The sequence below is a fragment of the Hemiscyllium ocellatum genome, chromosome 30 (assembly GCF_020745735.1).
Source record: "Hemiscyllium ocellatum isolate sHemOce1 chromosome 30, sHemOce1.pat.X.cur, whole genome shotgun sequence".
Taxonomy (NCBI): Eukaryota; Metazoa; Chordata; class Chondrichthyes; order Orectolobiformes; family Hemiscylliidae; genus Hemiscyllium; species Hemiscyllium ocellatum.
In genome coordinates, this window is record NC_083430.1 from 40500894 (window position 1) to 40645072 (window position 144179).

Consider the following 144179-nt stretch of genomic DNA (forward strand, 5'->3'; position numbering starts at 1 on the left):
AAAAGAAAAAGCCTTACTGCCTGGTAGTACTATAGTGTACTGTATCAAGGAATGCTGCAGTAGTAATACTGATATTCTTGTCATGTAGCCCATTCCAAGTGCAGGCTTGGTGTGAGTCTATTGTGAAAAGCCCAGTTCTCTTTTAAAAAAATACTATAAGCATACACTATGTCTGGCATGAACACAGTGGGCTGGACTTCATAATAAAAGCAATTGCTACAGGTGATAGAAATCTGAAAAAAATAGAAAATGCTGGAGTACTCAGCTGGTTGACAGCATCTGTGGGAAGAGAAATAGGTTAGATATGAGGAAATGTTTTTATGTAGGAAATAGTAATGACCTTGCACTGGCTGCCTATGAGGGTGGAAGTGGAAAGTGTCAATGATTTTTAAAGGAAGTTGTATTGCCATTTAAGGGAAATAAACTTGTAAGGGAAAAGATCATGGGAATTGGACTGAATGGATTTCTCTATAGAACTGGCATGAACTGAATTGGTCTTTCGTGTTTTGACTGACTGTGATGCTGTAGTTACAAAACAGATCTTCAGTTGGACTGCTAGCCTGTTGACCATGAAGAGAAACAGTAGTGGCATCTACTAGTTATTTGTGAACATATCAACACTTACATTCTGGAAGCAAGAAAATGGGATTACACTGGATAATTGTTTTTCAGCCTGCAAAGATATGATTAACTGAATGGCATTTATTCTGTACTTCTAAGATTCCTGATGAAGGGCTTATGCTCGAAACGTCGAATTCTCTATTCCTGAGATGCTGCCTGGCCTGCTGTGCTTTGACCAGCAACACATTTGCAGCTGTGATCTCCAGCATCTGCAGACCTCATTTTTTATTCTAAGATTCATACCTCAGTAGGTCACATGTTCAAAATGTAATACGTAAGCCTTCTCATATTCACATTTTGAAAATACCTAACATTTCAAGTCTTTGTAAGATACCTAGTTGCATGCTGACAACCAGATTATGCACATATCCATCAGTGCAACTGCTCTAAACTCAGCATCTCAAGTTTGGTAACAACAAAAATCCCAATGCACTTATGATGAAGACATTCTGATCTGCTCCAGTACCTTTGGTTCACTTTAAACAACTATCTTCAGGCACAAGAAGACATCCCTCCGATTGTCTTTGGGAAATCAGCCTTGTACAATTCCTAAACATGAGGAAAAAAATTCAAAAAGAATGTCCATCTTTCTGGTCATTACAAATCACAGTAACTTATGTTTGAATGATAGATAATGAAATATACACAATTTTAAAATGAAATACACCTATAAAGAGAAACTGATGGAAGTTTGGATGATCAGAAGAAAAGTGGCATGGCAAAGGTTTAAAACAAAAGGCTACCTTCTCCAATGGAAATCATTTATGTCCAATCTTTCTAATTAGAGTTCAGTAGTCTTCTGAAATTTCTATTGCCAACGATGAAGTGGGAAAAGGGCAAATCCGTGTTGAAGTTGCAATAGATGGGTGGAAATGGTAAACAAAAATCCATCAAAACAGTGGATACTGGAAATTAGAAACAAATACAGAAATTGCTGGAAAAACTCAGCTCATCTGGGGAGAGAGAAAAGCAGTTGGAGAGACAAAGGACTAGATAAAGGTGAGCCTGGAAATTATGAGGGCAGAGCAGTAGACATGACCTGTATGGACTTCAGTAAGACGTTCAACGGGGTTCCCCATGGGAGCCTGGTTAGCAAGGTTAGATCTCAAGGAATACAGGGAGAACTAGCCACTTGGATACAGAACTGGCTCAAAGGTAGAAGATAGAGGATGGTGGTGGAGGGTTTTTCAAATTTGAGGCCTAAGACCAGTGCTGGGTCCACTACTTTTCATCATTTATATGAATGGTTTGGATGTGAGCTTAAGGAGTATAATTAGTAAGTTTACAGATGACACTAAAATTGGAGGTGTAGTGGACAGCGAAAGTAACCTCCGATTACAATGGGATCTTGATCAGATGAGCCAATGGGCTGATGAGTGGCAGATGGAATTTAGTTTAGATAAATGGGAAGTGCTGCATTTTGGGAAAGCAAATCTTAGCAGGACTTACACACTTAATGGTAAGGTCCTTGGGAGTGTTGGTGAACAAAGAGACTTTGCAGTGCAGGTTCATAGTTCCTTGAAAGTAGAGTTGCAGGTAGATAGTTTAGTATGCTTCCCATTATTGGTCAGAGTATTGAGTACAGGGGTTGGGAGGTCATTTTGCAGCTGTACAGAGCATTGGTTAGACCACTTTTGAATATTGCATGCAATTCTGGTCTCCTTCCTATTGAAAGGATATTGTGAAACTTGAAAATGTTCAGAAAAGATTTACAAGGATGTTGCTAGGAGTAGTGGAGTTAAACTATAAGGAAAGGTTGAATAGGCTAGGGCTGTTTTCCCTGGAGCATCTGTGGCTGAGGGGTGACCTTATAGAGGTTTATAAAATCATGAGGGGCATGGATAGGGTAAATAGAAAAGGCCTTTTCCCTGGGCAGGGGAGTCCAGTACTAGAGGGCATAGGTTTAGGGTGAGAGGGGAAAGATATAAAAGAGACCTAAGGGGAAACTTTTTCACACAAAGGGTGGTGCGTGTATGGAATGAGCTGCCAGAGGAAGTGGTGGAGGCTAGTACAATTGCAACATTTAAAAGGCATCTGAATTGAATTGAATTTATTATCACATACTGAGGCACAGTGAAAAGCTTTGTCTTGCGATCAGAACAGGCAGATCACATAGTTAAGTAGCATAGTTAAAAGTAGCACAGTTAAGTAAATAATAGGTAAACAAGCAGCAAATACTAAAACATGGGTAGAGGCGAATGTTAAGGGTTTGTGAGTCCATTCAGTATTCTAACAACCGTAGGGTGGAAACTGTTTCGAAAGCAGCTGATGCGTGTGTTCAGCCTTCTGTACCTTCTTCCTGATGCTAGAGGTTGTAGAAAAACATCTGGATGGAGTATATGAATAGGAAGGATTTGGTGGGATATGGGCTGGGTGCTGGCAGGTGGGACTAGATTGGGTTGGGATACCTGGTTGGCATGGATGAGTCGGAGTGAAGGGTCTGTTTCCATGATGTACATCTCTATGAGTTTATGGAGAATGAATAGCTGCTAATGGGGATTATTTGTACCTGACAATGGGTTGTGTGTGGTAGCAGCCCATGTGAGAAGGCCTGGAGTGTGAGGGTTGGGTTAAGGACATGGGAGAATGTGCTCAAGCCCTAAAATTGGTGAACTCAATATTGAATCTAGAAGCTGAAGAGTTCACAAGTGGAAAATTACATGCTGTTCTTCCAGATTTGCTGGAGCACTGCAGCAAACCTGAAACAAAGATGTTGGCCAGAGAAACATGGTGGTGTGTTGAAGTGGCAGGCAACTAGAAGCTCAGGAGCATTTTTACAGACAATGTAGGTGTTTTGCAAAGTGGTCCGTAAAGTGGTTTGTGCTTTGTTTTCCCAATATAGAGGCTCCCCAAATTGTGAGCAGCAAATACAGCAAACCACATTCAGTGAAGAACAGGTAAGTAGCTGCTTCACCTGGAAGGTATGTTTCAGCCATTGGAAAGTAAGGAGGGAGAACGTTAATAGGCAAGTGAAGGAGCCATGGCTGTGAGGGAATGTGTTGGGAGAAGAGTGGACCAGGGTGTCCTGGACAGAACAGTCCCTGCAGAAGGCTGATAAGGGGGGTTAGGGGACTATTTGCTTAGAAGTGGCAGAAATGGTGGCTAATGATCCTATGGATGTGGATGTTGATGGGATGGTAGGTGAGGAAAAGGGGGACACTATCTCTGTTTTGAAGGGGAACCCTATCGCGGTTTTGCAGGGGTGAGGGCTAAAGTGTGGGAGATGTGTCAGACCTGGCTGAGGATCCTGTCAACCATGGTGCTGGGGAATTATCAATAGTGGAAACAGGACATTGTTGTGGTTCTGTTCGCCGAGCTGGAAGTTTTTGCTGCAAACGTTTCGTTCCCTGGCTAGGGAACATCATCAGTGCTATTGGAGCCTCCTGTGAAGCGCTGCTTTGATGTTTCTTCCGGTATTTATAGTGGTTTGTTCTTGCCGCTTCCGGGTGTCAGTTTCAGCTGTAGTAGTTTGTATGTGGGGTCCAGGTTGATGTGTCTGTTGATGGATCTTCTTGCCGTTTCCGGGTGTCAGTTTCAGCTGTAGTGGTTTGTATATGGGGTCCAGGTCTATGTGTCTGTTAATGGAGTTTGTGGATGAATGCCATGCCTCTAGGAATTCCCTGGCTGTTCTCTGTCTGGCTTGTCCTATGATGGTAGTGTTTTCCCAGTCAAATTCATGTTCCTGGTTGTCTGAGTGTATGGCTACTAGGGATAGCTGGTCGTGTCGTTTTGTGGCTAGCTGATGTTCGTGGACGCAGATTGTTAGCTGTCTTCCTGTTTGTCCTATATAGTGTTTTGTGCAGTTCTTGCATGGTATTTTGTAAACTACGTTAGTTTGGCTTGTGCTGGCTATTGGGTCCTTTGTTCTAGTGAGTTGTTGTCTGAGTGTGGAAGTTGGCTTGTGTGCTGTTATGAGTCCTAAGGGTCGCAGTAGTCTGGCTGTCAGTTCTGAGACGCTCCTGACGTATGGTAGTGTGGCTAGTCCTTTTGGTTGTGGCATGTCCTCGTTCCGTGGTCTATCTCTTATAGGACTATAACACTATATAGGACAAACAGGAAGACAGCTAACAATCCGCGTCCACGAACATCAGCTAGCCACAAAACGACACGACCAGCTATCCCTAGTAGCCATACACTCAGACAACCAGGAACATGAATTTGACTGGGAAAACACTGCCATCATAGGACAAGCCAGACAGAGAACAGCCAGGGAATTCCTAGAGGCATGGCATTCATCCACAAACTCCATTAACAGACACATAGACCTGGACCCCATATACAAACCACTACAGCTGAAACTGACACCCGGAAACGGCAAGAAGATCCATCAACAGACACATCAACCTGGACCCCACATACAAACTACTACAGCTGAAACTGACACCCGGAAGCGGCAAGAACAAACCACTATAAATACCGGAAGAAACATCAAAGCAGCGCTTCACAGGAGGCTCCAATAGCACTGATGATGTTCCCTAGCCAGGGAACGAAACGTTTGCAGCAAAAACTTCCAGCTCGGCGAACAGAACCACAACAACGGACACCCGAGCTACAAATCTTCAACCAGACTTTAAACAGGACATTTTAGAGGCCCCTTTGTCGAAATTGGCATCATCAGAGCAGAGGAATCAGGAAATGGAATAGAGTCTTTGTGGGAAGCACAGTGTGAAGATGCACAGTTAACTGCGAGAGTCAGTGGGGTTTGTAGTGGATATTGGTGGTCAGCCTATTCACAGGAAAGGGAGTACAGATGATGAAGAGAAGAAGGGAGGAGTCGGATGGACCAGGTGAAGATGAGAGCAAGTTGGAAGTGAACAAATTCTGGATGAGGGTAGCAGCATCAATGAGGTCATCAATGTACTGAAGAAAGAGTTGCGGGGAGGGACCCATGTGTGACTGAAACAAGGAATGTTCCATATATCCCAGAAAGACATAGATGTAATTGGGCCCCAGGCTGGTACCTATGGCCACCCCTCTTGAAAGAAGTGATGATTTGGAGGTGCCGGTGTTGGACTGGGGTGGACAAAGTTAAAAATCACACAATACCAGGTTATAGTCCAACAGGTTTATTTGGAAGCATAAGCTTTTGAAGAGCTGCTTCATCAGGTAGTTGGCAACCAATTTCGAAAGAGTTGTTCAGAATGAGGCTGAGCTTGGCCAGAGGAGGAAAGTGAGGGTGAATTGGGACAGTTCAGGCCTCTTTTTCCACGAAGGAGAGAGCCCTAAGACCATCCCAATGGGGATGGATGTGTGAAGGGAATGCACATTCTTGGTAAAGAAAGGTCTGCTGGAGCCCACGAAGTGGAAGTTCTGAAACCGACATAAAGCATCCAAGGAATTGCACATGTAAGCGGGAAGGGACTGGAAAAGGGGAGAAAAAAAAATCAAAATCAAGATCTAAGAAACTCAACAGGCACTCTTCCCCCTGCTCCAGTGGGGCACGTCTTAGACCGTAAGACCATAGGATATAGGAGAATTATGTAATTCAGTCCATTGGGTTTGCTCTGCCATTTGAACATGACTGATGTGTTTCTTAATCCCATTCTCCTGATAGCCCTTGATCCCCCAACCAATCAAGAATCCTGTCTTAAATACATTCAATGACTTGGCTCCACAGCCCTCTGCAGGAATGAGTTCCACAGAGTTACCACCCTCTGAAGAAATTCCAGAGTTGTTGTAAAAGTAATTTCACTCTAACCTGTGCATACACAAATGGACTTCCAGAAGTAAAGTGCCTTCTGGGTCTTTGAATCTCTTCGACAGGCAATCCATTCCCTCAGTATTCTGCTACCACAGCAGCTTTCCTATAACAAAAACGAATTACTGGAGAAGCTCAGCAGATTTGGAACATTTATGATAAGAGTTAGTATGTTTGGTCCAGTGACCCTTTAGAACTGATAATTGAGAAAAATTTAATATTGATACTGAGAATGGTGGGCGTGATTTGGAGATGCCGGTCGGTGTTGGACTGGGGTGTACAAAGTTAAAAATCACACATCCCAAGTTATGGTGGGGAATGGTGGGACTTGGTATTAAAGGACTAAGTGTATAGGTGGAGATGGAGCTCAGAGAGAACAAGATAACACAGACAAAAGGATTGTTGATAGTAATCCAGAGCAGAAGAGGTTTAGATATTTGGGGGCTATGCGTAATTGAAAATGGGTTGGCTGTGCTGGAAGTAGGAAGCTTCCTGATGAAGGACTTAGGTCCAAAACGTCGATTCTCCTGCTCCTCGGATGTTACCTGACTTTTCCAGCATTATATTTTCGACTCTGATCTCCAGGATCTACGGTCCTCATTCTGTAGGCAACCCATACCAACAACAGCACTCAAAGTGTAGGGGTACATGTATATATATGGAAGGAGATATTCATGCTCTAATTTTTTAAAATTCAGTATTGAGTCCTGAAGGGTGCACAGAACCAAAATAGAAGGTTCGTTCAGCTTACATTGAGCTTTGCTGAGGCACTACAGCCCACCTAAGATAAAACAAAATGCTGAGGTGGGAACTTGAAGAATGGCAGGCAACTGGAAGCTGAGGATTTATTGTACGGACAGGGTGGAGGTGAGACTGGCTGGTTGAGAGATTGTAATGATCAATGTAACGTTAAACACTGGCCTCACTTCCGGGAATGCTGCTGGAGGACCACGTGTGAGGAATGTCACGCCTTTCTATACGTCACGGAGCGGATCACATGATGTCCCCACAACGCCCGACGTTTCAAAGGGCACGTCATGGCGACTCGTGATTGGCATGCATAATAACCTATCAGAGGCCAAGACGTTTCAGGTGTAGGGTGGGCCTATTGTTGCAGACGGACCAATCGGGTGAAGGAGAGTGCGCGCGGGGTGGGTGCGTGCTTGGGCGGGTGCTCGGTGAGGCCGCGGTTGGTAGTTGAGTTGGAGATGGCGACGTATCCTTACGGCTCGGTGAGTGAGTGGAGAAAGGAGAGGGGGAGGGTCGGGCCCGGGCCTCGTGTTGTGGGCTAGTGCCCGTCTTGCTGAGGCGATGGCACCCTCTGTAGAAGTTGGGCTGTAAGTTGAGGGCGTGGAGCGGAGGCGCCTGCCCTGGTACCTGGGTTGGAGGGTTAACCAAACCGTCCCGCCCGAGGGGGTTCTGTCCCTGTCCCTGTCCCTAGTTCTGGACCTGGCTCTGGCTGTGCCCGTGCCCAGGTTGAAGGTGTTAGTGGGTGATAGTGTTTCCCCCCTCCCCTTTCAGAGTATATCTGTAATTTCCCTTGTATACTTCCTCCTCCAGCTGAGGAGGCTCGGTTAATTCCATCTTGGAATTTTTTTGTTGACTTATCTACAAACTTGGGACAGATTTTTCTCCAAATCCATTTGGGTCACAAATCTGTCCTGGAAATCTGAGGTTTTATTTTGTAAGATCTGGGGCAATGATTAGATGTCTTTTTTTTAAAAAAAAACCTTATTCACTGAGTTCTGTATCCATTGTTAGGTATTCGAACTTGTTTAGCTTAACTTAGAAACTACTACTTTTGAATTGTGAAGTTTGCAAGGCATATGCTAATTTCCTGGTGCAATGCTTAAGCCTTTCATGTTTAAATATTTTGAAGCTGGTATCCTCAAGGATTCTCAAACGAGCAGGTGCACACACTAAGTCTAGTAGAACTATTTTGTTTACAATGTACATTCATGACTGGAATGGGGAGAGTACTGCAGCCAAGTTTATGTGTGACACACTACCACCCTCCCATTGACCAACCAGGTCGTACCCTCTACCTGTCTTCACTTCTTCCCACTTCATTCTGCCTCTGCCTTTCCCTTTATCCGCAGCTCCCCCCACAGCCACCCCCAGCCCTGAAGAAGGGTTACACCTGAAATGTTAACTTCTACACTACCCTGATGCTGCGTTGATTTGGAGTTGCCGGTGTTGGACTGGGGTGTACAGAGTTAAAAATCACACAACACCAGGTTATAGACCAACAGGTTTAATTGGCAGCACACTAGCTTTCGGAGTGACGCTTCTTCATCAGGTGATTGTGGAGGGTTTGATCGTAACACAGAATTTATAGCAAAAATTTGCAGTGTGATGTAACTGAAATTATACATTGAAAAATTGATTGTCTGTTAAGCCTTTCATCTGTTAGAATACAGTGGTAGTTTCACTTCTTTCATGTGTAAATCACAAAACCCTTCTTTTTAAAGTTATAGCTAGACAATATGTTGAAAGCTATCGTCATTGTAGGCAGCTAACCCAAGAATACAACTTTTAAAAAGAAGGGTTTTGTGATTTACACATGAAAGAAGTGAAACTATCACTGTATTCTAACAGATGAAAGGCTTAACAGACAATCAATTTTTCAGTGTATAATTTCAGTTACATCACACTGCAAATTTTTGCTATAAATTCTGTTACGATCAAGCCCTCCACAATCACCTGATGAAGGAGCGTCACTCCGAAAGCTAGTGTGCTTCCAATTAAAAACCTGTTGGACTCTAACCTGGTGTTGTGATTTTTCTTTTAATCTGATGCTGCCTGGCTTGTGTTTTTTACCAGCCTCCTACCTGCCTACAAAAATAGGTGGGCAGGTGAGTTAGCCGAGGGATATATTCAGATTGAGTGGGCAGAAATTTGACAAGTAGTATGATGTGGAGAAATTAACTTATGCACTGTAGGAGGAAGAAAAGGAGCTGAATATTATTTATATGGAGAAAGACTGCAGAAAGCACAGTTTGGGTAGATATGGGAGTTCTCATCCATGAATCACAAAACACGTGCATTGAAGTTGAGTTCAGGAAGGCAAATGGGATGTTGGCCTCTAATTCAAATGGAATGGTGTATCAAAGTAGGGAAGTTTTGTTAAAACTATATAAGGCATCAGTCAGACCATCAGCTGTGAATGGATTTGGGGCCCTTATCTAAATGCATTGGAGGCAGTCCAGAGAAGTATCAGACTGATATCGGGTATAAAGGGGCTGACAGCCCCTGTGTGCATTGGAATTTAGAACATTTGAGAGGTGACGTTATGAAACATACAAGATTCTTGGGGCATCTAGATAGTAGAGATACAGAAAGGGTCACGCCCCCCCCCCCCCCCCCCCCCCCCCTCTCAATGTGGAGTAGAGGGCATAATTGCAGTACAATCAGTGCATATTTAAGACAAAAATGAGGACCTTTTTCTGAGGGCAGTAAATCGATGGCTCAGTGGCTAACACTCCTGCCTTTCATTGCCAGGACCTGGGTTCAATTCCACCCTTGTGTGACTGTGTGGAGTTTGTGCATTCTCCCTGTGTCTGGTTTTCTCCCACCAGCCACACACATGCAGGCTAGGTGAATTGGCCATTCTAAATTGTCCATAGTGTTCAGGCTATGTGGATTAGCCATGGGAAATACAGAATGACAGGGTGGAGTGGAAGTGGGTTGGTTTTTGGTGTGGATTCGATGGGCTGAATGACTTGTTTCCACACTGTAGGGATTCCAAAATAAAGGGTTCTTTGATTGTAATTTCACAAAAAAATCGACCTTTCTAGTTCTGTGAAAGTGGCATTTTCCAACTTAACTAACATGAAGAAGGCAAGACGATCTGGTTCTTTTATGCAGATCAACGGGCAGTTTATCTTTCCAACGACTAGAAGATGTTTTTTTCCTTGCCACCATGATAGGTATTTGTACCTCCAGATAGGCTTATTTGGAGGGATATTTAGCTACAGCTAACTGCATAGTATAGATTACGGTTATGAAATGTTGTGAAACTAATGAGGTAATGTACCACTTGCAACTAGATCGTAGTCAAATCGAAAGGTGCAAAATAAATCTGGAAACTTTGTCAGAGCAAGACAGAGACCGATTCTTTCAGTAATGATCTGTCACCAGAATTTTCCTTTATTTCCATCATTAACAATGATAATGAATTGAAGTCAAAGCCTTGCTTGTTTTTCTCATTTCAGCCATATATACCCTTGAGTGACACATTATTTTTGTAGCATTAGTCAAGTCATTTGAAGTACTTATGAAAGTCTTTCCCTTTCAACAAAGAAAACATTATATTTATGCGTGGGAGGCAGCTCAGGATTGCTTAATCTATACCAATCCACAGATGTGCTTACAGAAGGATGACTGTTGCCAGAATGGTACCCTGATGTTTTGTTCACAACTTGCAAGTGTGAACGTTTGGCCATTATCTCATTGAATCCTGGAGTAGGGTGAAGGAGCTGTTTAGAATCATACAGCATAGAAACAGACCCTTTGTGACCTAGCCTCACTTACTAACATTTGGCCCGTATCCCTTTAAACCTTCCTATTCATACCCATCCAGATGCCTTTTAAATGTTGCAATTGTACCCACCACCTTCTCTTCCTCTGGCAGCTTGTTCCAGACATGCACCATTCTGTGTGTGAAATAATTATCCCTTGGGCCCTTTTTAAATCTTTCACCTCTTATCTTAAACCTAGTTCAGTAATTTTGTACTAGATCTAAGAGCAAATGATTTAATTTGGGTTTTGCAAGCATGTGTGGTCTGGTTGAATGTGGTCTGTGTTTTACCTATTACGAACGTGTCACTGATTAATATGGTCTATGCTGTTACTCAATTGCCAGGTATTAAAGTCATCTTTTTGATCTGATGGAAGATTTCCATTAATGGAAAATATCACTCTCATAGCCAGTGCAATAATGAAATGGCAAGCTTAGCATTTTCAAAGTGTAGGATGCTTTCTTTCTGGGTTAATTTGAGTATTTTTCATTTGCCAAATTAATTCAAAAATGTAACATGCTGTAATGACCTGATCAGAAGCAGATTTCTTGCTTCATGCTTTGAGATTTTGTGCTTTCCTCTTCAGTTATTCATAGGCACTTCCAATTTCAACTTCAGTGATCAATTTGTTCAGGGTAAGAATACATGAGCCGATTTCCCATTGCCTTCCTCATGTGAGCTTAAAGGAAACAAATTCTCTTCCCAAAGGACCCTCCTCCACCTGAAAGCAACTTGTTGTTCCTCAAGTTTCTAGCTCTTCCACCAGCACTGCCTAAAGTTAACTGGTCCTACCAATGGCCATGATCCGTAACCCTGAGATGGGACCATTATCAGGGGCTGTGGTTATTTGTAAAAAGGCAAGGATGACCACCACTCTGGTCGCATGTTCCTGTTATCCTGAAATGTTGCGTATTGCCTTTGAAAGATATTATGGTTCACAATGCAATGTATTTAAGCCACTTGGGGCATGGAGCATTAGTTGCATGGTTCTCAACCGAGTGTAAAAAGCTGCTAAGAGAAAAACAAATGAGATTTTGACTTTGTCATAATTCTTCCAGCCAGTAATCAGAATGTTTTCTTTTACACAATTCCTCCTTCACTCTTGTTATCCATTTCCCAATCATTGCTTGAGATCTCCCTCCAGCTATGTGCTTTCTTTTGATTTGTGTTCTGCTAACACATTGGGTTTTAATCTCTTTTTCATAGTATACTGTGTTCATATATTAAAGTGTGAACATACAGAGCAAATTTTGCTCCTGTTTTTGCATGAATGGTGTTGTATAACATGCCTTTCATCTTGCAGAACTATCCTGGGTCATCAGGGCCTGCACCAGGAGCTCCACCGGGCAGCTACTTCTCAAGTCAACACCAGGCTGGAGGTCAATACGGCCCCCATTCTGGCCAGTATGGGGGTCCACCGCCAGGTAGTCCTTATGGAGGGCCACAACCGAGTGCACCATACGGAACATCAGCAGGTGGGCAATATGGAAACCAAGCACCAGGTGCACCATATGGAGCTCCACCGCCAGGAGGGCACTTTGGAGCCCCTGCACACGGAGGCCAGTATGGACCTTCAGCACCAGGAGCCCCATATGGAAGTGCATCTTCAGCAGGATATTATGGAGGGCCAGCACCAGGTGGTCCATATGGAGGACACCCATATGGAATTCCACAGCAAAGGCAATATGGATCAGGTGCTTCTTTGGCTGGTAACTATCCGATGCAGTAAACTGAGATGTTTCTCGAGGAAAATCTGAGGTGGCTGCACAAATATTGATGACCTGGCAAAGAAAATCAAATTTCTTCCAAGGGCTTTTGGATTACCCATGTAATCTTTCTGGAGGTGAAATCATGAGCTGTTGTATAATTTAATTTCCAAATTATGAAATATGTAGGCTGACTAGTTTTGGGAAAAGGAAATGCTGTTTATTTTTCTCTCAGCCATCCCATGTATCAGGCTGGCTGAGACCCAGAACTTGTCTGAAATTATGTGCCAATCTATTGGATTCACATGTCACGGACTTAAGACCATGAATAGCACTGTTGTAACTACAAGTGTGAGAACATTGAAACTTGAGAAGAAACTGCCTCGGGTTCCAATGTACCAATCAAGAATTAGTAACAATGTTGTAACTTGATCGTAAAGTCTCTCTTCTTACCCTTGCTGTTTGCATAACAGCAACATGTGTTGCACAGTAAACGTATCATTCTGCGCTAATGGGATGTCAGGAAATGAAGCTTAAAGTTGTATTACAAAACTTTGCTCAGAATGATCTTATAGTTATTTCGTCTGAAATAGCAGCTGACTTTTAATAGTATATTTTGAGGTGAGGCTGTTAGCAACCTCTTGGGGCTTTGAAAGCTATGGCACTCTAGAATGCTATGAATATGGTGACATGGGATGATTGTAATGAATGTGCAGTCTTTGAGCCAGCAGCAGGTTTATCTGGAGTCTGGGTACAGTCAGAAATTGCTGGTCTCAGGTGACTGAAACCGTTGAAATGCACGGGACTTTCCTGATGTCAGTGATGGCATTGGAGTAGCTCATAGATCTGAGGTAATCTTTGATAAACAATGCTTTTTTTTTAAAAAAAAGTAAATGCTTTTAGTAATGAGCTGCATCCTGACTTAATAGGTTCACATTTACTTCTCATTTAAACTTGCATGTTTTAACAAAAAAAAACAATTTTTGCCCTGAGACTTTTTTTCATTGCTGGATTGTATCATTTAATTCACAGATTTCGTTTGGGCTTTATTTTACTATGTCTGTCTGCATTTTGACAAAGAATAAGGCAAGTTATGATAATCATGTGAGGCCTGGTAAAGTTAGGCAGAAAAAAATTAAAAGGAGCAAATTTGCCATTAGGTTTATCTTGCCAATATGTTGTCAGTTGTAATGTTTCCATTTTACAATATTATTTTGCAGCTTTTAAGATGTTTTGTCTTCTGTTGTGTACCAGTATTGGATCACCTTTGTGATAATATGGTTGTCAACTAAGTTGAAAGTGACTCTCTTATCATGCTTCATTGTATTCTTTTGCTCATTCCTGCTCCTTGTAATGTATCCTACTCTGTTTACACTGCTGTTGTACAGGTGATGTTCCAGCAGGCATTGATCCTGAAGCCTTCTCTTGGTTCCAGTCGGTGGATGCAGATCGAAGTGGCTACATCTCGCTGAATGAACTCAAGCAGGCCCTTGTCAACGGCAACTGGTCAACGTTTAATGATGATACCTGCCACATCTTGCTCAGTAAGATTGGAATCCACTTTATAAAACTTTATTTAAACCCATTGAACAGTACAGCGACTATGTACAGACTCTTAACACCATTTGTTTGGGGACAGGGTGGAGGGAAGCGAGGAAAGCTAATGTTCTTTATGCATCTGCCAATGTTACTGTTTATTACTAGTGGAACAGATTGTAAGACCACCTCAAGTGATGTTTCCTATCAAAAATTTCTCCCTCTCAACCTCTGGAATCATGTTACAAGTCCATGTTCTTGATGTACCACAGGGCACCATTGGTATATCTTATGAACACTTTCAATTTATTGGAATGTATATGCAACGTACATCAGTTGCATCAGGATGTTGTTTCTCTTTTTAGTAATGGGTGTTAAGATAGAAACTGTATATAATCAAGAAAGGAAAAGATTTCCATGGAGGGCCAACAACAGTAACATCATTAATTATATTTACAGTAAGAACAAAGTAAAAAAAATCTCTTCCCCCCACCCCCCAAAAAAAACCAGTGAAACTAGAATCAGTTAATAAAAAAATTTCCTGAGTCTGAAACTTTACCAGAGATTTGATTTAATTAAAATTGGGAGGTCTGATTTTAGAAAGCAACTAAATGAAGTAATTTTTTACTGAAGCTGCACAAAATTAAGCAATTGTTGCTGATACACCTTAACAATAATGATCTTTGATAGCTCTGATACCCTTACCAAATTGTTTAAAGCTAGCAATTGCAATTATGTTATCAATGCTCAGTTTGAATGGAAACATCAAATATTACATGCATAAAATAAAAATGTTTATCTCCATGCTCTGAAGATTAAGATCATCTAACTTAGTTCTAACTTAATCAAAATGTAAAGATACTTTCAGCATTCATTTGAAAATAATATGTCATTTGACTGTAATATGTACGGCTTGGTTTGGTCAATCATAGCTGTCTTCTCTTGCATGGCAACATGTAATTGCTATTTATCTTTGTAAAATGTAGTGTATTACGTTGCTACTTGGGATAATCTATTGGTTCAATTAAACTAGATTTTAATTTTGTTCTCCCCTTTACTAAATTATGGATAATAAGGTCTATCTTGTGGTCAAAGTGACATCTGGTCCCAATTTGAGACTATTGAAAAAGGTTGAGATTTATTTTCGAAAGTATTATAATGGCATACAACCAAGACAAATTATGTTTAACTTAATCATTTCCCAATTGCTATCTTGCATGTTCAAAATTTTTTGAAGACTGGATTTTTCAATTTTAACTTTGAACAAGTTTTAAGTATCTCTTTGAAAGTTAGTGAAAATATAAAATTGTTTTAATTTTTAATCAATCATGTTCTTTATGATAAGTTTCCAAAGTGAGGCACTAAGTACTGTTGGTTGCCTAAGTATACAGTTTACTGCTGAAAAAGTGCGTAATCTGTAGGCAGTCAGTCCATGTGACATTTTCTAAATTTATGCTTTGAAAATAGAGCCAGTCTGATTCAAGGTTGGGCTACAGCCAGACTCTTAACACCTTTTTAATGCATTGTCAGAGCTGAGACATCATCGTTTTTTTTTAAAAAAACCTTGTTATCTTGGGACTGTGACTTGAAAGAAGTTCTGGGATTTGTGTATTAATCACTCGACCTGCATCGCCATTCTAAGTGATTTAAAGACTTAACAGCAATCTAGATTTGTTTAAAAAGTAGCATCAGTTGTATGACACATACTGATTTTTACTACAAATCTGGGTTCTATGATTTTGCCCCACTAGCTACCTGACAAAGGAGCAGTGCTTACAAATAGACTTTTGGACTAAACCTGGTGTTGTGATTTTTAACTTTGTCCACCCCAGTCCAACACTGAAATAGCCATGACACAGCTGAAAAAATAGACTTTTTCATTGGTTTCTGCCCCTCGGGACAATGTATGCTGTATGAGAACAGTGTGCTGATTGGTTGATAAGTAGACTCTGAATAGTAGAAGAGTGAGGACTGCAGATGCTGGAGATCAGAGCTGAAAATGTGTTGCTGGAAAAGTGCAGCAGGTCAGGCAGCATCCAAGGAGCAGGAGAGTCGACGTTTCAGGCATGAGCCCTTCTTCAGGAATGAGGAAAGTGGGTCCAGCAGGCTAAGATAAAAGGTAGGGAGGAGGGACTTGGGGGAGGGGCATTGGAAATGCGATAGGTGGAAGGGGGTCAAGGTGGGGGCGGAGAGGTCAGGAAGAAGATTGCAGGTTAGGAAGGCAGTGCTGAGTTTGAGGGATTTAACTGAGACAAGGTGGGGGGAGGGGAAATGAGGAAACTGGAGAAATTAGTTCATCCTTTGTGGTTGGAGGGTTCCTAGGCAGAAAATGAGGCGAAAGACGGGGTGGTTGGTCCTGGTGTCCCAGAGGTTGTGTTGGTCCAGGTGCTCCAAGGCCCCAAGGGATCCTTTCATATCCACCACAAATTCACCTGCGCCTCCACACACATCATTTACTGCATCCACTGCACCTGATGTGGCCTCCTCTATATTGGGGAGACGGGCTGCCTACTTGTGGAATGTTCCAGCGAACACCCCTGGGACACCCAGACCAACCAACCCAACCACCCCGTGGCTCAACACTTCAACTCCCCCTCCCACTCACCAAGGACATGCAGATCCTTGAACTCCTCCATCACCAGACCATAGCAACACGATGGCTGGAGGAAGAGCGCCTAATCTTCCACCTAGGAACCCTCCAACCACAAGGATGAACTCAGATTTCTCCAGTTTCCTAATCTTCTCTCTCTCTCTCTTTTTTCCCCCCCCCCCCCCCCACCTTGTCTCAGTCAAATCCCTTGGACTTAGCACCGTCTTCCTGACCTCTCCGGCCTATTACCCTCACCTTGACCTCCTTCCATCTATTGCATTTCCAACGTCCCTCCTCTCTACCTTTTATCTTAGCCTGCTGGACACACTTTCCTCATTCCTGAAGAAGGGCTCATGCCTGAAATGTTGACTTTCCTGCTCCTTGGATGCTGCCTGACCTGCGCTTTTCCAGCAACACATTTTCAGCTCTGAATAGTGGAGGTTTGGAATGGGGAATACTGTGCCATTGGATGATGACTGAAAGTTAACTGCCAAGCTTTGTTTACATTTTAAGGGCAACCCCTTGAGCAATGAACCAGAAAATGCTGTCACCTGTTTTGTTAAGATGAAACGTGATGTGTATGCATGTTCTTTCTGTCTGTAAATAACAGAGCTCTGTGTATTAATTAATGATGCTTCCCGAAAGTAGAGTGACAAGTAGATAGGATAGTGAAGAAGGCGTTAGGTATGCTTTCCTTTATTGATCAGAGTATTGAGTTTCAGAGTTGGGAGGTCATGTTGCAGCTGTACAGGACATTGGTTAGGCCACTGTTGGAATACTGCATGCAGTTCTGGTCGTCTTCCTATCGGAAGGGTGTTGTGAAACTTGAAAGGGTTCAGAAAAGATTTACAAGGATGTTGCCAGGGTTGGAGGATTTGAGCTATAGGGAGAGGCTGAAAAAGCTGGGGCTGTTTTCCCTGGAGCATTGAAGGCTGAGGGGTGACCTTATAGAGGTTTATAGAATTGAAGGGCATGGATAGGATAAATAGACCAAGTATATTTTCCGGGGCGGGGGGGGGTCCAGAACTAGAGGGCATAGGTTTAGAGTGAGAAGGGAAAGATATAAAAGAGCCTAAGTGGCAGCTTTTTCACGCAGAGGATAATACATGTATGGAATGAGCTGCCAGAGGAAGTGATGGAAGCTGGTACAATTGTACTATTTAAAAGGCATCTGGATAAATCTATGAATAGGAAGGGATATAGGCCAAGTACTGGCAAGTGGGACTAGATTGGGTTGAGAAATCTGGTTGACATGGGCGTGTTGGACTGAAGAGTGTTTCTATGCTGTACATCTGACTCTATGACACTTCATGCAAATACAGGATACTTCGTATGCAACTGACATTTGTGCATTGGGTGCAATTCTTTGTGTGCTTAAGATTATTTAGCAAATGCTGATGAATTGCAGAACTACACCTAATGTTAGACACTGTCTTTGTAAATGCAGGCTGGTTGCATATAGTCAACCCTTGTTTGTTGCAAACAACTGAAGATATGCTATTTGATAATGATGTGCCAGTATTTGGAAAGAGTATGCTTGATACACACTACTACCATGCTGCAACAACACAAGTGTTATTCACTAATACCAGGAAGCTGCCATCTAGGTGAAAGGCTTTTGCTTATCCTACAACTGAATAATGTAGATGTGAATTTGAGAGATGCTATGTAGGTAGGTGGCATGTTGCATAGATTGGCAGGTCATATCTATTGGTGTATTTCTTTGTCTCTTTGCTGCAAATAAGGTACTGACTAACTATACCCAACCTGACTGCGCTTGCAAAACTCCCAAGCAGTGTCCAATATTGAGCCTGTGACTGGACAACACTTTCTAATAATCCTGTGTGTAAATAATTACACTGACAACCAGTTTAGGATTGTGAATTGGGCTTGTAACATGGCACATTAGCCACTGGAAATTGCATATACAGTATTAGTATGCAGGCTCCTGATCTTTGCAGACAGCGAACGTGTATACATGTTTGGATGAAGTCAGCACTGCAGATGCTGGAGATTAGTAGAAAAGCAGGGCAGACAGCATCTAAGGAGCAGGAGAGTCAACGTTTTGGGCATAAGCCCGTCGTCAGGAATATATACACACTGCCTGTCAGGGCAATGACTCTGGTCAAGGTGAGCTGCCTTCTTTAAAATTGAAACAAATTTTGGCAATTCACTGTCAGTCAGTATGAATGCATATTCAATGGCAATACCTCTATTAATCAGTCCATCTTCCAACCTATCAGCAAGCTCTCTCAAAATGTAATTGTTTTCCTTTTTACTGTGGTGTTTCATGCAGAATGTCCTGATGAGTGCAAGATAAAAGTTGTGACAAAATGCATCTCTTCTGCTATATTCAAGCTCTGAAGGCAGGTGGCTAATCTGTTCTAGGCTACCACTGTTGCTGCACTGCATTAGTAGCAGATAGTTTACAACTCTCTTCTGAAGGAGTTCTGTTTCCCCAAAACTACCCCAAATGTTTTTTTTTATTTTGCTTTATTCTTTCTTTCTTGAGCTGTGGGTTTTGCTGGCAGTGGTAGCGGCAGCATTTCATGGCCATTTCAATTGTCCTTGAATTGAATGTTTTGCTAAGCCATTTTGGAGGGCAGTTAAGAATCACATTGCTCTGGATCTGGAGCCACATGTGGGCTAAATCTAAGAGGCAGCATGGTGGCTCAGTGGTTAGCACTGCTGCCTCACCGCTGGAATTGGACCTGGGTTCGATTCCAGCCTCTGGCGACTGTGTGGAGTTTGCACATTCTCCCCATGTCTGTGTGGATTTCCTCTCTCGATCCAAAGATATGCAGTTGGATTGGCCCTGCTAAATTGCCCATAGTTTTCAGGGATGTGTAGGTTAGGTGCATTAGTCGGGGGTAAATATAGGATAATAGGGTAGGGGATGGGTCTGGGTGAGTTACTCTTCGGAGGGTCTGTGTGTGGACATGTTGGGTCGAAGGGCCAGTTTCCACATTGTAGGGATTCTATAAACCTGGTCAGAGTGACCGATTTCCTTCTACTAAAAGACCTGATTGTCAGAAAGTTTTATTCTTCTGTGATTTTAGCTGTTGAGCTTATTTATGTGGTAATCGATTTAAAACAATTTTTCCCTTCATTCCTCCAGATATGTTTGACAAAAACAAAATGGGTAAAATTGATCTATATGGATTTTCTGCACTCTGGGGATTTCTTAAACAGTGGCGCAACATGTTCCAGCAGTTTGATCGTGATCGATCAGGGAACATAAACACCCAGGAGCTACAACAAGGTGAGCCGAAGAGTATTTGTGTTTGCTCTTCTCACATCTATACCACTATAGCGTTGTAAAGAGTGATCTTTGGCCTGAATTGTACTGAATTCATAAAATAAGAATAGAAGAGCTGAGGCATGAGGCTTCAAGAAGTGGAATTGATGTGCATTTTGTTTGCCTATCCCACAACTAATAAAGGTAATGCGAGTACAACAATTGTGCACTATATCTCAGTTGAAGAGGTATTTTGTAGAAAACATGGTAAATTAAATTTTCAAGTCAACCTGTTCAGAGATGTTATTGCATGCCTCTGGAGCACATGGGACTTGAACTCAGGTCTCCTGGTCAAGTGGTAGGGAAATTACCACTGTGCCACAAGAGAGGGTTATGGATTGTCAGAAGTAGTTGATTATTAATTCACAAGTTAGCTTGGCTCGAGTGATAGTACTCAGTCTTTTGAGTCTGTGTTCAAGTCTCGTAAAAAGATAAGTACGTATCTAGACTCATTCTGCAATGCAGAACTGAGCTACCACAGTTTTTAGATGAGAGGTTAAACTAAGATCTGGTCTGTCTAATCCGATATATGTAAAAGATTCCATGACACAATTTGAAACAAAATATTAGTGAAAATGTTCAGACAAGATAAAAATATTCTGAAAGATGCTATTTATTGAACAATGGAGGTTTATTAAAATTTTTTTTTAAAAGTTTGTACCAATTAACTTTTATTTCACAAATCTATTTGATATCTGTATTGTGTCCACCTCTGATTTTGTTTTCCATGAAGTAGTTTGTGTTTTTCATTTAGAGTGCAATTCAAATTTAATTTTAAATATTTGATTACATTTTGCCTAATGCAGCTTGTATTGAAGTTTGTGCTGTTTTGCAGCTCTCACTCAGATGGGTTACAACTTAAGCCCACAGTTTGTCCAGTTCCTGACAACTCGGTTTGCACAAAAACCAGCTCGGTCCACCATACAGCTGGACAGTTTCATCCAGATTTGTACACAGTTGCAGACCACAACTGATGCCTTCAAAGAGAAAGACACCAACCGTTCTGGAAATATCCGCATTAATTATGAGGACTTCCTAACTCTTGCGATATCACGCATGCTATGATCTGTTGTGATAACAGAAAAGAAAATAAGATCTGGATTGAGTCTCCATTCACATTGTGGTCAGCTAAATGGACTAAAATTAGAACTCCTAATTTAACACAAGATTAATGCAAATGAACGGAGCAATTTGAAATGGATGACAGCATTATCGCATCACTTGTACCGCAGCTTACCGCCCAATGCTATATTTCAACGCTCAATTTCTAGCACTATTTAGTAAAGTAATGCATTCTCATGTAACAGGAACTTTAGTTGCTTGAAATCACTTAAAGAATGTACATACTCTTCAAGACTTCCATAAATAAATTGGAATTATGTTAGAATTGAAACCTGCTCCAACCGTATGAGGTGGCTTTGGTGTAAGAGTAGAGCCTGATACAGAATATTCCAAATCTATAGCCTATGATTTGAAATGGGTGTCATTCCATCAAAATGTGTTTATAAAGTTCTGTATAGAGCAGCCTGACAGATGTGTAGTAGATTATACTTTTTCCTTTTTTTTTTATCTATTTATGTTACTCAAAATTAAAACACAAATCAGTGGTATTCAGTTCATGCATTATCACATGGGAATAAAAATAGGAATTGTGAACCTTAATCACATTTTGTTGACTTTGTTTGCCTTTTTAAAAGATTGCATTAGATTCTGTTTCAACTATCTTCTGGTCAGAAGAGTCCCGTATATAAACGGTTAACTTTGATTTTTAAAAACTAGTGCTGAATGTTAAAACTGCTAAACTGGATGAGTTGATAAAATTTTCTTTGAACTGCAGTGACATTTTCTCCTGTACCATCATATAAAGAAACACCAACCTATACTTGGAGTTGGATAGAGCTCTCGAGGATAGTGGAATCAAAGGGTTATGGAGATAAGGCAAGAACAGGATACTGATTAAGGATGATCAGCCATGATCGTATTGAAGTGATGCAGGCTTGAAGGGCAGAATGGCCTATGTCTACACCTATTGTCTACTTGGGGGTGGGGTTAAAAAATTTAGTAACTTCCAGCTGCGTTTAAGCATGCTTAAAAATATGGAAATATGCTGTAAATGAAATTCATATTCACACAAAAATATTGCTAAGTAAAATGATTCAACAATGTCAACAATTTAATATGGAGCTTAACATCTACAACATTATAATAACCTACATGGAATTGTTATTAGCAACAGTTATTTGTTACCTTTAGCTGTACATTAACCATCTCCTCCTAACATATTTGTACACTATTTTAATCCAGTGCTTTGGAATATTGGATTTGCATTTGTGCTTTTCTCTAATATTTACATAACGTGATTATTTTTGATCAGTAGATATAGGGCCATTTAAAAGGCTAAGATTTATCACTCATTCCTAATTGCACTCAGTAAGGTACTGGTCCACCTCCATTTTAAAATGCTGTAGTTTAAAGTAGACACTCCACATTGCTGTGGAGCTTCAGGCATTTGAAGTTATAAGGATGATGGAGTTGTTCATCTAATTCCAAGTTTCAATTCTGTGATTAGCTTTGTGCACTCATACGTTTTGAGACTGGCATATGAGAGGCAGCCAGAAAGAAATTAAAATGTTCACAAATTGCTTAAAATTCTACTTAATATTGTATGAACATAAGTGGTTTCATTTGTTTCTAAATTTACAGCATTTTAGAGTAAAATCATGTTAGAAATGTATAGGATCATCCGAGAAGGTAAGGTAATATTTCTGATTTCTCTTTGTGCATTTTGACTGCTCAGTGCACTGGCTGCTGCATGTTTTCTATTCACACTTCATTGCTCCTATTTATGTTGCCTTTAGTTTTCGTGGTCTAAAGATTCTTTCCTAATCAAAATCATTAACATTAGAGGCTAAATAAGATACCTACATGACCTCTTGTGAAAGATGCTTAACATGTTTGTCCCACTGATGAAGTCCATTAAAACCTTTTTATGGGTGGAGAAAGGAATAGTTTGAAATTTGGACCCTTTAAAAACTGTAACAACAACCTTCGAGTCATACAGCACAGAAACTGACCCTTCAGTCCAACTAATCCACGCCAACCATGTTCCCAAGCTAAACTACTCCCAACTGCCTGCACTTGGCCCGTATCCCACCAAACCCTTTCTATTTATGTACACGTCCAAATGTTTAGTTAACTGTTGTAAATGCATTCACCCCTTCCTCTGGCAGTCTATTCCACACATGAACCACTCTATTTTTTAAAAAAAAATTGCCCCCATGTTCTTAAGTCTTTCTCTTCTCACCTTTTAAAAATTAACAGGCATATGTTTTAACCATATCAGGGAAAAGACCTCTGCTATTCACCTTATCTATGCCTCTCTTGTGGTTTTATAAACTTATGTATAAGGTCAACCAACAGCCTCTTCCACTCCAGTGGAAAAGCAAAGTCCTGGCGTGTCCAACCTATTTTTTTTTATATATATATAACTCAAGCCCTCCATTCCCAGCAACATCCTGGTAAATCTTTTCTGAACCCTCTCCAGTTTAATAATATCCTTGCTATAACAGGGCGACCAGAATTGCATACAATACGCCAGAACAGACCTCACTGATGTCCTGTACAACCTCAACATGATGGCCCAACTCCTATACTCAGAAAGTATGAGCAATGGAGCCAAGTGTGTTTAAATGACTTACTAACAACCCTGTCTACTTGTGACACCAAGTTTCCCTGGGTGTCTCTATTCTGCAACACCAGGGCTCTAGCATTTAACTGTGTAAGACTCGCCCTTGTTTGTTTCTATCAAAAATACAATACCTCCCATTTATGCAAAATGAACTTCATCTGTCACTCCTCAGCCCATTGCCCCAATTCATCAGGATCTCTTCGTAAGCTTAGATAATTGTCATCGCTGCCCACTATACAACCAATTTTTGTGTCATCCACAAACCTACTAACCAGGCCTTCTATATTCTCCTACAAATTATTTATATAAAATGACAAACAAGTGGATCCAGTACTGATCCCTGTGGAACATCACTGGTCATGGGCCTCCAGTTTGAAAAATGACACTTCACCACTTCTATCCTCGCTTCCTACTGTGATGTCAATTTTGTATTCAATTGGCAAGCTCTCCCTGAATCCCATGTGATGTTACTTTTATTAGTCTACCATGTGGAACCTTTAAAGGTTTTACAAAACTCCAAGCAAGCAACCACTCTTCCTTCAATTTTTCTGGTTATTTCCTCAAAAAGCTCCAATCAAGTTTGAGACATGATTCCTCTCCTGCAAAACCATGCTGACGATCCCTTATCGTTTCTTGTGCCTCGGAATGTATGTAAATTTGATCTTTCAGAATCTCCTCCAACAACTTAGCCATCATTTATAGGCCTGTGAGTCTTGCAGCTCCCTGGCTGCTTCTTACAGCCTTTCTTAAGTACAAGCTTAGCCACTGTCCAGTCCCTCTGGCACCTCAACAGTGGTTGTTGATACAAAATTTTCTTCCAGGGCCCTGCAATTTCCTCTTTAACTTCCCACAATGATCTTTTATACATTCAGTCAAGTTTTGGAGATTCACCTACCTTTATATGGAATAGGGTCCCTCTAGCACTTCCTCTTGTGTAAAGTGAAGTGTTATGAAAACATAATATTTACTTCAGAGTTCTCTAGCCCCCATTTGTTCTGCATGGCAAAGCTAATGCAAAATATTAACTTAATATCTCTCCCATCTCCTCCTTGATCTTTAAGGGACCCTACTCTCTCGTTGCTGTTTTGTTCTTGATGTACTTGTTGAATCTTGTTGGATTATCCTTTACCTTATCTGCCAAGACTATTTCATATTCCCTCTGCCCTCCTGGTTTCCCCTACACTTTTCAAGAGACTTATTTTTCCCAGTTATCTATATCTAATATGATTCATTTTTATTCTTGACTGGGACCTCAATTTGTCCATTGTTTGATAATCTTACCAGCCTTACCGTTCATTCTCATAGGAACATAATGCCTCTAAACACACACTATCATACTTTTTTGAAAGCCTCCCACCTGTCAGTTGTCCCTTTTTTACCTTTACCTGCAAGCAGTCTACCCCAATCAATTTTTGAAAATTTTTGTTTCATACCATTAAAACTTGTCTTATTCCAATTTAACTTTTATGATATGCTTAAAGTTTTTTTCTTTTCCATAACTTTAAAAACTAATAGAACTATGATCACTAGTCCCAAAGTGTTCTACTAACGCTTCAGTCACTTAGTTTCCAAAAGGTCACGTCTTGCTTCATCTACAGTAAAGCATTTAAATTTTGATAAAGAAAATATTCTTGAACATGTTTCCTAAATGCTGTCTCATCCAAGGCTTTAACACTGGCAATCCCAGTTAATGTTTGGAAAATTTAACATGCCCCACTTTTACATCCCTAATATTCTTGCATATGTGAGATCTCTCCACATAGTTACTTTTCAATATCCTTCTGACTATTGGGGGACCTATAGTACATTCCTATCAAGGTGATCAACCCTTTTTTTTTATTTCTAATTTCAACACATTTCACTGGACGATCCCTGAAACATTCTCATTTAATTGCAGCAGTAATGGTTTCCTTCATCAAAAACACCACTCTCCCTCTTGTTTTTTCTATCCTTCCTACATGCCCTAAGTTCATTCACTTTACTTGTAAGACCCCTTCCATTGAAATATGCAGTTTAATTCTTCTGAGTAGCTTATGTCTTTTCGAATTCACTTGGTCTTCTCTGATTGAGAATCATCCTGAACTGTCTTTTTGCCTCACTGCTCCTTATGACTCCCCCCATTCCCCTTCTAATAGCTTGTAAACAATCGAAATAGAACCGACAAATCTCCCTGCCAGCATATTGATCTTGTTCCAGTTCAAGTGAAACCCACCTCTTTTGAACAGGTCTAAATGTACTTGCACTTGCAATATTGATTATTCTTAAATTGAGAGCTGTATTTTGTTTTTTTTTGTTTCCCTAACCCAAAAATGCATGGTGTTTATGGACTTATAGCAGCATGTTATGAGTGTGCTGTAACAATCTATAATGTGTTAAGGAATAGTTTGAGTTTTTAAACATTGTGGTTTAGAGCTGAAGAATGTGATTCAATAAAGAAAAATGCATTTTGTAGGAGATGCTTCCTAAGGAAAAATGGATGCGGAAGAGAATTTGTTTTGTAAGTGGAAATGTTGCAACACAAATGTTTGATAGCTCATGTCACTATTTTTGAGGAGAGTCAACTTCATTTTTACTAGTTTTTAAGATTTTCTCAATAGCTGGAGGTCTGTAGAAATTTGAAGTACTTATAGGGCATTTTGAGAGCGTAAGGCAGAGGCTTCTAGATGCCTGAATTGGTCCAAATGTGAATAAAAGAGAATTCTAGTAATGAGATGCGATTAATTGTCCATGACTTCACGGCAGCATTGGACTGAGGGGGACATCAATTAACTTAAATAAAATTGAAGTTGAGTGACAGGGTCGAGGAGGGAATCTCCACGTGTTGCAGTTATAATTGATAATAAAGCATTGTATTTAGTAGACCCAGCATAGTGTTGTGAGCTCAATCGTCATAAACTGGTTCATCCCTGAGTGGGGTCAATATTAACCAAGGTATAACTGGACCAGCTGCACCATACTGTATAAGATCAGATCAGAGGCTGGGAGTTTCCCAAAGCTTTCTCATTGTCTCCAAGTTGTATAGGAGGAGTGTGATGGAATACATTGTGTCTGCTTGAATGAATCTTAAGAACCTCAGTACCTTTTGTTCACCTGACTGGTAGTCCATCCATCATCACCATTTGTTGATACAGGGTGGCAGCAATGCAGCAACCTGCCAAGTCTGCTTTGACAGCACCTTTCAAACCCATGATCTGTGTCTTATTAATGGACAGGGGCAGAAAGTACACAGTAAGATCTTCATCCCAATTATCCTCCAGGCCACACGTATCTGAAATTAATCTGCTATTTCATTTTATTATGGCCATGTCAAAATCCAGGACTTTACAACTTACCAGTGGTTCAAGAAGACCGGTCTTCATCGAATCCCTACAGTGTGGAAACAGGACATTCTTTCAACAGGTCCACACTGACTCTTCGCAGAGTATCCTACTCAAACCCATTTCCCCAAACTAATGCACCTCCCCTACATATCCCCAAACGCTATGGATAATTTAGCATAGCCAATTTGCCTAACCTACACATCTTTTGATTGTGGAAGGAAACCAGAGCAACTGGAGGAATTTCACGCAGTCACAGGGAGAATGTGCAAACTCCACACAGTCCCCTGAGGCTGGAATTGAACCTGGGTCCCTGGTGCTGTGAGGCAGCAGTGCTAGCCACTGTGCCTCCATCTTCTTCGCCTTCTTGAGGAAAGTCAGAATTTGGTAATAACTTCTGCCCAGAAATGTGGAACTATCAGTGGTGAGGCAAAGAGAATTTGGGGTGTGAAAGGCTCGAATTGTAGCAAGTTAGAATTTATCGAGGATCTCAGGGCTAGCTGAGGTCATGGAAAAATTTCACACAGCGATAGTATTTTAGGTTTCCAGTGTCACTGCACCAGAGTTCTGTATATCAGTGAGCACAGGCTATCAGGGCAGCAATGGTTTGGATATTAAAGGGATATAAATAGGTAATAATGTTGATTTGAAGTCAAAGCTGAACTTGGGGGCATATACCAACTCTCAATCAGTGTCAGGCAGTGCCTAGAGAGGGGTGAAAGCAATAAGTACAGACTGGTATGTTTGACAGAGACTAAAGAACGTGGCTTCAGTCTTCCCAATGTTTGAGAAGACCCTTCCAATGGAGGAAGTTTCTGCTGATCCAATGCAAGATGTCAAGACAAGCAGCAAGACAACTTCATGTAGTGGGAATTTTGCCTGTGAAATATTCTATACAAAGACTTTCAGTAGTTTATTACTCATATGATGCATTTACCCACCTGCTCTTACTATCTGAGACAAAGCACTGCTGTTCACACTTAGTTTTGTTAAAATATTTGCAAGTTAAAGAAAAAACCCTTACACAAATTAACTGTTTCAAAATAGGCTGGTTGTCTGAAAAACACACATGTTACCCACTCCAGTAAATTGATAGGGCTGTTGGATTCACTTCACTGAGCTTATCGACAGGGGTGTCCAGGGTTGTCTTGGTACGGAGGGGAGTCTTCACTGGCCACCAGGCATCTCTTCTTACCCCTCTCTCCTGCCTTTCTCAGTCCTTCTGGAATATTATCTGACTTTAGCCAATAGGATCACAGGGCAGGGGTCACAGTACCCAATGAATTTAGGCCAGGTCATCCTAGGTGTACCCACCTCCTTTCCAAGATATGATTAATCCATGGTCTGGCTGAAATTGGGGAATACACAAAGATAATGTCTCCTATTCTGACTAAGTACTTCATCATGAGTTTTGAGCAATTTGGTTCAATATGCCAGATGGATCTAGGCTGGTTCTGGTTTGGCCTTTGACCTGTGGTAACCTTAGCCTATTTGTATTCCATCAGGCTTTGCAGAAACCGTTTGGTCAATCTTATGTTGGGCTTAGTTGTTTAATTGATGGCTACTTGGCCACAGGGGTTTGAGAGAGACGATGGTGAGATAGTGCTATGAATAGAAACAAATCTGCTATACTATTTTAGCTAATGTTGCCAAGGGCAATGTAAAAATGAACTGAAACAATCCCTGAATAGAGCACTACTATAATCATGGAAACACCCTGAAAAGATACTAATTAATTACTCCATTTTAATAATGCTATGAACCAATTCGGTTGCTTTCTCCTATGCTTCACACACCTTGATCTTCTCCAATAGTTCCTGTGTGATTACTATTGTCATGACACAGCGGTGAACCCCTTTGTTAAATGAAACAAACACCCAGAAAAGCTCACATCGTCTCGTAATCTGTTAAAATATGAGTGACAGAGAACTCCCAAATTCCACTAAAGAAAATAACATCAATGTATTTTTTAACTCTAAAAGTGAACATTAAACAACAACTATTCACAACTCTAAGCCCCCCCTTTCTCTTAACTGTACCTGTCTCCAACTCTAACAATATGCTGTTCCAATAAGACACTTATTAAAATTACATCAACTTAATTTCAAAACCACACTGCTGATGTCTTCAGTGTCTGTCTTCTTTTGGCTGAAAATCTCCCTGGGTCATCTTATTTCATTTTACTGTATGTTTCATATGAAAAGGTACCTCTGTTAGAGAGTGTTTTCTAATTTCTTGGATCTATCTCAATGGCAGTTGCTCTCTCTGAAATTTTCAAAATGTGTGCATTTTTATATCCTCCACATCAGATCATCTCATTGGTTCAAAGTTGGCAAAACAATAAATTCAAACTCAATTGGGTTTTAAGTATCCTGGGGCATAATTTAAATTGATCAGTTAAATTCGAATTCTTGTCAGCCAAAACTCAGGTACCATTTCACAGCCAAATGTTACATGCTTTCGAATTTCCACTCCACTCTGGAACTGCCATCTAGATAGATGCTTCAGAACAACATTTATTCTCTTTTGAAGGTACAGTACATGCCTTCAACTTCATAACACTATCGAAGGTTTACTGAAAGTCCACATTCTCCTCATCCACTATGTCTTGCTCCTTCTCAAAAAACTTTATCAGGGCTTGTCCTTTATGAAATTCATATTGATTGTAATCACTTTCTCTACATCCAGGTCCTTCATTAAAATTGCTTTTCTCCCAACTAGCACTTGATAGATAAAAAAGATAAAAGAATCATGGGAGAAAAAAATTTAAAAATGCTAATCCGAAAACCTTTAAATTGTGTCATTTATTAGTTCTCTGAGCATTAATTACAGATCAGTGATTCATAGAAAATCATGCATATTTACATGCACTGTAAATTTTATTTATTACAAGTCCACAACAATGCCCAGAGTTATGAATATAATGAAAGTGGATGTACAAAGTCAATCATTGCCTCATATGCTTTAAAATTTACCTGCAAAATTGGATATTCTTACTCCCACAGTAATTAATAACTTGTTGCCAATCACCTTATTGTAGCAATCAGGGCACTTATGTTAATGTGAATGCATACTCATTACTTTAAAAATTGGATTTACTCTATGTAATAATTAACCTCAATTGATTTTCTAATAAATTACACTCTATAAAGGCTACGTTTTTAAAATTGAATTTTGTATTCATAATACTCCTGGACTGGCGTGTCTGAAAAGCCATTATTGAAGAAGTTTATAACTAATTTAACAGCACAAGAAGTGATTTTAGATCAACCATCCAATGGGAGATTATCAGAGGTTAAAAACTTTACAAAGCTACTATTTTAGCAGAGATAAGAAATGTTTAAAACAAATGCAGAAATTTGCTATGTCTTAGAAGATCATGACTTTAATTTTGCCTCCTTGTAGCATTTGGAAATGAAAGCTGGTTTATTTCAATTCTGCAGTAAAATATGATATTGGAATGGCTAAATACAGTACACCAAGTTCATTGTGGTTGCCTGTGTACAAATGTGTAACAGCATTGAAAAGAAAAAAAATGTATTTTTTAACAGGCTCTACAGGATCACTGAATGTTCCACTGTGATTACATCTAATGAGGTAAATATGTGCGTGTGTGTACATATATTAATATGATAGCTAACCACTTAACATGCCAAGAAGCATTAAGGTTTTTCTGTACAAGTCCAAGTGCATTGTAACAATGTTAATAGTTCTAACTTACTGGTAAACCACATCTTAATGAATAAAAATTAAATTTTACAAGTATGGATTCTCATTCATTCACATTTTAATCATTATTGGAGGCTTTGAAAAATTAAACAGATGTAAGTATCTTTTCAATTTTTAACATTTCTTTTTCTTTCTCTCAATCCAATTTGTCTTCCCCTCTATTACTTCCCTTTGTGTACATGATTTGACATTGAATCGACTATCCAGATGTAAGCCACTGTGTGGCTCAGAATCTGGTAGGTTAAGAAGACACATCTATTGCTTGCCTTGTTCACACACTTGCAGATCTATAGAGGCAGTGGTGCTGTTTTTGCACAGTATTAACTGCATGTCATAGTAAAGAAACCCAAAGAAACTCTGCGACTACATATAAATGCAATAAAAGGTGAGGGCCATTGGTTCCCCTGTTGTCTGCAAAATCTGGACCTTTGTGATCATAGTTTGTTCAAGCAGTGATGTCGTTTGGAATGTGCTGATTATGTTTGCAGGCCAGGGTGGGCATAATGAGGTTGCATTTTCAAATGGTGGTAGGAACAGGAAGGGTGCTGGCAGGATTTGAAAAAGATTTCCCAGCTTTGGATTCCATTCCCTCCAGAACATGTGACTTTCACGAAGAGGGTGTGAAGGGTGTATATTCTGGAATCCATCTTGCACATTGAACTCATCCGGAAGGTGTAAGTAGAGACGATGTGGGAGAATGTAGAACCCAAGGTTCTTTCTCAAAAATAAGACATTTCCTATTTAAGACAGAGATGAGGTGAGCTTTAATCTCACTGCAGGTCACAGGTCTTTGGAACTCTTCCTCAAAAAGCAGTGGAAGCAGAGTCTGAATATTTTAAAGGCAGAGGTAGATGGATTATTGGTAAGCAAGATACTGAAAGGTTATTGAGTAGGTGGGAATACGGTTATAACCAGACCAGCCATGATCTTATTAAATGGCACAGCAGGCTTGAAGGGTCAAATGACATACTCCTATTCCTAACTCATATGTTGACGTGTTCATTTAGCTAGCCCTGGGGGGCAGTTTCAAACATTCAGTTGGCAGGCTTGAGGAGCGTACTGTGTCTTTGACAGGTCAGGGGGCAGCTGTTGTGTTCACAGCCTTGATTGCCTCTGGATACACCGGTCAATCCAGTTCAGTTCAGGAGCTTGGCTGCTTGAATAAGTGGCACTACAGAGTTGCCATTGCTGGTGCTGATAGGTTTGTATTTTTCAGTGAGGAAAGGCTGGAGTCCTGAAAGGGGCATCAAACTGCTGGCATCGCTTGGGCAGCAGAGATTGGCAAAGGGAGCCTGGTCGATCAGACAAGGGAGTGGAAGTAGGAAGAAGATACACTGACATTGGAGTGAGTGGTGAGGAGAAGCTTCAGCAGGTGCCTCTTCCCAGAGGATGGAGGAGCACATAGAGGGCTAGTGGAAAGAGCTATGCAATGCCCTGGATGCACCCCTCGTGAGTCCACCACTTTCAAATGACTAAGGGCCAGAGCAGTGGAATGTTGCACCATCCTGACATGAGGACTTGGTCACTGCTGCTTGAGCCCACAATAACCTCCAATGATCTCTCAACAGAGACTTTGGAAAACTTTGCTGTTACTGGTGAATACCTGCCAAAGCCAACCAGAGCCATGATTCCTGAAGAAGGGTTATATCTAAAATGTCGACTTCTCCACCTCCTGATGCTGCCTGGCTTGCTGTGGTCCTCCAGCCTCCTGCCTGTTGACTTTGGATTTCAGCATCTGCAATTTTCTTGCCTCTAAACATGGCCTAATCTGTCCTGTTCACTGTGACATGATGTCAACAAGTGGCAAACTCAGATTTCTATCATCCTCCATCTGTCTACTCCTCATTGAAAATCAATCCTACATGATGGAGGACTTCCAAAGACATCATTCTTAATCCCGATATGTATATCATCCAGAAACAATTTGTGTGCTTACAAATCTGAATTGAACAAAGACACAGATAAAGGTCTGTTTGACCAGTGATCATTTGGTGTGATCGACACATACAATTCTTCAGAAAACATCCAGGCTTTTTCCTGATTCTATTCATACTTTGAGACAGATTAGGTCATGTAGCTTTTACAAGGTGCTCATTTACTGACCATATCATCAAAAACTGTTACTTATACTCCTTACTAAATGCATTGTACAACACCTGGAACAATTAATACTCAGCAAGTTGAAATCATTGTCGCTTAAGTTTTATTCTGTGATTTCAGGTCTGCAGAACGTTAACCTTTATTAACCTTTAATCTTGGTAATTTCACAGCTGAAAAGCTACTGAGCGGAATTTTCCCGTTTTCAGTTCAAACGTGTTGTCAAGTGAGATTCCCAAGGTCCAGTCCATCATATCCCAGAGCGACTTTTCTCATACAACATTCCTCTCTTCACTTAATGAATTATTGAATCAAGTCCTTAGGCTTCTGCCTCAGGAGAATCACGCAGTCAGAGAGGCGAAAGCCCGGAACTTCAGGCTCATATTTGAAAGACACTGTTTCAGATGAAGAAGGCAGCAACCAACCCCTCACACTGAGACTCAATCATTACCACTGAGCTCATAGCCCAGAGGAAAGCTCATTCTCTGGTTCACAGATATGGACTTGGAGGGACAGAATGGTGCAAAGGGGACAGTCACAGGAAACCACACCATCGCATCAAGCCAAATCTCCTCTGTGCAAAGTCCCAGGTGAAAAAAATGTGTGCAGTAGTGTAGGAAGAAGGTCAATTATAACAAATGTCTGCTCTCTACAAGGATAAATCCTATCACCTTCTCTCTGCTATCTCACACTCGCAGGATCACCACACTGTCTACATCTGTCACTGCATATGCCTCTCACTGTTGTATTCATTATGTTGACTCAACCTTTCTCACCCACTTCACCCTCCTAAACCACTAACACTTCCTGCCCTCTGTGCTTCCCACTCATTGCAGACACCCCAACACCTCTCCTGCTCCCGCATCCCTACTGATTCCTCTTCCATCCATTTCCATCACACTCAATCCCTCCCTTTGTCTCATTCAGACTCATGCCTCCACAGTTCTCTGAGGAGCTGTACCTATAATTCCCAGGCTGTTTACAGTTAACCTATAGGACTGACTATACCCTAATCTCCAGATAGCAAGGACACAGGCCTTCAGATTCTTACAGAACAACTGCCTGACTGACCACAGCCAGCCACCTGGGCTGGAATAGAATAATATGCCGCAGGAGCAGATGTCGGCCATTCAACCCAGCCCACCGAATCGGCTCCACCATTCTATGAGATCTTGGCTGATCTGATAATCCTCAACATCACCTTCCTGCCTTTTCCCCATAGTCCCCAATTCCCTGACTGAATAAAAAACCTGTCAATCTCAGCCCTGAGTACACTTCATGAACCTGCCTCGAAAGTTCTCTGTGGTAAGGAGTTCCAGATTCGCTATTGTCTGAGAGAAGAAATTCCTCCTCATCTCTGTCTTTAATGGGCACTAGCTCTCTTAGATGGTGGTACCCCATCATTGGGATAAATGTAAGGACATGGACTCGATAAACAGCAGCTGCCAGGTGACTGCTCTGATTTACAAGATGGGAATGTGTGTCGTCTGGTTCCTTGGGGATAGAGAGGAGCATTGGAAGTGGTGTATACATCAGGTGGCTTAGGCTTAAATGAAGTGCAAATGCACAGCGTATGCCATCTGTAAGGTGCACTGCATATATTCACCAAGGTTCTTTAGACAGCACCTTCCAAACCCATGACTACTTCCATTTAGAAGGAAAAGGGCTGCAGATCCATGGGAACACCACCCCCTGCAAGTTCCCCTCCAAGCCACTCACCAGCCTGATTTGAAAATACATTGCCGTTCCTTCACTGTCGCTGGTCAAAATTCTGGAATTCCCTCCCTAATGGTATTGTGGGGGTTTACCTACACCAAGTGGATTGCAGTGATTCAGAAGGGCAGCTTACCACTACCTTCTTAAAGGGGGACTAGGGGCAATCAATCAATGCTGACCCAGCCAGCGATGCCCATACCCCATGAATTAATTTTGAAAAATCACTGTTCAATGGCGAGATTCTGAATTCACCATTTTAGGCTGGAGGACAAAACCACAACAAAGTTTCTCGATGTTGAGATAATTTTTATCCCACTTTTCTCATCATTGCCACACCACATCAAGGAGGGGAAATTTCCATCCACACTTTCTATTGATACTGACTGGTGATCAGGTAGAGTAAGTTCTATATGATCAATCTCCTATGATCTTCTATTTAGATGTACCGTGGGGTTAGAGGTGACTGGAATTGGGTGATCAATGACAAAATGCTCAGAAAATGTGTGTGCAGTGCTGACCTGGTTAGTCTTCATTTTCGGCTTCTTGAACTTGCTTGGTCTTTGAAGTTCTTATGCGAATGAACTCCAGCGAAACAGCAGGAAAATGCAGCCTTAAATTCTTGGCGAAACTTTCCTAAAACGAGAAACAGTTCATCTGGCTAAGGTTTCTCTCAGAGCGTACTGTAGGGTTTGAACATTTTCACTTACCATTAACTCATTTGATCCTTCCTTTGTTTCACTTCTGTTGGTGATGTTTGAAGGTGACGGATACTGCTACTAATGTAACTCAGCCTATTGGGGTTAAATGATTTTCACACTATGTCTTCTTCATCAGTAAATAAGATTCAGCAGCACAATTACATGTTGTCCTCCAGATTTTTGAATTGCGAGAGAGCATTTTGTGGTGAGTAGCACTAGTACAAAATATTGGTGCTGATAATATCAAGGTGCATTGGTTAAAGTCTGCTCAGTTTGCTTATGTATACTGGTTCTAAATTGGTTACAAAATCTAATGACAAGATTGATTCTAAAATAAAATTGACTAAATTCTTGATAATTTGATTAACAGAAGAAAATACTTCAATGAAATTGTGTAGCATTATTTTTAAAAACATTTTGCATTTATATATCATCCTTCACAACTCAGAACACCCCAAAACACTTCACAGTCAATAAATTCTTTTGGAGTATATTTGCTGTTAGAAAAGTGAAGAAATTTGTGCATAGCAAACTCCCACAAATAGTAATGCAGCAACAGCAAGAACCTGCAGTAACCTGTTTATTTAGTGATGCTAATTCAGGGATAAATATTAGCAGGACTCCAGGGATAACTCCCTTCCTCTTCAAAACAGTGCACAAGATGTTTTACATTTCTTTGAATCAGTGAGGGGCACCTTGCTTTAACATCTCAGCCAAAAAAATGGCACTTTTTTGTCAAATTGTGCAGCACTGCCAGGGTTTCAGTCAACATTTTAGTGTTCACATCTCTGGACTGCACTTGAAACCACAACCTTCTTATTCAGAGGTGCGAGAGCAACCAACTTAGCCACAGCTGACACCCTCTCACTGAAAAGCTGTGCCTTTTCAGTGACAATGACACTGACACAAAATGAAAATTCTTGTTAGATTTGAGTGAGATTCCAGGGAAGAGTCTTCTTGTAACCCTCAGCTATTCTGTGTAATGTAGCTACGTTTGAATAAAATATTTAGAATTCAAAACTATTTGTTGTGAAAATAGGTGTTCTGTTGTTTCCCTGAGATAGCCCATTTCTCGTGTTGACTGTGTTCAAAACATCTCTTCCTGTACTCACTCACTCCACCTGACCACGAATGGTCGAAATCTGGATGCAGTCTTGTTTAAGCACCGAAGCTCAGAAACGCAGTGATGATTTCTGAATCTTTGTTATGAGCTTAGAAATATGTTGGAATTTTGTATAGAAAATTTCATTTTTAAACAGTATTCTTATTTAACTGCACACAGAAATGGGCAACAATTGTAAAGCCTTATCTTGGGAAGTAATGCTATTGCCAAATGTCCTATTTACTGTTCCTGGGCGTTATTGAATGTTTTCCTTTATGCCACTGTAAAATAACATGAAACTGTGATCAGAGGTCCCACTCAGGTATGCCCCCAAGAGCTACATTCCCTCTTTCCAGCTCAGATACAATTCATATAATTGTTTCTGTTTTGGAGATCTGCTTTGATAAGAACATGTATTACTGACTTGGATTAGGAAGTTTGCAGATGACACAAAAATAAATGGGAAGACAAGAGGTGAGGATGGCACAGAGTCTGCAGAAGGATATAGACAGGTTATGTGAATGGTCAAAAACATGGCAGATCAAGCACACTGTGGGGAAATGTGAGGTTAAATACTATCACAGGAAGAACGGAGGAACTGAGTATTATTTCAATGGAGAAGGGCTGCAGAAAGCTACAATTCAGAGGGATTCGGGAGTCCTCAACCATGAATCACATCGTAATAGTGAAGAGAAGTGAATTATTGGCTTTTATTTCAAAGAGGTGGAGTATAGAAGTAGGGAGGTTTAGCTAAAACTATCCAAGATACGAGTTAGATCACAGCTGGAATTCTGTGAACAGTTTGATGCCTTTATCCAAGGAAAGATATACTAGCACTGGAGGCAGTCCAGAGAAGGTTCATTAGGGATACCAGGAATGGAAGGTCTTATGAGGAGAGGTCGTGCAGGTTGGAATGTATTGCACTTACTGGAGCTTAGAAGAATGAGTGGTAACATTATTAAAACATACAATAGAGGACTTCACAGGGTAGATGCAGAAAGGTTGCTTCCCATGTGTGAAAGCGTAGGACTAGAGGGAATAATCTCAGAGATGAGGCTCCAAATTTGAGACAGCGATGAGGGTGGGTTTCTTCTTTGAGAGGGTAGCGAATCTGAGGAATAATTTCCCACAGAGGGCTGTTGAGACAGGGCCATTAAGTCTGTTAAAGGCTGGGAGAGGCAGACTTTTAATCAGTTAAGGGCATCAAGGATTATGGGGAAAGGGCAGGAAAGTAGAGTTGAGAAATATCAGATCAGCCATGATCTCATTGAATGGTGGGGTTGATGGGCTGAATGGTCTATTTCTGCTCTTATCACTTAAGGTCTTATGGTCTTATTAACATGATATAAGATGCCCTATCATTCAACAGGATCACAGCAGATCTTTGACATCAATCCAAGCTCTTCCTTCCTTGATCTTCACCTCATTTAAATCTCTTGGTGTCCAAAAGGCTGTCAATCACAGTCTTGAATACATTCAATGACTGAGCACCACATCCTTCTGGACTAGAGAATTTAAAAGATTCACTACCATCTGACTGAATGAATTTCTCCACTCTCAGTGTAAAATGATTTATCCATTGCACTGAAGTTATGGTACCAGTTCTAACCTCTTATTTTTGCTGCTGCTCTGTCTCACTTCCTAATATTTTCTCCAGGTCACATGGAAGCCATGACCAAGTTGGAAGGCATATCTTCACGTTGGAACCAACCCCTTTTGTGTTTCATGGTGGGCAGGGAACAAACCTTCCTTTGCTTAAATCTTCCCTGTGGCAGCATGGTGGAGGTTAGCAGCTCAGCATAGCCCAAGAACAAACTTCTGTTCCATTGCTGTGTGCTGACTTACTGGTTGGATCCATCACTGTTGGGTACCCCCATTCGCTCTGGACACTAAATATTTTCCCATCCTTTAGAAATGTGATTACAAATGAAATCACAAACATAACTCCTTATAACTATCTTCAATACAATATGGTGGAAGATTATGGTGCCAATTTGCTTTCTTGTTGTTGACTCTGTTTCAACCAACTGTCTTAGCCAGATTGGTTAGTTCAGTTGGCTGTTTTGCAATGCAGAGTGGGTGCCAACAACGTGATTTCAATTCCTACATTGGCTGACACTAACATGAAGGATTCTCCTTCTCAACCTCTCCCCTCACCTGAGGTATGGTGGCCCTCAGGTTAAACACCTGACAGTCTTCTCTGTCTCTTTAATGGCAATGTTACGACAATGGCAACTTTATCTTGCTGTGTGAGGAAAACTGGTGGTAGTGAATTGACAAATAAGGAAAATTACCATTGTCAAAAATTAATATTGAAGGTATTCAGTTAAAATTGTCTGCTTTAATCTTTCTTCTTTGTAAGATTGTAATCTTTTTGCTGGTATCAGTACCAAGAGCTGTAGATATATCATTGAAAATTAGTATTACGTTCTTGGAACAATAATGCTCTTCCTTGATCTCTTAAAAACCCAGGCTATAAAAACTCACCACTTAAAAAGTTGTAGATGATGGGGTTGGCAGCACTGTTTGCATAAACAAGCCAGTGAGAGAAAGTGAACCAGGCGTAGATAGTATCCCTGTCAGAGTGTTCAAACATTCCAAAGACCCTGAAAAGCAAATGCATTTAAACACATTGATTTTTATATATTGGTTAACCACCCATTTGCTACTTTTTCCAATATGATCCAATTCTCCAATTTTGTGGGCTCTCCATTCCCAGGCCTCCATGTGACCACTGGCCCTGTGGAGTTTGTGCTGATTTCGGAGCAGACTCTTCAATCAATGGAGGATCCACAAAACTCACTTACAGCTTGGACATACGTAGACCATAAGGAGTCTACCACAATGTTCCTCCTCCGGTGTGTGACAGAACACAGGTGAATAATGCTTGACTCACCTCTTCAAAATATTGAGGATACTGATGGGGAGGTAGCACAATGCAAATACTAGCAGCATCACCATTAGCATGCGAGCGGTCTTTCTCCGTCCTCTCATCTGCTTTATCTCAGCAGCGAATGTCCTCTGTGATGGGCCATCTTGTGAGTGAGTTGAACAAAGTGCTGAGCGGGGCTTCCACTTACACGTAAGTGGAACTGATGATGTTCCCGGGATCTGAGGAAACAATATAAGACGACATTTCTGAGCGTGATTGTTTTAAAAGATTACAAGTCGTAGCACTCAGCCATGTGCATCAAACGGGTACCAACTTGGATTGGATGAATTTCTGGAGATTTAATCACATGACCTTCCATAGTGTCATAGAGCTGAACAGCACAGAAACAGTCCCTTCGGTCCAACTCATCCATGCTGACCAGACATCCTATTTCAATCTAGTCCCATTCGCCAGCATATGGCTCATATCCTTCTGAACACTTCCTATTCATATACCCATCCAGATGCCTTTAAGTGTTGCAGTTGTACCAGCCTCCACCTCCCCTGACAGCTCATTCCATATAGGCACCACCCTCTGTGTGAAGCATTTCCCCTTACATCCCTTTAAAATCTTTCCCCTCTCACCCTAAACTTATGCTCTCTCGTTTTGGACTCCCCATCCTGGGGAAAAGACCTTGACTCTATCCAAGCCCCTCATGATTTATAAACATCTATAAGGTCACCCCTCAGCTTTCAATGGTCTGGGAAAATAGGCCCAGTCTATTAGCCTCTTCCTATAGCTCAAACCTTCCAATCCTGGCAACATCCTTGTAAATCTTTTCTGAACTCTTTCAAGTTTCACAACATTCTTCTTCCCCTATTTCCAACCATTGTTTTACTCACTCATGGGATGAGGGCGTAGCTGGCCAGACCAGCATTTATTGCCCACCCTAATTACCCAGAGGTAGTTGAGAATTAATGACATTGCTTGGGTGTGGAGTGTGTAGGCCAGACTGGGTAAGGATGGCAGTCTCCTTCCTTAAAGGGAACCTGGTGGGTGTTATTCTAACAGTTGACAATGGATTCATGGTCATCATTAGACCCTTATTTCCAGATTTAAAAAAAAAATTGAATTTGCCTTTGATGCCCAGTCCTTCAAGTATGGGAGCTGGGACATTATGTTGATATTGTACAGGACCTTGGTGAGGCATCTTCTGGAATACTGTGTCCAGTTCTAGACCATAAGACCATAAGAAATAGGATTGGAAGTAAGGCCATTTGGCCCATCGAGTTCACTCCGCCATTCGATTATGGCTGACGGGCATTTCAACGCCACTCTCTCTGTATCCCTTAATTCCTTGCGAGATTAAGAATTTATCAATCTCTGCCTTGAAGACACTTAACGTCCCGGCCTCCACTGCACCCTGTGCAATGAATTCCACAGGCCCACCACTCTCTGGCTGAAGAAATGTCTCCTCTAATTCTAAGGCTGTGCCCGCGAGTCCTAGTAACCCTGCCTGATGGAAACAAATATTACACCATCTTCTGTAGTGGGATTCAAACCCGGGTGCCAAGAACATTGACTGGGTCACTGATTGAACAGTCTAGTGACAGTACCTCTAGGCCATTGACTCTCCATAATAAACAAAGACCACAATTAAAAAAAATAAATTTTGTTTTAAAACCCCTCTGACCTTCCTCCAAGGTTGCCCACAGGATGAAGGGATTAATCTTTCATTCTCGGAAAATCTTGGACAATCCCAGAATCCCAATGCCACATGGATCCCAAAACTGAACTTTGGCTGTGCTGAATTTTTGGGAATGCTGGCATCCTGAATGTTACATAACGGTACGCTTGATAGGATTTATATAAATGATTTAGATGAGAATAAAAAAGGCACAGTTAGTAAGTTTTCAAATGACACCAAAATTGGTGGAACAGTGGACAGTAAAGAAGGTTATCTAAGATTATAAAGAGATCTTGATCAAAATTGATCAATGGGCTGAGGAGTGGCAGATAGAATTTAATTTGAATAAATGAAAATAATAGCATTTTGGTAAAACCATCAAGGGCAGGACTTCTACAATTAAAAGTAGGGCCTTGCGAGTCCTGGGATTTAGGTACATAATTCTTTGAAGTTTGCACCACATATAGACAGGTTGTTTAAGAAGGAGTTTAACATGTTTGCCTTTGATGCCCAGTCCTTCAAGTATGGGAGCTGGGACATAATGTTGATATTGTACAGGACCTTGGTGAGGCATCTTCTGGAATACTGTGTCCAGTTCTAGTCTCCCTTTTATAGAGAAGATATTATTAAGCTGGAGAGGATTCAGAAGAGATTTATCAGGATGTTGTCGGGAACCGAGGGTTTGAGTTATAAAGGAGAGACTGGATAAGCTGGGTCTTTTTTACAATGGAGCATAGGAGGTTGAGGGATGACCTTATTGAGGTTTATAAAATGATGTACATGAATAAGAAATGTTTGCAGAGATATGGGCCAAGCACAGGCAGGTGGGACTAATTAAATTTGGGATTATGGTTGGCAGGGACTGGTTGGACCGAAGGGTTTGTTTCTGTGCTGTACAACTCTATGGTGTCCACAGGAACCAGAGAAATGCCAAAGCAGGCACCACCCCACAGCAGCAATTAGCACTTTATGCAAGGGTAAGAAAAGAAAATGCAAATCAAAGTACAGCATCAGAGAGAAATGGGGATTTTTAAAAATGTGAGCTTTTGGGTAACAACCAGGAATAACAAAATCAATGATTTGATCAATTTTAATATGTTTTCTTTTGACAATTTTTATTAAAGTTGGATTCTCAAAAAGAATATATGCACGTAATAGTTTACATCATCATTGAACACAAGAATATTCCATGTAATCAGGCATTTAAATATCTCTTTTATAAAGGAGGAGAAAGTGAGGACTGCTGCTGCTGCTGGAGAATCAGAATCGAGAGTGTGGTGCTGGAAAAATTCAGCAGGTCAGGCAATATCCGAGGAGCAGGAGACTCGATGTTACAGGCATAAGCCCTTCATCAGGAATACACTTTATAAAGTCAACTATTGGATGGTGTTTGTAGGAAGACACTTCACTGCTTTTCCTCACATTAATAACGGAAAGTAGTCCATTTACAGACACTGGGGGAGTGGCTTTTACTTTTTATTCCCTAATACAACTCATTTATGTCTTTACTATCCATCTCCATGTAGCCTTTTTCCCATTAGGAAACAAATCATTTGCATTTTACTTGTTAATTCCAAATGTGACTGATAACTCTACTGGTATTGCTGCAAGTTACTCTGAATACTCAAATTCCAGTGCTCCCCTGTCCCCCTTCTGTCCAAACTCTGATTCATCCAAGTACTTTCTACTCATTTCCTAACCAGCATCAAGTCCTAATGACCCCCTTCTACAATTGGCACATATACCCTCAGCTACCTCAGCCCTATCATCTCCAATTCCCTCTGTAAAGATTTTCTTGTCTTCCCAAATGGCCAGAGCCACAGGAATGGGACGTTTGAGGGTTTTTTCGGGCTGGAGGAAGTTGAGCAGAACTTGTGATTGTTGAGCCTAGAGGTGATGGACACGGGTTGAGTTGAAGGTAAAGGTGGACGTGTCATAGAGGCACAAGTTTTTGATCAAACTTTTAGACACTGTTTTTAATATCTCTTTCTATGGATAGCCACGCATTTTTATTGGCAATACTGTTGTGAAATGCTTGGAAATGTTTTGCTGTTGGTAAAAAGCAACGTATAAAATAAAGGTTGTGACTCTTACAAAAACCTTTGGTATGTTACTAACCTGATTTATTCACTTGAGTAAATGGCTGTTTTTAAAAAGATTTTTGACATCAATGCATTTTATCAAATAAACATAACAGAATCAGTGATCAAGACTTAACATCTTTTATACAAACATAGTTTTCTTATTCAGTATTTTTATGAAATGTACGCATCATTGTACTTTTTCACAGTTTACACCAGTTTTCATTACAGTACAAAGGAAGTTATGTATTCTTTTATTTGTAGATGTTAAGTTTTTGCCTTTCCAAAGGCTGCTCATGCACTTACCTGTTTACACCAAAGCTTTCTAAATATTTGAAAGTATGCCAGAAACATCAAAGATAGGGGAGCCACGTAGGTCACTACACAAAAGCAAACATGGTAAACCTTAGGGTAGACATCATCTGGAAAAGGGAAATAAAGATACAGGATTTAGAGTTAGTTAGTATTGCCCAAAAGGAACTCTTTACTTCCATCAGTTGTTGCTTCCTCTTTCAGTCTACAGAGGCTTCACATAAACCTAAACTTCTTAATGGATATGATCTTCACTACTCTTTTCAGCCTTGATGGTGTCCTGAACCTACACTGCACTACATGCCTTGACTTTTCATGAAAGATCTCAATAACAAAATTATTTTCCCTGTTCAGGTTAGGAACTGGAATCCTGCCCGACTGCTAAACGGAGCCAGGTTGAATTAAGGCATTCAAGAGGTAATTGCATTACTATCTGACCACGAATACATATAGCAAGGAGCACAAAGTGAATGGCGCATCTGGAGAACCAGCTGAATGATGGGCTGAATGGCCTCTTTCTGATATCAGCAGACAAGCAATCAAGGACCTGCACTTGGTTTCCGACAGAACATTTTATCCAATGTGGCAATATTTATTTTGTCTACCGAGAGATAAGAAACCAGGTGTGTCTAATGTGAGTTTGAAGAATCCAACAGACATTTATTGCAACCACCTTTTCTGGATATGCGTTTCATTTTCAGGTACATTGGTGTCTGGGCTAACAGTAAGTTATTATGTTACATCAGAGTAGCCTGCTTCCGGTAGGTTATCATGCATCAAGTGATTTGAGATAAGATGGAGCCTGAGATGTTTGTATGAATCATAGAATCCCTACAGTGTGGAAGCAGGCCATTTAGCCCTTTGAATTCACACCAACCATCTGAACAGCATCCCAGGCAGGCCCATCCCCCCCTACCTTATCCCTGTAGCTCTGTTCTTCCCATGACTAATCCACCTAGTCTGCACATCCCTGGACACTACAGGGCAATTTAGCATGGCCAATCCATCGATCCTGCACAGCTTTGGACCATGGGAGAAAACCAGAGCACCCAGCAGAAGCCCACACAGACACAGGGAGAATGTGCAAACTCTACACAGACACCCAAGGCTGGAATCGAACCCAGGTCCCTGCTACTGTGAGGCAGCAGTGCTAACCACTGAGCCACCGTGCCACCCCAAATCTTAGGGCTCATGTGATGTTGCTGTGCTGATATCATGAGTATTAATCTTAAAAATATCCTGACATAGAATGACCCTTCTAAGCTGAATGAATGTGGTTATGGGAGCTGTTGGGAAGCCCTGGGTTCAACAATTGCCATATAGGTTCTGTTTCTGGTAGCTCCTGCCACATATGGATCTCAAAGTGTCATGTAGCAGGAGAAAATGATTAGCAGGAGCATTGCTGAGGTACTGACTGTGAGAGAAAACACTGCATGGAATTGGTGTGGAATTATGATAAAGTACGATACTTCACTATAACATGTACCTTGAAGAGGGTACGATGAGTTGATGAATGATGATATATTCTACTACCATTTCATTTATAAAATACTTGTCCTTCAACATATATTAGATTAAAACATTACATTGTTTGACAAGACTGCTCTGACAGTACTTTCATAGCGGACTGATCTAAAGTCTAAGCCTGCTAAAGCATGCCTTAATACAATGCTAATCCTTTGAGGAATCAGTAATGCTGAATTCGGAACTTTATTCTCCTGAAGGCGTTCTCTATTCAGTTTTTTTTTGTTTCATGCGAATAAAAGCACTAATTAATAATCACAATTGAAATGGTGGTTTGTGAGGAGAATGGAAAACGTTACACTGGTGCAGTATGAGGTGCTCTTCGGACATTGAGATGAAGTTGTGCAGTTGGGGCAGAGTCCAGAGTTCAGGGGCTTTCAATATTCAGGTGCTTCTGCCAATCCTGATCAGCAACTTTTGGACAGTGACACTGAGAAAGTGTTTCAATTCCCATCATTAACATTCTTTGACCTTACAGAGGTTTATAAAATCATTAAGAGCATAGACAAGGTGAATAGTAAGAGTCTTTTCCACAAGATGAAAGTGAGGACCGCAGATGTGCAAGAGTCACAGTGGAAAAGTGTAGTGCTGGAAAAGCACAGCCGGTCAGGCAGCATCCGAGGAGCAGGAGAGTCGATGTTTCGTGCATAAGCCCTGCATCAGGAACATTTGAAACATCGACTCTCCTGCTCCTCGGATGCTTCCGGACCTGCTGTGCTTTTCCAGCACCACACTTTTTGACTTTTCCCTAAGGGGGGGGGGGGCGCGGTTCAAAACTAGGGGTGATAATTTTAAGGTGAGAGACGAAAGATTTGAGAAGAACATGAGGGGCAACATTTTGGCACAGAGAGTGGTTCATGTGTGCAATGAAATACCAATGTTTAAAAGACATTTGGGGGGGATCCAAGATGGCGGCGACCCAGCAAGACTGAGTCCACAGTGCTCTACCCAAAACTTGGGCAAAGTGGGCTATCCACCCCCACCACACTCACTAAACCATTTATAATAGTTGTTAACCTTAAATAGTTACCTATTAGTACATTTAAATAGTCTAATACTAGCTGGAAAATGAGTAAAGGGAAGGGAACAGGCGGCTCTAAGAAAGCAGGGACCCCTCCCCCACCCTCTCCCTCTTCAGCTGCAACAAATGTGTCTTCAGCTACTTCAGGAGATTTACCAATGAAGATGAGCTTTGAGGAGATGTTTGCCAGGTGGGAGGCGAAGATTGATGCTTTTATCGATGAGTATCGGCAGAGCAGAGAAGCACTATCAGCCGAGCTGCAGAAGCAGGGCAGAGACATTCAGGAATTGGAGTGCCGAGTCAGAGAGGTGGAGTCGAAGGCCGCAGCTTCAGAGACTGCGATAAAATCGGCAGCCGACCACGTCCGTTTTCTCGAGAATCGAGTCCAGAACCTAGAAAACCACATTGATGACCTCGAAAATCGATGTCGTAGAAAAAAATTCGGTTGTTGGGCCTGCCCGAGCAGGAAGAGGGAGGTCAGCTGACAGCATTCTTAGAGCATTGGCTGCCACAACTGTTAAATCTGCATAATGGATCAGGCCAGGTAAGGGTAGAATGGGCCTACCGGGTCACAGTACGTGGGCCTGGCTCAACCCAGCGCCCACGCCCAGTTCTGTTCCAGCTGCAGAGATATAGGGAGAGGCAGATGCTCCTGGAAGCCTCAAGAAATCTGGGAAAAGATCCCCAAGCTATGACCCACAAAGGATCCAGGATCATGCTGTTCCAGGACTTCTCCCCAGCTTTGGTCCGAAAGAGAAAGGCATTCGATGAGGCGAAGAAGCGTTTAAGGGACTTAAATATTCAGTACTCCTTACGATATAGAACATAGAACATAGAACATAGAAGGATACAGCGCAGTACAGGCCCTTCGGCCCTCGATGTTGCGCCGACCGAATCCTACCTAACCTATACTAGCCCAATAACTTCCAAATGCCTATCCAGTGCCCACTTAAATGACCATAAAGAAGGAGAGTTCACCACTGATACGGGCAGGGCATTCCATGAACTCACAACCCGCTGTGTGAAGAATCTACCCCTAACATCTGTCCTATACCTACCACCCCTTAATTTAAAGCTATGTCCCCTAGTAACACCTGACTCCATTAGCGGTAAAATCCAGCGACGCTATGCCTTAGCCACGAAGGATCCATATATAACTTCGGATCACCGGAGAAGGCTAAGGAATTCTTGGACTCTCTTAAATAAACTGTAAGAGATTGTGGACGCTGGTCTGCCTTTCCCATTATTTTGGTTTACATCCCTTCATCTTTTCTTATCTTTCCCCCTGTGTGTATGTGTGTATTATATATATATATAATGTTGGGGCGTTTGGTTAATGTTGATGGGGAGAGGTGGTTACCTTATTCTATTTTACTTCTGTTTTTAGGAGCGGGGTTGTTTTTCTTTCCCCTGTTATTTTGTGGTATTATATTTAAGTATTACATGTTGAGATTGTAATCTTATAGTTATATATGGTATTAATATTCCCAAATATATTTAGGTGTGGGTGGGGGTGGGGTGTTCACTGTTAACTCTAGCTTTATATTATATTTGAATTCTCCTCATTTTATTGAGGAACACCTGGGTCAAGGGTGGGGCACTGGTTGGAAGAGGGTAAGATGGACTGTGGGAGAGGAAGTGACGCTCCCTGGGAACAAGGGAGAAAATCTCCAATTCGGAATGTTTTATATCTTTTATACTTAGAAAGAGTTTTTTGTTATATTGTTTTGAGTATATCAGAGAGTCTTTACTTTTGTAAATCTTGTATGCTCCATGCTCGGGATGTTCTAGATAGGGTTTCCCCTCCCGAGGGGTCTCGGATCTGTCCAGATGATTATGGCTGAACAGTCGGTTAAGTGGTGCACCTGGAATGTCAGGGGGAGTAATTCGCCAGTTAAAAGGAAGAAAATATTATCAAATCTTAAGAAGGAGAGAGTTGATATAGCTCTCCTACAGGAGACACACCTGTCGGATAAAGAACACTTAAAATTACGACAGGGCGGATTTGATCAGGCCTTTTTTTCCTCTTTTAATTCAAAAAGCAGGGGAGTCGTTATCCTTGTCCGGAAGAACTTCCCTTTGAAAATTCTAAATCAGATAAAAGACGAATCTGGACGATATATTTTGATTAAAGCCCTCATAAATGGAGAGGAATATGGGATCTTAAATGTGTACTGCCCCCCGGCACACCCCTTTAAATTCATAACGGAAGCTTTTTCAAAACTGATGGCCTTTGGTGCCCGTCATACAATTATAGGGGGAGACTTTAATTGTATTATGGATCCGGAAATAGACAGGATTCCCAAGAGTGCCGCTGGAGTATCTCCCAGATCTAGACAACTGGCGGACCTGAATAAAGAATTAGGATTGGTAGATGTATGGAGATGTCTCCATCCACAGGGTAGAGATTTTTCTTTCTACTCTAATCCACATAAATGTCACACAAGAATTGATATGTTTTTTGCCCCATCGAATTTTCTAAATTCTATAGCAACCTGTAAAATAGGTACTATAGCAATCTCTGACCATGCCGCTGTATACATGGAAACTAAGGTAAAGAACAATGGGACATCCGCTCGGCATTGGCGTATGGACCCCTTCCTGATAAAAGATAGCAAATTTTTAAAGTACTTCTCCCAAGAACTTAAAACTTTTTTAGAAATTAATACTGGTACGGCTAGCAATCCGTCAATGATGTGGGAGACCATCAAAGCTTATGCACGAGGTTTGATCATCTCCTATTCAGCGACCCAGAGGAAAATGAAGGGAGAGCAACAGCGTCTGCTCGAAGCTCGCCTAAAAGCAGCCGAAACAGCATACGCTGATAGACCTTCTATCACAAAATTGCAGAGGATTACAGCTCTTAGGACAGCTTTAAACACCGCGCTTACTCAAATGGCTAAAAGGGAAATATTATTTGCGAAACAAAGATTATATGAATATGGCGACAAACCGGGTAGATACTTAGCATTTCTTGCAAAGAAAAAGAAAGCCCCTCAAACTATTCCGACCATCAAGGAAAGTACAGGTACCCTGACTCATGATCATAAAAAGATCAATGCGACCTTTAAAGAATTTTATTCTGAACTATATAGATCGCAGGATTGTGAAGATAGGATTAGGAGGATGCAGTCATTTTTAAAAAAATTTGACCTTCCCGGGCCTGACTCCGGAACAGGTGTCGGCCCTAAATACCCCTTTAACAGTCCAAGAAATACTTGAGGCAATTAGGCAACTTCAGAGCGGAAAAGCACCGGGCCCGGATGGTTTTCAAGCTGAATTCTATAAAGAATTTATAGGAATATTGGTTGACCCACTTATGGATATGTATAATTTTGCGCATAGTCAGGTCTGTCTCCCACCCACGCTGAAAGAAGCAAATATTTCTCTTATCCTCAAAAAAGGAAAAGACCCAGAAGATTGTGCATCTTACAGACCAATATCCTTACTAAATATAGACTTTAAAATTCTCTCAAAAATGTTAGCACTAAGACTAGAAAGGGTACTGCCATATATTATAAAGGAGGACCAGACGGGATTTATTAAGGGCCGCAGATCATCCAATAATATCAGAAGGGTCTTGAATATGATCCAAGCCTGTCATCAGGGAAAGATACCAGGAGTAGTAATTTCATTGGATGCGGAAAAGGCATTTGATAGGGTTGAATGGTCATATTTATTTTACACATTGGAAAGGTTTGGCGTTGGACAGGTGTTTACCAAATGGGTCTCAACATTGTATAATGACCCCAACGCAGCTGTTATTACTAATGGGTTAAGATCGGATGGCTTCAGTGTGGGTAGGGGCTGCCGTCAAGGATGTCCTCTCTCACCATTGTTGTTTACACTGATAATCGAACCATTAGCAGAAGCCATCCGGACTGATCCTAATATAACGGCCCCGAGGATTGGTACAGGTAAACACAAAATTACCCTCTATGCAGATGACGTTCTCTTATTCCTCAGTAATCCTTTAATGTCAGTGCCTCGTCTAATTCAAGTTATTAATACATTTAGTGCATTCTCAGGCTATAAAATTAATTTTTCAAAATCGGAAGCCATGCCAATGGGTGGTCTGGCTATGATACCCCACTTAATGGACGGATCCCCTTTTCCCTTCCGTTGGTCCCTGGAGGGCTTCTTATATTTAGGTATTTTTATCACGCCAGTATTTGATCAGCTGTATAGGGCTAATTTTGTACAATTAATGGAAAGGATAAGGCAGGATCTCCAGCGATGGAGAGACCTTCCGACTTCCTGGCTAGGGAGAATAGCATTAATTAAAATGAATGTTCTGCCCCGTCTCTTATATCCTATGAGAATGCTCCCGCTGATGCTGCCAAGGCTAGCCCTACGTAAATTATATGGCTGGTTGGGCTCCTTTATTTGGAACCATAGACGGCCCCTTATTAAGCTGAAGAAGCTACAGCTTCCACAGGCAAGGGGAGGACTGGACTTCCCAGACTTTAGGAAATATCAGTTAATCTCCCTACTAAGTTACATAGCTGATTGGGTTTCATCTGATCCACAATCAATTTGGCTGGATATCGAAGCCTCCCAAGTAAAATACCCACTTATTAACCATTTATTTTCACATAAGAGGAAAATCATTACAGACCACTGTAAAAATCCCATAATATTAAACACAATTAAGGCCTGGAATATAATGCGGCAAAATGAGGGTAACTCACATAAAACATCCCCCCATGCACCAATAGTAGGCGCATGGGGATTCCAACCGGGGATTACAGATGCCACCTTTAAACTCTGGAGATCCAGGGGCATCTCATGCTTAGGGGACCTATTTAAAGATGGGATCCTGATGTCCTTTGAGCAGCTGCGTCTGAAATTCGGAATACCTAATGGGGATCTCTTTCGATACTTCCAAGTTCGAGATTATATACAGAGGAAGACTACATTAATAGATAGTCTTTATAAATCAGACAGAGAACGTAATGTCTTACGACCAGCGGGGACATCCTCCGTTAGTACTATATACCATTTGCTACATGATGGAGTCTCAGGAGACATGGATGACCTGCTTAAAACATGGGAGCAGGACTTGGGGCTAGAAATCTCTGAGGATATGTGGAATGACATTTGGGAAAATGCTAGAAGAATTGCTATCTGTAACAGAACTCAGGCTATCCAACTAAAGATACTTCATAGGGCCCATATAGCTCCGGCTCGACTGGCAAAATTTAAGGCAAGAGCATCTCCAATGTGTCCCAAATGCAAAATAGAGGTGGGTACTCTTGCACATCGTCTGTGGACTTGTCAGAAAATCCGCAGATACTGGACTAAAGTGGCAAATACCCTGACAGAAATGTTAGGAACGGAAATTAGGGTGGACCCTGTATCTCTCCTTTTGGGCTTTTCGAACCTCTCATCTCTGGATATGCATGGGAAGAGACTATTTTCTATTCTCTCTTTCTGTGCAAGGAAAAATATTTTGGTGAACTGGGTGGCTGAGGGCTCCCCTGGACTTTCAAATTGGCACAGATTAATTATGGAATATATCCCCCTTGACTTCCTCACAAATATGGTGCACCGAAAGACTGAATTATTTTATAAAATATGGCAGCCCTTTTTGAATTATATAAATGCAGATATTTCGGCTATCCTAACAAGGGCTTTTATTTAGTGAAGATTTCAGACCGGGCTGCTCCGGGGCCCCTTGGGAGAGGAATCCTGCGCGAATACGGGTTTTATTATATTTGATGTTTATACATTCCGAGCATGTAAGAGACTTAGGTATACACTCTGGTTAGTTATAGGTTAGATTAGTAGAAAGTTGAGTGTTTTTTTTCTTTCTTTTTTCGTTTCTTTTTTTTTCTCTTTTTGTTTTCTTTCTTTCTCTTTTCTTTGTTAAATTATGACTATTGTATATATGATTTAATTGTACATCAATGTTTGTATTTGAGAGTTTTGTTTATTTTTGTAAATTTGCAAAAATGTTAAATTTCAATAAAAATATCTACAAAAAAAAAGACATTTGGATAGGTATGGAGGGATGTGGGCTAAATGCAGGTACGTGGGACTAGTTTGGTTTGGGAACATGGTTGGTATAGATGAGTTCAACCGAAGGGTCTGTTTAAGATCGGAAGACCAGAAAAAATAGGAATTGAAGGCCATTCGACTCATCAAGTCCACTCCGCCATTCAATTTTGGCAGATGGGCATTTCAATGCCACTTACCCGCATTCTCCTTGTCCCTTAATTCCTTGCAAGATTAAGAATTTATCAATCTCTGAAGACATTTAACATCTGGCCTCACTGTGCTCAGTGAGTTCCACAGGCCCACCACTCTCTGGTTGAAGAAATGTCTTCTCATTTCTGTTCTAAATGGACCCCCTCTAATTCTAAGGCTGGGTCCACCAGTCCTAGTATCCCCACCTGACGGAAAGAATTTCTCAGCATCCCTTCTTTCTAAGCCATGTTCCCATGCTGTATGACTCTATAATGAAATTAAGCTACTCATTGGAAAACACACATATATTAGTTTTCTTCTCAGCTTGCAAGATTCATAAACGCCTTTCCTGCATTTCTCCTTCAGTTGAAAAGTGAATTTTCAATGAAAATGGTTCATTTGGGACCATGTTTAATTATTTAACACACTTTGAAATAGTGCCAATCTCTCATTGTCGTCAATGTAAACTTGACTTACTGCTCATTTAAAATATTTATGAATAAGAGGAATTATTTCTAACATTTATTCTCAGTGTAAGTTTCTGAATGTATTGTACCATTTTACTTCCGCACTTAACCTCCAGCAATCGAGTGATTTATAACAACTGTTCTAATGTACTATGTTTGAATTAGATGCTTCTTAGCTTTGTAAAACTCTATTTCAAATGCAAGTTTGATGATGCCTCAATATCTATGGTGAGATGGAGCAGCTCTCTGTATCTGCTGGGGCATTGTCACAGATGATGGTTATTTGGATACTCAGAGTGGACACCCAATAGTTACAGATACACAGCAAATGCGCCAAATACCCTGCCCAGTGAAAAGCTGTATTAGGATGACTTGGGGGTATGGGTAGGGTGTGGGTATTGGGGGGAGGGGCGGTGGGGTGTGGAGGTGTTGGCGGAAGGGACACACCCAAAGGCCATCATCAGACTGTTTGGGCCCAGCCTCCGCATGCCAAGCAGCCTCTCCTCGCTAGGTCCAAAAATACTGGTTCTAGCAGGCATGTGCCAGCCTGAACTCCTATTGTAGCTCAGAAATGCCCTTGACAGTGCCCAGAGCTGGGTTGTAATGGAACAGGGATGCTCCCAAGAAATGGCCATCCCTGCAAATGAGATTTTGGCATTTATTGCTAAAGGAATAGATTATAAAAGTAAGGGAGTGTTGCTGCAACCGTACAAGGCCATTCCTTGAGACTATTCCTCGAGTATTGCATACAGTTTTGGTCCCGTTAGCTAAGGAGGGATGTAGCTGTACTGGAGGGGGTTCAGAGAACGTTCGCTGGATTGATTCCGGAGGTGAGGGGTTTGTTTTATGAAGAAAGATTGAGCAGCTTAGACTTGTCTTTCTGGAGTTTATAAGAATAAAAGAATATCTAATTGAGGTATATAAATGCTACAGGGGTTAGACAAAATAGACGCAGAAAAAGTACTTCCTCCTGTGGGGAAATAGAGGTAGTGTTGGACGCTGCTGCAATTACATCACTTAGAAGGCATCTGGATGGGTATGTGAATAGGAAGGGTTTAGAGTGAAATGGGCCACGTGCTGACAAATGAGATTAGATTAGGTAAGGATGTCCGGTCGGCATGGGCAAGTTGGACTGAAGGGTCTGTTTCCATGCTGTACATCTCTACGACTCTGTGACTCTAAGAGGTCATGGTTTTAGGCTAAGGGGCAGTAGATTTAAAACAGAGATGAGGAGAAATATTTCTTTCTAAGGGTTGTGAATCTGTGGAATTCACCACCTCAGAGTGCAGTGAATGCTGGGGCGTGGATGCGATAGACAGATTTGTAATGAGTGATAGATTGAAGGGCTATGGAGAGTGGACAGGAAAGTAGAGTTGAAGCTGAGAGGAGATCAGCCATGACAGTATTAAATGGTGGTTCAGGTTCGAGCGGCTGACCTACACCTGCTCCCAGTTCTTAATGTCCGTCCCTGGAATATGAATGCTTTCAGAACAAGATGAAGCCCAAAGTACTGACACATTGCCCAGTCTGAGCTCCCGTTCCGGGAATACAGCAAAGATTTGTGCTACCCACATAGGAAGACCACAACAGTTGCCATGTGGTGAAATCTTTCAATCAAACTAAATAAAGCAACCTTTCATCACTCAGTGCAGGTAATTTTTATATATTGCTCAAAGTTTGGGTCTTTTTTTTAAACCACAGGATAGCAAGGAGGATGAAAGAAGACGCTCATTTTAGTGTGGGTTACTTGGACAGGAGGTAATGACTTATTAAAACATATGTTTCCCTTCCGAATGAGCAGAAGTCGAGATAATTGTACTGTAGCACAACGCGGTCCAACTTTATAAGCTGCACTCACCTCCCCACTGCTCATCACAGACTGTAAAAAGGAGGGTTTTGTTGGCTAATTCAGGAATGACACTGCTCTGCTCCATGACAACAGCTTGAGGAATCATGATCACCAAGGATATGATCCAAATTACAACGATGCTGTTCCTTGCCCTGCTGGCTGTGCTTTTAAACAATAAGGGGTGGCAAATTGCATACCATCGATCGAGAGCTATGAAGCCGAGAGTCAGTACTGACACAGACACCGACACTGTCTGCAAAAAGAAAAGGCTTTGTTAGAACTGAACCAAAACACCATGGCGGGGTCAATCTGAGATATTCTGCAAAGAATCTTTATATAAAAAGGAATGAGATATGATTTTAAGTGGCACCCTTATTTTTGAAAACTAAATTTGATGCAAATTGGTTTCAGGTGTACATCTCTATGATTATTTTTCCCAGGCCTTCGTGAAGCTGATAAATTTCCTCCATTTACAGTCAGATGAACTTAGAACTTCTGTGTCGGAGTGATAGAAGGCCCAAGTCCAGGTCCCACCTGGTCCAGAGGAGTGTCTGAACCGGTTGATATTAAACATAGACAGTCAGATGATAGGTTGAGTACCGAATGAAAGTTTTTTAAAGTCACACCTATCTATTTGGTTTGGGCAGCCTCAGGCCTGAGTTACTTCGAGTTGATCTTAAAGAGTGGACACATTTTCAGAATAAAGGTTAAAAAAAACTGCAAGACGTTTAAAGATGTCATTGGCTGGATATCTTTCATTGTCATGTTGTGTCACAGTTCTGACAGTCCATTAAGGGGTTCAAATCTCCACCCTGGTTTACAGTCACACTCTCATTGGAAGAGTTTTCCAAGCAGTTGTTTAGAATCCTGAGAGAGCAGTGTGCTGAAAGGGACAGACGGTCCTTCCTCACAACAACCCTGCTGTAAACTCAGCACGAGGGAGGGGAATCTCCAGAATATGGGGCAGATATAATTGTGACAAAGATACACCCCCTCAGTATCTCTGTCCCCCTCCTCCAGCCCCTACACCCCCTCCCTATCTCGGTCCCCTCCTCCAGCCAACTCACTACAGCCCTGCTCCCCCCTCAGATGATTGTCTAACCGGAGGGTCATCACGTCTCAAGTGAAGGGGGACATTGAGAATGAGAGTCCTTCATGGTAACCTCAGCCTGTGCAGGAACTGACCTCACACTGAGTTGTAGAGTCATAGAGATGTGCAGCATGGAAACAAACTTTTCGGTCCAACCCGTCCATGCCGACCAGATATCCCAACCCAATCTTGTCCCACCTGCCAGCACCCCGCCCACATCCCCCAAACCCTTCCTATTCATATACCCATCCAGGTGCCTCTTAAATGTTGCAATTGTACCAGCCTCCACCACGTCCGCCGGCAGCTCATTCCAAACACATACCACCCTCTGCGTGTAAAAGTTGCCCCTTAGGTCTCTTTTATATCTTTCCCCTCTCACCCTAAACCTATGCCCTCTAGTTCTGGAATCCCCGACCCCAGGGAAAATACTTTGGCTATTTATCCCATCCATGCCCCACATAATTTTGTAAACCTCTATAAGGTCATCTCCTCAGACTCTGCGCTCCAGGGAAAACAACCCCAGCCTGTTCAGCCTCTCCTTGTAGCTCAGATCCTCCAACCCTGGCAACAACCTTGTAAATCTTTTCTGAACCCTTTCAAGTTTCACAACATTTTTCCGATAGAAAGGAGACCAGAATTGCATGCAATATTCCAACAGTGGCCTAATCAATGTCCTGTACAGCCGCAACATGACCTCACAACTCCTGTACCAATACTCTGACCATTAAAGGAAAGCATACCAAACGTCTTCTTCACTATTCATTGCTGACCTCACTATGCATTACAAACCAGCCATCCAGCCAACTGAGCTAACTGACTTATGGCCTGGACCAGATGTTAGGGGAGTAGAAAGAATTAAAAAAAAGGGAAAACTAGTGGTGATTGGAATTTATTTTTACATAGCTATGTGATGGGCAAATAATGTTCAATTAAAGTTGGAAATCTTAAATAGAAGCTGCACAATATAGGCATATTCATGTGAAGGTCTTTTCTGTAAACACCAAAAAACTGCGGATAAAGCAAATCAGAAACAAAAGTAAAAATTATTAGAAAACTGATGTGTGGCAGCAGCTGTGGAGAGAAGTCATTGTTGTTACGTTCATTTCTGTGTTGTTTTAATGAAAGTTTTACTTCGAGTGGGTAAATGTCTCGGTCATTTCAAGCGAGGGATAAATGGTGAAATAGCTGGGAGATGGTCATACCTGTAAATAGGGTATCACTTTGCAGAAGGTTTGACCGAAAAACCAGGTTTCAGTAATATCCACCAGCAGGCTGGCAGGAAGGCAGATAGCAATGACCAGAATGTCTGCCAGGGACAGATTTACAATGAAGTAGTTTGTCACAGTCTGCATGTGGTGGTTCTTCCACACTGCGAAGCACACTGCAACACAGACAGACAGAATGAGAGTGACATTAGGTTCTGTTAAACAATCCCGTCCAAAATATGAATCAGACACTAATTGGCTTATTTAGCATTTCTTGGAATTTAGAGTTTCTGGGTTCTTTTCACATAGCTTTCTCATTAATTTGACTGTGGGTGGAACAAAATGCCTTCTCACTTTGATGGCTGGGGGCACTTATTTGGGCAGGTGGGTGATGGCTGGCAGAGAGCCTCATACTGCCTCTGTGTCGAGGGATATGAGCCAAGTGCTGGCAAATGGGACTGGACTAGATTAGGTTAGGGTTGGGCTCTGATGTACCCTATTTCCCTCTATGCTGAGCCCTGGCATTGAATCATATCATAGAATCTCTAACGTGTCGGAAGGAATCATTCAGCCCGTCAAGTCTGCACCAAACTTCCGGGTGGCATCCCACCCAGACCCTATCCCGTTGACCCTGCATATTTCATGGCTGACTCACCAGGCCTGCAGGTCCCTGGACATTGTGGACGTTTTGACATGGCTGATCCATCCTTGGACTGTGGCAGGAACCCGGAGGAAACCCACTCAGACAATATCTGTGTGGAGGGAGTTTGCACGGTCACCTAAGGCTGGAATGGAACCCAGTTCCCTGATGCTGTGAGGTAGCAATGCTAATCACTGAGCCACCAGGTATTGTGTGCTTTGAAAAGAAGTCAGCAACAGAAATGGGAATATCTATCAACCTGCTGCCCTTGATGGTAATAATGAGCTTGTTGATGATATCTGGTCGACATGGACCAGTTGGACTGAAGGGTCTGTTTCTGTGCTGTACATCGCTATGGCTCTTTACAGGATGTCCCACTGAACTGTCACTTGGGCACTTCACGATACCTCCTGGTGGTATGGTTTGTGGAGAACAAGAATAAATACCTTTCCTAAAAGGTGATACTTGAATCAACAGGAGAAACAGTACCATTCACATTAACTCTTCACGTCCATACTCCCAGCATGAATGATGAAAATGCATATGAAATGATATGAAAAATGGGGGTGAATTTTCTCAAGGAGTGGGAGATGTGGAAGAAATTCACTATAGACCTTTTATTTTCAAAGTGTTTGTGAGATAGAGTTTTGAATTTCCTGAATCGATTTTATTCAACAATTTTTTTGGGCCTCCATTTCATTAATTGAGAACAGGAATTTTATAATCGAAGTGGAAACAATAATTTTTCTGAATGTTGTAAGAGTCATAACCCAGTTCTATCACCAGAGGGCGTTCTAACCTTACAGCAATCGGTCAGCAGATTATAACTAAAGGATAGATCTTCCACAAACGATAGATTATCGAAGAACATTCCTGCATCCTGTTTAACCATTCCAAAGTTCATCAGCATGCCTTGCTTAAATATATACATAGAAAGGAAAGTGCAGTGAATCAGTGAAAGTTGCAGTATGTGGCATAAAGTAGAATTTATGATTCCTTTATAAAGGCATCCATCAACATTTCTTTTGGTGAATTTAAATAAAATGCTCAATAGAAAATGAGGGTTATTCTGTCCTTACATCCACTGCCAAAGGGTTTACTTGTGGATCTGTACAACTTAAGAGAAGGAGACAAACACTTGAATTTCATCCCAGATATGGAGATCTGAGGTTGGGAGGAAAAGTGGATCCTGACCCCCCACTTACTACCGGGCACTTCTGAAATGGCTGGAATAAAGGCAAAGTATTGGGTTGGCTGGAGATCTGAACCGAGAAGACTTAAACTGGACTGGATACATTCACTCTGATACCAGTTCTCTCCAGGGCCTCTGTAGGAGCTGGCTGAGGGTTCGAAGCACTTGATTCCAAGTTGGCTGCTGCAGACCCATGCATGAAGGGGTGGGGGCGCCAGTGAGGGCTGGTGCAGGTGTGTGGGGATGGGTGGGTTTTGGGGGATGTGGGGACCTCATCAAGGCTGGGTGTTGGGGGGAGAGCTGTGTGAGGGTCAGGGAAGCAGGAGACTTTGAAACCTCCGACTGGGAAATCCAAAGGAAAGCTGAAGAATTCAGGGGGCAAGGGGATTTAGGAGAAATCATTTCAGAGGATTAGTGGACTCTTGGTTATGGGAGGGGGGGGAAAACGATCTGGCATTGTATCAGAACTCCCAAATATGGGGCCACTGCTTCAGAATAATTCCCGCGCTTGTATAAATGTATGGACATTCTGAAAAATAGGATAAAAATGAAAAGTGCTGGAGAAACTCAGCAGAGATTCAGCATTTGTGTGTGTGGTGTGGTGAGGGGGGGGGGGGGGGGTGGGTGGAGAGAGAGAGAGAAACAGAGTTATCACTCTCAGTCCAAATCACTCTGTTCCCTTTTCTAAAGAAGAATCATTCTGGGTGTAAAATGTTAACTGTATTTCGCTGTTCAGAGATACTTACCCGACCTGCCGAGTTTTTCCAGCACTGTCTGTTTTATTTATATATCCAGAAGTGGGTGTTGAATTTTTTACCCCATCACCCAATTTGTTGATCTATTGATATGGGTGATGTAATTTCTGCAGTTTAACTAAGGGTTAATAAGTAAGGGCGAACTGTGAGACTGAATGTAAGTTAGCCTGGAAACAGGGAGAAACTGTTATGTCAAAAACATGGCGGTTTGTAACCTTGAATGAAACTGACGTAAGCTGTTAATTAAAACTAGGCTGCTATGAAGCTAGGTAACCTTGGCAATAATACAATAGAAGCTCTTAAAATATTAGAAACATACAGATAACCAAGGCCTGGGATAGAGAAGCGTGAAATGTTTTAACCAATGGAATTGTCATTAATGTTTTTACATGTAAAAATAATGTATAAATATTAGTGCTGTAAAATCTTCCGTCGCGATTTTCCGAAGCTCTTTTTTTTTGGAAGACGCCCAAACTTGCAAGTTTGAAATAAACATCCGTTGCTCATTTGTGTGTCTCGCAGCATTTCGATTTGCCACGGGAAAAGCGGTAGCCGGAGGGGATGAGGGCTGGTGCTGTCAGCTTGGAGTTTGCCTCCTAGGACGGGACCTTGTGGACAGTCTCCCTTGAAGTCAAGGGTTAAAGGACAGTCCGCGGTCGGCAGAGTGTGGAGGCAGAACTCGGTTGATCTGAACTATAGCCCTAGTGTAGAGTAGTTAGCCGAGTGTCAGGGACTATTCTCCGGAGATTTAGAATACCTAGACAGAATTCACTTATAACAAATTTGGGGGCTCGTCCGGGATCTTAAAAGAACTCCCACGGGAGGCTCTGAATGATTCCGGGACACTGTGACACACACAGGTATTTGAGCAAACGATGTGAATAGGAAGCGCTCATAATAAAGTAAAAGGTTGAAGTTTTGATAAGGTAACAGGTTGAAGTGTTATCTTGAGTCGGACAACTCCGTGCACGGATCAAGGTAAGAACCTTCTCTGGTATTTGGGGTTTTCGCGGAATTGAGAAGTGTACACTGCCTTGTCGACTCTGTGGTTGTGACAGGTAACCGGGAAATTAAGGGTTCACTTGGTAACCGGGATAAAAGGGTTGACTAAGTAACCAGAGTATAGAAAACAGGTTAGCCTGAAGACCAACCATGGGTGGCCAATGTTCCGGGTCGAAAAAGGAACGGGAAGACGAAACCCCGAAAATTCCCTCTGATAGATTCTACAGAGATTGTGGAGGGTGGAAGAGATTAGTTACAAACTGATAGTGTTGAACCCCGCTTCTGGATGGTCTCTATTATCTTTACATAGAAGCAGTATAAGGGGGACAACTGAAGTTTATTTTTACCAGCAGCTTGCAGTAAGACCGGCAGAGAGAGAGAGAGAGTGCGAGAACAGCAAGCAAAACATTTAACCCTTTGTGATTTGATTTGAATGCACATTTGTTTGTCGGTGATTGAATGAGGAAGTTTTATTCACTGGAGCTTGAGTTCCAGGGTTGTTTTAAATGTGATTTTTATGTAAACTTAACATGATTTTTTTTTTCAATATGTGAAGTACAGTTGAATTTTCAGTACAACAGTAGGCTGTCGGAAAAAAAAGACGATAACTTCCATGGTTATTATCTGAGACCTTGGATTCGGTCATTAGAATTTCTTTTAACTTGAATTGACAAATTATTGTAAGATAGCTCTGATTATTTTACGACCTAAAGTATTGTAATTGAGAAATGATTGGTCAGGAGTACATAAGAAAACTAATTTTGGATTTAAAATAGGGTACTAAATGTGGGTGATTACAGTGGATTTCAAAATTGGGAACTGTATGCATTTTACATTTTAAATATTAAATACTGAATAAATTGACGTAAATATATAAATATGTTTACAAGTTAGGAACAGGCTTTAAAGTTAGTCAAGCATGAATTAATAAATTGGTGTTTGAGGATATGAGAAGCTAGGAACATTGCAATATTTCTTAAAAAAAGGAAGAACGTAACGACTAAAGTGCCGATAGGGGACAAGGAGATTGGGTTTGTGTATGACCCCCTCACCAGTGGGGAGGTCGGAACATTTAAAAGGAAATGATGGTCCTGGTTGAGAATCCGATAGGATTGTCAGAACAAATTAATTTATTTTTGAGGCCCGGTCTGTATATGTGGGCTGAGTTAATGTCTATTTTTGAATATACTATTTACTGGGGGAGAAAGGAGACTTATATGGGGATACTGGATAGGGAAAGTATTAATTGAGATTTAAAAAAAAAACTAGCAGCAGCACCGGTATTGAGCTTGCCGGACAATTTGGCATGAGAGGGGGATGGTTAGGGGTGAGGACAAATATCCCCTTCAGAACCCTAACTGGGACCACCACAATATAGAAGGGATAATACGTCAGACTTGCGAAATTTGATAATCCAAGGGATACAAACTTGCATCCCCAAACAGCAAAATTTAGCCAAGGTTTTCGACCTGAGGCAGGGAAAGGACGAGTCTCCCTGTGCGTTCTTACACAGATTAAGGGAGTCAGTTAGGAAATGTTCGAGTATAGACCCAGATGGGGAAATAGGATGAGGGATGGTAAAGGTTCACTTCGTGACAAAGGCATGGCCTGATATCCAGAAGAAGTTACAGAAGATAGAGGACGGGAGCGGTAGAAATGAGTCGGAGTTGTTACAGGAGGTTCAGAAGGTATTTGTATAGAGAGACATAGTGGCGGAGAAACGGAAGGCTAAGATAATGATAGAAGGGAGGACTGTGAGTCCCCTGGGAGGATGAATGAAGGACACAAGGATGTCGCGGAAGGGATAGAGGAAGTTGGCAGAAGGGTGGTGAAGAGAAGTGGAATGTCCAGGGTAAGGGCTATGGACAATGGAGGCCAAAACCCGCAGGATGTTATCACTGTGGGAAACTAGGTCATTTCAAACGAGAATGCCCGGAGTTACGGAGAGAGAGAGAGGGCATCTACGGGATGGAATGTGAATAGGGAAAGGAGTCGGATAGATAAGGTGGATATCTAAATCTGAATATTTATGTATGTTTGAATGAGATGGGCCGGCCCGATTAGGAAGAACGAACGGAAGCTGCTAGTATAACTGGGTATGTGGGTGTCTGAGTAAAATCTGTTTGTTGTAAGAGAGAGAGGATCTCTGTGTTGGTGAAGATCTATGTGTGTCTTTGTGTGTGTAAATCTGATTGTTAAAAAAAAAGTAGTCTCTGTGGATGTGAGAATTTGTGTTTGTGTATGAATCTTTTTGTGTGAAATTCTCTGCGAAAATCTGTGTGGAGCTGTGGAAGTAAGAAACTATGTGTCATATCTCAAAAAGAGAGAGAGCAAGCTACTGCTGCAAGCTGTGAGAGAGAATCTAGCAGAAGGCTTCTCAGCTAACAAGCAGTTTAACACTTTGTGCTCTGGCTTGCATTCATCTGTTTGTTGTAAAACTTGTTGTTTGTCATTTGATTCAGTGTGCTATTTTTGATTGTAATTTTATGAATGCTTAACGTTATTTTCTTTCATGATATAATTTTATTAGAACTTAAGGAGGGAAAGGAGGACCATTCATGAGATTGAGGGCGAGGTAGTAATAAGTTAGAACAATTCCAAATTCACATAAGGGGTGGTATCCACCTTCAGGAAAATGAGGCAGGGGAGCAGGGGCTCCGGCGGGGGGGGGGGAGGCAAATGTGCCCAGTTACACAGAGAGATAGGCTGCCGGTGAGGCAGGGGGGAACAGAAACTCTGAGGGCAGATGCGAATTAATATGGGTAACTTGAGAGTGAGTTTCAGGACGTTGAGACAGTAAGTAGACTGTATTGCGGTGAGACTGTTCATGGGGGCTATACGGCGCGTAGGGCTGCATTGAACAACTGTACGGGGGTGGGGACAGCGGTAGGTAGGGAGCGGGAGCTCCGGGGGCGGATGCGCCCAGACACAGGGAAAACATTACATTTGACGACTACGATGCGCTTGAAAGAATCAAAATGTTACTGACAACCGACCCTGGACAGTTCCCTATGTAGAGCAGTGACCTCCGGGGAAGAGGGGGGAGATCTGCCACATGGGGACTGCCCAGGCAGCAGTACTGGAGACTGGGAGTGGAGATAGTTGGGGAAAAGAGTTAGCACTTGAAGACCTGGTGGTCGAGGGGAGGTTGCTATGAGCTCCGACGCACAGACACAGGAGACAGCGACAGGCAGACATAGACAGAGAGACCAACACCGTATGAGAGAGAGAGAGAGAGAGAGAGAGAGAGAGAGAGAGCGCGATCGGCTGTGTGAGAGGACCTACAGAGAGAGAACGGAAGCTATTACATTTTGTTGTGTTTCTGGCTGAAAGTCATCTGTTCGTTACTGCATGAATGTTTGAGTGTTTATCACCTAGAGCTTGAGTCACGAGATATGTGTATGTGTAAATATGTTGAGACCCTGGGCTTCGCTGTTTCTCGTTTACTCCACCAGGGACTCCTGACTCAGACACCACCTCTGGATTTCGCTGTGCACACCATTGAACCCGGTGAAGGGGTTTTGATCAAACATTGGCAACAGCAAACTCTCGAACTTGTGTGGGACAGCCCGTTCCTAGTACTCCTCACCACTGAACGGCGGAGAAAGGCTGGCAAAGGGCCAATACCCTCTCCAGTTAAGAAAGGAGTCTGGACAGCCGAATCAACACGTGACCCACTGAAACTCAGACTGCACAGACTTTGAGTAACTGATTATACAGTGGCGACGCGAGCGCGGGGATTATTTCTGTAGAATTGTATGTTAAATTGTTTTGTGCTCCATTATGATGTTTCAGAGTTATGGTGCTAGACTGGGATTTGGGCAAATGTCTTTTTCTTATGTGGATGTATCATTGGTTGTTCCTGAGTCTAAAAATCCACAAGTGATAGAAGCTGATGCATGCAACTTAGTTGGTTGTTTGTCTGTAGATTTACAGAGACTATACCTCGGTACAAAGATACATTTTATTGACATGTTTGGGACTGGTAATGGGTATGAAGGTCTTGTCACGATACACAGGTCCCCCTTCCGTCCAGCTCGCAGTTGTCCCGATAGACAGTGTCACCCAATATACCTGATAATCAAGGAGACCTCATCGGACCAGTTTGGGGTGAGGTGAAGATAAACAAAAACATGGACAATTTGTTGGCTGCTGTTTTCGAGTTGATGTAGGGCAGAAAGAACTTGGGAACCCACTGGAAAGTTACAGAGGTAAAGGACTTGAGATAGACTTTCGCAATAGAAACGGAATATGGGGATGCAAATGCCTGGGTAGAATGGGTAAAGTCTGAACAGAAGCAATTGCTATGCATGTGCCTCCGGCAGGCCGTTGGCCCAAGTGGCCCCCTTTCCGCTCGGGTGGGAGCAGGACATGCAGGGCATGGAATGTATGATAGCTCTGTATCAGGAAGAGACTGCATGGAGTGATGGGCATTGTACCTCCCTATCTCGGATATTCCCTCCTTTGAAGGCGAAAGAGGTACGTGCTCCCCCCCACATTTTCAGGATTTGGGGGAGCTGACATTGTGTACAGAGGTTAACAATGTCACCGCAACAAAGAAAGGAGGGAACTATTCAGCACTACAGGTTCCCCGAGTGGATCTGTGGTGGTACTGTGGAGGGAAACTGTTGAGACCCACCCTGCCCCCAGATTGGGAAGGGATATGTGCAATTGTACAATTGGCAATTCCATTTACCCTGGCATTTGAGAAGGAAAACATAGTAGGGGAACAGGAAAGACATAAGAGCCAAGGGTGGTTTATTAACTTTACCAGAGACGCAGTCAAGGGGCTGGCGGAGCAACTGGACGCCACCAGTCGGATGGAGTGGGAGAATAGGCTAGCCTTGGATAGCAGAAAATTCGGGTGTAAATGCTGATTGGACTGGCTGGAGCTGTGGTTTGGGAAATGGAAAGGGGTGATGGTCTCAGTTATAGTTTCGTTCCTGGTGGTAACAGGGGTCTTAGTCGTTCTGGCCTGTTGAATAATTCCCTGTGTGTGGGGTTTAATCACCCGCCTTATTGAGACGGCCCTGATGAAGGGCGACCCACGTACAGTGGTGGGCATTCACCTCCAGACTGTTGCAGACGACCCTGAGGCTGATTGGGATAGACAGGCCATGATTATGCTGCAGAAATTACAGACCGTATAAAAAGACAGGGGGGGATTGATATGGGTGATGTAATTTCTGCAGTTTAACTAAGGGTTAATAAGTAAGGGCGAACTGTGAGACTGAATGTAAGTTAGCCTGGAAACAGGGAGAAACTGTTATGTCAAAAACATGGCGGTTTGTAACCTTGAATGAAACTGACGTAAGCTGTTAATTAAAACTAGGCTGCTATGAAGCTAGGTAACCTTGGCAATAATACAATAGAAGCTCTTAAAATATTAGAAACATACAGATAACCAAGGCCTGGGATAGAGAAGCGTGAAATGTTTTAACCAATGGAATTGTAAAATAATATTTAATCAAAGAATTGGCAGAGAAAAGCGTGAAATGTTTTAACCAATGGAATTGTCATTATTTTTACATGTAAAAACATTAATGTATAAATATTAGTGCTGTAAAATCTTCCGTCGCGATTTTCCGAAGCTCTTTTTTTTGGAAGACGCCCAAACTTGCAAGTTTGAAATAAACATCCGTTGCTCATTTGTGTGTCTCGCAGCATTTCGATTTGCCATGGGAAAAGCGGTAGCCGGAGGGGATGAGGGCTGGTGCTGTCAGCTTGGAGTTTGCCTCCTAGGACGGGACCTTGTGGACAGTCTCCCTTGAAGTCAAGGGTTAAAGGACAGTCCGCGGTCGGCAGAGTGTGGAGGCAGAACTCGGTTGATCTGAACTATAGCCCTAGTGTAGAGTAGTTAGCCGAGTGTCAGGGACTATTCTCCGGAGATTTAGAATACCTAGACAGAATTCACTTATAACACTATTAACCACCACCAGCCCCACCCACCCCACCTCCGCCCCCATCCCCCCTCCCCAAAAGCAGTAAATCACCCGTGTTTCCAAATGAATAATTTACATGCAAAACCTGTTAAGGACAATGCAGAGCATCAAAGGTGAGAGCGAGATATGGGGAGGGAAAGGGGCTAAATCGGAATGAAACCATGAGGAGAGATAAAGCATTCCACTCCATGGGGTATCCATCTCTCTCCGGAGGCATGGTGAGCATTGATAGATACTGTACTCCCTCTCCAAGGACATCTGGGTGCAAACATAACCACGGAAGAGGGGCAGACAGTTGGCAGAGATGACCCCCCCCCACCATGGCCCACTGCCTGGACCTGTTTGTAGCCAGCTTGGCCAGGTCCTGGAGCAGACCCACCAGGTGCTCCTGCCCACACCCCTCCGCACCCAAAGATCAGGAGCGTGGGGCTGAAGTATAACTAAAAACAGAACGTAACATTTTTCAAATAACTAAAAAGGGAGTGCAATTGCCTAAAGTCAGTATATACCTGGTCGGCAGACTCCACAAAACAAACAGTTAGACTGGGAATTGCTGGCACTTCCTGCTTTTATTTTCGATCGCCAGCAGCTGCAGCATTTTGCCATTGCAGAGTAAGTGAGCTCCACTTTATTCTCAGCTCAGTCTGAATGAGGGGTCAGGTTTGGATCAAATCACCCTACAAATACAGACACTCTCCTTAACCCCAAGGCAGGGTCTGAATAGCTTGATTGAAAGCTGCTTTCTGACACACAGCGATACACACAATGAAATGTCTGGAAGGGTAAGGATCAGTCAGTTCTCATGCAGGAATCTAGGCAGGACTGTGACAATGGTGAAATGTGCACATTCCTAAAGTTGGATTAATTTGGGAAGTCTATGGCTGGTGATTCTGTCACGAGGCGAAAATGTGGAGGGTAACTGCAAAGTTCCTGCTTTTCAAAGATACCTTGCTTAAAAACAAAATTTCAACCTACCTAAAATATTGCCAACAAGTGCCACCAAAAACACAATAATGTATCCAATAATAAAGACCCATTCATACAGTTTGGGATAGAGATACTCCCTCCATATGTACTGCAGAAATTCATCATCGCAGTCTGTGCCATCTCCTGCTGTTGGTGTTCCATTTAAGATGGGTGCAGTCAGATTGGACACGTGCAAAGTATGATTGAGATATCCATTTGTAACCTTGGTACTGAGGCACAGACCAGTACAATTCATTTCTAAGATCGCAGTATCAGTGAGTGAATTACTAAGACAGCCATTCACAGTCAGGATTCCAATACCTGAAAAACAGGGAATGCACTAATGAGAACTTTTACAAACCATATATTTTGGATTATAATCTATTTCCAAGCAGTCATTAATACAAGTGGTACAGCATTATAATCAGCTTTGCTGCTAGCATGATTTGTCTCCAAGATGACATTTCCCATTCAATATCATCCAGACTGGCTGGAGTCATCGAAACAGAAAATAGGTGGAGTAGGCCATTCAGCCCACCAAGCCTGCACCAACATTCAATATGATCAGGCAAGCTCAGTCTCCCATTTCTGCTTTCCCGCCGTCCCCCTTGATCCCTTTAGCTGCAAGAGTCACGTCCAGCTCTCCCTCTTGAATATATCTAACAACCTGGCCCCAACAGCTTTCTGTGGGAGAGAATTCTGCAAGTTGATAACTCTCCACGTGATGAAATTATTCCTCATTGCAGTCAAGGGCTTACTCCTTATTCTTAGACTGTGGGAAAAATAAGTTAGTTTTCGGAGTCAATCAATCATTTCAGAGTTGCTATTACACACCCCTGGAGCAAATGGGACTTGAATCCAGGCCTCTCAGTTGAGGGGTAAGGACTCTGCCTCAGCACCACAGTAGCCCCTTGTTGTTTGATGCTGTGAATTTATTCATGTTGTGGTAGTTCTTTGCAAGTCTCTAATTTAAGATGAAGGTGGCTTTGTCAGCTTTGCTAAATGCACATTTTGATTTAATTTGGTTTGGTTAGTTGTTATTGTCATGTGAAAAGTATTGAGTGCTATCCAGGCAAATCATACCTTACATGAATACATCAGGGTATTAGAACACAATGTAGAATAAAGTGTTACAGCTACAGAGAAAGATCAATTCTAATATATGAGAGGTCCATTCATAAGACTGATAACAACAGTGAAGAAGTTGTCCTTAAATATGTGGGTACGTGTTTCCAAACTTTTGTATCTTCTTCCCAATCGAAGAAAGTGGAAGAGAGTATGACTGGGGTAAGAGGGGTCTTTGATTATGTTGGCTGCTTTCCTGAGGTAGTACTGATTGACTCAATGGAAGAAAGGCTGGCTTTCATGATGGATTGGGCTGCGTTCACAATTCTATGTAATTTCTCGTGGTCTTGGACAGAGCAGTTGCTGTACCAAGCTGTGATACATCTGGATAGGATGCTTTCCATGGCGCATCAATAAAAATTGATAAGAGTCATTGTAGACATGCTGAATTTCCTTAACCTCCTGAGTAAATAGAGGTGTTGGTGTGTTTTCTTGACTGCAGCATTGATGTGGATGGACCAGGATAGATCGTTGGGGGATATTTTCTCCTCGGAACTTAAAGCTGTCAATGACCTCCACCTCAGCACCATTGATACAGACAAAGGTGTGTCCCCCACTCCGCTTCCTGAAGTCAATAACAACGCCTTCATTTTGCTGGCATTGAGGGAGAGATTGTTGTCTTAACACCATGTCGCTAAATTGTCTCTTTCCTTCCTGTACTCGGTTTCATCCTTGTTTGAGTTCTCACCCACTATAAATGGTGTCATCAGCAAATTTATAAATGGAGATAGAGCTGAACTGACTAAGCAGTCATGTGTGTATGTGAAGTGTAGTAAGGGGCTGATTACACAGCCTTGCAGGCCTGTGTTGATTATTATGGAGGAGATGCTGTTGCCTATCCTTACTGTTTGTGGTCTATAGGTCAGGAAGTCGAGGATGCAGATGCAGAGAGGGGGAGCAGAATGCTAGGTCTCAGAGTTTGGTGATGAGTTTTGTTGGAATTATTGTGTTGAAGGTGGAACTAAAGTCAATAAGTAGGAGTCTGACCTTGGTGTCCTTGTTATCCAGAGGTTTCAGGGATGAGTGTAGAGCCAAGGAAATGGCATCTGCCATGGACCAGTTGTGACAGTAGATGAACTGTAGCAGACCAAAGCAATCTGGGAGGCTGGAGTTGATGTGTGCAATTACTAACCTCTCGAAGTTCTTCATAATGATGGATGTCAGAGTCACTAGGTGGTAGTCATTAAAGGCCCACAGCCTGATTTTTCTTTGGCGCCAGGATGATAGTGGTCTTTTGGAAGCTAGTGGGAACCTAACAATGTGGTAAGGAAAAGGTTAAAGATGTCTGCGATTACTCCCGCCAGCTGGTTCCCACAGGATCTGAGTGCATGACCCAGAACTCCATCCAGGCCAGTCACTGTCTGTGGGTTCACCCTGGAGAAGACTGGTCTGCCCCTTGTGAGGCTGGGGGGAGCAGTGACTGTGGATACAGGGGCATCCAATGCTGTTGGGGCAGGGGACATCATTTTACTGAAGTTCTGTTCAAATCGAGGGGGGGATGTATGGTTGTGAATTATTCTACTCAATGCTTTAGTTACTTCAGATTTTTTAAAATCAGCCTGGTTGAGAGTTATAACATGCATCGTAATAGCAGATGGGAAATGCAACACACCCCCCCCATGCCAGAAGCAGGGACTCTACCTTGTATTTCATATGTTACACAAGGTCTGAATCATGTTTATTTTATTGCTGCTTCCTGTTTACAATCTGTCTATCATGCTTCCTAAAGTTACAATAGCCACAGCATTTTGAAAGTGCTTCATTGGGTCATAAAACATTTGTGACTCCCTCAAACTGCAACAGCATGACAGAGCACAGGAGTACGTTCCTCCAAGGGACATACAGACACACTGCTCTTTTCTAATCATGCTGTTCAGGGATGTTATGGCACAGTTCTGGGGTTGGTGGGACTTGAATACAGGCTCTGCTAGGCCAGAGGCAGGGGCACAAATGCTGCACCACAACAGCCCCAATTAATGCACTTTTATTAGTGAGTCATTAATTGTCTGTCTTGTGGTTAGAAAATTGGCATCACACACCCAGATAGCTGTGAATGGGAAGCTAACGTATTGGTCAGACATTCTGTCAAGCTGACGCTCTTTAGAATATAAAGTTGATAAATGACTGTATAAGCAGGACCTACCCTGCCCCGAGGTTGTAGAAAGTAAAATCCAGTGAAGTACGATTATAAAGGCATTTTAGGAAATGAATAATGAATGATTGGAATGTAAAAGATGCAGCCTGATCATTTCTGTTCTAACAAACTTTGGATCTCAAATTGACATCTTAAGTGCTGACAGACTGAGAAGGTAACAACAATCGTACACTGAAAGTGTCAGTCTCTGAATTTTTGCAGCCATTTGCAGCCACCTTTCTGACAAAGCAGCCTTTAGTTCTCCAAGTGTCTTTAGAATGCCAAATGAACAGGTCTGACCAAAACTCTGATCAAGGCTTTTTGCAAGGTTTGCGAAGGTTTGTAGCTCAGGTTGAGGTTTAGGGTGTAGGCTTGCTCACTGAGCTGTAGGTTTGATATCCAGATGGTTCATACCTGGCTAGGTAACATCAGTGGCGACCTCGAAGTGAGGCAAAGCTGTGTCTCCTGCTTTCTATTTGTTTGTCCTGGATGGGGTTTGGGGTGATGGTCATTTCCTGTTCGTTTTCTGAGGAGTTGAATAGATGGTACCTATATCTATGTGTTTGTATATGGTGTTGTGGTTGGAGTGCCAGGCCTCTAGGAATTCTCTGCCATGTCTTTGCTTAGCCTGTCCCAGGATAGATGTGTTGTTCCAGCCGAAATGGTGTTTTTTTTCCCTCCAGGTGTAGGGCTACGAGGGAGAGAGGGTCATGTCTTTTTGTGGCTAGCTGGTATTTGTGTATCCTGGAGGCTAACTTTCTTCCTGTTTGTCCTACGTAGTGTTCGTGGCAGTCCTTGCATGGAAGTTTGTAGATGACGTTGGTTTTTTCCATGGGTTGTACTGGGTCTTTTAAGTTTGTTAGTTTTTGTTTGAGAGTGTTGGTGGGTTTGTGTACTACTAGGATTCCGAGGGGTCTTAGTAGTCTGGCTGTCATTTCTGAAACTTCTTTGATGTATGGTAAGCTGGTTAGGGTTTCTGGCTGTGTTTTGTCTGCTTGTCGTGGTTTGTTCTTGAGGAATCTGCGGACTGTATTTTGTTTGAGTATCTGTTCTTCTGGACTACGTTGTAAAGGTGGTTCTCCTCTGTTTTCCGAAGTTCGTCTGTGCTGCAGTGTGTGATGGCTCGTTGTTTGTGTGTGTTAGGATGGTTGCTGGTGTAGTTAAGTATTTGGCCAGTGTTTGTCGGTTTTCTGTATACGCAGGTCTGTAGTTCTCCGTTGTCCGTTCTTTCGACTGTGACATCCAGGAATGCAAGTTTATTGTTGTTTCTTCCTCCTTGGTGAACTTCATGCCTGTGAGGGTGTTGTTGATGATGTTAAATGTCTCTTCTATCTTGATGAGAAATAAAGTTCACCAAAGAGAACTGTTCGTTTTAGGTCAGAGCCAACTCACCTTGGTACATTGACTGACTCCATAAACCAGCTATATTATATTCATCCAGTCTCATTAGGCTCTCTATGCCCATGCCAACACCTTGCTCAATCGCAATGGATCCAAACCAACCCTCAAAAGCACCAATATAGTTGCTGCACCAATAGATTTTCAACCTGCATGGATCCTTTAATCAGATGAAATAGGTAGGCACACTCTGCCTTGGCTTGTTCACACACTCAATAGGTTGCCTGCAGCAGACACTGAACTAAAAAGGATCTCTGGTTAGCGATCATCTAAAAGTATATTAAAAGCTGGTTAAATGTCTATCATTCCAATAGTGAGTGCTATTCCTCTGCAGCTGATCCCTAGATTTAATCTAAAATATTTCCATCCCTGCTGTGAGAAAGACATCGGAGTCTCTAAATGTCTTAACAACAAAATACAGCATAACTATGAATATACCAACTTTCAATTACTGAATAATATTTTGCATCAACTAACTGTGTATCTCACTTTTTCATTCTAATTGCTGTTACCGCAATAGAAATTAGCATCTATAGCAAAATGGTTTGCATTCAGACTTATCTGAAACCTAACAAAACTTTGATGAAAAATTTACCTTGCTTTTATTTTGTATTTTTTTTTGCTTTCCTGGGATTTCTTACTACGCTGTTCATGTCTAAACTTGGACTAATTGTCAGAACTGAATTCATTGCACAATACAGAGAACAAATTCATTGTAGGCTCATTTTAGCTTCAGCGGTCTGTTTGACCCTGATCAAGGCAATCAGACAACTTCAAATTTGTTTTGCAACATTCGTCACATAGAACCTGCTATTGAATCTAATCCCGCTGCCGAAGGTAGAAAAATAAATGTATTTGGGCATTTGAAACCTTCCATGCAGCAATGTCAGAAGCTCAGTATTAGGGTAATTTCATACAGGTGTGACCCTTATATTACACCAATCTGTTACACCAGTTTGCTGCACTTGCAATTTTCCTAAAATGCAGTCATACCTGTGTGAGTTTCTGCTGAGTTTATTTGACTTTATGGGGAAACTGGCTACATTTTTAGTGGGAGAAAGGGAGGACTAGAGATCAGAGTCGAAGAGTGTGGTGCTGGAAATCTTCATCCTGACGAAGAGCTTATGCTTGAAACGTCGACTCTCCTGCTCCTCGGTTGCTGCCTGACCGGCTGTGCTTTTCCAGCACTATATTCTTCGACTGCATCTTTTGTGTACAAGATTTAATGAAATTTTTCAAAACATTAAACCCGAGTGTCCAGAATGCAGATATCTAAAATGGGACTGTCCTCAATAGGCCACAGGTTTGATTAGATTAGATTAAATTACTTACAGTGTGGAAACAGGCCCTTCGGCTCAACAAGTCCACACCGACCCGCCGAAGCACAACCCACCCATACCCCTACATTTACCCCTTACCTTACACTACGGGCAATTTAGCATGGCCAATTCACCTGACCCGCACATCTTTGGACTGTGGGAGGAAACCGGAGCACCCAGAGGAAACCCACGCAGACACGGGGAGAACATGCAAACTCCACACAGTCAGTCGCCTGAGTTGGGAATTGAACCCGGGTCTCAGGCGCTGAGAGGCAGCAGTGCTAACCACTGTGCCACCGTGCTGACAACACGTGCAAACCAATTCCCATTGCTGAAATGAAAGGCATAATGCAGATTTTTTTGTCTTGCACTCATCATGCCATATGCAAAAATGCCACACTTTAAATGATCGCAACAAGTTATGCTACACAAGGAGAGGTGTGTGATTGCTTGGCAAGTACTGCCCAACGCAGAATCACATCTATCACTAGATGTTTCTATTTAAATGGAATGAGTTCTAATCTCCTACCTCATGCCTATTTCTGATATGTTGACAATATGTTTGCTATCTTGGAATCTACACCACAGGTAAAGAGGCCATAAATAATTGTTGAAAAGGTCACAGCCTTGAAGGACTGTTTCTCTCTCCACAAATGCCTTCCGGACCTGCTGAGCATTTCCAACATTTTCTGCTTCAGTTTCAAATTTCTAGCAACCACAGTTTTCAGTTTTTCTGTAGCTTATAGCGTATGCAGGTGCGCAACATCATTCATTCTGTTATATTTTCAATGCTTCTTTCCAAATCATGAACATTTCCATTTTCACACACTTTGTCAGGGTGTTGGGTCACCTTTCTGATTATTTGTATATTCTTTGCCAATGCCCTTACTTGGTTCACTTTACGTGCAGCTTTGCCCTTGGCAATCCAATTACCAAGCAAACTAACTGTCTTAATAACTTATAAAACACAACACCTGACTACTGCATTTTGAAGGGTAAGGTTTAATTTGTAAAATACTTGGAGTTGGAACGTGCTTTTTGCCACCAGGATGAATTAGTGTCCAGTAAAAATAAAGTGAGCTCTCTAGTCCTCTCTAGTCCTCTTGGAGCCTGTATTTTATTTAGGATGATTACAAGCTGATTGGTAGGTGCATAATTTTTATGTAATGTGGGAGTACTTGGCTGTCGGAGGTACCATCTTAAACTGAGATCCTATCTGCCCTCTCTGATGGATTACTTACAGTGTGGAAACAGGCCCTTCAGCCCAACAAGTCCATGCCGACCTGCCGAAGCGCAACCCACCCACACCCCTACATTTACCCCTTACCTAACACTACGGGCAATTTAGCATGGCCAATTCACCTGACCTGCACATCTTTGGACTGTGGGAGGAAACCGGAGCACCCGGAGGAAACCCACGCAGACACGGGGAGAACGTGCAAACTCCACACAGTCAGTCAGTCGCCTGAGTCGGGAATTGAACCCAGGTCTCTGGCGCTGTGAGGCAGCAGTGCTAACCACTGTGCCACCGTGCCACCCGCGATTTTGTGAAACCGACAGTTTTGTCAAAGACGATCGCTCACTCTGCCAGCGAGAAGGCTCCACCGAAATTTGAACTCGGATCGCTGGATTCAGAGTCCAGAGTGCTCACCATTACACCATGGAACCCCTTGGGGATGGGATTCAAAAGATCTGATCACCACTATTTTGAAGAAGTGTAAATTAATTGGAGTGGCACAGTGGTTAGCACTACGGCCTCACAGCGCCAGAGACCCGGGTTCAATTCCTGCCTCAGGCAACTCTCTGCGGGGAGTTTACACGTCCTCCCCGTGGGTTTCCTCCAGTTTCCTCCCACAATCCAAAAATGTGCAGGTTAGGTGAATTGGCCATACTAAATTGCCCCTAGTGTTAGTTGTAGGGGAATGGGTGGGTTGTGCTTCGGTGGGTCAGTGTGGACTTCTTGGGCCGAAGGGCCTGTTTTCACATTGTAATCTAATTGTGTTCTGGCCAAAATTTGCCCTTCAGTCAACATCACAACCAATCATTATCCTGTTAACATTCAAGTGAACTTTCTGTGCACAAATTACCTGCCACATTACTGCACTGCGATAAAACCTATACTCCAAACATAATGCATTGGCAGTAAAGCATTCGGAGATGGTCTGTTCTTGTGAAATGCACAGGAGGCATTTTTAAAAATGTCTTTTATCTGATGCATCGAAATGTAACATAATCTTTAAAAACATTTTGTCTCTCTTCAAAGCACCATCAAGGGCACCCTGGATAACATCTCTTCCACATACAGTTAGTTATTTGCTGCCATTCCACATGTTACATCTTTCGTTACTATCATACTGCTACATTCCCTTCTACATTTTGATAAACTGCAGTGGATTTGATTCTTCCAAGCTTGGGGCTAACATTAGCCAAGGATCCCAGCTTCCCAGCAGCCAGTAAGTGACCATCCTTTCAGGGTGAAATATTTCAAACCATTTCCCAAAATGCTGGGGCACTGTAAATTTTATTCACCTTCCTGACCTAGTGCTGAGCAGTTTGCTTACGAATGTTCAGACAGTAGATGAAATCCAACCTCAGCCTCCCGAGTCAGGGAGATTAAAGCCATCTCTAACTGTCAATCAAAACTGGCAATATTTGTGTATGTGGGGACACGCAGTCAATCCGTTTCTATTGCTTTCAGCTTAGAATGGTGCAGTTTTATTGGCATTCTTGCAAATTCAATAAAACTTCCCTCGAATTATTTTTCATGAAGAAATTCAATATTGCTTTAAAAATCTCCATTCTTACTCGAGGAGTTTGTGATTTTTAAAAAAAGTTAAATTTAGTGGGTAGTGACCAATTTTGTTTCTGTACAGTTGATGATTTGGACTTGTGGTAAGTTTCTATCGAATTTTATCAAACTCAAGGCATTTCCAATTACACCCAACAGTCACAGAGACTTCTGGAGAATCACTGCTGTTTATCCGGCTTTCCACAACACACCCCGGCGAACTGATCAATCCAACATTTGCAATGCTCTTAATTGCCAACTTGTCACAACAACCAATTGTTAGCACAAACAAATGCGAGTGAATAGGTTGTGATTGTTTCACGTGACGAGGATAGAGGTTTAAATCGTTTTATTTAAAAAAAAACCTTTCCCTTCGAGAATGACGAGGTTTAATGGTGAACAAACAAGATACAAAGCCGGAAAGCATGCCCCGCGGATTGGGTCCGTGTTAAAGCGAACCTCGTTCCCTCTAGATGAAGAAATGAATTGTGTTACCTGTTACTGTGTTCCTCCACTCTTACACGGAGTCTGGAATATGACCGAACAGCAAACAGAAAAGACTCTCCCAAGTGTTGTGAAGATGCTGTTCAAAAGCTCCTCTGAATGTTCACCACCAGTCCCCAATATTTGCCTGGGAGTTCTCTTCAGATGTTTCAGTTCGAGAATGAACCCTTGTCCTAGTTGGGCTCCGGTTAACCCTTCAATGTGCTGTGAGGGTGTGAAGATGGTAACAGTTGCAGATGGAGAGATTCAGTGTCTCACCCACCTCTTCCAGGTGGACTCAGATACTGCTGCCAGCAACGATTCATCATTCCTCTCTGTTCAACGGCATTTTTTGCTGAAAATGGAATTGTAGCTATAAATAACCCGTGGAAGCGAACACTTGCTGGAGAAATCGGGCTTACCGTTACTGCTAGGTTACTCTAGGCTAGTGAACACCGATTGACACGTGTAACCCCTTTGTCAGCTAGCTTTCAGTTAGTTCGTTTACCTGGACCTCCAAACTTGACAATAAGAGACAAGAACTCTGTACCTTCTGCCTCTGTGTAGCTGTGATTCTCTCTGATTCCTTATCTGTCTGTAATTTTCTCTCTGTATACCTATCTCCTCTTTCACTAAATCATTTTCGTGCTGCCCTGTGTGTGTGTCTTGTTTATCATTGTGCCTGTTGCTGAATCTAGTAACAAGATAATAACAAGTAGAAGCAGGAATAGGCGATTAGGTCCATTGAGCTTGCTGGACCATTCAAGAGCATAATGACTGATCCCATTGAAGCCTTAACAGCACCTGATTGGATGAAAAGACCTTGACACACCTTAATCAACTGTACCCTATAAACTGTGACTCCCTTGTCTGTCACAAAACTATCTGAGCCTTTATTATGTTCAAATAAAATGGAGGAGGCGCGTAGGATTCAACTCTGTATGGAAAGGTGTACTGGAAACACTTGCATGATGGCACTTATACAATTTTATATTGATATTTGAGGGTTAGAATATTTTTCAAAATATATTTTTCAAATCAGTCCTGAAAACCCTCATTCTGGAGAAATCATACTCGACTCAAAACATTAGCTGTTTCTTTCTCTCCACAGATGATGCCAGACCTGCAGAGATTCTCCAGCATTTTGCAGTGTTTGTTGATAAAGGAGCCTTTTGCCAACACTGCTTTCTGGTCTGTACCAGGATGGGTGTTAAGCTTCAAACATGTGTGATCACTGAACCTACAATGACAATGGGTTCTGGATCAGTGGTGCTGGAAGAGCACAGCAGTTCAGGCAGCATCCAAAGTGCAGTAAAATCGACGTTTTGGGCAAAAGCCCTTCATCAGGAATAAAGGCAGTGAGCCTGAAGCGTGGAGGGATAAGCTAGAGGAGGGTGGGGGTGGGGGTGGGGAGAGAGTAGCATAGAGTACAATAGGTGAGTGGGGGAGAGGATGAAGGTGATAGGTCAGAGAGGAGAGGGTGGAGTGGATAGGTGGAAAAGGAGATGGACAAGTCCGGACAAGTCATGGGGACAGTGCTGAGCTGGAAGTTTGGAACTAGGGTGAGGTGGGGGAAGGGGAAATGAGGAAACTGTCGAAGTCCACATTGATGCCCTGGGGTTGAAGTGTTCCGAGGCAGAAGATGAAGCGTTCTTCCTCCAGGCGTCTGGTGGTGAGAGAGTGGCGGTGAAGGCAATTACAATGCACTACCGAAACTGACTGGTTAAAGAGGGCAATACACAAAATTCATTGCAGGTCCATCAGAATTTGTAAAATGGAAGACAGTTTCATGTTTTAGTCGCATGATCTTTTTCAGAACTGAAGAGAGGTTCAGCAGAAATGTTAGACACATTAAATACTAAGGTCTGTTTTCAGGTGCTGACTGCTCGTTTTCAATATTTTCTTATTTTGTTTCAGGTTTCCACTCTTTGCGCTTGACCTCCCTTTCATGGTGCAGGATTTAAGGGAAACTTACTTGGTATTGAACGACTTCCAACTGAAGCAGCAATATTAGCAGGAGCTGACTGACACTGGGTACTGTCAACGACTGAAAGTAGTTGGCTTCAAATGTGAAAAGGGCAGCATTTTTGAAGAATGCTAATAGACTCATAGATGTTTACAGTGCAGAAAGAGGCCATTCCACCCATTATGTTCATACTGGTCAACAAAAATCTAACACCAATAATCCCATTTTCCAGCTCTTGGCCCATAGCCCTAGAAGCTGTGGCAATGCAAGTGAATATGTATTCTCTGTTTATATGTTCAATATATCAATTTATATATGTAGCAATAAATATTTATTAATGCTTATTTTGTTTAACTTTATTTTAAAATGCAATAATTCTAGTCTTGTGTTTCTTTCAAACAATTGTAACTGCACATTAGTTGAATTGGACATCACTGCAGTTATTCCCAAATGCTTGTTATTTGATTCAAAAACCGGGTGAAGTTGACGTTTCTGGAGGAAATAGCTTGCCCGGGTTCAATGGGAAACAATTTTGCAAAATGATTAAGTTGTGTTGGGCAGAGAGGGGGTGATTCTCGGTACAGCTTTGATCCTTCTTACCTGAGGCTATCTGAAGCCTCTCTCCAGTGGCAAGTTACCTCTGTTTACAGGTAAAAAATGAGGTCTGCAGATGCTGGAGATCAGAGCTGAAAATGTGTTGCTGGTTAAAGCACAGCAAGTTAGGCAGCATCCAAGGAACAGGAAATTCGACGTTTCGAGCGCAAGCCCTTCATCAGGATTCCTGATGAAGGGCTTGTGCCCGAAACGTCGAATTTCCTGTTCCTTGGATGCTGCCTGACCTGCTGTGCTTTAACCAGCAACACATTTTCAGCTACCTCTGTTTACAGTTAATTAGTCTGGGTCTGTCTGCAGGGGTAATGTGGAGAGGGCAAGTCCAGGATGTCTGTCTAAGGTGGAGATGCATATTTATGTTGCATGCCTTCACATCCTTATCTTCCTTTATTACAACTAAAGAATGCAGGTTATTTCCATATGGTGCACATGGTTAAGATCAGATTGCTGTATTGCAAAATTATATGGCATTGTGCAATCACTTACAAGTAAGGGCTTTAATAAATAACTAGAATAATCTCAAAATTAGTGTCAGGTCTCATTCATTGCCACAAGCAACTGTGTCCTCATAAGCTGTCAGAATTTCATTTTATTTTGCCTAATCAACAATCCAAAAACCTGATGCACTTCTTTGTTTATTGTTTTATTGCTACATTGGCCAAATCTAAGCTGCAACTTATATTTGGACACCAGTGCCAATAGATAAGATGGAGTTTCAACTTGTATCCTATAATGTTTCCGCAATATCTCTTTTTATACCGATATTTAGCCAAATCAGTCATCTGAACTTAAAACGGAATGTTGTTGCTGCATTATTTCTGTAGAATGGAGGAGTAGAGGCAGTGCACTCCCATGTCCCTGTGGTCTTATGCCTTGTTGTGGTGGTTTCTGGGAACCTTTGGTGTTCTTGATACCACTTGTCTTTGTTTTTCCCTTGGGCTGATGTGGATGAACTGATCTTCTCTCGGTGAGATGGTACGGCTCTTCTTCTTGGATCATCTTGCTCCTTCTTCCCCTTCTGTCCCTGTGGATACATATATCTTATTTTGAGGGCTGATTATCAATGTCAATCACTTGGTCTAACAACTCTTGACCAGTGGCCATGGAACAGCCACTCATGACATCAGGTGACTATTGTCCCTTGCCCACCTTCATCTTGGTTAGTTTTCGTTCCTTCTAACAGCATTTTTTGTTACTTTTGTAACACTGCATTGAGAATGAAGTAGGATGATACCTGATAAATTGTGAGTCAAGACCTTGCTAATTCTGAAGACCCATCCTCTGTTTTGACAAAGACCTTTTTTAACGTTTGCACAAGGCTGGTTAATAATGTGACACAGTTAGATGATGTCTCATGTGCCACAGGATTAATCACATGTGGGCTGCTGAGTTAATACAGGTTTAAGGAGGCCCCAATTCTCAACATCCCTCTCAGACTTCACTACTCCAAAGAAAACAAGCCCAGCTTGTCCAAACCTTCCTTATAGCTCATACCCTCCAGCCAGACAGCATCCTATAATGTGCTGACTAGAAATGTATGCAATATTCCAGTTATAGCCATATCAGTTTTTATACAGTTCTACCATAACTTTCCCGCTCTCATATTCCATGTCTCAATAATTAAAGCGCATATCCTATCTTAAGCACATGTTTACTTGCAGTGTGGAAACAGGCCCTTCGGCCCAACAAGTCCACACCGACCCTCTGAAGACCAACCCACCCAGACCCATTTCCCTCATCACCTAACACTACGGGCAATCTAGCATAGGCAATTCACCTAACCTGCACATCTTTGGACTGTGGGAGGAAACCCACGCAGACACAGGGAGAATGTTCAAACTACACACAGACAGTTGCCTGAGGTGGGAATTGAACCTGGGTCTCTGGCACTGGGAGGCAGCAGCGCTAACCACTGTGCTACCGTGCACAACAAAACCCCTTTGATTTTCAAATGCTTTCCAGGATATTGCCATTCATAATGTAATCCCTTCCTTTGTAAATTCATATCAGCCTTTCTGAGAAAGGGGTGTGAAAGATGTTCTTTTGTCTGGCTGGATTGATCATACTCCACTCAGAATCCTCATACTTTGCAGCATCTCTTTAGTTGAACGGTGTCAAGGACAGAAGTGAAGAAGACAGAATGCAATTACTTTGACAGACAATCCTACATGACGCTTGGCATTTAAAGCATTGTGTAAGAAACATATTCTGGAATTTTCTCTTTGAAAGAACGACTCACGTTTATATAGCACTTTTCATGGACATCTCAAAGTGCTTTGCAGCCAATAAAACAGTTTTTAAGGAATGTTAGCTGTTGGAATGTGGGAACATTGCTTTCGATTCATACACATTAAGCTTCCACAAACAGCAACATGGTAATGAAATAAAACATGCTAGAGATCACAGCCAGAATTTGGATGCTGTCTGACCCGTTGTGATCTCCAGCGTCTTGTTGTTTTCAGTTAGCTTTCTATTATCTGCAGTAATTTGCTCCTAGCTATATCATAATATCCACATCATCTGCTTTGAACAGGATTGACCAGGACACCAAGGATAACTCGCCAGTTTTTTTGTGAAATAGTTTACGCAATCTTTTGCATACCCTGGAGCAGATGGATATGCAGGTGACAGTGCAGTGCTCCCTCAATCCTGCATTGGGATATGAGCTTCATACTGGAGTGGGACTTGAACCCAGAGGCTCAGAGGCAAGAATGTGATTAATTGAGTCAAGGGTGACTAGCTTCTTACTGTTCTTTCTTCTGTTTCAATATGTAGTCCTTGTAATAAACATCAGCTTCATATTAATTGTGGTTGTACAACAAAACGGATTCTACTTGCTCTGGAGTCACAAATAAGCATGATGAAAAATTGGCCTGATGTTTAATGTAAAGAATCTCTTGCCTACGGCCATACTAGTCTGAGCCTACGGCCATACTAGTCTTGCCTACGGCCATACTAGTCTGAAAACGCCCGATCTCGTCTGATCTCGGAAGCTAAGCAGACTCAGGCCTGGTTAGTACTTGGATGGGAGACCGCCTGGGAATACCAGGTGCAGTAGTTTGTTTAGGGCGGCACGGTGGCACAGTGGTTAGCACTGCTGCCTCACAGCACCAGCGACCCGGGTTCAATTCCCGAGTCAGGCGACTGACTGTGTGGAGTTTGCACGTTCTCCCCGTGTCTGCGTGGGTTTCCTCCGGGTGCTCCGGTTTCCTCCCACAGTCCAAAGATGTGCGGGTCAGGTGAATTGGCCATGCTAAATTGTCCGTAGTGTTAGGTAAGGGGTAAATGTAGGGGTATGGGTGGGTTGCGCTTCGGCGGGTCGGTGTGGACTTGTTGGGCCGAAGGGCCTGTTTCCACACTGTAAGTAATCTAATCTATTACAATGTAAGTAATCTAATCTAAAAAGTGGGTAATTGTTGTTCCCAGCCACTTAACTCCTGTTCACTGCATGCCTCATGTGGTTTGGATAACAGGGCACCCACTGCAACTTGCCATGATCAAAAATACAAAGGTTTGGAAAGAAGCCTGAGTTGGGACTCATAACATTAACACAACAAACTGTAATGACATCAGCTCATGCATGTTCATTTACTGACACATGGAATGGGGTGCACTTTGACTTATGTCTGTTTTCGCACATGTTTCTTTGTGTTGTAACATCACAAATTGCTTCCCTGATTGCAGGACATGGTTGTTTCCAAAAACGGAACAGGAGGAAGAGTGAGAAGTGTATACAAGGAAACCTACAAGAGAATGAGTGAATAAAGTGTGGAGCTGGAAAAAGTACCACAGTTCAAGCTGCATCAGGGGAAAAAGGGGAGTCAATGTTTCAGGTCGGAAGCTTTCATCAGAACATCACCTGTCCTGATTGAAGGTTCAAACCTGAAAGGTTAACTTTCCCTCTCCTCCGAGGCTGTTTGATCTGCTGTGCTAATTCCAACTCCACATTTCATCTACTCTGACACTCCAGCATCTGCAATTCTCACTATCTCCAAGTTACTAGAGAAAAAGCAAAACTTGACCTACTCTTGGAAAATATGGCAGGGTAAGTGATTGAGATGTCAATGGGAGAGCACTTTGAGGCAAATTATCATAATTCAATGAGTTTTAAAATGGTTATAGTAACAGATAGACCAGATCTAAAGGTCAGAGTTCTAAAATGGAGGAACGTTAATTTTGATGACATGAGGCAAGAACATTTGAAAGTTGACTGGGGTAGATATTTCCAGGTAAAGGGTTGGCTAGAAAATGGGAAGCCTTTAAAAATGAGATGACGAGACTCCAGAGACAGTATTTTCCAGTTAGAGTGAAAGGCAAGGCTGGTAGGTGCAGGGAATGCTGGATGACTAAAGAAATTGCAGGTTTGAGCAAAAAAAGAGGGAAGCATATGTCAGGTATAGACAGAAGGGAATCTCTAGAGGAGTATAAAGAAAGTACGAGTATACTTAAGAGGGAAATCAGGATAGCAAAAAGGAGATATAAGTTAGCTTGACAAATAGGGTTAAGGAGAATCCAAAGGGTTTCAACAAATACATTAAGGATAAAAGAGTAACTAGAGAGAGAATAGCGCCCCTAAAAGATCAGCAAGGCCGCCTAAGTGTGGAACCACAGGAAATGGGGAGATACTAAATGAGTGTTTTGCATCAGTGTTTTCCATGGAGAAGGATATGGAAGCTAGACCGTGTAGGGAAATAAGTAGCAATATCTTGAAAAGTGCCATATTACAGATATTGAGGTGCTGGATGTCTTAAAATGCATAAAGGTGGATAGATCCCCAGGACCTGATCAGGTGTATCCTAGACCTTTGTGAGGAGCTAGGGAAATGATTGTTGGGCCTCTTGCTGAGATATTTGTATCACTGATTGGCACCGGTGAGGTGCCGGAAGACTGGAGATTGGCTAACGTGGTGCTACTATTTAAGAAAGGTGGTAGGGAAAGGTCAGGCAAGTCTGACTTCGGTGGTGGGCAAGTTGTTGGAGAACATCCTGAGGGACAGGATTTACATATATTTAGAAAGGCAGGGGGAGTGTTGCTGAACAAAGAGACCTTGGAATGCAGGTTCATAGCTCCTTGAAAGTAGAGTCACAGGTAGATAGGATAGTGAAGGCATTTGTAATGCTTTCTTTTATTGGTCAGAGCATTGAGTACATGAGTTGGGAAGTCATGTTGTGACTGTACATTGGTTAGGTCACTTTTGGAATATTGTGTATGATTCTGGTCTCCTTCCTATTGGAAAGATATTGTGAAACTTGAAAGGGTTCAGAACAAAATTGCAAGAATGCTGCCAGGATTGGAGTAGTTGAGCTACAGGGAGAGGCTGAATAGGCTGGGGCTGTTTTCCCTGGAGTGTCGGAGGCTGAGAGGTGACCTTATTGAGGTTTATAAAATCATGAAGATCATGGATAGGGTAAATAGACAAAGTATTTTCCGTGGGGTGGGAGAGTCCAGAACTAGAGCGTGAGAGGGGAAAGATATGAAAGAGACTTAAGGGGCAACATTTTCATGCAGAGAGTGGTACGTGTATGGAATGAGCTTCCAGGGGAAGTGGTGGAAGCTGGTACAGTTGCAGCATTTAAAAGGCATTTGGATGGGTATATGAATAGAAAGGATTTAGAGGGTTTTGGGCCAAGTGCTGGCAAGTGGGACTACATTAGATTGGGATATCTGGTCAGCATGGACGAATTGGACTGAATGGTCTGTTTCTATACTGTACTTCTCTATGACTCTATGATGATCAGGAATAACCAACATGGCTTTCTGTGTGGGAAATTGTGTCTCACTAACTTGACTGAGATTTTTTGAAGAAGTGACGAAGAGGATTGATGAGGGCAGAAAGGACTTCAATAAGGTGTTTGACAAGGTTCCGCACTGTAGACTGGTTAGCAATGTTAGATCACTTGGAATCCAAGGAGAACTAACCATTTGGATACAGAACTGGCTCAAAGGTCGGAGATAGAGGGTGATGGTGGAGGGTTGCTTTTCAGTCTGGAGGCCTGTGACCAGTGGTGTGTTGCAGGGATTGGTGTTTTTTGTCATTTATATTTTTAGGAGGTTGAAGGTGTGTACTGTATCTTTAAGAGAGAAGGAATGCTGTTTTGCACTGAGAGCTTACAAGCACCTGTCATATGATCAGCTAGCAGTCTCAGAGTACTAGAAAATTGAAAACATGTAACATTTGGCTGTGAAGTAGATACCTGAGTTGATTGCTGTTTTGGCAACAATGCGAATCTATCCAATCTGTTTAAATTATGCCCCAGGATACTAAAACCCAATCGAGTTTGAATTTATTGTTTTTGCCAACCTTGAACCAATGAGACAATCCAATGTTTGGGATATAAAGGAGTGGGTATTTTGAGAGTTAGACAGAGTACCTGCCAGCAAAACACTCTATCCCCAAAGATACCCTTTATTAATATCAAACATCTTCACAGTAAAGAAAGAGAAGTCAATCTAGTGAGATTTTCAGCCAAAAGAAGGCAGATACTGATGATGACAGCTGCCATGTGGTTGTGAAATTAAGCTGATGTAATTTTAATAACTGTTTTTTTTATTGGAACAGCATATTGCAACAGGGTTGGAAGCAGATAATAAGCAATTAAGAGAAAGGGACTTCGAGTTGTAAATAGTTGATGTTTAAGGTTCACTTTTAGAATTAAGGAATAAATTAATATTATTTTATTGAAATAGTCGCATTTGAGAGTTCTCTGTCACTCTTATTTTAACAGACTATGAGCTTATGCCCGAAATGTTGACTTTCCTGCTCCTTCGAAGCTGCCTGACCTGCTGTGCTTTTTCAGTGCCACACTTTTTGTCTCTGATCCCCAGCATTTGCAGTCCTCCCTTTCTCCTAGTCATAGGGTCTAATCCAGCCAACAGAATCCCACAGTACAGTAACAGACCATTAAGTCCAAGTGATACAAGATCCTCTCAGGGAATATATTTGGAACCCAACATTCTCAGCAGAATTTTTACTGCGACATCAAACTATATGTATATCTGCTGAGCCACACAAAGCATAAAATTGGTTCCAGCGAGGTCTCATTAAAAAAGATATATTGTGGTTCTGTTAATTCTTTGTAGCCAGGAGCGTGAATATACTATTTCAGATTCTTGATGAGTGCACTGTTATGGTTTTAATACTGGCACTTTGTTTCAGAATAATTTATATTCTATAGCGATTGGGAATAACAAAAATCATTCAATGAAAAACATTGCATCCAGAAACTAATTGCATAGATGTAGTTGCTTAAGATATTGTGTATGCAAAATATTCAATTAACTCAGAAATATGAAGACAGATATAAGTATCTGCAAGGTCATCATCCAGGGGATGTTTGGACTGACAGTGAGCTTGCTGTAATCTTCAGTGAGTCTCCTCCAGTAACAGTAAGTTCAAATCTCACCATTTAGCATTGGAATTTAATGCATTTGTACAAATTATCATTGTTTTGCTAAAGCAACCCAATTGATGCACCAATTGTTAAATCTGAGATAGATTTCTTTTTGTTAAGCAGAAGTATTAAGGAATATTGGCCAAAGATAAGTATATGGAATTAAGCCATAGATCAGACATGATCTTATAGAATGGTGGAACAGGCTTGAGGGGCTGAATGGACTATTCCTGTTTCTATTTGATGTGAAGGGAATCTGCCAGTCTCAGTGCTATCTGGCCTGGCCTACATGTGACCATTGCTTCACATTTGGTGTTTGGCTATTAATTCCCTTTGGCAAGTGACTATTGACTCAAGAATTTGTACTGATTTATTAGTTGAGGGGAGATGCACTGGGTAACAATTTAGCAAGAGGAATGGTCACTGCTGGCACTGCACTTAGCCAATGAGGAGACAAGGTGAGGCAGATCTGCACTTTGTAAATGTTTTGGGGCTGGGCCAGGCATGTAGCAGTTGGGGTTTGAGAGACTTTTGGGCATAGGGCAACCTGGAGGAAGGGGAGCTACACAATGATAATGGGGTAGGGGTGGGGTGGGGGTGTAGGTGCTTCCAATGAGTCTGGAAAGGAAGAAACCATCCCATATCCTACTCCCTCTCCACCAACCAACCACATGGGAAGCTTGCCCACTTGTCCTGATGCTGGGAAACTTGAGGGAGTCAGGAGGCAAAGTTGAGTACCTCCAGGGTTACTCTCTCCCGACTGCATATCAAAATACTGTGTCTGGAGCATTGTTTTTGAAGTGTGATGTCACTGTGTTAGGCTATTGTTTGACTAGACTATGGGATAGCTCTCCCAATTTTGGCACAAGCTCCAAGGTGCTTGTGAGGAGGACTTTGCAACGTGGAGGAAATAAGATGCGCATTTGGCATTTTTGGTTGACTCTGAATGGTCCCTCCAGTTTTATTTATATTGCTTTCCTGTCATAATTCGGTATGACTGAACGGTTTCCTCAGCCAGTTCAAAGGTCAATTCAGTGTCAACCACATTGCTGTGGGTTTGGAGTCACACATAGGCCAGACCAGGTAGATTACTTTCTCTAAAGGACATCGGTGAACCAGATGGGTCTTTGACATCAATCCAGTAGTACCACGATCATTTTATCACTGTCTGGTCGTGATGAGTGCTGATATAGTCACTGGATTCGAAACGATAACTGCTTTCTCTTCACACATACTGCCAGAGCTGCAAAGCTTCTCCAGCAATTTCTGTTTCTGTTTGTTTCAGATATCCAGCATCTTGGTTTTGTGTTTTATTATAGGATAATGATCACCACCATTGAGACTAGCTTTTTATTCCAGATCTGTTGAACTAACTGAAAGGAAATTCCATAGCTGCTGCCTGTGGATTTGAACTTGTCACTCATATCCTAAATAACTAGGAAACTACTCCCAATAACAAACGAACCCTTGAGATTTATTTGTGACAGCTGGATTAAATTGTTACTTGTGTAAACTGGAAATTTAGTGCAAATTTATGCCCACTATCAACATCATTGTTCTACACTGTATGCTGGACTATACTTTGGAAAAATGTGAAATTTTGTTGCTTTCCAGATCAGATTTCTGTCATGGCAACAAACAGAAAAATAAAACAAGAAATCTTCCAGCTTATTTGTCTCTGTTCAATTGGCACAGAGAAATGAGTGAGGCTGAACTCTGAGATTTTCTCTCACGTCAGAACCATGTTCAAATATTGAGCTTTAATCCTCTAATTCCTTCACTGAACATTAATTTGAATTTGAGTTTGGTTGTTATTAAATTATGTATTTTTTGTTCTTTGCAATGTATATTTGCACCTTACTAATCCTTGAGAAGTTGTGTATTTCCTGTAGTTCAGCCCAGATGGGATGATAAAAAGCAGATGAGTGAAAATGTACAGTGAAGTCTTAGTTGGATGCTATAGAAGAACCATTGTTATAGTCAACTTTTAGGGCTCTGTGGCATAATGGCTGTGTCACAACCTTTCTAACCAGCTCCCACATACTCCAGGGCTGTGTCATAACATCTCTGAAGGAGTTAGCTAGAAAATATCAATAACTAATCTTTGAAGGTGACTTACTGAATATAGGTTCCATTGTAAATAGTTGACTAAATTACTTTGTTGCTACCTTATAAAGTAAAATTAGATTAGGTTAGATTACTTACAGTGTGGAAACAGGTCCTTCGGCCCAACAAGTCCACACCGACCCGCTACCCACCCATACCCCTAACCTAACACTACGGGCAATTTTAGCATGGCCAATTCACCTGACCCGCACATCTTTGGACTGTGGGAGGAAACCCACGCAGACACGGGGAGAATGTGCAAACTCCACACAGTCAGTCGCCTGAGGTGGGAATTGAACCCAGGTCTCTGGCGCTGTGAGGCAGCAGTGCTAACCACTGTGCCACCGTGCCGCCCAAAATTGTCAGGTTAATGCTGTTTGATTTGCCTTACTGATTAAATGGCTTTGAATGAACAAAGATTCCCACTAAATATAGGGTTTAAAAGTCATATTGTGGTGTTTATGTGATGTAGTGGTAATGCCCCTATGTCTGAGCCAGGAGGCCTACATTCAAGTCCTTTCTGCTCTAGAGCTGTGCCATAACACATCTGAACAGGTTGGTCGAAAATATCTCAAAAGTTGCTTTGCAGCATAAAACTCCCTGTTTGGAATTGTTAGATTCAATCAAAGCTGTAAAGCTGCTTATTTCTCTTTTCCATTTGATTGCACAGGAATGCAAGTATATAAAGTATAGGAACAGGAGAAGGCCATTCGGCCTATCGAACCTGCTCTACCATTCTACAGCATCTTGGCTGATTTTGGTCTTCAGATACGTTTTCCTGCTTGCTCCCCATGTCGCTAGATTCCATGAGAAACCAACCATGTGTCTGCCCAAACTTTAGTATTTTCAGCGATGGAACATCCCCATATTTTCTGGGATAGAGAATTCCAGATCCTATCTCTGCCCTCCACAATTAGCTCCATTATGCTGAGGCCATGCTCTGAGATTTTAGATTCCCCAACCAGTAAAAACAATCTCTTAACTTTGTCAAGCCCCTTCAGGTTCTTATCTGTTTCCATGAGATTGCCTCTCATTCTTCTAAATTGCAGAGAACATAGACTCAGTTTGCTTTGTCTGTCACCGGCACCTCCAAATCATGATGGGAGAGGTTCCAAATCGCAGGGACCACCTTCACGAACTTAGCTGAACAGCCCCCAGTTAGTTTATCCAGGCAAGTAAATATCATTATTGCAGAGATCAAATCTACATGTAACACTCCAGATGTAGTCTTGCCAACACTGTGTACAAGAGTCCTTTTCTACTGTATGCCAGTTTCCTTGTATTAAAGACCAGCACGCTGTTAGTTTTCCTATTTGATGAAACAATACTCATACTAAGGGGATAATTTATGCTGAGAGCCCAATGCATTGTTAGAATGAAGATTTGGAGATTCAGATAGCAGATATTAATCAAAATCCACTCATCTCAGCTGAAGGTAGTCTACAGATTAGACTAGTGACCTTAAATGTGTCAGATGCGATTGGCAGCATTTCACAGGCACCGAGTCACTGAACAGATCCCAGAAGATTACAAGGACGTCTTTAAAGGTCTTTGATGTCTTCCTGGTGAGTATCGTGCCAACAAAGATGAAATATTGGCTGAGGAGAGAAGCTGCTGCAGAATCAAGCTCAGCCTGTACAACTAGAAAGGAAGGGTGTAATCTTTACGCTTGCGAATTGTACAGACTGGATGAGCAAGCTCTTGGAATGAAAAAGACCTGGAAAGTTGAGATTGTGCCTAGATCTGAAGGATCTCAAGAAACTTTTGAAGGTGTCTCACTGTCTCATGCCAACCACTGTAGAAACATTGCCACAAATTGCCAAGGTGAAGTTCTTCATTGCCATCAATGAGAAGGATCGGTATTTGCAAAATCGAATTTAACAGCAGGGAGGTTCTGCAGAAACTGTATAAAACTTTGGTTAGGCCACAACTTGAGAATTGTGCATCGTTCTGGAATCCACATTATAGGAAGGATGTAACTGCACTGGAGAAGGTGCAGAAGAGATCCAGATGTATAAACACATGATGGGCTTAGGTAAGGAAGGAAGTTTTCTTCTTGGTGGAAGCACCAATAAACTGGGGGATTAGACCTAAGGTAAATGGCAGGAGGGTTATAGGAGAATATGAGGAAATCTTTTATAACCAGAAGATGGTGGAATCTGTAACTCACTGCCTGTGACGGTGGTAGAGGCAGAAACATTCATAACATTTAAGAGGATTTTAAGACTAGGGCTCACATTTTTCAGGTGAAAGGACAGGTATTTAAAAAAGACATGAGAGGCAAATTCTTTACCCGGGGTGGTTCATGTGTGGAATGAACTTCCTGAGGAAGTGGTGGGTATAGGTACAATTGCGATGTTTTAGAGACGTTTGGATACGTACATGAATAGGAAAAGATTGGAGGGATATGGGCTAATAGCAGGCAGGTGAGACTAGCTTAGTTTGGGATTATGTACAGTAAGGACTGGTTGGACCAAATGATCTGTTTCCATACTGTGTGACTCTTTAACCCTCTACGTATTTAGGTGTGCACTTACAAGGCATGCAAGGGCTATGGAGCAGTTAATGGAAAATAGGATTTGAATAGTTAGGTGCTTATTTTGATTGGCACAAACTTGGTGGACCAAAGGGTCTTTTTCTGTGTTGTAGATCTCCATGATTGTTTGACTTGGCAGCTTTCTAACTATATTCTGAATGCTCTTTGAGAGATACAATGGTAAAGAGTAAAGTCACCATAGTCCTGCTGTCTTATCATAGGGAGATAATGGCTGGCGATGGTTCAACCTGAGGGTCACCATACTTCAGACGAGGGGAGAGTCCTTCATGGTAACTTCAGCAAGAATTGAACCCACCAAGCAGCATTTCACCTGTACTTCCTCCAATCTTGTATATTGTATTCGCTGCACCCATTGGGGCCTACTCTACATTGGAGAAACCAAATGCAGACTGGGTGACTGCTTTGCAGAATTCCTCTGGTCTGTGCACTGGTGGCTCCAACTCTGTATTCCTATCAACCGAGCTAACCAATTCCCAGTCCAAAAGCTTGAGCATGCTATTTGATATTCCCACTGCTCCAGGAGAGTTATCAACACTGACAGCACAAAATAGTCAGTGATCTTCCTGAAGCAGGAGCCATCTTGGATCATCTGCTCATCCTTGGATGTAGAGACACAATGAAAGAAGCTGTCGCAGATCACAGCTGGAATCAGGTGTGACTGCCCACTAGATGACAGTGAAGCTGAACAAGAGAAATAGGAGGCAGCTAAACTCCTGGGTGGTGAGTGCTTTGCCTGTTGCTGGTTAAAGACCAATGGCAGTGGGATGCTGGTGTTGGAGAGGTCCAGAGGAGCTTTACAAGAATAAATCTGGGTGAACACCTTGCCCTAAGAGGAGTGATTGAAGATTCAGAGTCTTAACTCGATGGAGTTTATAAAAATGAAGGAGCAACCTCATTGAAACTTAAAAGGCCTGGATACAGCAGACGTGGAGAAGATGTTTCCACCAGTAGGAGAGACCAGTGCCCTCGGGCACACTTTCAGAGCGAAGGGACGATCCTTCAGAACTGAGATGAGGAGAGCCAGAGGATGATCAAGCTGTGGAACTCATCGTCGCAGAAAGCTGTGGAGGCCAAGTCATTGAGTGTATTCAAGAAAGTGATAAATAGGTTATTGCTTGGTAAGGGGTGAAGACTGGGTGGAGAAGCATATCAACCATGACTGAATGGTGGAGTAGACTCAGTGGGCTGAATGGCCTGATTCTGCTCCTATATCTTATGGCCTTATAGTCTTAAGTAATTATTCAAGGGGCTCAATTGGTCTCCAGGGTGGGAAGCTCCTTCATAAGCCCACCCTCTGGCCTCGATAGGAGGGTGATGAGACCAAACCCTGTAAACCCTCCCCCCGCAACCAGATCAATGGGCACCCCTTCCTCCAAACTGGCCCAGGGATCGGGAAGGCATGGTGATTAAAATAAATACTCCTCACCATTTCTGGTCACGACTTTCTGTCAGGGTTAAAAGCTTCATCCTTAGAGATGTTGCTCTGCTGGTGGAGTGGTTCTGATTCTATTCCGGTTTATTAATGTTTAATTATTTCCAATTTAAGATTTTCAGCATCTGCAGTGTTTTGTTTCATGGTGAAATGGAGTCGAAATTGGATTGGATTCTATAATTGACCTGTTTGAATCAGTGCAGTTTTTGTGAGCATTTCAACTGTCTGGGGAAGAGATTAGTCTGAGTTAATGAATCAAACCAATCGACTTGTCTTTCCCACTGTGTCAATTTGAGATGAGAACAGCTGAAAACAAAAAATGCTGGAGACCACAATGGGTCAGGCAGCATCCACAGAGAGAGAGAGAGCGCAAGCTAACGTTTCAAATTCAGACGACCCTTCATCAGAGCTGACATGGATTGTGGAGGGGCAGCACTTATGCAACAGTTGGGGGTGGGGTAGTGCTGATAGTTCAGATTGAGTGATTGGAATGTGAGAATAGCAGAACAATGGGCTGTCTAACTGCCAGATTGTAAAGAACAGTGTCCCACTGGGGTGGGGGGGCGGGGAAGAGAGGACATGGTGATAGGGAACGTAACAAGCAAAGCTAAAAGAGTGGGAAGGAATGGGTTTGCATTTTGAAGGTGTTGAACTCAGATGGAGATGTTGTTCCTCCAGTTTGCACTGTGATTCACTGGAACACTGCCGCATGCTGAGGACTAGAGTCATAGAGTCATAGAGATGTACAGCATGGAAACAGACCCTTCGGTCTAACCTGTCTATGCCGACCAGATATCCCAACCCAATCTAGTCCCACCTGCCAGCACCTGACCCATACCCCTCCAAACCCTTCTTGTTCATATACCCATCCAAATGCCTCTTAAATGTTGCAATTATATCAGCCTCCACCACTTCCTCTGGCAGCTCATTTCATACACATACCACCCTCTGCGTGAAAAAGGTGCCCCTTAGGTCTCTTTTATATCTTTCCCCTCTCACCCTAAACCTATGCCACCTAGTTCTGGACTTCCTGACCCTAGGGAAAAGATTTTGTCTATTTATCCTATCCATGCCCCTCATAATTTTGTAAACCAGGTCACCCCTCAGCCTCCGATGCTCCAGGGAAAACAGCCCCAGCCTGTTCAGCCTCTCCCTATCGCTCAAATCCTCCAACCCCGGCAACATCCTTGTAAATCTTTTCTGAACCCTTCACGTGGGCAGGACACTGTGTTAAAATGACAGGCCATGTGAAGGTCAGGGTCATGCTTGCGCACAGACTGGAGGAGCAAAGTGGCCACCCAGTCTGCGTTTGGTTTCTCCAATCTAGAGTAGGTTCCACTGGGTGCAGCGAATACAATATACAAGATTGCAGGAGGTCCAGGTGAAATGCTGCTTCACTTGGAAAGATTGTTTAGGCCTTGGATGGTGAGCAGGGGGGAGGGGAAGGGGGAGAGTGGCACCTTGTGTGGTTACATGGGAAGGTGTCATGGGAAGGGGTGGTTGGTGGTTGGAGAATGGATTAGACGATCCTGGAGGAAATAATCCCTTCGAGATGCAGACAGGGGGAGTGAGGGGAAGATGTGTTTGATGGTGGCTTCCTGCTGGAGTTGTCTGAAATGGGAGAGAATGATCCTTTGAATGAGGAAGCTACTGGGATTAAAAGTGAGGACGAGGGGGACGCTGCTGTGAGGGATGGCAAGGGGCAAGGGTGGACACACGGGTGATAGGTCAGATACAGTTGAGGCCCCAGTCAACCACATGAGGTACTACAGTTTCAAAGCTGCTGCACTTGACCCCACCAAGATGGAGCTGGTCAACCTCACAGAGAATGAGCAAATCCAGGAGGATGTGGCAGGAGGGGAATTGTCTTTTCGGAGAGCTGGTGCAGACATGACGGGCTGAATGGCCTTCTTCTATACTGTTATCATTTGGTGATTGGGAGAGCACGAGACTACCACACATCCCCATTAGGACCTCTGGAGGTCAACAAATGGGCTCAATGTCCTCAAGGTGGTCACAGGCCACACCCACTCCCAACATTCCTGACCTGTCCTCAGGAAACTCACAGAGCGAGGTACACACACAGTACAGAGCGAGGTACACACACAGTACAGAGTAGGGTACACACACAGTACAGAGTAGGGTACACACACAGTACAGAGTGGGGTACACACACACAGTACAGAGCGGGCTACACACACAGTACAGAGCAGGGTACACACAGTACAGAGCGAGGTACACACACAGTACAGAGTGGGGTACACACACACAGTACAGAGCGGGCTACACACACAGTACAGAGCGGGGTACACACACAGTACAGAGTGAGGTACACACACAGTACAAAGCGGGGTACACACACACACAATACAGAGCGGGCTACACGCACACTACAGAGTGAGGTACACACACATGCCAGAGTGGGTACACACACAGTACAGAGTGGGGTAAACACACAGTACAGAGTGGGGTACACACACGATACAGAGTGGGGTACACACACGGTACAGAGTGGGGTAACCACACAGTACAGAGCGGGGTACACACACAGTAGAGTGGGGTACACAGACAGTACAGAGCGGGGTACACAGACAGTACAGAGTGGGGTACACACACAGTACAGAGTGGGGTACACACACAGTAGTGTGGGGTACACAGACAGTACAAAGTGGGGTACACAGACAGTACAGCATGGGGTACACACACAGTACAGAGCGGGGTACACACACAGTACAGAGTGGGGTACACACACATGCCAGAGTGAGGTACACACACATGTCAGAGTGGGGTACACACACAGTACAGAGTGGGGTACACACACAGTACAGAGTGGGGTAAACACACATGCCAGAGTGGGGTACACACACAGTAGTGTGGGGTACACAGACAGTACAGAGTGGGGTACACACACAGTACAGAGTGGGGTAAACACACATGCTAGAGTGGGGGGTACACACACAGTAGTGTGGGGTACACAGACGGTACAGAGCGGGGTACACAGACAGGACAGAGCGGGGTACACACCCAGTACAGTGTGGGGTACACACACAGTACAGCATGGGGTACACACACAGTACAGAGTGGGGTACACACACCACAGAGTGAGGTACACACACATGCCAGAGTGGGGTACACACACAGTACAGCGTGGGATACACACACAGTACAGCGTGGGGTACACACACAGTACAGAGCGGGGTACACACACAGTACAGAGTTGGGTACACACACAGTACAGAGCGGGGTAAACTCACAGTGCAGAGTGGGGAACACAGACAGTACAGAGTTGGATACACGCAGTACAGAGTGAAGTACACACACAGTACGAGTGGGTTACACAGACAGTACAGTGTGGGGTACACAGACAGTATAGAGCAGGGTATACAGACAGTACAGAGTGGGGTGTACAGACAGTATAGAGCAGGGTATACAGACAGTATTGAGCAGGGTACATAGACAGTACAGAGTGGGGTACACAGACAGTACAGAGTGGGGTATACAGCAGTAGAGAGTGGCGTACACAGACAATACAGAGCGGGGTACACAGACAGTACAGAGTAGGGTATACAGACAGTATAGAGTGGTGTATACAGACAGTATAGAGTGGGGTACACAGACAGTATAAAGCGGGGTATACAGACAGTATAGAGCAGGGTAAACTGACAGTATAGAACAGGGTATACAGACAGTACAGAGTGGGGTATACAGACAGTATAGAGTGGGGTACACAGACAGTATAGAGCAGGGTATACAGACAGTACAGAGTGGGGTATACAGACAGTACAGAGCAGGGTATACAGACAGTACAGAGCGGGGTATACAGACAGTACAGAGTGACGTATACAGATAGTATAGAGTGGGGTATACAGACAGTATAGAGCGTGGTATACAGACAGTACAGAGTGGGGTATACAGACAGTATAGAGCGGGGTATACAGACAGTACAGAGTGGGGTACACAGACAATATAGAGTGGGGTATACAGACAGTATAAAGTGGGGTATACAGACAGTACAGAGTGGGGTGCATAGACATTATAGAGTGGGTTTACAGGCAGTACAGAGTGGGGTACACAGATGGCACAGAACAGGGTACACAGACAATACAGAGTGGGGTACACAGATAGTACAGAGCAGTGTATAATGACAGTACAGAGTGGGGTACACAGACAGTACAGAGTGAGGTACACAGACAGTATCGAGCAGGGCATACAGACAGTACAGAGTGGGGTACGCAGATAGTACAGAACAAGATACACAGGCAGTACAGTGTGGGGTACACAAACAGTACAGAATGGGGTACACAGACAGTACAGAGTAAGGTACGCAGACAGTGTAGAGTAGGGTATGCAGACAGTAAGAATGGGATACACAGACAGTACAGAGTGGGGTACAAAGACAGTACAGAGTGTAGTATACAGATAGTACAGAGTGGGGTACACAGACAGTACAGCGGGGGGTACACAGACAGTACAGAGTGGGGTACACTGCCACTGGCCCCCATTTCCCCATATGCTGCAGCCACTCCATTCTGTCACAATTTGAGATAGAAACATCCAACCTCACCTCCCCACACCTCAACACATATCCCCCAATCCACATCCCCATTCCTCCACCCCATCCCCTCTTGCACAACCCCCCCATACTCCTCTCAACCCCTCACTCCACCTCCCACCCCCACTCCTCACCCCCTCCCCACACCCCTCTTCCCCACATTCCTCCCACTTCCCTACCCCATCCCCCCAGCCCCACCTCCCACACCCACCTCCCCACCACCCCCGCATCCCCCTCCTCAACACCATTCCCCAATCCACAGCCCTCTCCCCATCCCTCCTCCCCAACCCCACTTCTCACAATCCCCCACCCCACCCTCCACCGAACCCTTCACCCCCTCTCCCACCCCCTCTCCCCACACCATCCTCTGACCTTCCCTCCCCAGCCCACTGTGGTGATCCATGCTCCCAACCTGTGACTCCTGGTGCTTCCTGGTGAACTGTGTTCCTGCGGTATCTTGGATCATACACCGGAATTTACCGACACTCAAGTTGGTTATCACTGACCTCTCGATAGGTTTCTTCAGCACAATCAATAATTAATGATCGCTGCTTGCAGAACAAAAACCATGTGAGTGAACAAAATCATCATGTCACAAACATCATCATTTTGTGAAGAACTCCAGCAATACACTTCGTGTGTTTCGTTCCTGATGAAGGACTTTTGCTCCGAAACGTCGACTCTCCTGCTCCTCGGGTGCTGCCTGACCTGCTGCGCTTTTCCAGCACCACACTCTCGACACTGATCTCCAGTATCTGCAGTCCTCACTTTCGCCTAATACACTAACCCCCTCCATCAAAGTCATTAACATGGATTGGGAATAGTGGACATTTCTGCATGATCGCAGTCACACTCCATAAATTCCATAACCAGTGGAGCGTTGCAGGGATCAGGGAGGGATAGTGACTATTCCCAATCCATATTAATAACTTCAATGAAGGAGCTGAGTGTATTGTTGGAATTCTTCACAAAATGCAGTTTTCCTCTTGCTGCTGTGTCCCTGTTGTGCTGTGTGAATTCAGCTCATTGTGAGAGAAGCAAAATGAAAACAAACTCTGCGAGACACTCAGAATCCTAATTTCATTGAATGGTTCTGTCTGATAACTATCTCCTGCCTACAGTTTGTTTACGTTATCCAATATAATGAGCAGACCCATTTTACTATAAATGTGTGTGTGTGCTTCCTTTCTGTTATATTGAGCGCTCAATGCTCTGTTCAGGTACCAGGCAAATATAACTTCATTAAAGTTTCCAAGATTATGCTGAACACAAATATTAAACTAAAAGAAAAATACTACAGCCATTGCAAGTCTGAACTAAATGCAGACAATGCTGCAGAAATTCAACAGGTCTGGCAGAATCTGTGGAGAGAGAAAACAGAATTATGAGTCTTTTTCAAGACCTCTTCTTCAGTTCTGTAGAAATCATATTAGACTCTAAATGTTACTTTTGTTTCTCTTTCCATAGATGATGTCAGACCTGGTGAGTTTCCCCAGTAGTTTTTGTTCTTGCTAACTAATTGGCTTGGAATTGTCATGATCCTTTATCTGTTCCCTTTTAAAAATAGGGTTTATAATAGCTGTTCACAAGTTACACCCCCAACATATCAGATGGTGAATTTCCTACGGGAAAACATGTTGTTAGTTGTTTATTTCCTGACTGGTTAGAATATGATGGTTTTGCCATGTATTAGCTCCCTGAGTCCAACGAAATTCTGCCAATGACCTGTGAGTCTTTAATTCCATAATGTCTTTAAAACTTTCTCATGAGATTTTGTGATGTAAACTTAAAATATCTTAACGGTTTCTCATATTAATACTGTATGTGGGGTTAACGGCTATCACAGTCAAGTGAATCACATTGTGCTAGTTTTCTTCCTGTGACTGTACACCTAGTGTGCGTTTGATATTTACATTTTGAGATAAAAATAACTGTTCATTATTTGTATTCATCAATTTTCATTCCCCCTATTTTTGGCAACTGTATCTTCAGCCCCCTGTATCGTAAACCCTGAAGGGCTTTTGCTCCGAAACGTCGACTCTCCTGCTCCTCGGGTGTTGCCTGACCTGCTGTACTTTTCCAGCACCACACTCTCGACTCTGATCTCCAGTATCTGCAGTCCTCACTTTCGCCTAATACACTAACCCCCTCCATCAAAGTCATTAACATGGATTGGGAATAGTGGACATTTCTGCATGATCGCAGTCACACTCCATAAATTCCATAACCAGTGGAGCGTTGCAGGGATCAGGGAGGGATAGTGACTATTCCCAATCCATATTAATAACTTCAATGAAGGAGCTGAGTGTATTGTTGGAATTCTTCACAAAATGCAGTTTTCCTCTTGCTGCTGTGTCCCAGTTGTGCTGTGTGAATTCAGCTCATTGTGAGAGAAGCAAAATGAAAACAAACTCTGCGAGACACACAGGATCCTAATTTCATTGAATGGTTCTGTCTGATAACTATCTCCTGCCTTCAGTTTGTTTACGTTATCCAATATGATGAGCAAACCCATTTTACTGGAAATGTGTGTGTTTCCTTTCTGTTATATTGGGCGCTCAGTGCTCTGTTCAGATGTAAATGACAAAAAGTAGAGGACCCAGCACCGATCCTTGTGGCATTCCACTGGTCACTAGCCTCCAGTCTGAAAAACAACCCTCCACCATCACCCTCTGCCTTCTACCTTTGAGCCAGTTCTGTATCCAAATGGGTAGTTCTCCCTTTATTCCGTGAGATCTAACCTTGCTAATCAGTCTCCCATGGGGAATCTTGTCGAATGCCAATCTGAAGTCCATATAGATCACATCTACTGCTCTGCCCTCATCAATCCTCTTTGTTACTTCCTCAAAAAACTCAGTCAAGTTTGTGAGACATGATTTCCCATGCACAAAGCCATGTTGACAATCCCTAATCAGTCCTTGCCTTTCCAAATACAAGTACATCCAGTCCCTCAGGATTCCCTCCAACAACTTGCCCACCACCGACATCAGGCTCACTGGTCTATAGTTCCCTGGCTTGTCCTTACCACCTTTCTTAAACAGTGGCACCACGTTAGCCAACCTCCAGTCTTCCGGCACTTCACCTGTGACTATCAATGATACAAATATCTCAGCAAGAGGCCCAACAATCACTTCTCTAGCTTCCCAAGAGTTCTCGGGTACACCTGATCAGGTCCTGGGGATTTATCCACCTTTACCCGTTTCAAGACATCCAGCGCTTCCTCCTCTGTAATCTGGACATTTTGCAAGATGTCACCATCTATTTCTCTACAATCTACATCTTCCATATCCTTTTCCACAGTAAATACCGATGCAAAATGTTCATTTAGTAGAAGACAGAGGATGGTGGTGGAGGGTTGTTTTTCAGACTGGAGGCCTGTGACCAGTGGAGTGCCACAAGGATTGGTGCTAGGTCCTCTACTTTTTGTCATTTACATAAATGATTTGGATGCAAGCATAAGAGGTACAGTTAGTAAGTTTGCAGATGACACCAAAATTGGAGGCGTAGTGAACAGCGAAGAGGGTTACCTCAGATTACAACAGAATCTGGACCAGATGGGTCAATGGGCTGAGAAGTGGCAGATGGAGTTTAATTCAGATAAATGCGAGTTGCTGCATTTTGGGAAAGCAAATCTTAGCAGGACTTATACACTTAATGGTAAGGTCCTAGGGAGTGTTGCTGAACAAAGAGACCTTGGAGTGCAGGTTCATAGCTCCTTGAAAGTGGAGTAGCAGGTAGATAGGATAGTGAAGGCAGCGTTTGGTATGTTTCCTTTATTGGTCAGAGTATTGAGTACAGGAGTTGGGAGGTCATGTTGCGGCTGTACAAGACATTGGTTAGGCCACTGTTTGAATTTTGCGTGCACTTCTGGTCTCCTTGCTATTGGAAAGATGTGAAACTTGAAAAAGTTCAGAAAAGATTTACAATGATGTTGCCAGGGTTGGAGAATCTGAGCTACAGGGAGTGGCTGAACAGGCTGGAGCTGTTTTCTCTGAAGCATCAGAGGCTGATGGGTGACCTCTTTGAGGTTTACAAAATTATGAGGGGCTTGGATAGGGTAAATAGGCAGAGTCTTTTCCCTGGGGTTGGGGAGTCCAGAACTAGAGGGCATAGATTTAGGGTGAGAGGGGAAAGATATTAAAAAGACCTAAGGGGCAACATTTTCACACAGAGGATGGTACATGTATGGAATGAGCTGCCAGAAGATGTGGTGGAGACTGGTAAAATTGCAACATTGAAGATGCATTTAGATGGGTATATGAATAGGAAGGGTTTGGAGAGGTATGGGTCGGATGCTGGCAGGTGGGACTAGACTGGGTGGGGATATCTGGTTGCTATGGACGAGTAGGACCGAAGGGTCTGTTCCCATGCTGTACATCTCTATAACTCTATGACTCTGGATACCAGGCAAATATAACTTCATTAAAGTTTCCAAGGTTATGCTAAATATAAATACTAAACTAAAAGAAAAATACATCAGGTGCTGCAAGTTTGAGTTAAATGCAGACAGTGCTGCAGAAATTCAACAGGTCTGGCAGTATCTGTGAAGAGAGAGAAAATCAGAATTAATGCTTCAAGACAAATATGAGTTTTTTTCAGGATCTCTGTTCTTCAGTTGTGTAGAAATCATATTGGACTCAAAATGTTAATTCTGTTTCCGATTCCATAGATGCTGTCAGAGTGGGCGAGTTTCTTCAGTATTTTTTGCTCTTGCAAACTAATTGGCTTGGAATTGTCATGATTCTTATCTGTTCCTTTTTAAAAATAAGGTTTATCATAGCTGTTCACAAGTCACACCCCGACATATCAGGTGGTGAATTTCCTACAGGAATGTTGTTAATTGTTTATTTCCTGACTGGTTAGAACATGATTGTTTTGCCATGTATTTAGCTCCCTGAGTTCAAGGAAATTCTGTCAATGACCTGTAAGCTTTTAATTCCATAACGTCTTTTAAAACTTTCTCATGACATTTTGTGATGTAAACTTAAAATATCTTAACGGTTTCTCATATTAATACTGTATGTGGGTTGAACAGCTATCGCAGTCAAGTGAATCACATTGTGCTAGTTTTCTTCCTGTGACTGTATACCTAGTGTTCATTTGATACTTACATTTTGAGATAAAACTAACAGTCCATCATTAGTATTCATCAATTTTCATCCCCCTATTTTTGGTAACTGTATCTTCAGCCCCCTGTATTGTAAACTCTGAAGGGCTTTTGCCCAAAACGTCAACTCTCCTACATTCTCCAGCATCTACAGTCCTCACTTTTGCCCACCTCTGAAGTTAAACCTAATCCTCAACATCTTTGTCTTTCTCGCCCTCTCTGTCTCTTTCTCTCTCTCTCTCCCTGAAAAGCCTACCTTAGTCATCCATCCTAATAGCCCCTTACATAGCTCAGCTTTAAATTCTGTTTAATTGCACCTCTGATGCACTATTACATTAAAGATGTTAAATAGATGCCGGTGTTGGACTGGGGTGTATAAAGTTAAAAATCACACAACACCAGGTTATAGTCCAACAGGTTTAGTTGGAAGCACTAGCTTTCAGAGCGCTGCTCCTTCATCAGGTGGTTGTGGAGGACAAAATTATCAGACACAGAATTTATATCAAAAGTTTACAATGTGATTTAACTGAAATTATACATTGAAAAATACCTTAATTGTCTGTTGATTTTCATCTGTTTGAATACCATGATAGTTTTACTTCTTTCACGTGTAAATCACAAAACCTTTTTTAAAAAGTTGCATTCTCAGGTTAACTGTAACAATTGGTGTTAGCTGGACAGTATGTTGAAAGTGTTAGCCCCCTGTGTTCTCAGTCTGTGCCATGATGTTTAGATTGATTCTAATCTAAAAAGTGAGATAACAGAGTTTTACATGAATTCATGCAGTTTTTGAGCAAAGTACAATGTAACTCTGCAAGTATGAATTGACTCCACAAACATATATGTGTGCATGTGGGTCTTTGTGTGTTTGTGTGTGTGTATATGTGTGTGTGTGTGTGTGTGTGTGTATAGTGCAATGGCGGTCACCTGTAATATGTCATGAACCCAAGGTCCTGGTTGAGGCCCTCCCTATGGGTACCGAACTTAGCTATCAGCCTCTGCTTGGTCACTTTTCACTGCTGCCTGTCCCGAAGTCCGCCTTGGAGGATGGTCACCTGAAGGTCCGAGGTCAAATGTACTGGACCACTGAAGTGTTCCCCAACTGGGAAGGAGCTGTCCTATCTGCTGATTGTTGGGCGGTTCCTATTCATCTGTTGTCATAGCCTTTGCTCGGTTTCCCCAATGTACCATGCCTCAGGGCATCCTTGCCTGCAATGTATAAGATAGACAATGTTGGCTGAGTCACATGAATACCTGCCATGTACAAGGTGGGAGGTGTCCCCACGTGTAATGGTGGTATCCATGTCCACACTCTGGCACGTCTTGCAGCACTTACCGTGACAGGGTTGTATGGAATTGTCCTGAATGATGTACAAACAATGATCTGTTTGCGGTTTGGCGGTTGTTTAAAGTCAAGCAGTGGAGGTGTGGGTAATGTCTTGATGAGGTGCTCATCCTCATTGATAATGGGTTGCAGGTCACGAAGAACATCGTGTAGTTTTTCAGCTCCTGGGAATTACTGAACAACGAAGGGTACCCTGTCGGTTCCAGCACATGTCTGTCTCCTGAGGAGGTCATTACATTTCCTTGCTGTGGTGGTCGAATGAGTTGAGCACTGTATTCAACTCATGTGACTCAGCCAACGTTGTCGATCTCATACGTTGCAGGCAAGTATGCCCTGAGGCAAGGTACATTGGAGAAACCAAGCAAAGGCTACGGCAATGGATGAATGGGCACCGCACAACAATCAACAGACAGGAATGTTCCCTCCCAGTTGAGGAACACTTCAGTGGTCCAGGACATTTGACCTAGGACCTTCGGGTGACCATCCTCCAAGACGGATTTTGGGACAGTAGCAGCGAAAAGTGGCCGATCAGAGGCTGACAGCTAAGTTCGATACCCATAGAGAGGGCCTCAACCGGGACCTTGGGTTCATGTCACATTACAGGTGACCACCATTGAACTATATGCACACACAGACACTTCTACACACACACACACATACATGTTTGTGGAGTCAATTCGTACTTGCAGAGTTACATTGTACTTTGCTCAAAACCTGCATGAATTCATGTAAAACTCTGTTATCTAAACATCATGGCACAGACAGAGAACACAGGGGGCTAACGCCTTCAACATACTGTCCAGCTAACCCCAATTGTTACAGTTAACCTGAGAATGCAACTTTTTAAAAAAGGTTTTGTGATTTAAACATGAAAGAAGTGAAACTATCATGATATTCGAACAGATGAAAGACTCAACAGATAATCAAGGTATTTTTCAATGTATAATTTCAGTTACATCACACTGTAAACTTTTGCTATAAATTCTGTGCCTTACAATTGTGTCCTCCGCAACCACCGGATGAGGGATCGGCGCTTTGTAAGCTAGTGCTTCCAATTAAACCTGTTGGACTACAACTTGGTGTTGTGTGATTTTTAACTATATAAATGCCTGTCATCATTGTTAAGTATTCTGCAATTGCCAGTAATACCCCAATATTTCATATTTGGATTCTGTCACAAAACATTTTCAAACCAGTTTTAATTAGTATTTCGGATGTATTTTAGCTGTTCCTACACAGATCCCCTGAATCGAACTGTGCTGAATGCAAGGGCTGGATTTTAATCTGTGCTTGGGAGAGTGGGTTAAAGGTGCGAGTGAGAGCAGACCCCTTGCATTGATCCAGCTCCATAGATGTAACCATCTACAAGATGTATGGCAGAAATTCACCAAAGATTCTTAGACAGGACGTTCCAAACCTATGACCACTTCCATCGGGAAGGCCAAGGGCGGCAGATATACGGGCACACTACCACATTCAACTTCCCCTCCAAGCTACTCACCATCTTGACTTGGAAATATATCATCATTCCTTCATTGTTGCTGGGTCAAAATCCTGGAATTGCCTCCCTAATGGCATTGTAGGTCAACCCACAACAGGTGGACGGCAGTGATTCAAGAAGGCAGCTCATCACCACATTCTCAAGGGCAACTGGGATTGACAATAGTGCTGGCCAGCGATGCCCATAATCCCACAAATGGATATTAAATAAACTCCTTTGTTTTGCAGCCCTTTGGATTCTGGCTCCCATGAGGTTGGGGCATTGAGGATTCAAACTGGACAATGGAGGCTGTTCCTCCTTAGAGTCTGCTGTAACCTGGGCTGGATATCACCCTGGGTGTATTGTGAATGAGATCAGGGAAGGGAAGTGTCCTAAATAGGTTGATTGCCTTGACCACTACTTCATGCCCACCCCTTGAACTGACCCTATTGCACAGGGAATGGGTGGGGGTGGGGGGGGGGGGTGGGGGAGTGTGTGAAAACTGACACTTCGTACACCATTTGTTAGTAAGTGATTCAGAATCAGTTGAACTTCTTGAAAACCCACTGACCCTGATAAGGCATGCCAAAATATTATTGGCATGAGCTGTTACCAGAGTGAGTTTCCTGGTTATTTTTAAATAGGTATAAAACAGCAGGAAGGATGAGTTTGTCACAAGGAGTGCCCTTTCCACATTGTGAGTACCTGCCCCCTCTCCTGAAGATAGTGCCCCTCTTCATTCTGACTTGTCTTCTCTGAAAGATCCATCCCCCACACCCCTTGTGTTCCCTTCCCCCAAGGCTTTCCAAAGCACCGAACTCAGTTTCTTCATTTGCCGTCTACTAGGGGACCATTCTATTGTGTCTTTGCTGTTGGCCTGCCTGCAGTACCAACAGTGACCAATACTGAGCTTGTGGCGCCAGTGGCACTGCTGTCCAATCTGATTGATTCCAAACTATCTCTCTGAGGGGTAGATAGCAATTGGATACAGAGGATGTTATAACTGTGGGGCAGGCTTCCATTGAGTGAGCTGGCATTTAGGCAATTTTCTTTGTTGGTTGGGTGGGGAGCGGGAAGGGGATGAGTAGTTTTCCTCCTGGCCCTTTAATTACCAACCCACTGGATTCTGCCTTAACTTATAGTAACTGTTGTTTGATTCTCTGGAAACACAATAAACTCTTTTATTTACCAACTCTTACACAACAACTGATCTCTGTTTTACACCTCTCTGTTGTTATTCCAGATTCTCTTAACACATGCAATCTTATTGTATAATTTAGGCCGGTTAAAATGCAGAAATAGCTGGTGGACGACCTGTAGCTAGATAAAAACAATGACTGCAGATGCTGGAAACCAGGTTCTGGATCAGTGGTGCTGGAAGAGCACAGCAGTTCAGGCAGCATCCAAAGTGACGTTTCGGGCAAAAGCCCTTCGTCAGACCTGTAGCTAGATGCCCTGGGAACCTGGTGCTGTGTTCTCACCCTGACATGACATCTATAAAATGGCTGGTTCTGCTTCGACACTGTTACAGTACTTCCATCCGAACGTCCGTGGGGTCCCTTTAAATACTGGAGTCACAACAAACTGATGTAGGTTGTCATGACATCCGCCCACTCTATTCTGTCTGGAAATCCAGATGTTGGAAGCAAATTGTAATGCTGCAGACAAATACTTTGCTAACATTTCAGCTTCAGGGCAGGTTCTTGGCTTCTTCCCACCACAGTAGGGTTAGCAATTAAAGTTCAGCTCCAAAACCCCTCTTAACATGTATATAAGGAGTGCGACTCAATCAAGGAGCATTCTGTACTGGACAGTGTTTAGAAGTTCGATGTAATTGTTATCTTAAGGCGTAGACTAGTGACTTAAGTCCAGTGAAATGTCAGCAATAAACTTGCTAGAACCAAGATTCGGACTGGTATGGTTTAATTAGCTGCAAAGATAAAGGATTTTTTGCACTGAATGGAAAGAAAATTGTTCCCAGAACAGCGAAAAGCCAATGATTATTTACAAATATTTTTAGAAAATGCTTACAAAGATTGGGCCATCAGGAGGTACCTGCAATTGGAAACTCTGTCGGTGCCGTTATTCTAGCTATGTTTTGTGGTTTTCAATGTGTTAGTTCATTTGACATATACCGCAGAGAATCAGGCTTTTGTTGAGATAGACGCTGTGCTGCTATTACAGCTTTTAGCACCTATTTTCTGCCATTAACTATTTCTCACCACTAGATTTTAGTGCGTCTTTACTGCCACCATGACACAGCGTGTGATTTTCTGCATTTCAGTCCATATAAGATATACCAGGAGGACTGGGTTCTTGTTGAGATGTTTGTTGTGAAGTTTTTTAAAACCACGCTATTTATAAGTCTGCAAATCACAGAATAGTTTGCGTTCTGTGCTCACTGATGTTACTGTCCTACAATAAACATGTGACAAAGAGAGTGACTGAAGTTTTTATACCAGAATGTGACATGTTGTGATGCCATATAACTGTGTCAAAGGTACAGGCCGTCCGGACTAAAATCTATGTTGTAATACAACGTACTCCATTTTCTATTGAGGGAATGAGAATCCTTTTCCAATAACGTGTGCAAGCATGTGTATCTATATATCGCCACTATGTGGAGGTGACCCGTGCTGGATTGGGGTGGACAAAGTCGGAGGTCACATGACGCCAGGTTGTAGTCCAACAGGTTTATTTGAAATCAGAAGCTTTTGGGCACTGCTCCTTGGTTAGGTGACATAACTACAGGGCCTACACAGACTTCTCCTGATGAAGGGGCAGCACTCCAAAAGCATGTGATTTCAAATTAACCTGTTGGACTAGAACCTGGTGTTGTGCGACCTCTGACTTTACTAATATATTGTTCTCACTTGCTCAGTTAAAGCTTAGGTGGGTGCAAGATATGACCAGATCTGGTCCTTATACAGTCACCATGACTTGGTGATATATCTTTTCTCTGCAGTGTATGATCTGTCATCATAGATGGATATGTATGATTTATCGTGAATGTGTGGTTGTTGATTGGTATATCTTCACTATGTGAGCCATTCTCAATTTGGAGATGCTGGTGTTGGACTGGGGTGTACAAAGTTAAAAATCACACAACACCAGGTTATAGTCCAACAGGTTTCATTGGAAGCACACTATCTTTCGGAGCGACGCTTCTTCATCAGGTGATAGTAGAGGGCTCGATCATAACACAGAATTTATAGCAAAAATTTGCAGTGTGATGTAACTGAAATTATACATTGAAAAATTGATTGTCTGTTAAGCCTTTCATCTATTAGAATACAGTTATAGTTTCACTTCTTTCATGTGTAAATCACAAAACCTTTTTTAAAAAAATTGCATTCTCAGGTTAGCTGTTAACAGTGGTGATAGCTAGACAATATGTTGAAGGTGTTAGCCCCCTGTGTTCTCTGTCTATGACCTGATGTTTAGGTTGATTCTAATCTAAAAAGTGAGATAACAGAGTTTTACATAAATTCATGCAGTTTTTGAGCTCAGAGTTCTACATAAATTCATGCAGTTTTTGAGCAAAATGTAATGTAACTCTGCAAACACCTAACCTGCACATCCCTGAACACAATGGGCAATTTAACACGGCCAATTCACTAAACCTGCACTTCCTTGGATTGTGGGAGGAAACCGGAACATCTGGAGGAAAACTACGCAGACACAGGGAGAACGTGCAAACTCCACACAGACAGTCACTCGAGGCTGGAATCAAACCTGGGTTCCTGGCACGGTGAAACAGCAGAGCTAACCACTGAGCCACCATGCCACCCTATTGTTAGGAAAAAATTCCAGGATTTTGACCCAGTGACAGTGAGGGAATCACAATATATTTCCAAGTCAGAATGCTAGGTGACTTGCAAGGGAACTTGTAGGTGGTGATGTTCCATGGCATCTGTTACTCTTTTTGTTCTAGATGGTAGAGGTCACAGGTTTGGAAGGTGTTGCTGAAGGAGAACTGCTGAGTTATTGTAGCGGATCTTTAGACGTACAGATGGTTGCCTCTGTGCAGCACTGGGGGCAGGAGTGAATATTGAACGTGGTGGATCCGATGCCAATCAGGTGGGCTGCTTTGCCCTTAGCATGGCATGATGGCTCAGCGATGAACACCGCTGCCTCACAGCGCCAATAACATGGGTTTGATTCTATCAACTGTCTATGTGGAGTTTGCAAGTTCTCCCTGTGTCTGTGTGGATTTCCTCCAGGTGCTCTAGTTTCCTCCCAAAGATGTGCAAGTTGGGTGGATTGACCATAGTAATGACACCCGTGGTGTCCAGGCTGGATGGATTAGTCATGGGGATTGCAGGGTTACAGGGGTAGGAGAGTGGTTTGGTGTGGACTTGATGGGTTGAATGTCCTGCTTCCACACTGTAGGGATTCTGTAATTCCAGGATGGTGTCAAGCTTTTTAAATCTTGTTGGAGTTGCACTCATCCTGGCAAATGTGGAGCAACCCACCATGCTCCTGAGCTGTAGATGGCCTACAGGCTTTGAAGAGAAAGGAGGTGAGTTACTTATGATAGAATTCCTAACCTATCACCTGCTCTTGTAGCCTCAATACTTATATGGCTAGTCCAATCCAGTTTCTGGTCAATGGTAATCCCAGAATGTCAATAGTGGTGGATTCAATGATTATAATGCCATTAAATGTCAAGTAGTAATTGTTAGATTTGTTTTGTTGAAGGTGGTCATTGCCTGGCAATTCTGTAGCGTAAATGTTACTTGCTAATAATCAGCTCATGCCTGGATATCTTGTTGCATGTGAACACAGACTGAGTCAGTATCTGAAGAGTCACGAATGAGTTGAACATTGTACAGACATCAGTGAACCTCCCCACTTCTGACCTTATGATGGAGGACGGCCACTTGTGAAGATATCAATCAGTTTTGACTGGTTTGACAGATTAGTGGATTAAGTTTCAAAATGATGTGATTCGGTAGGTGAGTGCAGCTACCAGACTAGACTGTGTTCTTTGTGCGTCTCTGGGCAGCAAGTTTAAGACGGATTTAATATTATTAATTCACAGATATTATCAAATTTTGTCTATAAATTAACATTTAAAATGACATTTTAGAACATTGCAAAATTAGATTATATTTGTAATTAAGTTTTGTGCATTCTATATTAAAGCCAGTGATGAATGTTTTCGAAAATCTTAATTACCAAAGGAAATATATTTTGTATATATTATGTTACATAAGAGATTTGGGAGCGTCCATTTTTGACAAGAGCTGTCTCAGGGCAGACCAGCGTTGCAGCCAGGGGAACCTGAAGTTAGATTAGATTACTTACAGTGTGGAAACAGGCCCTTCGGCCCAACAAGTCCACACCGACCCACCGAAGCACAACCCACCCATACCCCTTACCTAACACTACGGGCAATTTAGCATGGCCAATTCACCTGACCCGCACATCTGTGGACTGTGGGAGGAAACCGGAGCACCTGGAGGAAACCCACGCAGACATGGGGAGAACGTGCAAACTCCACACAGTCAGTCGCCTGAGGTGGGAAGTGAACCCGGGTCTCTGGTGCTGTGAGACAGCAGTGCTAACCACTGTGCCACTGTGCCGCCCTAGCTGTAGGCCTATTTTCTTATGCAAAACAGCTACCACGTGCTTTAGGCTTAGACAACAGAAATCCTTACCTTGTTTGGCTGAAGTCAATATTGCACACATACGTCGTTAAAATGCATGCATTTTCCTAGCTGCCATTTTGGAGCCCTTAGCAGCCCGAGATACTGGGTGGTTGGGGGTATAAGGGTTGCAGATTTAGTTTCCTGTCCTTTTTGACTTAAAGTATGTAATTTATATATATATTAACGTAATTTATTTTAGTACTTGGATTTTAAACTAGTGGCATGCGGGTTTTAAGACATGAGATGATAAAAAAATAGGAGCAGGAGTAAGTCCCTCAGCCTCTTGAGCCTGCTCTGCCTTCAATAGGATGATGGCTGATCCGAGATTCCTCATGTCTGCTTTCCTGCTCTTTCACCATAACTCCTGATTCCTAGACTAATTAACAATCTGTCTCAGCCTTAAAGATATACAAGGACTCTTCCCTCACAGCTCTTTGTGGTAAGGAGTTCCAATGACTCTCAACTTTCTGAGAGAAGAAATTCCTCCCCATCTCAGTTTTTAATTGGTATCGCTTAATTCTGAGACTATGCCCTCTGGTCCTGGAGGTGAAACTAGCTGTTTCATGCTGCTATAACATAATAGCCACATTTAGCTGCCAAGCTAAAACTACATTTTGCCCAATCACACAACTAATTGAATAGATCAATGAATTTCAGAGCAGATTATAATACTAGATATTTAGCATATATGTGCCAAAGACTGGGAACAGCATACCTCTTTGTTTGCAATAGGCAACATACTGACTGGATTCAAACAGCCAATGATTGCAAAAACTATAAATATTTTGGCCAGCAGCAACTTGATTCTATGGTTCAATAACACTTACTAAACAACCTTAAGAATTATACTAACAACTAATTTAAGGTTGTCAGGAGAAAGTAAGTATTACAGATGCTGGAGATCAGAGTCAAAAAGTATGGTGCTGGAAAAGCACAGCTGGTCAGACAGCATCCGATGGGCGGGAGAGTCGACATTTCTGCATTCCCGAAGAAGAGCTTCTGCTTAAAACGCCAACTCTCCTGCTCTTCGGATGCTGCCAGACTGACTTTGCTTTTCCAGCACCACATGTTTTGGCTCTGAATTTAAGATTGTCACTTAGGCTTGCAACACAGCTGTCTTGCCTATTTTGATGCTGCACACAATAATACACAGCCCCCTGTTCTTTATAGGCAAAAAAAATGTATATAAATGGTCTGAATCCACTGATACTTGATCCCACTATTTCCCGGGGTTATCACAAAGTTGAATATTTAATCAAAATGCTACCAGGTACCTGTCTGATGGTCTCAGGTTAACAGAAAATGCTGACTAGGTTTCTGTACTTAACAAGAAACAACTATTTATTACAAAGAAATTTATTGTCATCATAGAAAAAGGAAATATGAATTATCAACTCATAACTCTGCTAGTTAAATTCCACCTACATCCTAACCTATTGTAAAGAATACATAAAGGTGCAGACAACCAAGCATAGATAACTGGGGAAACACAGTTCATAGCATGAATCCACGGGATTTTTTGATTCTTCCAAGATCTCTGATTTCCTTATTTCCAATTATTCCAGATTTTTTTGCTGAAGACATGGGTCCGTCAACACATTAATTGTTCAGTCTTCCAGTCACTAAATAGAGGCAGCAGCTGGTGAGAGAGATTAGCTAGCTCTGCCCATCTGCCAACCTATTATCAGAGTTTGGTTAATTCACTGAGGAGAAGGGAGAAAGAGGTGCTATCTTTTGCATTCTGGAGATATTCAGTCTCTGTATTGGTCACATAGAATCTGTCCACCTGCCAACCTATCATCAGGATGTGCTTATTCAGTATATAAAAGTATTGTTCCCCTTTACATTGCTATTCCTGATGAGTGCAAAACAAAAGGCTTCTGAAAGTCTAACTTTTCCAATACTTAAGTTCAAGATTACCAACATCTATGAAGCAATTTGTTGTCACTTGTTAAACTTTACTTCTTGGAGAGGTTGATGCATGTTACAACAGCTGTTTCAGGAAAGGGGAACTGTTTTGTAGAAAATAATCTTGTTTTACTTTTCACCCACTAGTAACATGGAAGTTTTTGCACAAGAAAGGCAGAGACAACAGACTTGAAAACGTCATTGGAAGCTGAAAATAACAGCATCTTGTCTTTACTTGTTCCATGCACATCTTTCACTTCTTTTCTTGACCGTCTCCATTCCCTTTGGCACTGACAGATCTTTGTTTGTCGTTATCTCCAATGCTCCTTGCTCAAATTCTTTATAACTTTTCTCTGTTCTAATGAAACATCATCAATCTGAAGATGTAACCATTTGCGAGTTTTGAGAAGATTTGTAGCTCAGGTTGAGTTCTGGATGTAGGTTTGCTCACTGAGCTGGATGGTTTGTTTTCAGATGTTTCATCACCGTGCGAGGTAACATCTTCAGTGAGCCTCTGAATGAAGTACCGATGGTGTAGCCTACTTATATGTTTGAGTTTTCTTGGATTGGTGATGCCATTTCCTGTGGTGACATCATTTCCTATGCTGACATCATTTCCTGTTCTTTTTCTCAGTGGTAGTCAATGTGTCAATGTGTTTGTTGATAGAGTTCTGGTTGGAATGCCATACTTCTAAGAATTCTCATGCATGTCTCTATTTGGCTTGTCCTAGGATGGATGTATTGTCCCAGCCGAAGTGGTGTTCTTCGTCATCTGTATGTAAGGATATAAGTGAGAGGAAATGATGTCACCACAGGAAATGACCACCAACTCACGAAAACTCAAACATACAGGTGACTGACTATGTGAAGTTTGCACATTCTCCCCATGTCTGCGTGGGTTTCCTCCGGGTGCTCCGGTTTCCTCCCACAGTCCAAAGATGTGCAGGTCAGGTGAATTGGCCAGGCTAAATTGTCCGTAGTATTAGGTGAAGGGGTAAATGTAGGGGTACGGGTGGGTTGCACTTCGGCGGGTCGGTGTGGACTTGTTGGGCTGAAGGGCCTTTTTCCACACTGTAAGTAATCTAATCTAATCTAATCTAATATAAAATACAAAGCGGGCAATACCACTGGTGCTTCATTCGGAGGTTCACTGAAGCTATTCCCCAGTATGGTGACGAAACATCTGAAAATGAACCTTTCACCTCAGTGTGCAAACCTACATCCAGATGTAAGTTTTTCTTTACACAGATACTGAATATTTCCAGAATTTTGAAAGACTCTTTCCCCAAGGCAACAATACCTTATTCAGAATTAACTTTTGGCCACATGCAAAATGGTTGTTTTCCACATCTGCTATTAACTTCTTAGTGATTACAGCATTCTTACAAATCAATTTGAAAAGCAAGACAATGATATGTTGTGCTGTTAAACTTATTCAACTACTTTTACTTAACACTTTTGATGGACATCAGAGATAGGAGATGAACTACTTATATGAAATGGAAACACAACTAGCTCACAGAAATGATTGCTCTTCTCAAGTTCCTAAATTTACCTCAGAAAGCTTGGGGAGGGAGGGGCACAGTGGCTCAGTGGTGAGCACTGCTGCCTCATAGCACCTGGGACGTGGGTTCGATTCCAGCTTCAGGCAACTGTCTGTGTGGAGGTTGCACCTTCTCCCCTTGCCTGCGTAGGTTTCTTCCAGGTACTCTGGTTTCTTCCTACAGTCCAAAGATGTGCAGGTTAGGTGAATTGGCCATGCTAAATTGTCCATAGTGTTAGTTGCATTAGTCAGAGGCAAGTGGGTCTGGGTGGGCTACTCTTTGAAGGGTTGGTGTGGACTTGTTGGGCTGTTTCCACACTTTATGGAATCTAATCTAAAATAATCTGTTGAGTAAAAAGTGAGGTCTGCAGATGCTGGAGATCAGTGCTGAAAATGTGAGCTGAAGTCCTGATGAAGGGCTTTAGCCCGAAACGTCGAATTTCCTGTTCCTTGGATGCTGCCTGACCTGCTGCGCTTTAACCAGCAACACATTTTCAGCTAAAATAATCTGTTACCAATTCTTTGAACTAATGTCGCATCAGTTCAGATGAAATGGAACTGCTAACTGAAATTACTGGAGCATTTTAATCAATAAATCAGAAATTAACATTCATGACTTTATATTTTCAGGCATATTTGCTGAGACCACAATCAGATCAGCCATAATTTTATTGAATGATGGAATATGGTTTGATTGCCCTACCTCTGTTCCAACTTCTCACATTCATTTTTCTCTATGTTGCATTGGAAACAGCTAGGCAGTCTGAAAATAATGAGCTTTTACACTTCTTAACAATGTTGAAAGTTATTATTTGATAAAATCAAATAACCAGCTATTAGAAGAAAATAATTTAATGAAAATATATATAATTATAATCAACAGATACAAAAAGGAGACGTGAAATGTCCCTCATTGCTCATCAATGGTCTAAATGTCTTTTCAATCAAGCATTTTATTATTTTTGCTACCTTCCCTCTGAGCGTCTGAGATAGTTGAAGTTTGAAAAAAAAGCTAGCTTTACTTATGAAACACAACAAAACATACATTCAGCGAACAGAAAAATGGATACACAATCACTTTTGATGTTTTGTTTTGCCGCAAGTGAATAGCCACAGTTATAGAGGAGAAACCACCCATTTCATTCATGTTTGCTTATTCAATTAATCAGATCCAGGACACTGAAACATTTCATTTCATGGCAGTGTTATATAACAAGACTCCACTGTTTTCAATTAGCGTGATCCTTTCATGTGTGGCCAAACAATGGAAAAATGGTTTGAAAAAAAACTCTGAAAAATAAAGACTAACAAGAAAGTGGAAGGGGACCATTCAATACAATGCATAGTTTGTGGTTGAAATAATGCTTTTCGAATCAAAGTAATGGCAGCTCTTAAAAGAAGTGATGAATGGTAACAATGTTGAGCTGCAGTTTCACTGCAATCACAGACTGACTAAAAATCACAGCCACACAGTTGCATGAATGCTTTTTCACTGGAAAACAAACCTCACCAAATATGAAATTTGTCAGTACTTTAATAAAGGAGCTCTTCCATTTTGTTTCTCTGAGTGGCCTTTCCCCACATTGTGGCCCAAACAAGTCACTTTTGCTTGAACAGATTCACTTTTAGCCAGATTAGATTACTTTTTTTTTAGATTGGGTTACTTACAGTGTGGAAACAGGCCCTTCGGCCCAACAAGTCCACACCGACCCGCCGAAGTGCAACCCACCCATACCCCTACATATTACCCCTTACCTAACACTACGGGCAATTTAGCATGGCCAATTCACCTGACCCGCACATCTTTGGACTGTGGGAGGAAACCGGAGCACCCGGAGGAAACCCACGCAGACACGGGGAGAAAGTGCAAACTCCACACAGTCAGTCGCCTGAGTCGGGAATTGAACCCGGGTCTCAGGCGCTGTGAGGCAGCAGTGCTAACCACTGTGCCACCGTGCCGCCCAAGATTGATGTATGCTAATACTAGCTCTCTGTAGCCATTCAAACAGTTGTTCAAGTGTTGTAAATGATTTTTTTTTCAGGTTTGGCTGAAGAGAACCATGTTGTCTATTTTTAATGTTGGGTCATCCTTTAATGGTCTTGCTGGTCAATTTTGGAAATTGCTGGTGAATTTTTCATTCCAAACAGTATGACTCGACATGGATAAGGTTCATTGGCACCTCAAAAGCTGATATTTCTTTGGTTGTATCAGCCGATGGAACTTGCCAATATCCCCTGAACAAGTCAATTGTGTAACCAGCCATGCTTGTCTAATCTGCTCAATACAATTCTGCAATTGTGGAAACAATATGGATCTGCCCTTGTTACTGCATTGACATTGCAATAATTAATGCCTGCTACAATCAGATCCTGGGTGATTCCTTACACTTCCTGCTGGGATACCCCAAACTGTTAAGGTCCGATGGGAGGAGGGATGAACTACTCCTCATGTCCCTCCTCTCCCACTTCCCACCACCCCCAAACCCCACCTTCTTTATTCATTCACCCCCTTGGTTTGTTACAACAAGAGGAGAAAGTGAGGTCTGCAGATGCTGGAGATCAGAGCTGTAAATGTGTTGCTGGAAAAGTGCAGCAGGTCAGGCAGCATCCAAGGAACAGGAGATTCGACATTTCGGGCATAAGCCCTTCCTGAAGAAGGGCTTATGCCCGAAACGTCGAATCTCCTGTTCCTTGGATGCTGCCTGACCTGCTGCGCTTTTCCAGCGACACATTTTCAGCTTTGTTACAACAAGGTTAATTTAGAAATACTCCCTTCCCTTGTGGATACCTTTCTTCCCCATCCCAAATGGGAATGGCATGGTGGCTCAGTGGTTAGCACAACTGCCTCATAGCACCAGGGACCCGCATTTGATTCCAGCCTCAGGTGACTGTCTGTGTGGAGTTTGCACATTCCTCCCTTTGGTTTCCTCCCAAAGATGTGCAGATGAATTGGCCATGTACAGATTCTATGAAAATAAACTCTCGTTTTAAAAGCAGCCAAATTAACCGGGTTTTCTTAAACTAACAAAGGATGAGATTATTAATGATTAAACACAACAAAAATTGGTATGGCTGCACACAGATTAGAAATAAGAGATGAGTCCTGAAAGATAAAAGTGAAAAAAAAAGTCCCTGCACTGTTCATGATCTATTTCAGACAGATATCTCAAAGTCTCTCTTTTTCTTTGATATTTGTGTTTTCCCACATGAACATCTACCCACCTGTAATTGTTGGTGCAAGATATCACAATAAACTGCCAGGAACTCTGCTTCTTGGATCTTTAATACCTGATGAAGGGCTTGTGCCCGAAACGTCGAATTTCCTGTTCCTTGGATGCTGCCTGACCTGTTGCGCTTTAACCAGCAACACATTTTCAGCTCTGATCTCCAGCATCTGCAGACCTCACTTTTTACTCTTTAATATCTGACACAATCAGTTTTTAAGTTTGTTGGAACACAATTTCAGAATTCTTCCATGATCATCATTTCCCTCACAGTCCCAATTTTCTTTCCAGCTTTAGAGATCTAAAGTAATGATTCCACAGCCTTACAAACTATCCAATTGCCTGATTAGGTTCATTTCCTGTTGTCCTAAATTTGAACTGACAAACTTCAGGCACAAGCTCATAAGCAATGAATATCGCCAGTTTCATAATCTGTAGATTGTTCTTCTGACTAACTGCCATACAGAGATATGATTGTACCTGTCAAAACACTGAGAAACGTGAAAGTCCATCAACTTTTGGCCACTTCATTTATCCAGCTACCTTCCCATTGCTATGAAATACATTTCAACGTTCTCCTCAGGACATTTTCACACCAAGCATCGATACTTAGTTGAATCAAGCTGCTCATTGACATCAGAATCGTTCTCTGAGCTAGCACCTTTTGTTTCCTTCTATAATCTAAGCTTTTCTATGGCCAACTCATATTATCTAATTACTCTAACTGCTTGGTTTTTAAATCCCATGTTCTTTTCCACTGGTCTCTGTTTATCCTTTCCCTAACTTTCCATTAGCCTTTGTTCTTTGCTGTCTCAAGTAATTTTATTTTGAACTGTATCTTAGTAAATTCCAGCTGTAAATTCTCAATTTCAGATTTCCCTGCTTCCAATTCTAAATGTTGGATAATCAGTTGAAACATCTTCCTCTTAGGAGATGTGGTTATTAATTCTGCCTTTCATCCATCTGCTAACTCTCTAAGTTTAGTTCTGCTCAAATAAACTGCTGTTATATCTTTCACTTCATGATGAGGTATATGGGAAGGATTTACAGGCTGTGATAATCAAGTTGATTGATCATGCTATTAATGCACCTTTGATGGTCAAAATCCCTGAAATGGAACTTGTATCCAGAGGTAGGACAGTACCATTGCATCATTAATCCTCCCTCCTCGTGGTCAAGAATAACACTGGAGTTACAGGGCTGTTCTTCTGAATAGATACTTTGTCATCTATTGGCACAGTTGCCGCAAAGAAGAGGATTACTTAGTCACTTCTTTTTGCAGTTTGAATAATAAGATTTACTGGCAATTGCCAACTAGTTGATGGTAACAGAGCATCTGAATAATGCAGATTCAGTCAGAGTAACACAGCAGTCAGAATAATTTCTCTCTCCGTAGGGAAGTATATAATCAGGAAGGATAAATTTGCCATAGTCTTACCATTAGTGAGAGATGACTGCTGGTAGTTTAACCTAAGGGTCATCATGCCTCAGGCGAGGAGAGGATGAGAAGGAAGGACCTTCATGTTAATCTCAGCTGTGACAGGAATTGCTGGCATCACTCGTCAGCCAACTGAGCTAAGTAATCCCTAATTGTGTAATTGCTAATCTCATGCAATGTGTTCTTGTTAACGAGCGTCTTTCTAATAAGAAAAAATGATACAGAATGCCAAAAAACTAGAAACATAATTTGCAATCATTTTGACCCCATCTATTCTGTGTGTTCACTGATGCTGTGAGATCCCAGATAGTCTAGTGATAACGACAGGACAATCATTTTGCATGTAAGGAACAATGACATGCTAATCTATCGAGAGAGTAAACTGTTATCACTTGGTGATTTTATGCATTCCTAAACAATAGATTCTCATTATTCCCCTACAACCAAGGTGTGGTTAGTAAATTGATAATCTTGCTTCCCTTTCTTAAACAATGATGTTATATTGGCAGTTCACTAATCTAAAGGGACAAGTGTGAATCAAGAGGGCTTTGTCAGCTCTTGAGCAGGCTTCAGAGATGTGTCTAATTTTAATTTCTTTCCCTGGGTTGGGAGACTTTCTTGATTTGATTTTCCTTGCATGAGACTGGTATGTAAGGTAAAGGTAGAGTCACTATAGCTCTACTGGACCATATGGCTGCTGTCTCATTAGGGAGAGGGGACTGGTGGCAGTTTAACTTGAGGGTCACCACTCCTCAGGGGAAGGGAAAGGTTATGAAGGAAGTGTTTCATGGTAATCTGAGCCCTCGCAGGAATTGAACCCACATTATCAGTATCACTCTCCATCAAAACTCAGTCAATGAGCTAACCACCCTTATATATATATGCTTACAGCTGAAGAATAATTGGACTGAATGTGACAATGTGCTACATATTAGATACCACCCGTTGCAATATTGGAGAGTTCTGACCTGGCTGTCAGAGTTCTATAAGGTTTGCTTTGCAGTTAAGATGAAGTTTATGGGCAAGACTGTATTAATTGCTCTTCCCTGGATGTCTTAATAAGGCCATAGTGATTTTTTTTTCTTCTAAAATGATTTTTTGTGCAACCAGATGGCTTTCAAAGCCACTTCCGAAAGAATTAAAAGCCATCCCCATTATGTCATGTGTATGCCAGAGTGGGAAAGCCTAGCACACCCCATATTCTGAGAGGAATTAGGGGACTACTTAGATTTTGATTACCAGAATTGACTAGTTTTATGATTATTTTTCTTGATACCTCCTCACAAATGATCAGGTTTATTAAATTCTACAGCTTCCTGTGATGAGATTTGAATTCACATTGATTATCAAAACCCCTGTGTTAGCTTGCCCAATATCAGTTCTGAAACAAGATGGATCTTAATCATTAAACTTAACCATCAAGTTATGTGTCTGTTCAAACAATCCATGTAGGAGGTGGGTTGTGCCACATTTCTTCTGTTTGTGAAATACTGCCCTGAATATGTTGTTCATTAAACTCTCATTTGTTTATCCCTCACAGTGCCAGGGACCCAGGTTCGATTCCACCCTCAGGCCACTGTCTGTGCGGAGTTTGCACATTCTCCCTGTGCCTGCGTAGGTTTCCCCCAGGCGCTCTGATTTCCTCCCACAGTCCAAAGATGTGCAGATCAGGTGGATTGGCCATGCTAAATAGCCCAGAGTGTCCAGGGATGTGCAGGCTAGGTTGGTTAGCCATGGGAAATGCAGGGTTATGGGGATAGGGTGGGTCTAGGTGGGATGCTCTTTGGAGGGTCAGTATGGAGTCAATGGGCCAAATGGCGTTTGTCCACACGGGATTATATTATTCTTTTAAGAAGTTGAAATGTGCAGTTAGCTAATGCTCACTTAACCATGTTTTTTTTAAGCATGCTTGGAATTTTGAACTTGCCAGCAAGGCCAATATTGCTACATTCCCAGTTTTCCATGAAAAGAAGTTCATACCTTCTTCTTGACCTCCTGCAGTCTGTGTGGGGAATAAATGATTGAATGACTTATTGTCATATATAACTTGAAGATGAAGGGATAAGTGTTTTGTTGCCATAATCCAGCGCCATTTTGAGTTACAATAAGGATAAAAAGAAATTATTTAAGTAAGAGTTCATCTTCTGTTGAAATTGGAGACTCAAGCACAGGTCTCTGCAAGGTGTTCTGGTCCTCAAGGACGCCGGCTCCAGGAACCACAACCACGATAGTGATGACCTAGGAGACCCCAGTTTTGCTGCTGTCTCATTGAAGATAATCCTATGGTGAGATTAGGTAGGGAGTTCTTGGATTTGAATTCAATAATAATGAAGGGCTGGTGAGTTCAGGATGGTGTGCCATGATCATGGGCCAGAATGCTGAAGTACCATGGACAATTTTAAGTCATTGAGTCATAGAAACAGGCCCTTCAGCCCACCAACAGACATCGGACTACACTCATGCCATTTAACCTGCATTGGCCCAACGCCTACGACACCCTGGTATTTTAAGTGCTCATCCAGATGCCAGACCCTCTCAGGCAGCACCTTCCATTTATCTGTCACCGCCCTGGTGAAACCAGTTTTTCTTGTATTCCCTCTTCACCTTAATCTTATGCTGTCTGGCCTTAGGGGTATGTCTGCCATGGGGGAAGGATTCTCACAATCTGCTCTGTCTACCCCTCTCATAATGCTGTAAATCTCGATCAGATTCCCCCTCAGCCTCCTCTGTCCCAAGGAAAACAAGCTCAGCCCATCCAGTTCCCCATCATAACCAAGACTTTCCATCCCAGGCAACATCCTGGTGAATCTCCTCTGTACCCTCTCTAGTGCAATCACATCCTTCTGATAGTGTGATGACCAGAGCTGCACACAGTATTCCCTCAGTGACCAACCTAATATTTTATGAAATTGAAACAAGACTTCCTTGCTCCTATATTCTGTGTCCTGATTAATGAAGGAAAGCATCCCATTTGCCTTCTTCACCACCCTCTCTACATGTGCTGATATATTGAACATTCTGTGGACTTGTAAACCAAAAGTCTCTTTGTTCACTTGTACTCCTTAAGGACCTATCATTCATTGTGTAAATCCTTTCATTCCAAAATGCATTACCTCATGCTTTTTGGAATTAAATTCCATCTGAAATTATTCTGCCCAATTTACCAGCTGATCGGTATCAGACTGTAGCCTGACATCATTTTCCTCACTTTCAGCAACACCTCCCCCCCCCCCCGCACCAATTTTCGTGTCATCTCCAAACTTATAATTTTAAATATGTTTTTATAAAGTGGGGTGATACAGCCAAAAATGGCTGCATCTAAATCAAGTAAATCAAGTCTGGAAAGAAAGACAGAGACAGAGACCTATAGAATGTTACAATTAATGATACAGAGGGAACTACAAACCACAACCCTTCAAAGGGGGAAATGGCAAGACAACATGGAATAGAGTGTAATCTCTTTAGAGTACAAAGATAACACAGGCTGACAAGTCCCTGCTCAACAGCAACCACCCCTCCCCCATCTCAAAACGACAGATACATTTTATGCTTCTCACTTTGAAGAATACATAAGGACAATGGTTTAAAGGCCTGGTTCAACTCTACAGGAGTGTGCAGTGGGACTGAACGTCAGCAAACTAAAGTAACCAGGTTTACTAGTGTCATGGAAATTAAATTGGCTTGACTCAATAACTAGCAAGAGCAAAGCAAAGGTCTATATTAAAAATCTTGCAAGATTGACTCATTACACTAAGTCAGATGCCTCAATGCAATGAGTACCGAAAATTACACAGACGCCTACCTTATAGCATTTCTTATCACACTCTCACGGGCAGAGACTGGGGAAACTCAAGTTGTTATCCACTCATCCCTTGGTCCTAGACATAGCAGTTATTCAGCTTTCGCTGAGTTCGACCATCGCAACGTCGTGTTGAATGTTTACAGAATTCAAACAGAGATAAGCTAGCTGCAAACCTTTATCAAAGCATCATTTACAAAGCTCAGCGCAGCATTGGTTTAAACAAGCATTGTCTTCAAATTTCACAGTAAATGGATAATTAATTTCACAGTAAATGGATCATTTTCCATTACACTAACCTGAGTTTTAACATTAATGTGCTGTACAAGTCATGGTCAAATAACTGTCCCCTGTGGGTGGCACAGTGGTTCAGTGGTTTGCATTGCTGCATCACAATACAGTTTGATTCCACCCTCAGGCAACTGTGTGGAGTTTGCATGTTCTCCCTGTGTCTGTGTGGGTTTCCTCCAGGTGCTCTGGTTTCCTCCTACAGTCCAAAGATGTGCAGGTTAGTTGGATTAACCTTGTGAAATGCAAGGTTACAGGTATAGCTTGGGGGAGTGGTCTGGGTGAGATGCTCTCCGGAGGTCATTGTGAACTTGATGGGCTGAATGGCCTGTTTCCATACTGTAGGAACTCTAGTCACCCTTATGTTGTGGGTAAAACTCTATGACTCTGAAAGGCAGAAGTCAACGAGCTAGCAAGCCAGACAAAGGAAACAGGACACACAAGGATTCTTGCTCACTCTGAATACTGAAGAAGGGCTTATGCCCAAAACGTCGAATCTCCTGTTCCTTGGATGCTGCCTGACCTGCTGTGCTTTTCCAGCAACACATTTTCAGCTCTGATCTTCAGCATCTTCAGAACTCACTGTCTCCTCCACTCTGAATACTGGCATTGAATCACAGTCGAAAGGAATCAAACCTTCAGAATTTCAACCAACCTGCAAAAGTAAGGTTTGTAACACCAACTGCTAGACTACCAATTCAATACTGTAGATAACCTGCATTGCAATGGCTGCAATGTTCAACTACCTGCCCTTCAAGAACAACTTAGAGACCTTTTTTAACTTATATCTTTTCGAACTCAGTTTTTATTTATGATTTGTGTATATCTTCTTGTGTTACTTATTCTTCACACATTTAATAAATAATAAACTCATTCTTTGTTTATTCAAGTATCACAAAGCTGGATCCTTTTCTCTGAAAGTTGTTCCTTTTCTCAAGGGTATTACATCCTTGTTTTTTTTTTCAGAGACGTTGTAAACAGTCCTGGTGCCGATTAGATTGGTTTGGTACAGAGATCAAAAGGTACTGAGAGACCTTTTTGTGTGGATGTAAACACATGAGACTTCAGGCCAAAGTGGTCATGTCTTAAAAGTGACCTGAATAATGAAAGGGGAGTGGTCAGCTCCCCCAGCTGCGCAGTTCAGTCCAGAACTAGTTAGGAATTCAACAGTGAGCTGTGTGGAAACTCTTTCTCTCTTTCTGCTCTTCTAACTTCAACCTGTAAGCAACTGTTCCATTTTCTAAATTGTGTTTTAAGGGAGTTTGCTCACTGGGACTGTTGTGTATATTTGGAAAAGCATAATTAAATCTAGTTTGAATAGTTTGGGTTCTTCTGCTCTTTGTGTTTCATTGTGTAATTTTGTGAATACATTTTTTTGTCCATTTTAAAACCAGATAGTCAACCTAGCTAACTTACTTCGGGTAATTTTCACTGTACACTTACCGAAACAAATTGCAAAGTTATGTTCTGGGTTGCCTGCTCAAGAATGTTTTGAGTGGTCTGGCCTAGTCCGTAACACAAGAAAGCCTGCATTGTTCACTTTAAAACAAAAAAGTTTTATGGGTCTGGGAGAGAGGCATTCAGAAGATAAGTGATTTGATTATAAATTAACATTGTTGTGACCTACTAAGGGATTAGATGGATGAAGAATGGAGCCAGAACATCTCTCCTCACCAGAGTGATTAATAACTTCTGGAACAAATTGAGGAATCTTGCCCAGGGTCTGGGCGTAGCAGCTGTCTGACATACAGTAGAAGTTGACATCAACAGAAATAAGAAAAATGTAGGAGCAATGCAGAATGAATCACTGAAAATAATTTTACGTGATCTGAATAAGTTGGAAATGGTCCAATTGACTCCTGCGCCGCTCTAATACCTAGACCTAAACTTAAATCTATGACCATAGGGCACCACATGGACAACAAAATACTAGCTATTATGAATTTCTATTTAAGTTGATTAGATTTATTTACATTTAATGAAACATGCAATATTTTTCATATCATAATTGATCATTGCAGTAAGTAACTCCACACGTTGTCCAACTGTTCTTTTGCATCTGAGTGCAGGAATATTGTTCTGCACTTTTGTTTAAACAAATCTTTGCTGTAATTCTCTGCCATAACCGAAGTGCAAATTGCAGCAAATTAGATCCAACAATGACTTCCACTTAATGATGTGAAATTTGTACAGCTTGTTTCCTTTAACATTTCTAATAACTGTCTTAGTTGCATGTGATAAAAAAACAGATTGAAAACCATCTTCATTAAAATTTGAAACAATCTGGTTGGTTGAATACAACAAATCTAGAATTAGTTGTATTCATGTTCATCCTTTGGAAGCTGAAGTTAAAGATGTGTTCACTGTGCTAATGCCACACTTGCCCCACCCAAGGAATTAATCCACATCTAACAATGAAGACTTCAGACTGCCTCCTCTCAAAGCAACCAAGTTGCAAACTTGTATTGCATAGACCAATTTTGACAGAACAAAATACAGAAACATGCAAAACAATCCACCTCAATCCTTTCAATTGAAATACTACAACAGTTTCCAAAATCATGCCACAGTACTAAGTGAAATGAAAATGATTTTCATTCATGTCCTATAATTTGAGCTGATTCTAAAGCTTTGAAATCTCACTTTGCTTCAACCTAAGCTATCACATGTTAAAGAAATCAATGTTCATTTCACAGTGTCTTTAGGTTTGCAGCCAATTTAAAATTATACTTTAACTAACGACTCTGTTGTCTAAAGAAACCACAGGCAAGAGCAATGGTTTTGAAAAGAAAACAAACTTTTATTGTATCTTGAAAAGTTGATATTTTGGATAGTTGCTCAAGAAATGAGTTTGTATTTTTGCTGATTCACCTTATAGTGGAGCAAATCCAATTATCTAATAACTTTGCTTTTGGCAAAATGAATGAAAAATAGCACTAATTGGGAAGTGGGAAAACTGAGGACTGGGAAGCTTTTAAAGAGCAACAGAGGATTACTCAGAAGGAAAAATGTGGTACGAAGGTAAACTGGCCAATAATATAAAAGGAGGATAGTAAAAGCTTTTTTAAGTATGTGCAAGGCAAAAAAATGGTTAGGACTAAAATTGGGCCCTTGAAGACAGAAAGAGGGGAATACATTACAGGGAACAAAGAAATGGCAGAAGAATTAAATGGGTACTTTAGATCTGTGTTCACTGGGGAAGACACAAGCAATCTCCCTGAGGTAACAGTGGCTGAAGGACCTGAACTTAAGGGAATCTATATTTGCCAGGATTTGGTGTTGGAGAGACTGTTAGGTCTGAAGGTTGATAAGTCTCTGGGGCCTGATGGTCTACATCCCAGGGGACTGAAGGCGGTGGCTCGGGAAATCGTGGATGCGTTGGTGATTATTTTCCAGAGTTCGATAGATGCGGGTCGGTTCCTGAGGATTGGAGGGTGGCTAATGTTATACCACTTTTTAAGAAAGGTGGGAGAGAGAAAGCAGGAAAATGTAGACCAGTTAGTCTGACCTCAGTGGTGGGAAAGATGCTGGAGTCTATTATAAAGGATGAAATTACGGCACATCTGGATAGTAGTAACAGGATAGGACAGAGTCAGCATGGATTTATGAAGGGGAAATCATGCTTGACTAATCTTCTTGAATTTTTTTTGAGGATGTAACTCTGAAGATGGACGAGGGAGATCCAGTAGATGTAGTGTACCTGGACTTTCAGAAAGCTTTTGAGAAAGTCCCACACAGGAGGTTAATGAGTAAAATTTGGGCGCATGGTATTGGGGGCAAAGCACTAGATTGGATTGAGAATTGATTGGCTGATAGGAAACAAAGGGTAGTGATAAACGGCTCCATTTCAGAATGGCAGACAGTGACCAGTGGGGTACCGCAGGGATCCGTGCTGGCACCGCAGATTTTTACAATATATGTTAATGATATAGAAGATGGTATTAGTAATAACAGTAGCAAATTTGCCGATGATACTAAGCTGGGTGGTAGGGTGAAATGTGATGAGGATGTTAGGAGATTACAGGTTGACCTGGACAAGTTAGGTGAGTGGGCAGATGCAGTTTAATGTGTATAAATGTATGGTTATCCACTTTGCTGGCATGAACAGGAAGGCAGATTACTACCTCAATGGAATCAATTTAGGTAAAGGGCCAGTACAAAGAGATCTGGGTGTTCTTGTACACCAGTCAATGAAGGCCAGCATGCAGGTACAGCAGGTAGTGAAGAAGGCTAATAGCATGCTGGCCTTCCTAACAAGAGGAATTGAATATAGAAGCAAAGAGGTGCTTCTGCAGCTGTACAGGGCCCTGGTGAGACCACACTTGGAGTACTGTGTGCAGTTCTGGTCTCCAAATTTGAGGAAAGACATACTGGCTATTGAGGGAGTGCAGCGTAGGTTCACAAGGTCAGTTCCTGGAATGGCGGGATTACCTTACACTGAAAGACTGAAGTGACCGGGCTTGTATACTCTTGAGTTTAGAAGACTGAGAGGGGATCTGATTGAGACATATAAGATTATGAAAGGATTGGACACTCTGGCAGCAGGAAACATGTTTCCTCTGATGGGTGGGTGCCAAACCAGAGGACACAGCTTAAAACTGCGGGGTAGACCATTTAGGACAGAGATGAGGAGAAACTTCTTCACCCAGAGAATGGTGGCTGTGTGGAATGCTCTGCCCCAGAGGGCAGTGGAGGCCCAGTCTCTGGACTCATTTAAGAAAGAGTTGGATAGATCTCTCAAAGATAGTGGAATCAAGAGTTATGGAGATAAGGCAGGAAAAGGATACTAATTAGGAATGATCAGCCATGATCATATTGAATGGCGGTGCAGGCTCGAAGGGCTGATTGGCCTACTCCTGCACCTATGGTCTATTGTCTATTATCTATTGTCTACTCAAGCCTAAGACAGATTTTTAAACAGTAAGAGAATGAAAGTATGTGGAGAAAAGACAGGAAAGGATTGTTGAGGAATATCAGATCAGCCGTGGTCTCACAGAATAGTGGGGCAGACTTGATTCAAATGGCCAACCTCTATTCTTCCATCCAATGGCCTTATAGACTACCACCTATGTGCAATTCCAATGTCAGTATATAGATGGCGATAGTTGGTGCGCAAGCAAAACTATGATGTGTCATGTGAATCTTTTGAGTTAGTGTCATAGAGTTATACAGCAGGGAAACAGACCCTTCGGTCCAACTCATCCATGCTGACCAGCTATCCTAAACTGATCTCGTTCCATTTAGAGTCATAGAGATGTACAGCATGGAAACAGACCCTTCGGTCCAACCCATCCACGTTGACCAGACATCCCAACCCAATCTAGTCCCACCTGCCAGCACACGGCCCATATCCCTCCAAACCCTTCCTAATCAAATACCCATCCAAATGCCTCTTAAATGTTGCAATTGTACCAGCCTCCACCACTTCCTCTGGCAGCTCATTCCATACACGTACCACCCTCTGTGTGAAAAAGTGAAAAAGTTGCCCCTTAGGTCTCTTTTATATCTTTCCCCTCTCACCCTAAAGTTATGCCCTCTAGTTCTGGACTCCCCGCCCCAGGGAAAAGACTTGGTCTATTTATCCTATCCATGCCCCTCATAATTTTGTAAACTTCTATAAGGTCACCCCTCAGCCTCCAATGCTCCAGAGAAAACAGCCCCAGCCTCTCCCTGTAGCTCAGATCCTCCTTGTAAATCTTTTCTGAATCCTTTCAAGTTTCACAACATCTTTCCGATAGGAGGGAGACCAGAATTGCACACAATATTCCAATAGTGGCCTAACCAATGTCCTGTACAGCCGCAACATGACCTCCCAACTCCTGTACTCAATACTCTGACCAATAAAGGAAAGCATACCAAATGCCTTCTTGTTTGGCCTGTAACACTCTAAACCCTTCCAACTCATGTCCTCATCCAGATGCCTTTTAAATGTTGTAATTGTACCAGCATTTACCACCTCATCTGACAGCTCATTCCACACACGCACCACCCTTAGCTTGAAAAGGATGTCCCTCAAGTTCCTTTTAAATCTTTCCCCTCTCACCTTAAACCTATGCTCACTAGTTTTGGACTCACCTACCCTGGGCAAAAGAACTTGGCTCTTCAACCTATCTATTTGAGGAATCGGTGTACAGGGCAACCCCATATTGTGGTTTACCGCAGCACGAACATATTATAGGGAATGTTCCAAAACCAGGGTCCAGGAGGCTGCCGAGAAGGTACATTTCCCGTTTAAATGAATGGGTTCTCTCTCATCTGTGGTTTCAGGTTTCTGCGGTAAGTCTTGGAACGTATCCCCCACGGTTACAGGAGGGACTACTGTATTTATGTGCATGAAGAAGTACTTACAGGGCAGGACTGACAGCTGAAATTTGCTCCGAAGGAAATGTTAAAGTATCAGTTGAGAACTATTGAAGAGTTTTAGCACATTGATGACAGGTGATTATAGGTTTCAAATGCTTTTAGTGTGATATCTTCTGGGAAGATGTAGCTGGGACCTTTCACCTGGTGAAGTCATGAAAAATTGTTTCTGAGTTTGGAGTTTTGTTTGAGCATTGACTGAATAACCTCCTGCACTTTTCGCAACAAAGAGTTTCCATCTTCCATCAGCTTCAGAAAAGAGACATTTTCACTTCCCTATCTCAGAACCAGAGACTTTCATTTAATCTCCCACAGTTTCAAACATTGTACATTTTCAGGCTGATGAAAATATCAGATTTTGATGCACTACATTTTAGCTGCTTTGGGACATTTCCCCCTTCACTATCGTCAATGTTTCTGACTGGTGAAAGAAAGGTTTTTAATCATAATGTTATTTGTGAATTTGAATTCTAAAGTATAGGTTTCTTTAGTTTTATTTCTGCAATTTTTTTAAGAGGGTCAGAAACTAAATTGGAACAATTAATTAACGATACCCTTTCCAAGTAAACATGAATGCTGGAGAAGGGTAGATGAGCAATAGTGTTAGAGGATTCCACAGTTAGGGTATAAGGCAAGTGCTTCTGCTACTGGTGACATGACTCAGAATGGTATATTTCTTCCCTGGTGCCAGGGTAAAACATATTACAACCAGCTGTAAGACATTCTTTCAGGAGAAAGAGTGGTTAAGCAGAATTTGTGGTCCAAGTTGATAGCAATGGCTTAAGTAGGACTGGGAATGAGGTCATGAAAACAGATTTCAGGATGCTCAGTAGGAGCTTGAAAGGCCCCTCCTGAGCAGTCGTGTCAGGATTATTCCCAGTCCCATATACTAGTCACAGTAGAATTACAAGAATTGAGACATTAACTCATGGCTGGCTGTATTAATTCCCCGAGCTCCCACCAACTTTCACTTTTTATTCACTCATGGGATATGGACATCACTGCCTGGGCCAGCATTTATTGCCCTTCCCCGATTTCCCAGAGTGCATTGGGAGTCAACCCTGTTGCTATGTTTCTAAATTCAAAGGTCGGCCAGATAAAGATGACAGTTTCCCTCTCTAAAGGACTAACTAAATGGGTTTTTCCCAACAATCATTTCATGGTTTCATTAGACTCATCGTTCCAGATTTTATTTTTAAATTGAATTCAAACTTCGCCATTTGCACATGGCCTCATCATGTGCTGCACATAACAGACCAAAGGAGCTGGTAATGTTATAAAAGCAAAATACAGCAGATCTGGAAACCTGAAACAAATATGGAGAAACTCAGCAGGTCTGGCAGCAGTTTCTAATTAAAACATTAACTGTTTTTCTCTCTCTACAAATGCTGCCAGACCTGCTGAGTTTTTCTTTGTGTTTGTTTGAGTTACTAACAAAAGCCACTCAATCCTAATACAATATCATTAGCTATCATACAGTGCAGTGTCTGTCCCATTGTCCTTTTCTCTTTGATCATATCGAGAAAACAATACTGACTGGCTGAACCTCCATAGAGTGGGTGTGCTTGTTGCACTATAGAGAACTGAACAGCACGGTATGGCATTGACACAAAGTAGAAAATGAAACTTCAAAAATTACATGAATTGCAACCATTTTCTACAATTGAAGACCAGGCTCAATATGCATTGACAGCATATGAAATTTCACTTGTCACCCATCTTCTGCTGCAGAGAACTGTTTCTGAAACTTTGACAAACTTTCATTCCTAAATCATGGGATTGATTTAAAGGGATGTGATTAGATTACTTACAGTGTGGAAACAAGCCCTTTGGCCCAACAAGTCTACACCGACCCGCCGAAGCGCAACCCACCCATACCCCTACATTTATCCCTTACCTAACACTAAGGGCAATTTAGCATGGCCAATTCACCTAACCTGCACATCTTTGGACTGTGGGAGGAAACCAGAGCACCCGGAGGAAATCCACGCAGACATGGGGAGAACATGCAAACTCCACACAGTTAGTCGCCTGAGTCGGGAATTGAACCCGAGACAACAGTGCTAACCACTGTGCCACCGTGGATGTATTTATGGTATGTTATTATATTGGAACAGATAATTAGTAACAGGTACTATATTTATTATTTAGTTAAGTTTTCCAGTGGTTAAGTTAATCTAAATTCCTCCTTTTTCTGTTTGTATTTTAACTACAGTGTTTAAATAAATTGTATTTTGTTTAACATTGAGTAGGTTGACCAGCCACATTACATCTGGAACACGGCACTTCACCTCTATCCATAAAATAATAAAACATTAGGGTCTAGGCAACCTTCTTAGAATATTTTGAGAGGGTCTGGACTGGTCCGTAACACAATTCTTAGTGAACAGCAGAAGCGATTGTTAATTTGTTCAGGGGTAGGACATTAGGTCAGCAGGTCATTAAACCCCTGCCTAATTTTCTGATCCATTGAAGTCAATGAGAGGATGATGGGCACGGAATCCACTGCTGAAACGTTTCTGCCCTCAACAGAAATCAGAATCATCCTTCCAGTTACTATCTAAAAAGTCATGTTACTCGTGCCCAAAATCTCTGCCAGTGTATTGTTTAAGGTGGTAACAGTGTTAATTAGACAATAGACAATAGAGATTTAGCATGAGCAAAACCAATGTAGTGTACAAAATCCCATGCAAGGACTGCACAAAACACTACATAGGACAAACAGGAAGACAGCTAATGATCTGCATCCATGAACACCAAATAGCCACGAAACAACATGACCAGCTATCCTTTGTAGCCACACACGCAGATGACAAGCAACATGAATTCGACTGGGACAACACTACTATTATAGGACAAGCCGAATAGAGAATAGCCAGCGAATTCCTAGAGGCATGGCACTCATCCACAGATTCAATCAATAAGCACATTGACCTGGACCCAATATACCGACCACTGCAACAGACAGCTGGAACTGACAACCGGAAGCGGCAGATTCAAACCACTACAAATGCCGGAGGAAAGATCACAGAAGCACTTCACAGGAGGCTCCCAAGCACTGAGGATGTCACCTAGACAGGGGACGAAACGCCTGCAACACAAATTCCCAGCTCGGCAAACAGAACCACAACAAAAGAGAAAAAAAAAGTGGATGGATCTTTGTGGGGTTTTGATGCATCCCAGTCCTTGGGCTGCCCACTAATTCCAAAGCCCTAAGTGATAGCCACTAGAACACCATGTGGTTTTTCTCAAAGGTCACCCATAACAGAGACAACCACAGAAGTAGGATACAGTCTCTTTTTATACTAGTTTATATAAAACCAGTTGTAAAGATCATATCTTTTTATTTTCTGTAATTTCGATTGTGGATTGAAATGGGAAAAGGACTGTGTTAAAAACCGAGTATTATGGAAGAGATTGCTTTACTTTTTAACAGCAAGTTACTGAATCTCATTGCAAGTGATGTTTACACTTCTGCTTTGTCCAGCCAGTGGGGGAAATGGGCTGGCATGACAGGGAACGTGCACAAAGTGAAATTTGGCTGGCAACTAGTAGCTGCTTAGTTTGTGGAATGTGGTGATCTGTTGTTGATAATAAAAGCCATCAGTCAGCCAACAACATGATTGATTCCTCAGTAGTTGAAGAGTTTGTGGAAGTGAATGATAAGATCAGAAGGGGAGTGGTGTGTCCCTCTACAGTAGAAAATATCTGAAGCCTGAAGAAAGCCAAATATCTTCTCCCACCAGTTGATGTAAGCTGTTGTGGTTAGCTAATAAGTCAGAGACTTTCTAAGTTGTGAACCAATTGATCTGTGATTCCTGCACAAAAGTGAAAAATTCCTGGAAGAGAGATGGAAGAATGCAAGCCATGCCAAACAAACCAGCATTTCAGCAAACACCATAGACGGGCACCTTCGAACAGCTTTAAAAACTTCTTTTCCTCACCACTATAAAAACCAAAGTTTTTATCTATCTGTGTCTGCCTGAATGTGAATGTATGGAGAGTTTTACATGTGAGTTAGAGTTTTAACTCACAGAGTTATATGCTGACAGTTCTCAGTTGTTAGAAACAAAAATACTGCAGATGTTGGGATCCAAGGTAGACAAGCAGGAGGCTGGAAGAACACAGTAAGCCAGGCAGCATCAGGAGGTGGAGAAGTCAACGTTTTGGGTGTAACCTTTCTTCAGGACGGGGGGTGGGTGTAAGGGAAGCTGCAGATAAAGGGGGTGGCAGGGGCAGCGTGGTGAAGTGGGAGTAGGTGAAGACAGGTAGAGGGTATGACCTTGTTGGTCAATGGGAGGAACGAACCTGATGCAGAGAGGAGTGGAATGGAGGGGGATGGGCTTTGAAGGGAGTCAGAGGAACGGAAGGGAGGTTATTTGAAATTGGAGAATTCAATGTCGAGTCCTCCGGGCAGTGGACTGCTTAGGCAGAAGATGAGGTGTTGTTCCTTCAATTTGCAGTTTGGTTCGTTGTGGCAATGGTGGAGGCCAGGTCATGTCAGAAAGGGAGTGGGAAGGGGAATTAAAATGGGCAGCAACTGGGAGGTCCATCTGGTCAGCCCCTGTGGGCCCAGCTTGACGAACTGTTCCCTACGTTTTGCCTGTGATTAGAATCTATTTGTACAAAATAGTAATTCTTCTTAAATACAGAAGCTAAATCCACTTTTTGTTACCTGGGTCTACAAAGAGTATAAACTGGAGACTTGGCATACTTTGATAAAATATTTAACTTTCATGATGACTGTGGGAGTAGCTGGGTTTGATTTCCAGTGCATTAACCCATACTATACTGCAGAGTGATTGTACACTCCAGGCCTGGTCTCCAGCCCCACCGTTTCCTTTGCATTGCAGATCAAATGCAGGCTGGGTGTCCACTTTGTGGGAGACTTTGGCTCTGTCCATAGGTATGACCCGGACCTTCTAGGTGCTTGCCATTTCAATAACCCACCTTGCTCTCATGCTAATGTTTCTGTTCTGGGTCTTCTGCACTATGCTAATGAAGCATAACACAAGCTGGAAGAACACATCTCATTTTGCATTTAGGCACTTTACAGCCTCGTGGATGCAATATTGAATTGTGCAACATTAATGCCTGATTGCATGATGTTTGTTCTCCTTTTTCTTACATTTCCTTCCGCCTCCCCCTCTTCCTCCACCCTGCCCAGCTGCTCCGCTCTCTACCCATCATCACACACACCCCCGCCCCCCCCCTCCCCCAGCTCTGCCACAACTTTATCTTGTTTATGTCTAGTTTCCTTCGCTTTCAGTAGGCAGTGTCCATTTTCTCCCTCTCATAACTTACACACATTTTTCATCTCTTTTTCTCTTTCGCTACCATTAACAATTCCTTTGTCTTTTGCACTGGGCCTCCACACTGTTCCCTTCTCTCTTCCTCCAACTCTGTCAAAAGTATAAACACAAACATTTTCCAATACTCTTAAATTTTGAAGAAGTCTCTGTTTCTCTCTCTATGTTTGCTGCCAGATCTGCAAAGCTTCCAAAACATTCTGTAATCACAGTAATTTGCTTTCGTTACAATTATTCTCAGTTGTTTGAAATTCCTTCCTAACTAATCCATTTTTTCTTACCAGGTTTGAACCTTGTTAGAAATAACCTTGAGGAATTTCAGGGATATAGACCTGCGAATTTGATATTGGTGGTGGGTAAGTTTTGGAGGTGATTCTGAAAGATAGAATTTAGATGCATTTGGAGAGCCATGGACTGATTAAGGATAATTCAGCGTGGCTTTGTGTGAGGGAATTGGTGTCTCATAAACTTGACTGATTTTTTTAAGGAAATAAGTAAAGAGCTTGATGAGGGCAGAGAGGTTGATGTTGGTTGCTTGGGCTTGAGTAAAGCCATTGATAGAGTTACATATGGTAGACTGGTTCATGAAATTAGATCAGATGGGATTCATAGTGACCTTGCCAATTGGATACAAAGTTGGCTTGATGGTAAGAGACAGAAGATGGTGATGGAGGGCTGTTTTTCAGACTGGAGCCCTTTGGCCAGTGGTGTCCCGCAGGGATCAGTGCTACATTCACTTTTATTGGTTTAAAATCTGATTGAAGATTTGTAGCTCGGGTATCCGTTGTTGTGGTTCTGCTCGCCGAGCTGGAGGTTTTTGCTGCAAACGTTTCGTTCCCTGGCTAGGGAACATCATCAGTGCTGTTGGAGCCTCGTGTGAAGCGCTGCTTTGATGTTTCTTCCGGTATTTATATTGGTTTGTTCTTGCCGCTTCCGGGTGTCAGTTTCAGCTGCAGTGATTTGTATGTGGGGTCCAGGTCGATGTGTCTGTTGATGGATGTTCTTGCCGTTTCCGGACACCCGGAAACCTCCAGCTCGGCGAGCAGAACCACAACAACTTTTATTGGTCATTTATGTAAATGGTCTGGATGAGAATAGAGAGGCATAGATAGTAAGTTTGCAGATGGCACCAAAATTGGCAGTATAGTGGGCAGTGAAGAAGGTTATCTAAGAATACAAAGAGATCTTGATCAATTGGATCAAAGGGTTTACGAGTGGCAAATGGACTTTAATTTGGATAAATGTGAGGTATTGCATTTTGGTAAACCAAACAAGGGCAAGACCTATACAATTAATGCTAAGGCCCTGGATAGTGTTGTCAAACAGAGAAACACCTGAAGGTCAGATACATAATTCTTTGAAATTTGCATCACAGGTAGACAGGTGGTTAAGAAGGTATTCAGCACATTTGCTTTCATTGCTTAGACATTTGAGTGTATGGTTTGGAATATCATCTGGAAGTTGATGAGGCCTCTTCTGGAGTACTGTGTGTAGTTCTGGTCAGCCCGTTTTAAGGAAAGATATTATCAAATTGGAGAGGGTTCAGAAAAGATGTCCCAGGATGTTGCCAGGAATGGAGGGTTTGCATGCTTAAAGGAAGTCTGGGACTTCTTCCACTGGAGCATAGGAGATTGAGGTGTGACCTTATAGAGGTTTATAAAATCATGAGGGGCATAGATAAGGTGAATAGCAAAGGTCTTTTCCTTAGGGTGTGGGAGTTCAAACCTAGGGAGCATATTTTTAAGGTGAGAGGAAAAAGATTTAAAAAGGACATGGGAGGGCAACTTTTTTTTATACAGAGAGTGGTGAGAGTGGTGAGTGAACTGACAGAGAAAGTGGTAAATGCAGGTACAGTCATAACATTTAAAAGACATCTGGATAAGTACATGTCCAGGAAAGGTTTGGAGGGATATGGGGTAAACACAGGCAGGTGGGATTAGTTTAGCTTGGGACACCTACATGGCATGAAAAAGTTGGACTGAAGGCTCTAAAGTTGTGCTAACTATATGATTTTAATTTCAATCAATCTTATTACCAAAAGGTAAAGGAAAGAAAGCCTATGTGAAAATGCTGCTGGTTTTGAACAGCAGCTAACAATGTAGAAGATATATTTTTAGGTTAACCTAATGTCAGCAGTAGCATTAGCTTTCTCGTAATGTTCAGAGGCTGAACATAAATTGTCTGGGAGTCTGATGAATGAACTGAGCACCTTATAAATCTGGATTCACACTCATTAATAGCTGTAACATGCACAGCATAAGCAGCATGAGTTGTTTCCTGTAATGGCTTCACAAGTGGATAAATTGAATTATTTTCTCCATATTTTATTTCTGCAAGTTAATTTACCTGGTATATCTTAACAACAGAAATATCTGAAAGTGTGACTAATTAAACTGAAGACCACGGGAGATGGTGGGCAATGACGTTGATAATGGGAAAACCATTTTGGGTGTGAATCCATCAAAATCTGCCAATTAAATGTACTGAAATAGACAGGCAGGAGATTGGAGGAACACAGCAAGGCAGGCAGCATCAGGAGGGACAGGCAGGAGGCTGGAAGAACACAGCAAGGCAGGCAGCATCAGGAGGGACAGGCAGGAGGCTGGAAGAACACAGCAAGGCAGGCAGCATCAGGAGGAACAGGCAGGAGGCTGGAGGAACACAGCAAGCCAGGAGGCTGGAGGAACACAGCAAGGCAGGCAGCATCAGGAGGGACAGGCAGGAGGCTGGAGGAATACAGCAAGGCAGGTGGCATCAGGAGGGACAGGCAGAAGGCTGGAGGAACACAGCAAGGCAGGCAGCATCAGGAGGGACAGGCAGGAGGGTGTAGGAACACAGCAAGGCAGGCAGCATCAGGAGGGACAGGCAGGAGGCTGGAGAAACACAGCAAGCCAGGCAGCATCAGGAGGGACAGGCAGGAGGCTGGAGGAACACAGCAAGGCAGGCAGCATTAGAAGGGACAGGCAGGAGGCTGGAAGAACACAGCAAGCCAGGCAGCATTAGGTTGATAGGGTTGTTAAGAAGGCATATGATGTGTTGGCATTTATTGGTAGGGGGATTGAGTTTCGGAGCCACACAGTTATGCTTCAGCTGTACAAGACACTGGTAAGGCCGTACTGGGAGTACTGCATACAGTTCTGGTCACTGCATTATAGGAAGGATGTGGAAGTGTTGGAAATGGGTCAGAGGAGATTTACTAGGATGTTGCTTGGTATGGAAGGAAGGTCTTATGAGAAAAGGCTGAGGGAACTGAGGCTGTTTTTGTTAGAGGGAAGAAGGTTAAGGGGTGACTTATTTGACACTCATAAGATAATCAGAAGGTTAGATAGGGTGGACAGTGAGAGCCTTTTTCCTCGAATGGCGAAGGCTAACATGAGGGTACATAGCTTTAAATTGAGGGGTGATAGATTTAGGACAGATATCAGGGGGAGTTTCTTTACTGTTGCAGGCAGACTGTGCCCCTGAGTCTGGTCTAGAACCCACTGAGGACAATAGCCCTGAGTTGCTGGAGGTTGCAGGTGAAAGCCTTGTTGCTGCATCATGTGTGGGTTTGAGAGCAAACTGAGGGCTCAGGGTCAGGGTCTGGGGTACCGCACTGGGGTTGGGTGGATGGATGGGGCTTGTGATCAAATGCAGTTCTGGGGGTCTGTGCCAGGATGGAGCCCGGGCCATTTAATTTTGCCCCTGAGAGATAAATAGGAGGGTGGGGTTGAGAGGGTATCTGGGCAGGCTATAGGTGGATGCAGGTGTGGGGGGTAATTGTGACAGGTCGTTGGGGAGGGTGGAGTGAATAGGTGGGAAGGAAGATGGACACGTAGGACAATTCATGAGGGCGGTGCCAGGTTGGAGGGTTGGATCCGGGATGAAGTAGGGGGAGAGGATTTAGAGGGTCCCAAGGCAGAAGATAGAGTCATAGAGTCATAGAAATGTACAGCATGGAAACAGACCCTTCGGTCCAACCCATCCATGCTGACCAGATATCCCAACCCAATCTAGTCCCACCTGCCAGCACCCGGCCCATATCCCTCCAAACCCTTCCTATTCATATACCCATCCAAATGCCTCTTAAATGTTGCAATTGTACCAGCCTCCACCACATCCTCTGGCAGCTCATTCCATACATGTACCACCCTCTGCGTGAAAATGTTGTCCCTTTGGTCTCTTTTATATCTTTCCCCTCTCACCCTAAACCTATGCCCTCTAGTTCTGGACTCCCCGACCCCAGGGAAAAGACTTTGCCTATTTATCCTATCCATGCCCCTCGTAATTTTGTAAACATCTATAAGGTCACCCCTCAGCCTCCGACTCTCCAGGGAAAACAGTCCACGCCTGTTCAGCCTCTCCCTGTAGCTCAGATTCTCCAACCCTGGCACCATCCTTGTAAATCTTTTCTGAACCCTTTCAAGTTTCACAACATCTTTCCAATAGGAAGGAGACCAGAAATGCATGCAGAATTCCAACAGTGGCCTAACCAATGTCCTGTACAGCCGCAACATGACCTCCCAACTCTGACCAATAAAGGAAAGCATACCAAACTCCTTCTTCACTATTCTATCTACCTGTGACTCCACTTTCAAGGAGCTTTGAACCTGCACTCCAAGGTCTCTTTGTTTAGCAACACTCCCTAGGACTTTACCATTAAATGTATAAGTCCTGCTAAGATTTGCTTTCCCAAAATGCAGCACCTCGCATTTATCTGAATTAAACTCCATCTGCCACTTCTCAGCCCATTGGCCCATCTGGTCCAGATCCTGTTGTAATCTGAGGTAACCCTCTTTGCTGTCCACTACACCTCCAATTTTGGTGTCATCTGCAAACTTACAAACTGTACCTCTTATGCTCACATCCAAATCATTTATGTAAATGACAAAAAGTAGAGCCCGCAGCACCAATCCTTGTGGCACTCCACTGGTCACAGCCCTCCAGTCTGAAAAACAACCCTCCACCACCACCCTCTGTGTTCTACCTTTGAGCCAGTTCTGTATCCAAATGGCTAATTCTCCATATATTCCATGAGATCTAACCTTGCTAATCAGTTTCCCATGGGGAACCTTGTCGAATGCCTTACTGAAGATCACATCTACTGCTCTGCCTTCATCAATCTTCTTTGTTACTTCTTCAAAAATCTCAATGAAGTTTGTGAGACATGATTTCCCACGCACAAAGCCATAAATAAAAAATAAGAAATAAGAAAGGGATGATCACCTTATTGGGATTGTATTATAGATCCCCCAATAGTCAGACGGAAATTGAGAAACAAACTTGGAAGGAGATCTCAGCTATCTGTAAGAATAATAGGGTGATTATGGTAGGGGATTTTAATTTTCCAAACATTGACTGGGACTGCCATAGTGTTAAAGGTTTAGATGGAGAGGAATTTCTTAAGTGTGTACAAGACAATTTTCTGATTCAGTGTGTGGATGTATCTACTAGAGAAGGTGCAAACCTTGACCTACTCTTGGGAAATAAGGCAGAGCAGATGACTGAGGTGTCAATGGGGGAGCACTTTGAGGCCAGTGACCATAATTCTATTAGTTTTAAAAAAGTGATGGAAAAGAATAGACCAGATCTAAAAGTTGAAGTTCTAAATTGGAGAAAGGCCAATTTTGATGGTATTAGGCAAGAACTTTCGAAAGCTGATTGGAGGCAGATGTTCACAGGTAAAGGGACGGCTGGAAAATGGGAAGCCTTCAGAAATGAGATAACAAGAATCCAGCGAAGATGAGGCATTCTTCCTCCAGTCATCAGGTGATTAGGATTTGGCGGTGGAGGTGGCCCAGTACTTGCATGTCCTTGGTGGAGTGGGAGGTGGAGTTGGAGTTGTCAGCCACAGGACCACAGGGTCAAGCACCCCCATGTCCACCCCCACTCTCTTATTTATCTCTTAGCCCCTTCCCCCAACATTCCTGATGATGGGCTTATGCCTGAAATGTCGACTCTCCTGCTCCTCAGATGCTGCCTGACCTGCTATGCTTTTCCAGCACCACACTTTTCATCTCTCTATCCATCATGAGTGGTCACACTCTTTGTTCACAGGTTGAGTCCATTGTCCCACCCACTCTGCATGTGGTCACAGCCATTTTCTTCCCCATTGTGCACTTTGGGGTTCCAGCTCAATGTCAATGGAAGGTGACAGTCCGAGTTCCTCAGTCAGTGGGTTCCAACCTCTGCCTCTAAGTGTGGGTGAGGTCCTGAACATTCAGAATCTCTTCCTGTAAACCCCACACATCCCCAGTTCCCTAACTAGCCTATCCATATGTGCCTGCACCTACCCACCCTGCAGCCCCTGGTGTGTGAGGAGGTGCAATGCCCAGTGTCATTATTCACTGAAATCAGAGTGCCCCTCACTGTGAAAAAAAACCCCTTCCTTATGACTTCCCTCGTATTCATGATCTACCATAACCCTCCTTGCATATTTTAAAATTTAATTATTCATTCACAGGTTTGGGGGGGTGTCGCTGGCAAGGCTAGCATCTATTGTTATTAAATGCCAACCATATTGCTGTGGGTCTGGAGTCACATGTAGGCCAGACCAGGTAAGGATGGCAACTTCCTTCCTTAGTGACATTAGTGACATAGAACTTAGAACAATACCGTGCAGAACAGGCCCTTTGGCCTTCGATGTTGTGCCAACCTGTGAACTAACCTAAGTTCATCCCCCTACACTATTCTATCATCATCCAATGGCCCTAATGTGGCTGAGTTAACTACCTTGGCCTTAGAACGCCCTACCGCTTTCCGAGTAAAGAGTAAAGAACCTGCCTCTGACATCTATCACCCCTCAATTTGTAGCTATGCCCCCTTGTACAAGCTGACGCCATCATCCTAGGAAAAAGACTCTCACTGTCCACCCTATCTAATTCTCTGATCATCTTGTATTTTTCTATTAAATCTCCACTTAGCCTTCTTCTCTCCAAGGAGAACAGACCCAAGTCCCTCAGCCTTTCCTCATAAGACATTCCCTCCAGGACAGGCAACATCTTGGTAAATCTCCTCTGCATCTTTTCCAATGCTTCCACATCCTTCCTGTAATGGGGTGACCAGATATTCCACAATATTCCAAGAGAGGCCGCTCTAGCATTTCGTACAGTTGCAGCATGACATCACAGCTCTGGAACTCAATCCCTCTACCAATGAAACCTAACACACCGTATGCCTTCTTAACAACACTAACAATCTGGGTGGCAACTTTCAGGGACCAATGTACACAGACACCAAGATCCCTCAGCACATCCACACTACAAAGGATCTTTCCATTGACCCAGTATTCTGCCTTCCTGTTATTCTTCCCAAAGTGAGCCACCTCACATTTAGCTGCATTGAACTCCATTTGCCCCCTTTGAACCCAATTCTGCAGTTTATCCAAGTCCCCCTGCAACTTGCAAAATTCTGTTAAACTGTCCACCAATCCACCAACTTTAGTGTCATCTACAAACATACTAACCCATCCACCTATGCCTGCGTCTGTTATTTATAAAAATGACAAACAGCATGGTCCCAAAACAGATTCTTGTGGCACGCCATTAGTAACCGGACTCCAGGCTGAATATTTTCCATCATCCACCACTCTCTGCCTTCTTACAGAAAGCCAGCTTCTAATTCAAACTGTTAAATTACCCTCAATCCCATGCCTCTGCATTTTCTCCAAAAGCCTACCATGTGGAACCTTATCAAAGGCTTTACTGAAGTCCATGTACACTACATCAACTGCCGTACCCTCATCCACATGCTTGGTCACCTTCTCAAAAAACTCAATGAGGTTTGTGAGACGCGAGCTGTGTTTGACAGAACTTTATTGACTATCTGCAATCAAATTGTTGCTTGCTAGATGATTATAAATTCTATCTCTTATAATCCTTTCCAAAACTTTTCCTACAATAGACATAAGGCTCACTGGGTCATCTCTACTGCTCTTCTTGAACAAGGGCACAACACTTGCAATCCTCCAATCCCCTGGTACTAAACTGGTAGACAATGACGACTCAAAGGTCAAGGCCAAAGGCTTTGCCATCTCTTCTCTAGCTTCCCAGAGAATCCTCGGATAAATCCCATCCAGCTCAGGGGACTTATCTACTATCACTCTTTCTAGAATTGATAACACCTCCTCCTTACTAACCTCAATCTTTCTGGTCTAATAGCCCATATCTCAGTCTTCTCCTCTACAAAATTCTCCTTTTCCTGAGTGAAAGCAGATGAGAAATATTTGTTTAGCAACTCTTCGATCTCCACAGGGTCCTCACAACTTCCCATTTCTGTCTTTGACTGGCCCTATTCCTACCCTAGTCATTCTTTTATTCCTCACATACCTATAGAAAGCTTTAGGGTTCTCCTTTATTCTACCTGCTAAAGACTGCTCATGTCCCCTTCTTGCTCTTCTTAACTCTGTCTTAAAATCCTTCCTAGCTAATCTGTAACTCTCCATCGCCTCTTCTGAACTATCTAGTCTCAATGTTACATAAGCCCCCCTCTTTCACTTAACAAGAAATACAATTTCTTTAATAAACCATGGTTCCTTTACCTTATCACTACTTCCCTACCTGACAGGGACATATCTATCAGGGACACGCAATATCTGTTCCTTAAACCAGCTTCACATTTCAATTGTCCCTATCCCCTGCATTTTGCTACCCCATTCTATGCCTCCTAAGCCTTGCCTTATCGCATTATAATTGCCCTTCCCCATCTATAATTGTTGCCCTGTGGCATGTACTCTATCTTCTTCCATCACTAAACTAAACGTAACTGAATTATGGTCACTGTCTCCAAAGTGCTCACCTACCACTAAATCAAACACCTGGCCTGGTCCATTACCAAGTACCAGATCCAGTGTGGCCTCCCCTCTTGATGGCCCTTCAACATATTGTGTCAGGAAACCCTGCTGCGCACATTGGACAAAAACTGACCCATCCGACGTGCTAGAGTTACAGCATTTCCAGTCAATGTTGGGTAAGTTAAAGTCTCCCATAATAACCATCCTGTTTCCTTCACTCCTACCCTGAATTGTTTTGCCAATCCTCTCCTCCATATCCCTGGAACTCTGCAGAGGTCTATAAAAAAGCTCCCAGCAGTGTGACCTCGCCTCTCCTGTTTCTAATCTCAACCCATACCAGCTCAGTAGACAAGTCCTAGTCAAAAGTTCTTTCAGCCACCGTTATACTGTCCTTGATTAACAAAGCCACACCTACCCCTCTTTTATCACCTTCCCTGATCCTAATGAAAGATCTAAACCCTGGAACCTGCAACATCCATTCCTGACCCTGCTCTCTCCATGTCTCCGAAATGGCCACAACATCAAAGTCCCAGGTCCCTATCCATACTTTATACACCTGGCGTTGAAGTAGACACACTTCAAACCAGCTTGCTGTCTGCCAGCACACTCCTGTGACTGTGAAATCCTGTCCATATCCTCCCTACTCACATCCTCCTGTGCACTGGAACTACACCACAGGTTCCCATCCCCCTGCTGAGCTGGTTTAAACCCACCCGAAAAGCACCAGCAAATTTCCCACCTAGATGAGTTTTAACTGACAATGGATTCATGGTCATCATTAGACTTTTACTTCCAGAGTTATTTCATAAATTCAAATTCCACTATTTACCACGATGGCATTCAACCTCAGTTTCCCAGAATATTACCAGGGGATCCAGATCTGGTGATAATACTATGCTTCACAGTTGATTCAGTTGGCCCGTTAACCATGTGTTTACCAAAAAAAACCCCTCTTAATTGGCATCATGAAACTCCCCAATG

General features: G+C 42.4%; 2 protein-coding genes and 2 non-coding genes across 5 annotated transcripts; 2 read left to right on the forward strand and 2 right to left on the reverse strand.

Moving 5' to 3' along the window:
- The first annotated feature begins 7457 nt into the window (after nt 1-7457).
- On the forward strand, nt 7458-21631 carry pef1 (penta-EF-hand domain containing 1). Of its 2 annotated transcripts, none has more exons than XM_060847311.1 (5): nt 7458-7551; nt 12143-12548; nt 13934-14089; nt 19790-19933; nt 20805-21631. In XM_060847311.1, exons 1-5 carry the CDS (start codon nt 7528-7530, stop codon nt 21032-21034), a joined length of 960 nt encoding a protein of 319 aa, XP_060703294.1. In that variant the 5' UTR covers nt 7458-7527; the 3' UTR covers nt 21035-21631. The 2 variants fall into 2 exon arrangements, with proteins under 2 accessions (XP_060703294.1, XP_060703295.1); XM_060847312.1 differs by having other exon boundaries at nt 12143-12314.
- Nucleotides 21632-34801: 13170 nt separating this feature from the next.
- LOC132830033 (orexin receptor type 2-like) lies at nt 34802-76939 on the reverse strand. The gene is made up of 8 exons (XM_060847495.1): nt 76370-76939; nt 67120-67431; nt 56611-56789; nt 54328-54571; nt 43263-43378; nt 39213-39427; nt 38804-38922; nt 34802-35149 (listed from the first exon to the last, which is right to left on the reverse strand). Exons 2-8 carry the CDS (start codon nt 67364-67366, stop codon nt 35046-35048), a joined length of 1224 nt encoding a protein of 407 aa, XP_060703478.1. The 5' UTR covers nt 67367-67431; nt 76370-76939; the 3' UTR covers nt 34802-35045.
- trnaq-cug (transfer RNA glutamine (anticodon CUG)) lies at nt 74683-74754 on the reverse strand. The gene has a single exon. It is a non-coding gene; the product is annotated as a tRNA-Gln (tRNA).
- Nucleotides 76940-81877: 4938 nt separating the features above from the next.
- Nucleotides 81878-81996, forward strand: LOC132830172 (5S ribosomal RNA). The gene has a single exon (XR_009646336.1). It is a non-coding gene; the product is annotated as a 5S ribosomal RNA (ribosomal RNA).
- Nucleotides 81997-144179: the final 62183 nt, after the last annotated feature.

What these genes read in the sequence shown, in the direction of transcription:
- pef1 (XM_060847311.1), top strand. Translation starts at nt 7,528, where the DNA reads ATGGCGACGTATCCTTACGGCTCG. An exon ending in CGACGTATCCTTACGGCTCG is followed by an intron (nt 7,552 to 12,142) that starts GTGAGTGAGTGG and finishes TTCATCTTGCAG; the next exon opens with AACTATCCTGGGTCATCAGG. An exon ending in CACCCAGGAGCTACAACAAG is followed by an intron (nt 19,934 to 20,804) that starts GTGAGCCGAAGA and finishes GCTGTTTTGCAG; the next exon opens with CTCTCACTCAGATGGGTTAC.
- LOC132830033 (XM_060847495.1), bottom strand. Translation starts at nt 67,366, where the DNA reads ATGAATTGTACTGGTCTGTGCCTCAGTACCAAGGTTACAAATGGATAT. An exon ending in AAGTGATACCCTATTTACAG is followed by an intron (nt 54,572 to 56,610) that starts GTATGACCATCT and finishes TTCTTTTTGCAG; the next exon opens with ACAGTGTCGGTGTCTGTGTC. An exon ending in ATCCTCAATATTTTGAAGAG is followed by an intron (nt 38,923 to 39,212) that starts GTGAGTCAAGCA and finishes TTTGCTTTTCAG; the next exon opens with GGTCTTTGGAATGTTTGAAC.